General features: G+C 33.6%; 1 protein-coding gene across 1 annotated transcript; it reads right to left on the reverse strand.

Annotated features, from left to right (window-relative positions):
- Window positions 1-15,290: 15,290 nt before the first annotated feature.
- On the reverse strand, window positions 15,291-78,397 carry LOC108771588 (uncharacterized). Its single transcript, XM_018536910.1, has 6 exons — window positions 78,166-78,397; window positions 56,898-57,010; window positions 43,487-43,528; window positions 38,093-38,279; window positions 20,786-20,902; window positions 15,291-15,373 (listed from the first exon to the last, which is right to left on the reverse strand). Exons 1-6 carry the CDS (start codon window positions 78,395-78,397, stop codon window positions 15,291-15,293), a joined length of 774 nt encoding a protein of 257 aa, XP_018392412.1.
- Between the last annotated feature and the right edge of the window lie 65,782 nt (window positions 78,398-144,179).

Below are 144,179 nucleotides of genomic sequence, written 5' to 3' on the forward strand. Positions count from 1 at the left end.
TAAACGACGAAAAAAAAATTATTTCTTGATTGGGCATTTGAATAATGAAAAATTTACTTTCTCATAATTGTGTCGATACAATAAAATACTTTTTAGTCGCAATATACCATTTTTTATTCAAATATATTATATTTCTATCTAAGTTAACTAAAACGTGCGTTACTGAATAGTTCATTTTCTGTGAATAGAAGCGTCTAAGTTTATGGACGTTTTTCAAATGACCCCCTCTATATTTCTTGGATGTCAAATTTTTCATTCGCGTTGCGACGTAAAAATGTTCATACCAACGTGAAAAAGTTAAAAAGGATTACTGGGTAGAATAACATGACGCGATGATTAATCGCTAGTCTGTCATTTGAACTCAAAAATAGACCACAAAAAAAACAATTCTATAAATACATGTGTAACAACATAATCACCATCGTTTTACGTCGTACGAAACGACGATAGATATACAAATTATTATTACGATTGTGATATAAACAGGTATATCCATATTTATGATAGAGCTATATCTTATTATTCTAATAAAGGGTGATTAACTTTCTTTTTCTTCAATCAAATACATCATTGCTAAAGGATATTAATACATAAAATTTTGGAAAAGTTTATGTTACGTAAAAATATTGTCTTTCTACAATCAAATCACAATGCCGAGTGCTATAACTGATAGTGAAAATAATCGTGGGAAAGCTGTTTATCTTATCAGTTCTCGCTAGCAAATAATTCTGTTTGTCTAGATTTATCTTCTTAAAATTCGATAAAAAACCTATGATCAAGTTTTAATAATTTAATCGAAATGAAATAGCGCGCGCGCGTGTACACACACAAAAAAACTTACACGCGCATATGTATACACTGAAAAAAATGGTCTGACTGTATTAAATAGTAATTCTAGTAGAAAATAAACAAATCTCTCTACTCTATGATTACATTTAAATTAGAATTCTAGTTGAGATAACAAAAATTTCTGATTAGTAGAATTTTAATAATAAATTTAACTAAAAAATTCTGATTCGTTCATTTTCAATTAGAAATTTTTTTCAGTGTATATATTATATTTATTTTGATGAATTATTCTACGCGATAATATAAAAAAGATTCCGTTAAACAAATAATTGTTAAATTTATTAACAATAATTTTACACAATTTTTTTATAAATTAACCCTGTTGGTTTTCTGCTCAAGTCTATTTGACCTAAAATATAATTTATTTTTTAATATTTTTTAATTTAAAAACATTTTTTTCTGATCATTTCTTCTGTTAATGTAAGATCTTTGTCTATAAAAACTTTTTAATCATATTGACATATAAACGTATAATTGTATAGTAAATATGAACAGAAGCGGCGCAGAGATAAAATATTAAACTTAAATATTTTCTTTTTAATTAAATTCTCTGTAATATATACCTTCTATGTATAAATCATATTTTATAAGAAGACAGGGAAAGAAATTTCTTCGTGAAACTTTCCGCGGAAGTAAAGAAAACCTAACGTTAGATAATGGAGAAAGGAGTGGGAGTGCACTTTACGTAGACAGAATTGTCTAGACGGAGCATTGTCGAGTAGCGCATTGTCAGGGTCGCTTAGGTGTGGTCAGTCATTGTTATGTCTTTCACAGTGATGCGTGTATGCAATGGCTATAAAATAGATAATTTAATATCTGTAATTCATATCACATTGCAGAGTCCGTAATATAACAGTAATGCCCCGCAAAGTTATTTTCATTCTCTTAGATTTCACTCTTGTCTCATTTTTGCTTGCCTTCTCTAACTTATCGTAGGTGTATAAAAGTCTGAAGCAATAATGGTTAATTGTTAAGCGTAACATTATATAGGATCAAATATGGAAATCGTACGAGAATAGGTCCTATAATGCAAATATTGTCTATATGTTTGCTGAGTTTCATAATATTCGCCAATTATTTGCGTAATAGAAATGAATATAGTATGTAATACATAACAAAAGTAATTAAAATACATTAACTATCGATTAATGCCGATGATTACCAATAAATATTTGTAACAATCAATGTATGCAACCTGATAAACAGTCTACAGTAATTAATCTGAATATAGGTTATTTCAAAATTATTCTAATTAATGATGCGATAAATTTAAAGTTGATTAAAGAGGAGTTTTTTCTTACTTAAAATTCTTTCTATCTTATTGATAAAGTAAAATATCATCATCGTAAATTCAAAATGAGAATTTTCGATTTCTAATGGAATTTAACGGATCAAAGATTACTAGCTAAGTGAACGATCTAATTAAGAGGGTTCGCTAATACTTTTTGCGGCATTACATAGCATCACGTAATGACACACAAGGGGTTGACACTCTCGTCGGATGACCAAATGCGGGAAGGGACGTCGCGTGATATGGAGTAACAGGTTTTCATACGTCGCCAGAAGACGCAGCCGGGACACAAAAGATAGCCATTCCGATCAGACAACTAACAGAAGGATCGGGTTTAAAGCAAAAAAAGTCACTCGTTCACGGTGCACGAGATTGTTCTGCGCCGCAAAATCTCGCGAGTTAAATCTAATTATTGATGGTATCCGGAGCATCGTACCAATTCCATGAGATACTGCCTCTCTAGAAAACTTTCAAAATGAAAAGAGTAACGAATCAAAGTTTCATGTTTGTTAGAAATAATGAGGAAAAATACCATATAATTGAGCACAAGTGAATGCGATTTTGAAAAATGTTTGCGGATGAATAACCGAGGGAAATTCGATCCACGTCCGGATTCGTAGACGCTTTAAATTTCGTAAGGCTCGCACGAGTGGCGATTTATTTCGGTCACCCCGTAGAGAAACGTTCACCGAGAGGTTGCCTGGAAAAATTCGCAATAAAGCACCTACGTCACATCTTCTCGACCAGGCGGCGAGTCGAGTGCATCGTTATTCTTTCACTAACAGCTGCGGCGGGTGTGCGTAAACAAGCTCGAATGAGCGGATTCTCTGCCGAATGCGTGCGCAAGCCGGTCGACAGCCGGCGAACCTTCACAACGGCACCTAATCGGTCTAATCTTCATGCGCGACTATCTGTGAACACCCTTTCTTTACCGCGTAGGAAGAAAGCATATGCGACTCCGAACATGCAGTGACATTCGCGGAAAAGACCGAGACACAATGTAATATTGTGAGATAAAAGAGGAACAGATACTGTGAAAGAAAAAGAAACTAAACTATATACTCTCAAAAATAAAATCAAAATAAAATTAAACAAAATGGTTAATATACTGAGAAAAAATTTACTAACATTTAATATATATTTCTTTAAATAGTGTACCCCAAATAAACATTTACTTATATTAAGTAAATATTACTCAGTTAAAGAAATGATTTTTAAATCAAATTAATAATTCTTGTATGAAATAAATATATTTTTACACTTAGTAAATATTTACTTGAAACTATTCAATAAATATTTATAAAATATTTATTTTTTTCAGTATAGTCCATCTCTCATGAACTTTCCTACAGTTCAAATTTGCAGTTCACTTTTTTCATTTGCAAAATTATAGATAGTATTTAAACGTGCAGTAATAAATCTCTTGTTTCTTGTCTGTACCTTATATGCTACTTCATATATGTATAGATAAGTAATATTATATAGTATAATCCTTTGCGATACTTTTTAATCGTGCAATAAACTGTGATATTCTCCTCACTATCTGATAACAATAACTTCATATCTTATTACTTAAATGTATAAATGCGATTTTATTTATGACAAGAACTGTCTTAGAAATATTTCTTTGATGGTACAATTGTACTAATTTATTTTAATATTAAGACATTTATGCTTTTGTTGATATCAAAATAAATAAAATATTCGTTATAATGTAAGAAAAATAATATATTATCAAAATATAAGTCTACATTCATACTTCATTTTTATCGATAAATTATTGATAAAAGTAAAGTGTAAATATAGTCTATAATATATACTAAATTGTTTATCACAGACATATAAATATTATAAATATTATAAAAAGCTATAAATATAAGAGAACTCCAAACTGCACCAGCATGAAGAAAAAACTGAGCAACCATGAAATATTGCAACAATGTAAAAAGAATACAAAACAAAATAAAATCTCAAATCTCTTTCACTCCTCTCTTTATTCGACTTCTAGTCCATTTTGTCATAATTAAAATAAAATCAATATTATTTAAGCATATATATATATATATATATATATGGTATATATATATAGATTCCCCAGACTGGACATTAGGCTAAAAAATCCATTGCTACGGAAATCTTATGAGAGGTAGACTTTGTTCAGCCTTGGGATGTTGAACAATCGAATGAATAAATAAGATTACTAGAAAGAAAATAATAAATTGTCCACATATAGAGAATTCACATAGTGTGATTCATTTAATAAAATAAGTATTATTGTAAAAACTATTTTAAAAAATCATATTCAATATAGGAAATATAAGAAATATTAATATAATTTTTTCTAAAATAGTTTTCACAATAATACACGTATTTTATTAAATGAAATAGTTGTATCACACTACATAAATTCTATATGGACAATTTATTGTTTTCTTTCTATTAATCTTATTTATTCATTCGATTGAGCAACATCTCAAGATGGAATTTTTTAGCCTAATGTTCAACTCCCAGTCTGGGAGATCCATACATATACCCACTGATATTGTATATTGAATCTCCAGTTTAATGCCGGATTCGAACAGCGCTGATGATCAAAGATCTCTTTATTATCAGATGGAGCTATTTTCGGCTCCTTAAACGTAAAAAATCGCGTATATAGATGTAGGTGGGACTGAACCCGGATCTACAGATCGCGAGTCAATCGCACCGAGCGGCAAATTTTTTTGTTCTGGCCGTATTCACTTTTTCGTTTTATTGGAGGCAAGAGCAAAGAAGAAAAAGACCGAATGGTAAATCACTCAACGCGATGCCTCTAAGATATAATTGTATAATAACTAATGTATAATAATATATAATAAAATAAGTTGATTAACCAATCAAAAGACTAACAATGTAATTAACGATATGAGAGAGAGAGAGAGAGAGAGAGAGAGAGAGAGAGAGAGAAATACTAAAGAGAAAACTAATTAGCAATAAAATATGAAAAAAATAAAATAAATGTGTACGTTTCTACAATATAATTCATTGGATAAGTTTTAATTAATATATGCTGTTCTTTTATCTAATCCTTATTTTATACACATTATCGCTTCGACCTCGGACTGCACTTAACTTCATTCGACTAAAACGCGATACCTACGAATACGCAGAAGCAACGATGAAAGCTAAGATGCACCTGTTTACTCCAATTGACGGCGCATCTCGCGGCACGAAATATCAACGTTAAATCGTACGTTTAGTCGCACGACAAAAGCGCTTACATTTGAATCTAACACGCGTACACACAATCTCTCGGGCATATCTGTAACGCGGTCACCAACGGAAGTCGGAGCGCTGTTTAAAGAAGGATCAACGGACATCGATGCCGGGATAACTGACGTTGTCGTCGATGTTACGCGATAAACGCTCAGTCACTCGCGTGGCACTCGCGTGACACCGGATCACCGTTGAAATATAATAACGTGTGGAAGTATTTCAGTAGGACTCAGCGTGGGCGAATGAGTCAAATGACAACGAAAACACATTCGGACGCGCACTCGATCGCCAACGTACCATCACGCGGGAACATCGGAACTGAACTGCCGCCACCGCCACCGCCGCTGCTGCCGCTCCGGCAGGTTCAGTGCGGTACGCGTGTGTGCAGTGTATAGGTGTGATTACGCGCGCGCGCGCTTCCACTCGTAGCAACGTTCACAGCGCTGCTATCGCACGTTTAGAACGAATACGTTGCGTTGCTAGAACAGATCAGCTGATTGCCGATGCTTCGCGTCAGAATAAAATACTTAGTATTTCATGGACCTTTCAGCGAACCTCTCAGAGCTTTAAGATCTCTCTCTTTATAAAAAATGAAAGTAATTCGTTGAAATTCGCTGATGGGAATCTTATTTTTCTGGAACAGACGCGGTACATTTCGCAAATTTAATGTTTCTAAAACTATTATTGTTAATGTTGTGTCACATAATAACATATTTTAAAATTTATTTATCTAAAAGAGATAAGTCCTGTAATTATTTATGCGTCATATACGCCTTCTACCTGAGTATTTAGCATTTGAAAAATAAGAATTTCTAAAATTTCTTGTTTTCATAGAAATATACGCACAAATAAGAAATATACGTTTAATATTAATATAAATTACAAAATTATTTTTACTATCAATAATTAAGAATTTAACACAGTTCGCGTACGACTATTGAACGATTAAGAAAAGTGTGCATAATTAAAAAATTATAATATTATTAATTATTATGAATATCATATTAAGATATAAACAAAATTAAATGAGTAAATATTATAATTCTACGAACGGAAGGATTTAGAACTGTATGATTTAAATTGGAGGCGGCTCCTAATTCTTATAAGCATATGAATCAAACACGTGCCAAGTCATCTGCAGAAATACTGAAGAAAAAGAAGGATACACAGTACGAGACATAGATTGAGGAAAAAGACAAACTTTGAAAAATGAGAAAGGGCAATAGAGTCTCGCGTTGACATCTGTGTGAACTCCTCAGTTGGGGTTCTGAAACCCCATATGTTTATGGAAATATACATATAGATAAGTATTGTAGGCGGCAAATGCACCGCGTGGTGCACAATTTTTTCGTCAAGATATCCATCAGACAATAAAATGTGAGAAGTATAGGATTAGTGTGAATATTATTTTAACTTTTATAATATCTAATCTAGACGATATGAGAAAGAAATTACAAAATATATATTTATAATTAGCAATATATATATGAGAAAATAATTTTTGACAATATTTATACGATCACGTGTATATAGGTATGTACATCGAGAATGTTATTTTTACTTTATGAAGATTTAATAAAATTTATGTCACGCGTTTCTTTAGAATTCATCTTCCCTATTGCACTTCGTGTGTGATCTCGCGCAGCGAAAAACCTACATCAGCTATAAACAGCGTGTATAGGTCAGATCGGTGTAATTTCACTTGACGCAGGAAGGTGGCATCGTGCGAAAGTGCAAGCCAGCCAACGACGCGATGAAGCACCGAACCGGTTTGTACCGAAACGAATTTCGAGAGGCGCTAACGGCAGCGAAAGCCGGACCAATGTCGTTAGACGAAGGACGAAAGTGCGATACACTCGTTTGCGAAATTGCCATTTATAACTACCGATAACGCAGCGCAAATCAGAAACAATTGAAACAAAATCATGGAAAGTTATTTTGTGTCAACGAATTAATTGTATAAATTCTCAAAAGGAACATCATTAGACATGAGAAACATCTTTAACCGATATGGCCTTTTTCACTTACGCATATATCACAACGAATGTTTTAACGTTTTCAGAATAATATGAGAATGCATAAAAATGACTAAAGTATGTTCGTGCATTTTCGAGCGTGGTAATAAATCTTCATAAAGTAAAAATAACATTCTCGACGTACATACCTATATACACGCGAACGTATACCGTCGCTCTCATTGGTTCGCGATCGGCATTTATAAGCGAGCACTCCATTGTACAAGTGGTGATACATCAATTAAAATGCATCGGGGACAACGCGCAATTTACATCGTAGGAGAAAATCTGATTTATTTGAACTGACACAATTTCTCCTCGCTTTTTCGTGCCAACCAGTTTTAACCACGCTAGGTTGACCTTTGACCAAGTCACTTTAGCCAATCTCTAGAATCAACCGATAGCGATCGCGACAATTTCTCCACTCACGATACAGCCAATTTTCCATGTATGCGTACAGCAGCTGCGAGATATAATTACGATTACTGAAGCGTTGCTTTCTGTTTAACCGCGAACACACCTGCATGCCGACAGTTTAAATAGCAATATTTCTGCAAGTTCAGTTTCCATAAAAATGTTAAACAATTTTCTTTGCGGTATATACAGTAAAATAATTAAATTGAATTCTTTTATAATTTAATATTTTATTGAATTTAATTTTTAATTAATCTCTTCTTTCTTATTTATTTTATTCTATATTCCACAATAATATATACATATATTATATATTTTAAAGCTAAATAGTGATTTTATTTAACAACTAACAAGAAAAAACATAATTATTATGTCATTTAATATTGATTGAAAACAAGAGACATTAAAATTCTTTAGGAAAATATCAAAAAACTTCTTTATTGTTATAAATATTCCAAATGTTCGATTATTTATGCATGTATGATATAATGTAAATCACACTGTAGCTTAGAATGCTGCATAATTGCCTGTATAATTAATTAATCTTCTATTCAAGCATTTATAAATAAAATATTTTATATTCGAATTTCACTTTTGCATCAAATGTCTCATCAATCCTACGCTTTTGTAGTAATTTTATTTTATTATTCTTTTATATATTTGCTCTATTTTTTTTTTAGTAATTTGCGCTCACAATTTCTAAATTATTAATTAAAATAATGTATCAAACGTTAGAAATTTTATACGTGATTTTTAAAACAGCGCGAGTTTCGGAAATGTAAATATTAAGTTCACGGGTTAAGCAAGTCATTCGTTTATCATCGAACCCGCATGGATCAACGGGTACACTTTACTTACCAACCGACTTTACGTCCCTCATATTACTTACGCTGCTTTTTTTCTCGTGCTTCTTTTGCTGCCTTTTTCCGCACGTCTCTTCGCGTACGATGTAAAAGCGAACGCGCCAACAAACACGTGAGCGAACCAGTGCCATGGTTACAGAACGAATTATTTTTAGCGCTGAGGATGCTGCGCCGTCGAGAGTGTCGCAAGGACTCCCGTTGTTCCGTGAATATATATGAAAGGCTAGAAAATCAATTCAAGCAAGAATCCTCGCTATTGTCTCCTATTACGCGAATGATGTTTCATTCCTTTTTCACAACATATAAGAACATACATAACTCGCATAACATTTTTAACGTCATGCAGCATTCATTTTCTCTTTGCGTTCGATATTTTTATCTTCAGCTTTTGCTATATTCGAAAATTACAGCATTAAGGATACTATCAGATGTTTCCGAAAGTGTCTCCATTTCGATATTATCCATAATATTATAACTGAACACGCTCAGTTAAAACTCTTTGTTAAAATAATTTTCTTCAGTAAATATAAATCAATATAGTGTGCAAGTATAAATAACCGAATTATTAGATTAGATTAGATAAAAAATTCTTCTTTAAATAAAAGAGATATATAGTGCTATTAGAAAATTAATTTTTCGACTGATGTAAGTGTAACGTGCGATATAAAGAATCATACATATTATATAGTTAGGTACTTATCCGTTCACACAAACTTGTGAGTAATTTGAAGACGGAAGATCATTATAGTTTGTTTATAAATGGGATAGAGTTTGTTTTCTTCGAATCGTTACGATATGTCTTGATAAATGAGGTCGAGAAAGAATTCCCATTTCGCGTAACTTTGCCAATTTCCAAAGATTGCTTTTCCGATCTCTTTATCGTAGTACAGCAAGTATTAGCTATAACGAAACCCCGCACGAAAATATGTTTGCATCGTGACACTACCACTAATACTTTCCTACAGAAAATACACAATGAGCTTCTTACTTTGAAAGAGTTTTGCAGAATGTCCGCTGACATGTTTGATACAGGAAATATCCGAAAAAGATTCCGATATTCTTTTTATATGCAGAATTTGCTACTTTCACTGTTAGAAAAAAAATTTATTATGACATTTGACGTCATACGAATAAGACTTCGATCATGAAATAGTAAAAAAAAAGTCACTATTGATACTGTTATACATATATGTATGTACACGCATACAATATTTAAACGATATTGTAATATATCTATATATGTTATAAATTTCATTTTTTATTTCATAAATGTTTAAGTTAAATGTAAATTACACAAGCAAAATATTTAAAAAACAAAAAAACATTTAAATTTATGTATTTTAATATTGTTATATGTATACCATATATATATATACAAGATATTGTGAGCATCAATATCGTGTTTGAGAAAATAAGAATACTTTAGATAAAAGGAAACTGTAATTATCTAGGCACGTTGTTTTTCGCATGCCGAACTATAATACTTTTTAAAAATTTTATGATCCGTCGCGTCGTTGTTATAATGAGACGCTTTGTTACTTCGACTTGAGTGAACTTCTTTTCCGAGTAAATCCCTTTTCCAACATGACTTTCGTAGCCAACCCGCTGCCACCGGCAAAGTTATTTTCCTTCATTTCGCATTTGATATTTTAATAACGAGAAAAACATTGTTCAGAAAACATTAAGTTTTTTTAATGATCCAACTTTTTACAAAGAAACAACCATGTATCAGACAGATCAAATAAAAAATGTAAATAAAAACATGATATTATTTAAATGAAACATTGTTTGCAATGTTTTGTCATACATTTTTAATTCTTTTATTTTTTTATTTATTTACTCTTACCAGTAAACTTTCTGATATTGCAAATAGCATTCTTCTATTATAATTGAGTCTCACTTTTTCTTCTCTTTACTATCATAAACAATTATAATTTTATTTCACAATGTTTTACTTTTTAATTTCAGTATTGGAGATAATATCTACATATATATATGTATATATATATATATATATATATACCTTTATTCTCATTCCAACTAACCATATCGTCATACGCGATAAGGTAAAAGTATTCGTATCGTCGATTAAAAATCACCTTTGAATTTCAAAGGTAGCCGATATTTTTGTAAAAAAAAAAAAAAACATTTTTTTCCGCGATTTTATCCAATATAAAACAATACAACTTTTAGTATTGGAAACGTGTGTGTGTATGTGTGTGTGAAAAAGAGAGAGAGTCCATCTCAATTTTCCTAGTAGTAGGGACTACATGCACGAGTACATTTTTACTTCGTTAAAGATGACTCAACGTTAAGCTGTATGAACGATTTATTAAGTAATCATGAATTGTAAAAAGGAAATCAATAACAGCCGACACTAGACAAATATGTATATAATACAAAATATTGTATTTATCTATAAAAAAAATGCTTTTATATATGTTTACCAATGACATGTATAAAACATAAATAACACGTTTGTCAATTCATAATTTACTTCTACAAAGATATCCACTTTTATTATTAATGTATTGCAAATATATTTCATCGAACGTAAAGTTTAATCTTTCCTGCCACTAAAAATATTATCTTGCATATTATACGATCTTTATCTCTGCCACGGATCTCACGACATTTTAACGGAACACCCGCGATACACCGGTACATCGTGTACACGAGTATTGTTAATATAAGAGGTAAAAATCGTGCAAGCGCGCGGAGTGAGGTATTGATCTATATTTCCAGGGCATACTATTGTACGTGCGATTAATAATAGTTATTGGGCGCGAAAGCTTTTAGGCGAGAGAACGTGCGCCGTATCGCCAGGAAGATAAATTCCTCGGAGGATATGCAAGTCTTGAAGCGGGTGGAATTTCTGCAGTAAGCACATGGACCACCTCTAATGGCTACCCGATGAAATATGTACGGCAAGCCGCGGAGCATAACCATTTTCAAAATCCCTATTCGCGCGCGACGACCTAGATATACACGCGCACATTATATATACACAAGTTCGAGATGACTCGTACGAACATGCTATACGTAAAACGATGCATTATGCTGTCGCATTAGCCTGGCTCTTAGCCATGCCGCATCATAAATACACGTTAACAATGCTCGCTAGGTCTTCGTTTTGTGATAATGACATCGAAGGTGAAGCATTCATGCGTGGTTGGTAATTTTCTAGTTTCGCATGGCGCACACTATGGCCACGCTGTTTGTTCCCGTTGTTTGATCCGTTTACTTTAGATTCTGTTCTTCGCGCTACACTAAAAGCGCATTTCTATGCTTCTAATAAGTTCCAGCTGGGAAGACAAATGGGGCAATCATCCGGATTAAAATCTTATTGAAAAAGACGTGTATCTTCTCTTTTAAATTTACAACTGTTCTTCATAATCTGTATCAGGGAGTCACAAATTTGGTAGCCACCGATTTTAAAATTAATTTCTCCTATTAACTGAACAATAATTTAAACTATTCCATATATAGAAGTCTCGAATTTATTAATTAAAATTTATTACGTTAATACAGCTAAATGATCATGTAATTTTAATGACGATTTCTCTGAAATGTACATTAATTTATTATGATACTGGCAAACGGAGCGCGTAACATCGAGAAACAGCCACGAAGTTAAAGTTGGTATTGAAACTTGTATCAATGAAATCATGCCCGCATTTCCTCTGGCTGCTTGCCAAGAATTGATCCCTTGATGTGAAAACAGAAGTTATACATGAAACATAACGCGCCGAGGAAGTTGGCAACGGGACTTACTTCCAATATGAAATAAATAAGATTGTACTACAGGAAAATCGTTGAAGAAATTTTAGTAATAATACAGTACTCGCGCGCGTAGTACACATTTTTAAATAAATGTAACTTGCAGTTTTTAAACTAATTCATTGGAGGTGAAAATTAAACAATGTAGTAATACAATCTTAAAATGCACGTTTAAAACATTCGATGCCTGTGGAGAATAATAAAGGAAAAAAAAACAGGAAGTAAAGTTTTCCTTTGCATGTTGATGAAGAGACAAAAAAAATAACACCGTTCAATGAAACAACAGCGAGAAAGCGACACAGCTTTCAAAGAAGCCAAAGGGAAAGAGCACCTGTTAGATTTACTTGGTCTCCGACAAGATCGTCCTTCCGGTTCCGGTACATGTGATTGAAACTTTAACATTGCATTTTCTCATCTCCCGGATATTATCGGAAGCAATTTGTGTCGCATCGACATTTAAGTTTGATAGTAATTTTCACGTTTATTATTACAATAAGAAATTACTATAAAAATTAACACAATCGTCTGTATACTGTATTGAAACCAATTATTTTTACAATCTAAGAGTTACAGAAACTTTTATTCATTGTAAATAATATTTTTTGTAAATTGTACTAGGCGGAGTCAGATTAAACGTAGTGAATGAAAAATTCGAACATTAAAATCAACTAACATGTTAATAATATTATCACCATAGTAGAGATAAGGTATTTCTTCTGTTTAAAATCAGACGATGGATGTTCTGTTCATAAAACTTCTCGGATTGGGATTGAACTCATTCGCAATCAGCCTCCTACATTTCTGCGTCTCACGAAAATTTCCTACCTTTCAGATTCTCTTCAAGACTCCGATTCTGTAACTCTTAATGTTAGATGAAACTCGTACGGTGACACAGTTCCGGGAGGAAATACCGGAGCACCCAGTCTACAGTCCAGACTTATCGTCATGCCATTTCTAAATCTGGAGACCTAAAGAGGAATCTATGCAAGAGTGCAGAAGATTGTTTGCAAGTAAATTCGATCCCAAAGAATTGTATGAACAAGACATCTGTTGTTTGATTTCATAATGGAAGAATGCCTTATCGCCACAATCATGATAATTATTAATATATATTAGTTAATTTATAATCTCTAGTTAACAAAAATTCTAATCTCTGTCACTCTCTTCCACCTTCTTCCCCTTTCTAACAATTTTCTAATATTTTATGAAACTTTAGTTCTTAAAATACCTCTTAAAAGGTTTGAATACATTGAGATAAAAAAATTTCTAAAATCAATCATGAATCAGCAGAAGATTATAATTACGAAAAATAGAGGATATATAATCTCGTGTGCGGGCAGAAAATTAACCTGGAATGGAAAGACATATATAATATGAAGGTGCATAGGACAAGATGCACCTTCGCTACCTGAAAGGAAGATAACGAGAAAGGGACGACGAAAAAACCCATGTTGTTGTGTATTCGTTGCATGTCCGAAGCTCATGCGTGTCAGCGCGTACGTAACACACGGAGTGACCGGAAACGCACACGGACGATGTTCGTCAGCCTAAGCTATAAGTAAGTTGTGTATGTACATGAGTGCTGGTCGCATATATGGCAATTTGAATAATTAACGGTTACAGGGTGTCCCAGTGCACAGGAGATATATCTACCTGCAAGACGAATGCGTTTGCTAATCGACGGACCGAGAAATAAGGGTCACTCGGTTATACCGAGTCGATAAAAACAAAAGTGACTGGTAAATTACATCGAGAGAATAAAAAATACCCTGGCCTTTTTAACGATGACGCCGCGGACCGAGTCGACCTCGGGACGCGCGGCAATAAATAGAAAAATTAGCGATTTTTCACGAACTGCAATTGGCAGTGTACAATGCGCGAATTTCAATGGTTTTGTTACGCGTAAAGTGATATGTTACGTTCATGGACAATATGCAAAATGGTTCGAATTCTCAAAGACTTACTGTTTTACCGAAGTATCTGAAAATTTATAGGTAGATACATGCAGCTCTGAAAATAATTTTGTTAGATTATCAAAATAATTAATGTAAGAAACTCAAGCAAAATAATGCAAAGTATTTAAATAGCCACCAGCTTGAGCGTCATACATAATAATTATTTTAATAGACCAACAAAATTATTTTCAGATTATTAAAGAGCGGGGCTATATGAGCACATATAGTCTATCATAATTGTGTGAAGATTTATAATAATTTAAAGAAAAAGTGGCTCAACTACCCCGCCCTACCCTATATATGTAACTAAATTTTTAAATATTTCAGTAAAATTATTTTTTCCGTATTATCCTTGGAAATCGTTAGATATTTTAAATTAATCTAATTAATGTAATAAAATTAATTTAATTAATTTTATGCTTGAAATTGCGTTAAATTAATGCAGCGCGAATTGAATTAACGATTAAGTTGATTAATTATATATGAAAAATTAAGCATCAAAATTAAATTAATTAAATTCTTGCTGCAGCATTTTAATTAACATACGAGTAAGCTATTATAATAAATCGATTTCAATATTCTCCTATGCTAATTTCAACAGAATCACTGGTTCATATTTATGCTCGATTCCTTTTCTCTTAATCGATGCAAACACTGCAAAATTCTACCTTTCGAAGCAGCGAACATTCATAAATAATGCACTGAATCGCGTCGGTGTATTGAATGCTTCTGATCTTTCCACGAATGCGGCGGCGTTATTTCTCGGGGAACAATCGTATTTGTAATTAACATTCCCAGGAAACAGCCTGGTAGCACGGTTGATTGTAAAATTGATATTAGCGACTAATTAACTTTGCAGACTGATTAACTAGGTTTTACCTTCATCATCAATCTGCTGGACTACTATTTGCGGTGGAAAACCTCTTGGCAGAGACTGAGACTTCAACTCACCTGTAACAAAAAAGAATAGAAGATATTATCAGAAAAGCTAGTTTTACGAAGATTAATAATTGTTTACAACACAGTCTAAACAGAACAGAATGTAACTGAAACAATTACACAATCGTATCTTGTAATTATATTTTTCCATTTTCAAATATAAGATTTTCTTCCTCAAAATACATATTATTACGCATATCCATATGAGATATTAACACTGACGAAATACATTTTTACATGAGAATAAAACTGAGAAATAATATTTATCAGTCTAGAACGATAGTTGTTATCAATGATGCTTCGATGTCCCTTTACGCTCTATTTGTTAAATCGCTGAATCAAGAAAAACAACAACCTTGACCCTTCTGTTTGTCAGCCTAGCAGAACACTCACATATACTCATTCCTCGGAATGCCACATTGGATTATCTCCAATTGAGTAGGTGCAGGAGACAAGCAGGGATAGAACTTCCCTCGTTCGTATATATTGCACAAGCACCCTACATAAAAACTAATAAAGGCGTTTTCATTGAATTTCGCCCGAGTCAAGCACCGCGCGCGCGACGTACGATTGGACGTACAGACTGTGTCCAATCCGGCCAATTAAACCAATTTCGAGGACCCTTCGGTCTGTCGGAAACTATCGATGATTTTCTCGCGCGTCCTTTCGCAAGGCAGAAACATATACGTTATACATATCTACTTGTTCGGATCGCGAAGCACGATCGTGAGCGTACGTGCGTAACGACGTACTCGTGCAAACGTTTACGTGGAACGTATACGTGCGGAATTACATGAACCAATTAAAAGCACCACCATGTTGATCTGTCGGTCCTTTTACAACACTTCACGCAGTGCATCACGCTGACAAAGATTGCTTTGTGACAGAAATAAAAAAAGGTAACTATATATATAGTATAGCAAAAGATCGAATAGTAGCTCGTATCGGAGGACAAGGATTGTTTAAAATTTTAGACGTGTATGATAGCATTTGTCAAATCATTAACAAATCTATTTACACATAAGAATCGGAATTTTTTCATATTGAAAATGGATGCAGTGTTGTTTGTAATCTATTGTACATTCTTATAGAAAAATGCGCACGATTGAAAAGATGTTTTATTCTAAACGAATAATATATCATATCATGTGTATATTATACGTTTAATTTTTACCGTCCAAGAAAATAAAATCTCAAAAAACTTCGAGATATCTGATTATTATTCTACATTATATTTTCGGGATTCATTTTACGGATACGAGAAATTCAGTGTATACTGTAAATATGCTCGTGGTTATATTTACCGTAGGTAAATATGACTTTTCATAATTACTCGTGGCAACAATGTGAATTAATTTAGCAACGTAGAGATACAGGTCGAGATACATTGCGAATTATTTTAACACAGTAATGCACGAATAAAGCCAACCATTACCGCTTATTTTGCATTATTTCTTTTATTATCGTTCCTGTAATTTCTCTCTCTCTCGTTCTCTCTATAATTATATTTACTCTATGTTGCACTCTTCCGCATTTATCAATGAGATTAATTTTGGTATAATAGTCTATACTATTTATTAAAATTTAAATACTATTTATTAAAATTTAAACAAAAAAGTACATTTTGAATAAATTAGTTCTCATAGCTTCGCTAAAAGAATGCATCATCTCCTACATGAAATTCAACGTTACAGCGATAAATAAGGTCGCCGGTAATTAAGTCACCTTTGACTTTTGCTCATTGCACGCGTAAGCTAGCGATTCAGCTCGCGTGTGAGGTTACTTTTCATTACTGCTCTGGTGAGTAATTCGTCAACTGATCAGTTATTTTACGATTGTGAAATATCTGCTTGTAGAAAATCAACATTTAATATTATCCTATCATTTTTTAATAAGATTCTTATTATTTATACTAAGCTCAAAAGTTGGAAAAAAAATTTTATTGCAAATTCATTTTGAATTAAATTTTAATCAATACATCAGCTATGTGGTTTATCTGCATTTATATGCAAAATATGATAATTGTCATTAATAACAAATTTAACTATAATCTAAACATATCGAAATCTATATTCTAAACATATCAAAATCAAATGATACATGTAAATATGCTAAAGTAACTGAATCACAAAATTTGATCCTTTTAATGTTATCAAAATTGCTATACATAATAAAATAGCTGTATTATTTATTTAATATCAATCACAATTTAATCAATTTAAATAATAATAAAATTCGAAATAAATAATAATAAAATCAAAAGTAATCTATTTTAATTGTCTCTTCAAGTTACATAAGGATGCAAAAGCTAATTTCGCATGTCAGAAGGCGTGTCATCGCGCTTATCATTATGTTACTTGGATAACTAAAACCGTTACGGACTGTTAATGTACGTTCCTGTGCGTCGCACGTTTCTATGCTATCTTCTGAAATCGGTAACGCTTCTCACGTTGCGCAACGATTAGAATACGGTGAGAAAAGCGGATGAAGGCTCGAAATAAAAGAAATCGAGTAGAAAAGATCGCAAGATCGTCTGTTTCTTATGAAATCCATTGCTTCTTTTCATGCTCATTGCGTAATTCTGTTCACGTTAATATTTAATCAACTCTCTCGAAAGCAAAAAAATCGTCTGTCCTCCATCGCTTTTATGCTCTTCCACGAAATCGCCTTTGTCGTTGGCATAAATGAAATTAATCGCCATAGAGCGAAATCAGGCCATAGTACGTAATGAGATGATCTATTTTGCCTCGCTAAGTGGCGTATAATGTCGTTAATTTTATACATCGCGATACATACAATTGAGTTTAGTTCGACATAAAATGGAATTTTACACGAACACTTCGTTCCATGGATATTAACAGATATTATATTGTATATTTGCTATAATTTAAAGAACCACGTATAAAAAATTATATATAAAAATATATATGTATAAAAATCGAATTAAAATTAAATTATTTAAAATAAAAGACTCCGTACTAATCTGGAAAAAGTGATTTCAATTGTATTAGCTGAAACTAATTTTATATTTTATAAATTCATTTTATAAATCTTATTATATTATTTTATAAATTATAAAAGATTTATAAAAATATAGATTAAGATACTAATTAAGTTTCCTTAGGTTAAACCATAAAAAATGGACAGATTTTGCTCTAACACCATTAAAAAATTGCTATTTTTGGTCTAACCAGACTAAAATATAAGTATTTTTATTTACTATAAAATATTTATTTTTCGATAACTGTATCTTAACATTACACTTTAATGTTACATAGTGGTTTTTAAAAAAATTATGCAATTTGCAATATGCATATTTGCAGACTATATGTATACACCGTAAATAATAAAATTAATTTTTTAAAGATGTGTAATGAACTTTCTGAGACATGAGCAAAAATATTAAAATTGACACAAAAATATTAATTTTTATATTTTTGCATGTCTCAGAAAGTGCACTTACGTCTTTAAGTAAAAATTCATAAATTTTATTCTTTACAATGTATTTTTTTTAACAACAATGTATTTTTCTTTGCATCAATTAATTTATCTTATTATTCTGTGCATAATAATATTAAAGTACAGTTATTTAAAAAGGAATAGTTAAATTAATAAAAATATTTATTCAGTGTTTTCAGTCTGATTAAACTCAAAATAAAAACAACTTTCAAATAGAGCGAGATCTATTTTTTAAAGGTTGTTTAATAAAATTTTTGATCAGCGTTTTATAATCTACAAAATATCACTGCTTTATAGCTAATACGAATGAAACCACTGTGTTCGTATAATAAGTGGGGGATCCTATGCTGTATTACTTATTCAGCATCAATCGTGATTTAATCAATTCATTATTTATTTTTTATCTACGTCTGCAAACTAACCTTTAGTCACAAATTATGTATAGCCAATTAACAACTAATTAATTTAGTTGTACTGATCAAAATTAATTTGTAATTTAATTTGTTTTACTTTGATCTTTATATTCATGACAAATATTTCCAATACAATCCTGTTCGTATAATTGCAACGCACATTGATCAGTTAATAAATTTTATTCATTTATTATTTAATGCTCATTTATGTTTTAACTCATATATTAAGAATATTGAGAGAAACAATTCAACAAATATGAAGAATATTCCCTCGTTGTAATTGCACACCTTTTTCTGGTTGAGAAACCGGGACACATTTTTCCTCGCGCTTCATGAATTGAATCTGCTCGAGTTTCTTGGTCATTGTTTCGCGTTCTCGGCTGCATTTCAAACTGCAGCTTCACCGCCTCTTTTGCGTAATCCGGTGAAAGCTGCATTCATTGCGCGCCTCTACCAATTTCCACGCGCTCGGTCTACTTCCGTTGTTCTAATCTGCGTGAGATCTTAAAGAAATCTCATATGTTTAGCAAGCTTAAGGATCTGCAAACTGCGAGAAAAATTATTACGACGGCATAAGTAACGTATTTCGTAGATTACGCTTCACGTTTTCAATTGTGTTTCGTATAAATTTTGCAGTTTAATCACAGCTTTTCACTTTCACAAAGAAAACTCTCTGATGTGTAAATAAAGAAAATTGAACGGTTTAATATCACAAAAGATAAAAAGGAAAAAATCGAGCTATTAATTAGTAATTTAATTCTCCATTATTATCTTAGTATAGTTGATTCTTTCTTATTTGATTTCATCAATTATTCTGTTCTGTTATATTGTACTTTCATTTATATTACTGTTTTAAATTACTATTTAACGTGTGTCTTCCACTTTCATACGAATTATATCGCTGTCAATTAAAACTTCATGTTTGAAAATCAATAATTCGTCTTTCAATTCGATACAATTTTAAATCGTTGTTCACAGAGTAAGGGAGCCACATTCATTTCATCTGGGATTTCTCATTTCAGTTTCGCCGATGATTCGCAAATATAGGTCATAGTTTGCGCGCATGAATGCCGCAACACTGCTCTTCCCCCTCTCCGCACAACTGTGTATTAAAAACTCTCTTGGCCCACAACACGAAATTCCGATCGTTTCGTGTAACTGCGACCATACATCGTTGAATATTGCGGCTTTCGTTTGCGCAGCAGTTTCCGTCTCATTCGACCAACGAAACGCGTAAAAATACCACTGGCTCGATTCCAGACGGCCGATCTTCTCGCGTAAACACTGGGAAATTGTTCCACCAACTTTCGGCATAATTTTGACGAGAAAAGTAATTTCTTTTTAGTAAATAAAACAAATAAAAGAGTAAAACTAATTGAATGCGATAATTTTAAACCAGAAAATAGACTGATGTGACGTGTGTAAAACTAGTCATTACCTAAAACGCTCGGACAGATCAACAAATTCTACAAACTTAAACCGCATCAAAATTATATGTATATTTTTCATAAGCTAATACTTATATAAGATATTTACACGAGAGCACACTTACACTCCACGAAAAGATGATTGTTATCATGTTCGCTCAACGAGGACAATTCCGAATCCAAGGTATGCCGGTGTTGAGATCCTCTTCTTGGCAACGTGGAAACTCGTCGTAATAACGGCGCTATGTAAGCATTATATTTGTGTTGACAAATCCAAAGTTGTGACAATATGAAAAGGATAAGCATAGCCTCATAAAGTTGTACAATGTCAGGCATAAATATAGGAAAGAAAAATTTACAAAATATTTATGTGTATTTACAAGATGTTGTCAAATTAGTAAAATGTTTCCAAGTTAGTAAAAAGTAAAGCGTGGCTTAGAAAAATGTTTAGACAATATATGTTGAGATTTTTTAACATTGGAAGAAAAAAGTATATTGTATACTTAATATATTTTAAGTAAATATTAATGTGTATATATATATATATATACTTGTTATTAAAGGTGATTATTCCCTGATTAAGCATCATACTCAAATATTCAAAAATTACAAGCATCGATTGATTGAGAACCACTGACGCAATCAGAAAACCAGATAAGACCGACGACAAAATACGGAAATACTTCCGTAACTCTATCGCATTGCACACGTATCTGAACTACGAACGCATATGCATTGATGTACGATTGAGAGGATGCCAGGGGAGAGAAAAAAAGATATTTAATATTTTATACACATATTGATCCATTCATTCCCGTCAAAATAGGTCTCTGTAAAGTTAGCACCTCAACTTTAAAAATCGGAAATTTTAATAACAGTGCTGCTTGCACCCGCAATAGTTCTAGAGTTCCTGATAGGTTTAATCAATAGTACTGTTGATTTAGGCGAAAAATTTTAAAAAATAAAAATATGCGGTGCACCGCAAAATATGGCACCGCAAAATTTGAAAAAGCCGATTTTTATGACGGAATCTCACAGTACTCGAAGAGTACTACAGTTCCTGATCGATTATAACAATAGTACCGGCCATTAAATATTTTTAAATAAATTTTTAAAAAAAGAGCTCGCACCTCAACTTTCAAAAAAATTATTTTTTTTGCGCCATTTTTTGTAGTACTCGAAGAGTACTACAGTTCCTGATCGGTTTTAGTGACACTACCCACCTTTTTAATATGTTTAAACAATTTTTCGATCCGTGCACTGGCACCGCACGTCAAGAGTAAAGTACTCCTAAACAGCCAGTACTGGCCGACTTTTCAACTTTTTCCGACAGTACTACAATAGTTCCGAAGAAATATGCAGGTGTCGACCCGAGTACTCTTCGTTTAATATGTTTAAATAAATTTTTAAGTTTTCCGCTGGCACCGCACGTCAAGAGTAAAGTGCCCCTAAACGGCCAGTACTGGCCGACTTTTCGACTTTTTCCGACAGTACCGCATTAATTAACATATTAATGTATTTTGATGGGATTTAAAAATATTTTCAGATCTATATTTAGCTAAATTTTTAGATAAGTAAAATTGTGTTTTTTTTACAATTATAATAAACGATTGTTAGGAATAATATTATATGTTGGCCTTAGGTTTAGCAAACATTTTTATGCAGTGTTTACGTAAATACATTTAAATATTGCTGCAAATTACAAACAAAATCGATGATCGATTCATGTTTTATCTTGTCTGCAGTGTATGGACTATGTTGATGTATGTTTTGTAATATATTGTTGGATTTAGATGCACTGTCACCGATTGCGCTATACATACGCAGTCATTGTTATAGGCTGAACCATCACGCTGTTCCATTAGCAAAGAGACAAGAGAAAGCGCGGCCAATCTCCAAATCATCGTAATTACACATGTTTACATTAATGAGGTGCCATAAATTTATCTTTAAAGCTCGTAATTCCTACGATTTATTTCATTTGTATTTTTACTCTGCATGTTGCATCTGCAATTTCGTAATACGCTTACACAAATTCATTCAAAAAAATGATTTTGAAACAAGCATTCAAAGTGATAGTACGTGAATTTGTGCAACATAAACTACAAATTAATTCAACTAATCTGTTGGATACTTTTATAATTAAAATATCCAATAAACAATTTTTAATACGTAATCGTTTCTATTTTAGCTTTCTAAAATGATTAAATAATTCCAATTGACAAATTGGCATATTTTGTAAAATAAAATTACAAATTTAATTAAATATAAATACGAGAGACATATTTTTGAAATCGAATGGGACAATGCCTACAGCGGTCTAAGTTGGATCACGGGTGCTTCTAAATAATTGTGTGTAAATTTATATAAACGTATGTGATTCTTCAATTGCGCGCTGAAATTTTTTCAGACTTGAAACGCAACACTGATAAACTATCATAGTAATATCACGAGTTAAATTGACTAACAATTTAACGATTATTGATGCTGTTTATGCATCTTATATCGATCTTAATAATATTAAATATATCTTCCAATTTTATAAAAAATATACAAAATATTCGATTATTGGGTAAAAACTTATAAGAATCGGAAGAATTTAAATTATTTTGTAAATTATAATAAAAGAACAAGGTGTGGCTCATAATGAGGAAAGACCATCAAGTCGTCAACCACGCTGTATTTCCGGTGCGAAATAAGCGGACGCGCTCCTCTTTGCCGTACAAGGAGATTGACTCATACAACGTAGGAGGAGCCAGATGAACCTAGCCCACTACTCAATACGATGTGATTCCATTTGGAAACTAGATTCTCAATCGATTCATACAATTTATATCTTATCACATTTATGTAAAATTATATTTAATTTTAAGAATACCACAATGAAAAATACTATATATATTTTGTTTTAATCTATAGTTTTGATAATAAACTTATAACGTTGTTTTATGTATAACTACATAAAAAAAAACAAAAATAAGAATATTAAAGAAACGATGCTGCAAATTTATCGTTTATTCCTTAATAATAAAATCTTTATTTAATAAAAAAAAACGAATTTACTGAATTTTTTTACAAATTATATTCGTGATTCCAAAACAGTATTTGACTAATTAACAAAGTTATTTTGTTAATCCACTGTTCTCGGTGATTGAAAATATTCCCAACGTCGTATAATTATTAGAGCGCTGGTTTTACGAGTAGTTGCAAGAAGAAGAGAGATACAATGGACTATCGCGGTTCTTAAAAGGCAAGCGGCACTCATAATTACTGTACTCGGATTGTGCGCGAGTTTAGAGGAAAAGAAAGTATTCTACGGGCCATAAAACATTACGGCAAATTCGCGCTTGAATTAGTTGTTTCGACTAAAACAAACTTTATTCAGCGAATAAAGTTCGTGATGAACCGCAAGATGAATTGTGATTATTATTATACTGAATAAAGAAATACATGCAAAAACAAAGTCATTTCTTAAGCCATTTGTTGTCCGATTCTAATGGTTAAGTCTTTGAAATCAAATCTATAAATTAATTTATCATATAATTTAAGAAAACTTGTTGATATAAAGTAAGGAAGTAAAAGTATTCAAATATTAAATGCAATAACAGAAACTATTTTGTTTTAAAGCTCTATAGTCTGTGTCTTATATCTAATGGTTGCTTTGTAAAAGACATTGTGGCAAGTATTATCTCATAAAAGTAAGGCGTAAGACTCTCGTCTCTTAGAGAAATTCAAAGAAACGCGTAAAAAGATACTCTTCTCATCCTTCGATCATTTTCTAGCCCTTTAGCGTTTGTGCACCCGTCTCGTCTCGAGATTCCATCTCGTAAAGAAAGAGATTGTGGATGCAGAAGACGAGAGTGGGTGAGGAGAACATAGGAATCGCGCTCGTACGAAAACGGAGAACGCGAAGAGCAAGGCGGTGGAAGAGGGAAGAACCCCCGAGGTTCGACAAAGACAAAGCCGCCATTACTCTCGTCCTCCAGCTGACGGTACATGCCGTAAAGTTTCTAATTATTAATGTACCTGTTGTGGAATACGATCCCATAGCAAAAGAAAGCAACCGGATAAATGTATAATCGGATAATTTTTGCTATATTTTTACGCAAAGCTCGGTAAAATAACTATAATACGATTTATTTAAAATAAAAAATATTTGTAAGTTTCAGAAACTTATTTAAAATATCAAATCATATAAGGTCTATAAAATTCGATACAAAAAACTTCTTTAAAATAAGAAATAGATCAGAAAAAGTTACTTAAAATACAAAACAATAAATATTAATAACTCTTTTATTCTTTTTTATTTAAAATACATATTTTAAATAACTTTAATAGATTTTTTAATTATATGCGATTTATTAAAATTTTAAATCTATTGATCACTGATTTTCTAAATAAGAAATAAGTTTTTCTAAGTAATTAATAATTAATTAATTCTAAATAGAAAGAGAAATAACGTACACTAAATCGGTCATAACATCCGCTTTAACAATAATAACCACAATTAAGCGAGATAGTTAAACTACATGAAACCGAAGTACGAGAGCGCGGAGTCGCCTTACATCATTATTCGCTTACGTTACCAGGTTACAATACTAAAAAAAATATATGTGAGTCGGTGTTTCGTGCCTTGACTCGCCTCCGAGGAGAGGCAACCACTATCTGAAATTTTCTATCTGAATATTGTCCTACAGATTAGATGATTTTATTTAATTCCGTACGATTTTATTTGATGACAAATAATTTTCTTCACTATATATGAGATCATTTGGTAAAATAAACGATATTATCTAATATTACACAATTATTTCTCGTAGTTGCATATGTAATTATCGGATTATATTGTACATCGGAATTTTATATAAATTATATAATATAATGATCCCACGATTGCATTAAGTGATTACCCCCTTGCTCGCCTTCTTCTCCTTAATATCAACATTATTCTCTATCATAAATTGTCTATAGTACATAATCCAATTCGTTGCAGCGACGACGGTGATTCGAACTATTTAATCGAAAAAAGCGGAAATCGCTCTTTACCCATGAAAGAGATGACAACTGCGTCATCCACGTGAATTATTCAATTATCATTTCGGATATTATTCTTTACACTCTAACCATCAAAACAATTTTTCTCGCATTAGCCTTGGTTCCGTGCTCCGCGTAAAAAGGAAGAAGTTAATGGTCATTCGATGCACGAGGTTCCGTATTTGGCACAATCCGCGTAAACGTCATGCGATTTGTTCCGCCAACTAATTCATATAACCGTTTCCTTCGCACTGCGATATTAACGATTATGGCTTCGAAATGTCGGTACTTCGAAATTATTTAATGTCTCGACAAATAGACCTATTTGAACGAACAACGGAATCTGTCTCCCCCTTAAGAAACATAAAGTAAAAGTTCTGGTCCGATTATTTCACTATAGTAAGTCACTCTTTCATGACGCTTGTTCCGAACATAAAAATCTGACGGTTTATATTATTGAAATAATTAATCTAAATAATTTAATTGAATAATTAATTAAAAATATTTTAATTATGTTAAGACAATTAATTGCATTTTTTATATTATCTAAATTACATCATATATGAATTTAATCATTTATAATTCAAAAGAGGTCTACTTATATATATCGTTCATAGAGTAGAGCGCGGCTAGTTGTGACACTTTTTATTCGACACTTCTTTAAAACGGTGTTACATTGAGCCATGAAGATATAATTGCTTAATAAGATTATGTATTGTTTAAAAAATAAAAGAATTATGTGTATATTAATCAAATTTTTATTATCAAAAATATTTTCAATTATATTTTGTTGAATTATAAATAATAGAACAAAGAAAATAAGATGTTTTTATAATTAATCAGAATTTTAAATCGAGTTTCAAATAATACATGTGTATTTCAATTAATTTCGTTCTGCGTATCACCTGCTTTTGTGCAACAGGCGATGTATATTTACAACGTACTCTAGTTATTTTTCATAACGTTTTTTATTTTCTTTTGTTGTCAAAGCGGAGTTACAATACGCAATTTCACTGAGCATGAAGAATCGAGCTGGATAGTCGATTTCAGGTTGGTATCATAGCGGACAGTGATTTTTAATTAAATGCGCGGACGTTTCAATTAAAATAGTCGACTGGAGAAGCAACGTCCTTCCGTCATTTTCTTTCTCTTCATTCATCCGTTCCGTTTTCACAGAGACGATATAAACAGAGTGATTCGAATTTTAAATCCACTTTGAAAGAGCCGTAAATAATTCATGTCTTACTTCCAGATCGCGGAAGAGTTCGGGAAGAATTTGACAGTATTAGCAGTGATTCCGGATTAAAAAAGAAGATAACAGATGTGAATCCAATCGATGAAATACAATTAGGAGCTTATTCGCACCGTCGGCTTTCCTGTTCTTTTATCTGTATTTTCATTCCCGTTATTGAATGTCCGTAGTCGTGCTTCCTTTTTCCGTCCTATTTTTTCTTCCGTTACTCTTTCGCGTTCTTTTTCAGAGCGTTCCGCAGTGCATTTATTGTCTGTGAAATGCAATAATGCTTCTCTAATTCAACTTGACTCTGATTTCATATCAACTTCATCGGATTACTTAACTGTTCTCTTACATTATGGTTTAGCACTTATTTCTTCTTTCTTATATTTTTCCGTTCCATGAGCTTTTCCGCTTCGCGACCGATCATATTTTTTTCTTCGCTATATGGTGTCGTTCCCATTCGATGTTCCAGCAGATGCTGCCAGTCCTGACTTCCCTCTTTCTCTCTCCCAACTGTGGGATCTCGAATGCGAAAGGCGTCAGGCTGATGTAATGTCGAGGGATGAGAAACCGGTAGAAATGAAAATTTTATAGGAAATAAAAAGGTAAAGCGCGTAATATCCGATTGGTTCCTCCGCCAGAAAGCCGAATGAAAAATCGTAGCGATGGAAAAATCTCTCTATTTTAAATCAAATTTTGCAAGAGGAAAAGCAAAGCTGTATAAAATAAATCTAGCGAAGAAAAGAGGAACGCAAAATTACGGTTTCATCTACTACACTTAATCGGTGAGCGAAGAAAATATAAAATAAAGAAAAGACAACGTAAGAAAAACAGTTACGTATTGCAGAAAGACTTGCGCAATTTTATCATGTTCGCGCGGATAATAAATAATCTTTTACGCAGTCGTGGTAAATCTAGACGAACAGACGATGGTTTTACAAGCGATAAAGCAGCATGTGAAGTCACAACGCGTGTATGCACATACACTCGCGCGTTCGAGGTATTTAATGACGTGAGGCAAACAGGTTGCGGTTTTCATTTCCGCAAAAAGACCCTGAGCTTCTGCCGATGTTCTGCGTAACTCGTAACTGTGCTATTATTGAAACAATGCATGAAGTGTGTTAATCGTAAATAATAGCAACGAAGCGTAATAGTTGGTGTTAGCAAAGGATCCACTGTATAAGTCAAAGCGAGAAAAAAGCTAGTATCTGTATATTTTAGACAAAAAACCTTCAGATTTTAAAATAAATAATACTTTGGTATACCTAAATTGTTCGTTATTGGAGCAAGAAGTCGCTAATGAAGATTTCTCTCTAAAGAAACAGATACTCGACTTTCTGACAAACTTACAAACATTGCCCGAAGGAGAATTCTCATCTTTGGAGCTTAAATCCAAGTGGTTCTTCTTCTTCCGTCGCATAATAGAATTCCATACTTTCTTTCGACTCATCCTGAAGTGGCGATGACGATCGTTTAATCGAGTGATAATCGCCCCCAATGCGGAACACTTTTGTCTCGTTTATAGTTGCGATAACGCACTCTCGTATTGTAAACACTGGTAATGGTCTAACAAGTGGGACACCCAACCTCTTTCCCCTCAATTAAACGCGCCTTATCGACGCGTCATCGTCAAACAACAAATAGCACGACCACTCCCTCAAGATGTACCGAACCATCAGTCAATCCCTATAAATTCGCTACGATAACCGCTCTCTATCCACAAGGTCAGTCTTTGAATATATGTATATGCCTCGATATTTCTAAGCATGCACTCCTTTTTTCTACGCTAAAATAATCCGTCAATCTATAATATGTGACAAAATCGTAAATACTGCGAATGTCAAAACTGATCGTATATCCCATCACACACAGCTGACTTTTCCGAACACAATACTCCTCTCGACACTCGCGCTCGTGCAAATCATAATTATTTACACACAGGTTTAGCTCGTTCGGAGACAACACGTTCGATTAGTTCAAGACGTCACGATGACAAGTTACAATAAAAAATTGGCTAGCAAGAAAAAAAGAATAAAACATAGCGACCGTCTAGGATCGCGTGTACCACGATGACTGTAACGGATCACTTGGCTCAGTCGCTGAAAAGCAATGACCTAGCACACTTTACCGACTTTAATCCACGCCGCTCTTGCAACGTCCGTCTGACGAACGGCGTGAACGCACTTATATCGGTGTCGTGTTGGAAGAGCGGACGATGATGAGTACGACGACGACGACGACGAGTCGTTTTATCGCATCCGGCGCCGAGGACTTTCGATGAGGAGGATTCCGGCCTGTTAGTCCGCTGCACCAATCGGCTCGTGTGAAATCATCGCACAGTACGAGGTGGGGCGACAATGACTCGAGTAAGGATTACAAGATTATAAAAACGACTCTATTTTTATTATTGATTTATTAATCAGGAAAACATAATTATACCTTCAAATCAATTTCGTGATTATCTATCCGGACAAAAATATGGCTTGACGTTTTATATATACATATAATTCAGGTGTGAATATATAATTCAGGAAATGTTTTCATTGTATGTTGACAACATTTTCTATCTATTAGGTTCTACTCGAGGATTCACGAGGGTGGATTCTTTTCATAATAAAATGTGAATTATTTGTACACAAAAGCTGTTGCATTATTACAAATATACAATACTATATATAGGATATTTCTGAAAAAATATCATTTCTATTCAATTCAGTCTGAAAATAGAATATACATATAGCAGCATTGATACGCAGTGCAATGTTTACGTATTATTTCTACGTATAACACAATTTCAATCGGAAGCTGCAGGATCCAGAAAATTCCCGCTTTGAGTCTGTACAACCGAAAATATAGAAATATAAAATTTCGACGTATCTTCCGTGCAAAAATAATAACGCAATTTAATTTCCAAAATTAATGAGAGATAACACAATCGACGATTAAAAAAAATTTATTTCAAGCTTATCATAAAAATTAACATTTCCTGCATGTGTCCTCGAATAAAAGAAAGCTATGTACGAGAAAAGTAATTAAGTATGACAACGAGTAATTAAACAATGTAAATTGGTTCATGGAAAGCTTCCGCGATATTATACACTATATAAGACGAAACAACACGGAGACTTCCGGATGCCGTTCAATTTGCTCCGTCAATTGAGTTGCACGCGTGCAATCGTTACGACAACGGGAACGTCGATCAGTCAAGACAGACTGTTTGTCCGAGATGGATCTTTATTTCGTAATAGCCGAAGGATGTGCGGTCGACGATAAACAGTGGTTATAACGGAAGTTGCGTCTTCCCTCAAATCAATGGACAAATTAAATGCGTCGTTAATAATTGTACCAAGTTTGCAAAAAATTCAACAATGCTTTATTTTCTTTTTTCATCTAGATTAATCTTAGAAAATATAGAATATAAAATTAAATAGTATAACACAAAAATTATAAAAAAAACATTTAAAATTACTAAATTAAAAAATTTTTGATATTGATTTTCATGTTCCATTTAAATTTAAATTGAAAACTGCAATAATTTATTCAACATATAAGAATGTGGTTTTAAAAATGCTCAGTTATTCAAATATGTTAAATATAATTACTATATCAAAAGATGTGTTTCGGACACATACAAGTTCTGAATAAAACAAAATATGCTTTTTTATTTATATTTTTCTATAAAACAAATGTATAAATAATTATAAAAAAACATTCTAATCTGACAAAAATTTGATTAGTTTCAGTAAACTTTAAAGAATATTCTCCGATAAGAATCAATCTTTACTTGAATGTTTGAATCTACGATTATCTACTTGAATAGAAAATTCTAGTTTGTAAATGAATACTTATAGAGATCTGTCAAGTATTAACACGTTAAAAAGTTATTTTGTAAATTTTTAATAATTTTGAAATAAACGCAAGACAAGTGACTTAATAATGATAAAAATGGATTCACAATTGTTTCTCTTCAAATCAGAACGATACGAGTAAGATAACGTCGCGAAGTCACGCGTAGAAATCGTTAGCGCTTTCCCACGCGTGTCGACAGCGACATGCAATTAGCCACCTTTGCTGCGAAATAATCCGAGAAACAATAGCGAGATTAGGGACGTAGGCGCAAAGTAGGCGATGCAAAACACGATCTTCATTCCACATTGCTACCAGAAGTAAAGTAGAAAGCATTTTGTTAACGAACGCACATTAGATTTAGATTGATACAAGCTTAATTATATTAATTATTTATAGACACTGCGTTAAGAAATGTCTTGCGACACGACGATTTCCTACTTTCTTCGTCGACAGAATTTAGAATTCAGATTCAAAGATTATGGAACTGAATGCAAGATATAATCATTAAGATTTTGAAGCTACTCTTTATTCTTTTAAATGACTTATAATATTTTAGGAGCAGTTTTTGTTTAAAATTTATACTACATATTTGTGGTTATTTATATTTAATTTATTTAAAAATAAATATGGTAATATGTATATATGTATATATATACTATCATTAAATTTTTTTTAAATAAGCAACATTTTTTGCTTGTGAACATTACTTTTTCCATATTTCTAAAGATTTTCCATTTACCACGTACAACAAAATTTATCATTGCAATATCCTTCTGCTTGGATGATTTAATCATTGTATTCAAAAGAAAAAACTTCTATTTTGCTTAGAGTCGTCGGTTGAAATCGCGATCGGATGTGTCACGTTTGGTATACTTCGTGCATACAAATCGCGAATTTAACTCACGACAAGACACTTTAATGGCGGCTCCCTGGCAGCTAACGGTCCGCATTCATCAGACACGAGCACGATTTTTCTTGAGGATATCGTGAATCACATGGAAATGATCATCTATCTTTCATCGTCTTCACTATTATTAAGTTTACAGGATTAGAAATTCGAGGTGCGTACATTTATGTCAAAAATAAAAAACGATAATCTTAGCAAGTGCCAAGGAAGTTAAAAGAATCTTTCGTATGCTCATTGAAAGATTTAATATTTATTAATAAATAGTGTTGTCTAATCCTTTCAAAAGTTCTTAAACATTAATCTTAAAACTGATATAAAATACAAAATTTATATATATTGCCCTTTAATTCAAAATAATTATTTAAAAATAGATTAGACGGTACAAAGTTGTAATTTTATATATTAATGTTTGAATCATTGTTACTTCTGATGTAGATATGATTTATGATGGACAAGTAATATACATTCAAGGTAATAATAGCAATAAACATATAAAAATCGCTCATTGAACGAAACGATTTCAATTTGAGAGAAACAGAGAGATGCCAACTGATCCTTTGCAATTAGCATTCACACCTTTCGAGTCGGTTATTCAGTATTTAATCCTACACAATGTGTTTCGTGTACCGAACGTGATCGGCAATAGCAGTGTCGGGATCTAGCGTGTATTACGTGGATGGAAACGGGCATTCATGCGTGCATGGACGCGCCCAAGACCCACGCAGGTCTTGATGACAGAAGGGGACGTTGTGCGTGGTTCAAACCGGGACTACTAGGATGGTTCTTCCGGCGAGAGCATTTCCGGTGCTTCAGACAATACCACGGCGATGACGATCGCGATGAGAGAAGGCTGTCAATGAAGGCTCTCAACTCTCAACTAAATTGACATTTCGCTTCTCGATCTCGTTCGTGGCAAATAGGCTCATATAAAGTTAAATTTAAATTTTTATAAGAAAATCAATTTCACGCGGAGATAATATCACAATAAGACGCGCTTTAGTAACAGAAAATGTGTATGCTTATCTCAAAAGATTCATATTAAAAATTGTTGTATTTATGCGAAAAAACTAATGTTTTGATAAATCAATATCAATATGAATATGGTAATATTGTAATAAATTGGAAAATAAGATGCAGTGCAATTTTTATCTTAACGCTTATACTGTACAATTTACATTAATACTGAAAGTACAGTTATTTCGTGTTCATCAAATATTTAATAGCGAAGCTATTGGATTAGTGAAACAGTTTTTTAAAAAATAAAATGTAATATAATGTTTATATAAAAGTTTATCAAACTCGCATTTGTGAGAAAAGCGTTGTTCGACAATTAGCGCATAAATTTCTCCTGAATTGGATATTTACGCTCCTTTAAAAATTCTCACGTTTTTGCATCAATGATAACATTTGCACGTGACAAAGGTATCGAAGGCCACAAAGTATATATTAAAATCTGTATTGTCGACGCGCCGCTATCCTTGCATCGTCATTGCGCGTTCGTGCGAAAGCAGTTTTTCCGCGTGAGTATACATGCAGAAAAAAAGGATAATATACGAGGCCGTAAAAGAGATTAATTGAAAAAGATGAAATAAACAAATGAATTGACACAATGGGTGTAAAATAAAAAAGGAACTATTTTTTCATATAATGAGTTGATCATGATTTAATTAGATATACAAAAGATAATATTTTTCTGGTAGTTTCTTGCGACGACGTCACTTTATCGGAATCATACTCCCACGCGCATAATAGCGGAATGGAATGTTCTACAATGAGACTTTTAAATAACACAAAAGAGAAATAGAATTTTCTCGGAACTCTTACTGGAATTAGGTCATCGTTATACCTATCCACAAGAGAGAAGAGCTCGAGAAGCCCTTTTTCTTTTTTATATTCTTTCAACAAAAAGCTGTATTGGAAAGCCCGATATACTTCGCAATACAATGGCTCGTAAAATGTATCCTTGAAATCCGAAATAACATAAGCATTAGCCAATGACAAAAAACAAAAATGTTTTTCTCTAATTTCATTGTATTCCATATATTAAATCGTTTATATATATTATAAAATTATTTTTAAATTCTTAAAGAAAGATTAGTGAAATATAAAAACATATATATACTTTCTTATTAATGCTATTTTTGAATAATTTTTAAATATAAAAGAATGCCGCTAATATTAAAATATTCATATTGTTACATAAGTCTAGAAACGTTTATTTTATAAATTTGTCGGCGGCATAAGGATAGTACACAAAAATAAATATGTACTGTTTTATTTCATTTATTACAAATACACATAAATCCAGTTTTTATTTCGATCTCTCCTTATTGTTGCAACCATTAATACTATTACTATAATTAGATAAACTGTATAAAAATATATTATACAGATTTATGTAATATGTGTAAATGTATTGATATGTGATTATGTTATAATAAGCTTAAATCGATAGATTCGTCAAGCCTAACCAAACCTAACCGTTTAATAATCTCTACGATTTTACAACCAATGAATTTTTTACTTCTACTGCCACCTATAAGCTACAAGAAAAATTAAGATACCGACAGTTGGTAACAAAAGCATCTATAAAATCGTGCTTTCTCGTAGATGATATGGCAGATGTATATCGGTAAAGCAGGAAATACAACAAGAACAAATATATGAAAATTAATTTACTAAAATGCAACATATGATTAAAAAAATACCTACAAATAAGTTCACAAAATTATATTTTATCGTATTGAGATATGACAAAAATTAATAAAATGAATTGTTATAGGAAACTGCTTTATCCTAAATATCTCAGGCATCTTTTAGATACATTCACTTTGTTTAGATATATCAAGGAAAAAGAGATTATTCATTAAGGAGCCTAAAGCACAGAGCTCGAACAAAATCGCCAATGTCGATGTTTTACAACACATCGTCGTATCTTTTATATACACACACCACACTAACATCTCACGCAGCCACTAATGCAAGCAGTCGCATTACCTGTCAATTTTCGTATTGTAAATTTGTCGCGGTAAAGTGTCTAAGTTCAATTCTAAGCACTCGACGCTGTTTGTTCATGAAAACTATGTGACTGTGCACTACTATTTTTTAAGTACAGATTGCGCAGCTTTTTTATATGAAACAAATGTTGTTACGACGTGCAACGACGTGACAGCTCTGGAACGTCATATTGGATTAAAAAATAATAAAAAAGAACTCAATTTTGAAATTCTTTATCGTTTTCAGCATAGATTCTACCTCACGTATTAATGTGTATACTTTAATCCTGTAAAAGTATTTTCGAATTTGTAAATGACAAAAAAAGTATTTATGATACAAAAATTATATGGTTTAGTCAATAATTAGACGACTTTCCCCTTAAAAAGTTAGAACAAATCAACGTCCTTTCTCATTTGATCATAAAAAGGTGCTCAAAATTACAACAGGAATTCTTATAATTTTTTTATGTTATAATATTATAAGTTGCCAAAATGAATCGGAGAATTTAATAATTCCAAAGTAATTTCTTCTCTTTCTTTCTCTAGTCTTTTTCGTGTTTCAAATTCGTGACGCTGTAAAGGTAAAAGGTTTCCATTCCATTTCCCAAGTATAATTGTATTTTTTCTTCACTGCCCTTTCACGTTGCTGCAAAAACAAAGTGGAAAGGGAGGTAGGGGAAAAGTGCACTTGATTCCTTTTGAACAATATCAACTCGTTAAGGACGCGCCGTCGTGCGGTGTCTGTCAGTCGCAGCGATGCCAGCAACAATTCAAACAAAGCGCAATTATTGTCGACCGGCTCCGATTCTCTTGCTATTATATCAAAGATACAAGTGTTAACCGGTGTTAAACACCGCGTCTAACGCATTTCCGCAGATACAAAGCATTTCGATGATTTCACACAAAATCACGCGAGCTCGTTGTATGAAAAACACAAACGCGAGATTAAAGACTCGTGATTCTATTTTAATTAAAATTAACAGAATTGTCTCCAATGTTTTTCAAATAGTTATTCACATATGTATATACTAGTAACAATGGTTATTCTGGCACTTCGTACATAATAACAATTATCATATTTCAAAATTTATATATTATATGATGAGGAATTATAACGGAAAAAGTTTAATTTTTAAACAATCAATTTAATTTTCAATAAGTGCAAAAAATGTTATAATATAGTATCCATTTCTTCGTACCATATTTACAATTTATATCCTTTCAAATTACATGTTATAATTTTAATGCTTTTATTTTTAAAATGGTATAAATAAATGACGAACTTGATTTATCATTAAAAATCTACTTTTGCTTTAAGTTTCTCTTAAGTCTTTTCATACTGTTACACTTAAATTAAAAAATATTTTCATACAATAAAAAATTGAATACACTGACTTTCTACATAAATCATCTTGGGTATGTTAAGTTAGCACCTCAATTATAATACTCAGGAGTTCTGATTAGAGTTCCCACTTCCTTTTGACGAGACGAAGAGTTCCCTATAGTTAATAACAAGAGTTCCGCTCAATAAATATTTTTCTTACATTTTTTAAAAATGGGGTGCTAACTTTTTATCCAATTTCGAGGTGGAATAGTTCTGAGCGGCTTAATAGCTTCAATTTGTGATTGCCTAGAGTTCCTGATATGTAAAAAAAATTTTCGAATAATAAAAAAAAATTAAAAATTTTTGAAAAATTAATTTTTAGATACAATAGTTCTGATGATAATTTCTGCTTCTTTTTGACGATACGAAGAGTACTCTATGATTTTTAATGACATATGCGCTTAATAATCATTTTTTAATAATTTTTAAAAAATGGGGTGCTAACTTTTTAACGAAATTCAAGGTCGCATAGTTCTGATCAGAGTAACAGAAGTATTTTGTGAATACCTAGAGTTCTTGATACATAAAAAACATTTTTGAAGAATAATAAAGTTTAAAAAAAATAGTAGAAATCTTTGAAAATTTTTTTGAGAGTACCGAGTAGTTCTGAGTAGCGTTTCTTATAGTACTTGACGAGTTCTATCGAAAACTGTAAGGTGGAAAAGCGATTGGACCAACGGTTTGCAAGATACAGCGACATTTGTCGAAAGATCAACAATTTTTAAAGTGAGTATATCTCGGAAACCGTTGGTCCAATCGTTTTGAGCCCTGATGATTTTCGACAGAACTCACCAAGAACTGTCCAGAACTCCGATCAGAACTACTCGGTACACCCAAAAAATTTTTGATCAAAAATTTTTTTTCAAGTCCCACGTCGGAAAATTTTTTGGGAGTACCGAGTAGTTCTGTTCAGAGTTCTGGATAGTTCTCGGTGAGTTCTGTCGAAAAGTATCAGGGCTCAAAGCGATTGAACCAATGGTTTCCGAGATGTACTCTAAAAATTGTTGATCTTCTGACAAATGTCGCTGTATCTTGCAAACCGTTGGTCCAATCGCTATTTCACCTTACAGTTTTCGATAGAATTCGTCGAAAACTATAAGAAACGCTACTCAGAACTACTTGGTACTCTCAAAAAAATTTTCGAAGATTTCCGCTATTTTTTTTAAACTTTATTATATTTCAAAAATGTTTTTTATGTATCAAGAACTTTGGGTATTCACAAAATAGTTCTGTTAAGCTGATCAGAACTATGCGACCTTGAATTTCGTTAAAAAGTTAGCACCACATTTAAAAAAAATTATTAAAAAATTATTAAGCGCATATGTCATTAAAAATCATAGAGAACTCTTCGTATCGTCAAAAAGAAGCAGAAATTATCATCAGAACTATTGTACCTAAAAATTAATTTTTCAAAAATTTAAAATTTTTTTTTTATTATTCGAAAAATTTTTTTACATATCAGGAACTCTAGGCAATCACAAATTGAAGCTATTGAGTCGCTCAGAACTATTCCACCTCGAAATTCGATAAAAAGTTAGCACCCCATTTTAAAAAAATGTAAAAAAAATGTTTATTGAGCGGAACTCTTGTTATTAACTATAGGGAACTCTTCGTCTCGTCAAAAGGAAGTGGGAACTCTAATCAGAACTCCTGAGTACTATAGTTGGGGTGCTAACTTAACATACCCAATCATCTTTCTATAAGAGAATTAATATATTGCAACAATTTAAAATGCCCAAATTAATTATTGCGTAATAGAGTAATTATACGTACAAGATCATGTATTTTAAAATAGAGCATTAACGAAAAAAAATCATAAAAATAAGCCTATCGTTATACAATATATTACAAATGCCAGAAGTTTAGCAAGAAATTCAATGTTAGAATGTCGCAAAAAGCGATAATGTAAAATTCAATCGGACAGCGACCGGACGTGAAAAGTATATCGGTGCTGTTTGCGGAAACGAGACTATCGCGAGAGACGACTACATTTCGGTCATATCAAAATCGATCAGCGATACTCACCTATTGGAGATGCGGTGTTAGCTTCCCGAAGGCTGACAGTTTCCGGTTCGATGGCTGCCTCGTCCTCCTCGATTAGCGGCGGTGGTGGTGCTAACGGTCGTGTTTCGTAGCCCCAATGTTGCCGAAAAGCACGTGCGCCGCCATCCAGGCGGACGCGTGGCAGCTCGACGAACATCGCATCGCCCAACTGAAAGTAAAAGACCGCCCGTTGCGTTAAATTGGAGTCGTCGTCGGAAAGAGGAGATCAATGAACAACAACTGTGCCGAGACCGATTACGTGCCGACGAACTTGATTTAAGAGAGCTTCATTCCAACTGATTAACGAGATTAACGAGAAGAAAATCAGCACAGTACTAGAAAATCTAGTAAAAGTGCGCACAAAAACCTATAGTAAGATACACATTAAAAAATATATTTTTGTGTTGGAACAATAACATAAAAATGTATTTTAAAACGTAAATTTTAAGACAAATGAATAAAACGTGTTAATTTAACATAATATACATGTTAAGTTATACTAACAAATATACTTCCACAATTTATTTACAAACTGTGTCATGTTCCAAAACGTCTCTCAAATTTTTGTATTCATGTAACATAAGATGAATATGTTAAAAAACAACATAAATGTGTAAAAAATAATCATAAAAAAGGTAACGCTAACACAGTTTGTAAACAAACTGTGGGAGTATGTATTTTTTAAATATAATTAATAGCTATGATACCTATCGTTAAATTAACAAGTATTTCCATTATTTATCTTAGAATTGTTTTAAAACACTTATTTTTACATTACTTGTTAACTTACTCAAAAATTGTGTTATTTTGACATTAAGAAACGTTGATTATCTTATTATATTATAATTCGTCACATCAAAAGATAATAATGTGACAAGAGAATATAGCAGAAATTGAAATACATGGTTAATTAACATAGAACAATTCAATTTTGATAAATCGCGGCTATTTAACGTTTTACTTCGCGTTTAGCTTCTCCTTATTCGTCTGCTCACGAAATGCTAATTTACACACGTGATATAGAATAATGATAAAGAATTAGTAAAAGAAATTGTAACGCTTCTATAAAATTAGTATTTTATTTTGGGAATTTCCAATCACAAAAAGTCATGTTTCTAAAAGTTAAAGTCTTAATTATATCGTAATTTTAAAACTCTCTACTACAATGATTTTACAGAGAGAATCGCGTAATATATAGACTGTGCCATATAAACATCTGGAGTTCGCGAACCAGCCCTTTAAGAAGCAATGATAACGGTATGCTCGAAGATTCATTAAAACATCGGCTTCTTAATTGGAGGCACTTGTACTCCGAGCAATCATCTCATCGAAATGAGTGATGGTGTCTTGAACAAGCCTACCTTGTCATATCATATATACATGTATAAAAAAATTTTGTTCACTGTAGAAAGTGCAAAGCGTAATTTCTTCACTCTAATTTTTTTTATTTTAATATAATTTCTTGACAGAATAAATTTAAAAATAAGACAAAAGATTTTAGTAGCGGGGAAAATTTTAAAACATCAAAAGAGGAAGTTCTTTTGAACCGTTTATGGATTGACGACTCTACTTAGAGTTACATCCTTTTAAAGAACGCTTTTTAAACTGCTCGCTAGATTTTCATCAAACTTAGGCTATTATAAAGCAATTTGATAATGTTTTATTTGAATCTGAGATGACAGACGAAATTTAAAAAAATCTGATTATCATATGTACATAAAACTTGGTTTAAAAATTTTTTTATTGCAAAGTGTACACACACATACGTGTGTATTGTTCGAAGATAAAGATATATTAAAGTATGTATGAATATGAAGTTTCCAATTTTGCTTTATTTAAAGCTCATCAGCTACGCAAATAGTTAGTAATAATTTTCAAACTTTGAATTATGAGTTTCGTGACAATTTTATTATATTACTACTTTTTAACAAATTTTTTTAAAAGTTACTACCCCTCCGAAGACGAAGAATGAGAAAAGACCGTAAATTCTCTCGATATATGCGTGTATATTGAAGAAACTTTGCCTATGTACTTATTCTAGCATAAAATTAGACACTCACGTAACCACGGATGACATCCATCGTCGTGGTGCGGGTTAACAAATTCGCGTCGTACAATTAAACGCGCCACCCATGATGTCAAACGATAAACTAACGCACACTTACAGACGTTGTCTACGATTGGCTGTACCAACAAACACATAGAGTATATTATTAGTCAATCATAACTTGTCTAGACGCGTAAATCGTTCCTGAACAATGTTTGTAGACCTGTAGTAGACTTTGTGTCATGTCCGAAACATGGCTATCCGCGAAAGACGCGATACGGATCGGAGTTATTTAGAACGAAGCTGGGCGGCGACTGGAGCACGTCTGGCTTGGTTTATCTTGGAATATCGTAAATTGACCTGACGACAAGCTGACGTCACTAATTAAAGCTCGTTGGGCGGCAAGTATGCCGCGGGGTCGCGTGAAATTCGAGAGTCGACAGTTCACTTTTCTCTCGTTTTGTCGATAATTTTCTCTTCCTCCTTTTTTTATTATAAACATGTTAACCATGTTAATCTCGATTTATTTTGCAGAGGTATCCGGCATCTGCACTCGTCACTTGTTGGATTGTTGAAATTCGACAAAATTTATGATTTATTTATAACTTCATAACGAAAAATTACATATTCCGTTAATTTCAATCACAAAGTAAAGAGTATAATTCAAGCTACGTACGAGGAAATAACGAATAAATATTATAATTATGTACCAATCAATCAATTGACATAAATCTGATAACTACACATTTTTCCTCATTCTTCACGATTTTCAGGCATTTTCTTGTCTTCCTTCTATTATTATAGAACAATGTATTACAATAAATTATCAATTTTTATTACATATTTAATTATTATTAAAAATAAATAATTAATCAAGCATTAATAACATATTCTTACATGCATATATGAAGTATATACGTATTAAAACATAAAAGACAGGATAGCTTTCAATATTTCAATATAAAAACATTAAATTATAATCATAGGAACAACAGAATATTTATGTTATTTAATTTATAATATTCTTAGAGAATATAATATAATATATATTCTATATTCGTAATGTATAAAAAATATGTATAATTAACTTGTTTAATTCTAGAGTGAAAACAAACGATTCTATATATAAATCACGATATTAAATAATAGGAAATGTGTATCATATTCATTACATCATTAATATATTAAGTCACACAAAAGCACGTGTGTGTGTGTGTGTGTGCGTGAGCAGCCATTTATTTCAACCACATCAAAATTCATTAAAGCTTTCACATTTAATAGCATCAGCTGGTTGCTCACTTTACTAACGTCCAAGACACGTATCGAGTGAACAAATTTCAACGGCGAAACTTCATTTGCGGATCGATCAATTAAAGAAGAAGGGAGGAAGAAGTATTCGCAATCGAGCTGCGCGCGACCGCAGTTGCAGTTAACATGTTAGCTGCAATTACCAAGTCGGCGCGAACAAATGTGCCCAATTACGCGAGGAGCAGTGTGAACAGCCAGTCTCGAAGAGCGTTGTTGGCCAACCAACAACCCACAGCAGCGCCAATTAGTAATCGCATTCTTTTCGAACAATTCGCACGTGACTCCTTTCGCCGCTTGAGTACTTTAAGTAACATGGTCGTACATTACCGACGTAATTGATCGAATTTCACGTGTACGCTTATTCGAAATCCTTAATAGTGGACTTTCCACGATATTCGGATTGACAGAATTTATGTGTGTGTGTGTGTGTGTGTGTGTGTTTTTGTAAATAGTAAAATAATTTAAAAATAATTATTCCTATGATTATCACTAAATAGAATTTGTTAAATAAAATTTTTGGAGAAAATAAACAATTAATATTTTACTTAAAAAAAATTAATTGTAAAATATCTGATATATCGTACATTGTATGTATCAAAACTTATTATATTAACTTATATCACTATTCCAATCGACATTCCTGACGTCTTTAATATCAGTTCAACGTGATATACTTGCCAAAGATTGTTTCAATATACATAATAAAGGGTCCTCCGTTAAGAGGATTTATTTTAAATTAATAAAAAAAACAAATATAAGTTTCTGAAAACGTTGAGATATATTCTAATTCGCGAAGAACACAGATTGTGCGATTAAACGTGGAACACAATATCAGTCAAATGGCCGCCTCGACTGTTCTTACAAATGATCATTAATTCTTTTGAGAAAATTTTTCATCACGTTTTCGCACAATTGCGACTCAATTTCATCAACAGTTCCAATATTGTTTTTGAGCAACTGAATCGTTAGCGGAACTTAATGGAAAATCCTGTATAATTATATGTGCAGACATCGTGCTTACATGTTTGCTCACATTGCATTTATTAATGATAATAAATAACACAATATTAAAATAGATACACATGATAGGTTAAACCTTTCGTGGTTTTATTGAAAAATGTGCATAGATGGAATAAAGAGACGGACTACGTGCGTAGAAAGGAAATTATGATCCTGTGATAAAAACTGGATACGTGACAACAGACGAAGCGAAGGCAAGACGGGAAACATACCAGTTATCTAGAACGAACAGTGATTGCATTATTATTATAAGATATGCAAGTTCTCTCAGCTTTTAAGAAACAAGACAATCAGAAAAATCATGCAACTGTATGCGATATAATTTAAGATAGAAAAACTTACTTTAAAATTAAGTTTAATTCTTAGTAAAAAAAAAAGACTTTAATAAATACATATTCAAGACAAATTGAAAATTTTCAAAAATTTCAAACGTATAGACATATTCAAAATTATTCATACAAATATTACAATATACATTACAATTTTATTTTGAAATCAAGATATACAGAGACAAAATACGAATTTTAGATGCTGCGCATTGTGAAATGTTGAAGAGATAGTAGAAAATCATTGTTATCCATGTCACAAAACGGATCTCTTTGCTAATTTAATTCAATCCACTACAAACCCCTTTTGTCGCCTGTTCTCTTATCTTTTATCTTCGTCGTATCCCTTTCACGTCGTCTTACCGCGACTTCGAAAGCAGCGAAACAATTAATTTCATCCTTTAACTAGCGAAATAGCGGTGACATCAAGGGAAGGAGGCTCGAATTAATCTTCGTATTACACTTTGCAATGCAAATTCAGCGTGTGCACGTTCTTTTATGTGCAAACATTGTGAACGTTAATTAAGACCTTAATAAAAAATGTAGAAGGATTTAGATAAAGATGAGAAACAGGGTAAAGAAAATTAGCCATAACAACACCAACGGAACATCGACGTATTTAGAGAATGACACCAATGCATATATAGCAGACGATAAAAAGAAAAAAGAACAAACCTTGTTGTGCGACTTGAACATACAGGCGGTCCCGGCGAATAGCTGCGTCCAAAGGAAAGATACAAATCGATTACTAATTGTATTCATTTTTTCCCGAAAAATCCAGAAAGATCGAGATGGTCAGTGGATCTTTCTGGATTATATTTTTTCTTAATTACCGTAAGGAAAATTTATTAATCACCATAATCAGTAAAAGTTACATTAAAATAGAATATTATTTGATAGACACAAAATAATTACCGATGAGTAATTGCTGTAATGTATAACGCACAATTTTCATAATTGTTGTTTCATAATTGTATATATTAGACTACTTTGTTCGAGTAAAATTAATTGGACATCATTACGTTAATTATCTGTTTTTATCTTTATACAATACGTATAAACATATTATTATTTTACGATACATCTCATAAAAATATAAATTTTATCGTGTTTCCAGTACATACATACAACGGAGCATTATAAAATAAATGTCTTATTAAGTTTATTTTTATTATTCCAATACAAATTGATTGTACCATCAATTTCGTATGAAAGTACGTGTGTAATTATATAAAATTAATGTGTTTAATTAATAATTAGGATTAAAATGCGCGGTTTTCAACAGGAAAGAATTGTCAGGAGAACGGTTGAGAAATGCATTGGATGCTGAATCGCTTTGTGAAAAAGTGCGACGACGACAAGAAGTTTTCGCGCCGCGATAATTGCGGAACCGTTATAAATAAGAAGAGTCAAAAATGAAGAACGCACGCTGTTCCCCCGAAAATGAGTTATGACCGTCTTGCGAAATTCTCTTTCAGGCCTTCATTAACCGTTTCGTTTTTATGCTGGCGTGCGCGTAACATACGTCCGACGAAATTCATTTGACGTGCGCTATGAATGCGCATATTCTCTGCGTACAACACTCTGCGTGTTACGTTTATGCTGTGGAAACGTGCAGGTCCGACATTAATCGTTAGCCTTTAATTCGACGCAATAAAACACAGTGAAACGATTTAATGTGCCGCCGGCATCATCGAAGGCGGAAAAGTATTACATCTCAAGTATCTACTGTCGGCGTTAGTATAGTGCTCGGCGTCGCTCTTAGCAATGAAAGCTGTAAGGATATCATTATAATTAACTGTCCACCAGCTTCTCGTAATTTATGGTTTGCAACGTCATTGTCCCTCTCTATAGTTTTATAGGTCTTGGGGGGGAGAGGAAGATCCCCAAACCTTCTCAGAAATCTTTTAGAATTTCTTATTTAATAAAGTGGTTTACTTTTTCCTATTCGCTATACTATTTCCTAATAATATAAAATATCTATGTAATATCTGCCATTTTTTTTTAAATAAAAATAAGTAATGATATAAGGACTGATTATCAATTAACACTAAAATATTAGTAATAATGTTTTACATCATGTATTATTACAAAATAAAGAGAATATTGCTTACACTATTACAATACGTAACTGTTTACATTCAGAGTACGATATGCTTGTTAGATTGCGAAACGTGATTGAAGAGAACGATTCGTCTCGAAGCATTTAATTCGATTCACAATGACCTTCATGGACGTGCTTAGGCTGCTAGGACTGTTCCGCGTACGATCCATATCGATCAGTCTCGATTCGGCTAATCTGATTATATGCTTGGCGAGTATCCTCCCTTTTCTCCGGTTATCGATCTAGCGGTACCGCTAAAATCGATTCGCGTCCCGGAAATGTCTCTCAGGGTAATAATAGGATATACATGCTACCATTTATCTCGTGCCGGACTTTCTTAGCCATCCACTGTCTATTCTTACGCCATCACTCTCAACGTCAACTAATTGAAAAAGTTTCGTCGAATAACGGGAACCTTGCGATGACAAAAGAGCGAATGAGAAGGTAAATGTTTCTCAAGATATTTTAGTTTTAACGCGAGCTGTGCTTGACAGAATAATGTCCACTAAACGGTTGAAGCAAAAAGTTTCAATATAATACTTCTTGTACACTTGCTGTATAATCTACATACTTTTGAAATAAAGAAGCGAAAGTGAAACAGCAACTCTGAAAAGCACCTTGTGCAAATTGTAAGCATCGTCTTTTTAGTTTTGTACATCTGCAATTTGGACGAGTCGCGATAGTTCCAACCAAAGCACTTTACAAACTAAAGAGTCGCGACGGTTGTACGTACGTATTGTGTAGTTTTCGTAGCGACAAGCGCTAAAATGCCACCTCATGAAAACGCGTAGCATCAGGATGCTTGCGACCAAACTTTGCTTCGTGTTTACAGCGCATTGTAAAATCGGCCGACGCGCTCGTAAGCCAGGAGAGATCGTCGGGTGCTTCTGACGGCATACTTGTCCAGCGCAGCTTTTATCGTTAAACTTTTTTTTCCCCTCTTGCGTCGCTACTGCAGTTCGGGTCATCACGATCCATTTTCTTTCGAGAGAGAAAGGAAGAAGAGAGAAAAAGAGAAAGAATAACAACCCTCTGGCTCGAAAGTGAAAAGTTCGCTGCGGAATACTTATGTATTTATTGAAATCTTCGTGTATACGTCGCACAACGAACTCGCTGAAAGGAGAGCTTTTGAGAAGAACAGACAAAGAGCGAAGAGGTAAAAAGAAAAAAGATAGATGTAGGGCTACGTGAATTCCTAACGAGGTGCTACTTCACCACTAGCTCGGAGAAATGGAGCAACTGGTAAATTTCTCGCTCGTGCGACTTTCTAAATAAGCCAATAAACAACGAGTAGTATCGGCTAATAACAGAAGTAAATTTCTTTATAGACAAACAACACACTTTTTTAATGAGAGGAATATCTCTTTGTACTCCCACAGAGATCGATATAGAAGATCAAATAATAAACGTACTGTTAATATTTTCATTATTTTATTTTACATAACTAATCACTATTAATTAAATTAGCATCTGATAAATCTGATTCCTTTAAAGATGTTCGAATGCACTTCAAGAATGCTACGACATTATTTGCAAAGGATGCAAATCCGCATTTTTATTTTTAATAGAGACTGACAAAGAAAAATTGAAAAAGATAATTACATTGCGAGTAAAATAACTTAAAAATAATTTAAATTTTGGAACAATTTTTATTGATCAATTTAATAACTTTCATGAAAACAATGACAGCAGTCTAAAAAATAAAACGAAAATTATTTTATCTATTCACAAAGCACACAATGCAGCTCCAGTTTTTTGCGTCAATGCACCATTATGAAATAAATGTACAAAATGCTCGTAGAAGCTATTTTTCCGGCGTTATATCGCTAAACAAAGAAAAAAAATACACCGCGAATAGAATATCGACTTTCCTATCAGCTCGATAATATCTCATCCAGCTTATTTTTATTCCCTCGTTCGACGACGGGATGCTCGAGGCCTTATATAAATGCACCCTATTGCTACCCGTTTCTATATAGGCACCCCTCGATTCTCTCTCATCTCGAACCACGAAATACCGTGACCTTCTGATCTTCCGTGGCCTCTCGCGTGGAGTCTAACAGTTAAGCTTCCGACTGTGTATTCTCTTTGGTACACACCGCTGGCATTAAGCCGAAGAGATTATTGCGTAGCGTTCTATCTCATTCGGGGTGCTTCCTCCAAGACCGAAGGATTTAATGTTCTTAATAATGCAGACAGCAGCGACTAATATAGCAAAGAGATTACTGGACAGAGTCATTTAATCAACAACGAATATGACAAATTATTACGAGCGATAAAACGATAAATAACAAATTTTGACTATGACGTAACACCGTCTAATATAGCTCGACACTTGATAATATATGACTCGTAAATTGGACAAATTATACGATGTTAATTGACTCTTTTGGATATTATATGTTATAAGTTATACAACTACAATAATCAATTATATATGACAATGTTTAATAATTTTCATTGTGAAACAGATTATGTTAAAAATGAGCCAATTAAAAGCCAAGTTTCATCTGCTTATGAATAATGTATGCAACGTGTTACGTTTCGGTGCGTGCCGTGTGCTCTAAAATTATCCTGCACAACATGCAAATTGCGCATCTGTAATTTTCACAGATTATACGAATCCATGTAGAGACACAGTTGATCTTCAAATACATAGACATGCGTAAGATATGTAATAACTACTTATAAAATGTAGAAACATTATTGTATCTTAATATAGCAAAGGTTTTTGTGCGCGAGTATATACTCGCGGATGGAAATTCTCTCTTTTGATTCTAATCCAAATCTCCTTAGGAGGATTCTTCTCCTTAATCCGAGGTAATATGATAACGAATCTTTCCCTTTTTCCAGCGTGTATTACGAAATCTATATATGTAGATTATTATCTCCTTTTATGCATAAATTCCACTTATTTTCTGTCATTCTTTCCAAAGTTTTGTAGAGAGAGAGAGAGAGAGAGAGAGAGAGAGAGGAGAAGGAGGAAGAGGAGGAAAAAGAAAAAGGGAAAAGAAGTTATTATAAAACTTTATATATGTATAGAATGGAATATACTTAATACATTTTGAAAAATTATTATATAGAAATATTCTTTATACAAAAAGCGTTCCCTCTTCTATTTTCCACATTTAACTTCTTCATACGACATGATGTATAAGTTGTAATTCGCGTTTCATATTTGTTTTACATGTTATAGAATAATTGTTAAATATTTTAATGCAGAATTATTTTATAGAGATCACATACACACCATTTTATGCAAAAGTGAAAGAGTTAAGCAAAAGTTGCTTTACTTCATAAAAATAAACAGTTTTGACAGGTTTTCAAGGTTTCCAAGGTTATTACATATACATACAGAAACAGAGCAATGTATAGTGACTGTTATTCTCACGAAAAGACGGAATATGATGGCAGATGAGGGGGATGGTCAATATAGGTATATATTTCAGACACTATCGTGTAAGGCCTCAATTACAATTTATAATGAGTTTTCGCCCCTGTTAATTAGAGGCGACATCCTCGTCTGAGAATTACTAGGCGACCGGAGAGTTAAACAAGCTTTCCAGATTTACAAGTCTTTCCTCCGACAGCTTTCTTTCTCACTCTAACTGCCGTGGTCCGACGAATTTCTCGTCGGACCCCGCCCACTCTCAAGGGTGATTCTAGAGGTAAGAGGAGCTCAGAGGCGATACGAAAGGGCGAAGTCGATTTATTCTAGCGGGGAGTTGAGGAGGTCCTTAGCCCCGAATCCTCGTAGGATCCCTTTCACGAGGTACGCGAGATACGTATAGGGAACGTCTCGGGTAGTCTACGCGAGGAAACCCGAGAAAAACGCCTCTCTCTCTCTCACACCGAACATACTTCCCATACCTCCGATCCTGTAAGCTTCCTCTTCTGGAAAAAAGGGTCGAACGAGAGTGCAAACGGCGCTCGCCGGTCGATGAAGGACAAGGCGAACAAACGCTTTCGACTCTACGAGAAGACGAGATCTCTTTCTCGAAGAAAAGGTATAGACGATCGGATGAAACGATTCTGATTTACCAGTGATACCTTGTTGATCAGTTCGTATGTGTGTAACGCAAAATAAGATGCCTCGAGGAAACGAAGATCAAAGCATCGCTCGTCAGACGATGCTTTTGTATCATATCTAATTTATAAGGTGTTTCCTTCTGAGATGCTTCTGGTTTAAATGTCCCGAAAGACAAATTTAATAACGCAGCAAACGAGAAGGCACAAGATAAACAATTTGAAAGAAAATATTAGGCCAAAAGGAAAAAATATAATATAAACATGTTGGGTTTAACTCAAAGTATGTGTTAATTGTGCGATAAATTTTGTTTTCTCTCTAAGTTTGTTACTTTAAAAGAAAGAGAATTACAAGTTCAAAAACTTAAAAATATAAAAGTTTATAAAAATAATTGCATAATTAGTTTTGTTTGATAATAAAATGTACTATTAGATAAAAAATGTGTAACAAATGTTTAGGATTAATTATTATTGAAAAAATTACAGTCTATACATATGATCATCTTTTCTATATGGACATAATATCTAAATTTATCCTAATATAAATCTGAGAGAAATAGTTATTATATATATAACGTTATCACGAAATTATCGAGGTGCTTCGTATATGCGATATACGAATAAGAAATAGAAACAAATAAATCATGAACAATAATATAAGAAATAGATAAAATAGAACAGACAAAGAAGTATTTAATTGCGAATACTTCATTCGTCTCACGTTTAAACGAGGCCTCATAAATGAAACTGAAAGAAAAACGAAAAGTGGGAGGACGGGAAGTAAAAGAGGGAAAAAGGAAGTCAGCGACTTAATACACAAAAGCACCAAGTTGACTTCTCCCTCTCAACCAGGGACGATTCTGTAGACGGGGTTACATATTCTTTCTTGCGTGCCGTACGTGACAAGTATGAACACACACCAAATTCATAGAATTCGTGCAACTTGCCAAATGAAAACGTGCCGCAGCAGAGAGGCGAACGAGATATATTTTCACAAGAGAGTTATTGCAGTACATCTCGATCGCATCATTAATTAATTAATTTTTATACATTGTTTATGAGCACGCTCATATCATATAAAGACAATATATTAGTTGTAATGTTCGTAAGATATATGTACATATATAAAAGAGCAAATAGATGAAAAAAAAAACATATAATGAAAAGAATTATATAAAACAAATTTTAATTATAAATTATACATTGTATATGGGTAGTATCTCGTAATTTGTAAATAATTTATATAGAGAAATGAGAGTTAAACTTTCTTCTCTGAATATATGTAAACATAATTAATCTGTTTTTATAATATGTCATTATAAGGGTAATCAATAAGATAAATTTTTAGAAATAATATTTAGAAATGCATTTTCAAGTGCCATACGTTGTCACAGCGCGTAGGCGTCTGATCCCTCTCATATACCTGTGCGTGCACATTGAAGATATAGTATAATATAGGAACCTTCAGGTTAAATACCGATTCCGAATGACAATTTTTAGTAAGAAGGTTTCTGGACAAGTATACTACTCGGCGGTTTGCCTTCCGAGAGGAGTTACAAACGTACGAAAATGTTCGATTCTGGCGTGGATCGCGAATCCGGGATCTCTATAGTATAGCAGATCAGTGCGTTGTCTGCTATATACATCACGATTGCGCTCTTAGAAATATAAAATATAAATATTTTGTATAAATACGCATAAAACTATTTTTTATAGAAATTTCTTAAATAGATATATAAACTTTTTTTTTAAATAATGTCTATATAAATTGTATATTACATATCTCAAAAAATATGTATATTACTTAATCACTGCTTCGAAAAATTTCCATAATAGCAGCTAATATAACTGGAAATGGGAGCTTTAGGGGCTCAAAGAGAGATGCGATTGGTCGGCGTAAATGGGAGGCAAGGAAGATGTCCTTGGATGCATCAAGGGAACCATTATCAAGGGATGAAAGCACAGAGAGGGTGCGCGCTATCTTTCGAGACACCCTGTGCATAATTTATCACCAGACTGGATCAAGTTTGGCCGTGCGTATCGAGGAGTCTAACCACAATGCATAAATTGGAACGAACGAATGATAATAATAAGCCATTGTCAAACCTGCAGTCAGAACAAAATGCAAATGCATCTTCTATTACCGAAAGAATATTCAAGTGATGTTAGTAAAAGGTTACGAAATTAAAATAAACGTCCTGAGATAAAGTTTTGTCTAATAGTCTGATCTTTAAAGCTTCATAAAATTAAAAAAAAAAAGCAAGCTACATTAAAACTAATCTGATTAAATTAGCCTAATTAAAAATTAAACTACATCGAGAAAACGTTAATCAACAAAGTGCGACGCAATAAGTTTGGATCACTTTATAAATTAAGCATGCGATACTCTCTTGCTCTTCTTATCATAATTAATACTCTTTTTTTTGTGTTCGCTTACGCTAATCTGCATTACTTACATCTCCTTTGTTTCATGTTACATAACGGAAAAGTTGCGATAATACAGACTCTCAACGAGCTCTTCATATTTATCTTATATGACCATTAAATCGACATTAATAGATTAAAACAACAAAATATTTTACACTTTTTGCGACTCGTTATGATTTCGAAAGAAATAAAAGATAAACCGTTACATAGTAAAATGTTATAACAAAAGCGCAAGAAATCGCGACAAGGTTTAAAGTGTAAAATTTGGCCAATATATAAAATCCAAATTAATTGTAATTTTAATAACATCCTGATAATAAAATATAGGATTCCATAGAAAATAGATCATTTTTATTAGTTTATAATCTTCTCCGACATAGTACTAAAATTCTTTGTGAAATAGAATTAAAAATCAAAATTTGTCTGGTTTGTTTCATTTATATAATAATTAGTTACAAGTAATATTAAATTTTCTTATTCCTATATACATATGTACACGTATATATATTTTTATTAGTTCAAATACATATACGCGTGTTTTCTTTTCAAATATCTTTTATTTCCCATTTACATACCGCAATTTTTTTAATAATAAAAATTATAGGACAGCCCCTTGGCTGTAGGAGTACAAAGTACCCTCAATTTATTGCATTTTTGGCCATAAACAAATCATAAAGAAAACCAACAGAATATTAAAATTGTAATAAAAATTATTTTTCAATAAAAAATTATTTAAAAATTTATTTTTCGTTAAATATAAAACGTTTATATCAATTTTGAGGATACTTTATAATTTTATATTTATGATCAAGGCTGTATGTTGGTCTTGATGACTGGCAATAAAAAAGTGCTGATTATAGAATTTTAATAATTTCGTCTACAAAACTTCTATTTTTTAAGTTTCATCATCCCGGAAGAGAAAAGGATTCGTTTAAGAAAGAAAAATCTTTCAATGGACGTTAACCCTATTCCTCCGAGTTGGTCTTGGCGGCAAATAACGAAGCGGAGAGTCGTGTTCCTGGATCCCTTGAATGTGATTACACATGGAAGAAGGAAAAGACGAAGAGACAGAGGAAGAAGGAGGGTTAGGGCGCTTGTCTTGATTTAGTAATAACAAGGCACGGTAGTAGAGATGTGCGAGTGACTACATGAAGTTCGCGAAGACGAAGACGGCGACAGCCGGACGGAAGGGAGACGAGACTGAAGCGGCATGAGATGAGAAAGCAAGTTCTCAAAGTAAGGAACTGAGTACACGATGAAGGTACTAATCAGGGTCCCGCGTCTGTTTCGCAATATGCTGAAATGCTGGGAAGACTATTCCTATAACAGACTATACCTACTACGTGAAATCTACCGAAATCTTCATGAGCGAAATTGTATATATAAAAAATGATTCGAACGAGTCGTTAAGTTTAAACTTATATCCATTGATTAAAAAGTTTAAGATATGTGAATAATGTAGAAACGGATACATGAATAATAAGTATAATATATCTATATTTTATAGTCGAACACAAAAATGTGAATTCGAATTTTTTAAAACAGTTTCTTGTATTAAATGTTTAATTTAACACGAAAAATATTTTGTCAAATAGATTCTAGAATTTTGCGACATAAAATAATCAAAAGAGGTTACAAAATATTTTGCAGAATGATTCTTATTTTAAATATTTGTCTAACAGATTTTGTCGTGTATAAATATGGCAGCATGTAAAATAAATATTAAATTAAATAAAAAAATCAAGAAATTTGGGTAGAATTTTAAAGAAAAGAATTTAGAAAATGCATTTTATTTACGGATAATAATGAGAAGATATAGACAAGTCGAGTCAGAGGTATAATAGACAAAGATCGTGAATAACGTTGAGGTAAGATTGAAAAACGTAATAGAGCTTAGATGATAGAATAACAGAAATACAGCCATCTACGAAGACAAATTCACTCAGCACGACGTTGGAATTAACTAATTCGACATCCAACGTCGCGTATCGCGAGTTTCTCGAGGGGTAAAGGCCAACTCCGGGGATTTACAAGGACCTCTGACTGCACGAGAACGCAACGTTTCAGAGAACGATCCACTGAATGGGATTCGAGTTCCGGTTTCTCGTTATATATAGTGACGATGTGACATGCAAGTACCATATATAATGCCAACAACCGTGTATGTACGCACGTACGCTCGACCTACGTATTCAGCTCCACCTTTGACTGTCGAACTTCACTAGGTGCCAAATCCTACTTGACGAAATCGTTAATGATAAAGAAGCTGTACTATTCGCACATTTATTTTCTCTTCGCGGTGTTAACTTCTGATTTATTCAGTTAGTGCATTCAAGTTATTGTAGTTGTGCTTATATAGATTACAAGCAGAATAATACATAAAAAATAATGGAATTTTATTAAAATAAAATTAATATTTTGGAATAATAATGCAACAAGGAAGAATACTCAACAAAATTGTATAAGAATTTATAACCTGTATTTATGTATAGTCAATATATTTTATTTAAAAAACTTGTCAAATGAGATATTCAGACTTTATATTGAAATAAACAATTAAATAGTTGTTTTAATTAAGAATCAATTTTAATAATTATGGAAAGCAATATGATTAAATTAACTCAACAAATGTAATGTCATTAAACTATAAGAATCTTATTGAACCGTGTGTGTGCGTGAAAATACAATTAATGAGAAATAAGAAATAAAAGTCCATAACGCTCGAAGCTGAATCTTTAATACTTAAGTGTGCTGCGGCTTTAATACCCTTATAGATAGAAAACTTAATAATCGTCAGTACAAAATAAAAACTCACAATTTTAATAATTTATTAATAGCATCGTAAAATTTGTTATACTTATAGCAACTAAAAATAAGTCCTGTCAGTGAAATAATTCCTTTTCAATACGCGAAAAAAAAAACGGTTTTGTTTCAGCATCTAAAAATAGCCAAATATAAATCTAAAAATAACTTTATTTAAATTTTAAACCATCAAAATAATTATATAGGAGCCTTAAACTCGTTACTAAAATGTTGAAACATTTGCAGCATTATTATAAATGTTCATTAAAATTATTTTAAAACCTGTATATAAATTTTTAAATACTTCAGCAAAACAGTTCTTTCCATGTATAAATTTTAAAAGCACAAAATTATATACAAAAGTATAATTAAAAAAGTAAACTCTCTAATTATACCTAAGTAATATCAAATTAAAAGAATTTTGTAAGGATTTAGTACTTTTTATATCTTTGATACAAATTAGATATAGCATAATCAATGCATGATATAATAAAAAATACATATAAATATATTGATAAATATTTGATGATATCAGTTGTGTGAATACCTCTTAAATCGTGTCGGCACGTGAAAGTCTTGGATCGGAGGAAAGTAGCTCTCGCAGTGTGTGTCGAAGATAATACGCTTTTCTAAGTAATGGTCGGAGTTCACACTCCGAGGGAATTACAGGTAGAAAAAAGAAACTAAAAGCTCGAGGTACGATGGCGGAAGGACACAAGGGAATGAAGCGATTCCGAAACACGAAATATCCGTTGTCTCGTGCTTGTTATCTTCGTTTTATTCTTTTTGTCTGTTACTCCGAATCGATTTCGCGTAGCACAAATTAGCAATAGAACATGAGACAATTGTGACCGTTAATTAAACATACTCGTGAAGTTTTTCAGCAACATAGAATATTTCTTACGAAATTTTATTTAAATCTTTTGTTACCATAAAGAAAAAACTTAGTCGTTCGTAAAATCTCGTAACTTGCAAGTTTAATGCTCTCGTGACAGCTTAGGTGATTTTATGTGTTTGCGTTACTACGAGCCAGAAGCTTGTCTTCATGTATTTACTTTGCCAAGAGCTAAAAGCAATGGATGTATTCTTTATGTTTGCTATTTGTATCAATATTCAGAGAAATAAGATATCTCATCTTTGTTGATATGATATTTTTTATTTGTGTATTATTTTAAAATATCATTATTCAATTCATTGGAGATATTTAAACAAACTTATTCATCGCTTTGAAGCCTGTGTCATTAAATTAGAATTCAACCAATCAGAACGGAATAAATTAAAATTCAAATTATTAATTAGTCGAATTCTAATTTTTAATTCGCAAACTTTAATTTTCAATGCGTATTGTGACACAAGCTTAACGGACATAGTACGTAAACGGAATTTAATCGCAAAACTGAATAAAATTAAGTAGAAATATATTGCCGAGAAAAACTATTCGATATATTGTACAAATTCACATAGATTACGGGACCCAATTCGTGCAACTCACGATTCTTTCGATAAAAAGTATATGCGTATAATATTATATTATTGTGTTTATACCGACCGAGAATGGAACATCAAGCGTCGCAAACGTTCCTACCAATGCATGACGTGTAGCACAGCAATTCGTGCGATGACACATCAATAGGAATGTTTTTTTCTACCAACTAGACGGATTTGAAAATTGCCGAAGGATCCCGTAACACATATAAGGTGCAATTCTGAATAATCTTCAACGTTATTTGTAACGATCCACGTTTGCGGACAGAAGTCCGTACTCTTCAAAGCGTTCACGTATACGTTCGTGTCAGTCAACGGAGTATAAACTTTCTAATCGAATTAGAGGTCGGCGCTCCCTTTGCCGTGGCATTTTACTCAGCGATCAAACAGGTTCTTCAATATGCGCGAATTTGAAAATTTGAAGATTAAAGACATTATAAAAGAATTGCCAAGTAATTACAACAAGCAAAGAATAGTTCTTAAGAAAATATTATCTAAATCTTTTGAAATTGAAATTATGTTATTAACAAATTTTGCAAATAATTTCACCAAAATTCGAAAGAATACAGAATAATGCGAAAATTCAGAATTGCAGTTCTCCACTTGACAAAATTTTAAAAATAACCTACAAAATTATATTCGCGAAAGCGTAATATTTCCATACTATAAATATTTGAAATGCAATACTAAAATTTATAATTATTCAATTATAAGTATGATAGAAATTAGACCGAATAAGAGAAAAAATTCTATTCGCAGTCCTCAAATTTTGATGGATCTTGATGCTTGATGATATTCGTATACATTTACAAATACCTTTTTTTGCAATCAATGTAATTTGTGATATTATTTCTAGCTTTATGATTACTTTTTAAATCCGACAAACCAAAGTGGCGCGCGATGTATAGGATTGAAAAAATGTATTTGCAAATTTGCATATTAGATTTGCTTCCACTAAAAATAAAATTCTCTCCTCTTATTTGATTTATAATTATTCTTTCAAAAATATAGTATATTATCCAAAATTCGACAATACTTTTTATGAAAACCACTGATATAGTGTCTGGAAAGAGGAGACCCAACAAAACGCGCATTACGGAAAACAAACATGTAACAGCAGCAGTGTAAATCCGTCTCATGCTTTATGATACTGTCGCGTGTGCGCAGGGGTGAGAGCGAAACAGCCGCAGGATGGATAAATCCAGGGGAATCGGAAAGGCTTTTAAAGAAAAATGTACTCACCGCCATGTCCTCGCTCCTGTAAGCCGTGAGGGTCTGCTCGTCCTGCAGGAGGACGCAGTAACAAGGTTCCCAGCATGCCTCACTGGCAGTCTCACCAACGCAGCATTCGGCCTCTGCAAAAGAGAAAGATGGTCCCTCATGAATAACCCAGGCAAATAGAAGACGGTACCGACGACACCATTGTGCGTGTCGTCGTCCTACGAGAGAGTAAAGTCACCGGTCAAGAGAGTGACTCGCAAGGATAATAAACCGGGCGTCAATTATCCTCCTGAGAAAGAAAGAAAAAGAGCGCGAGTCGAGAGAAATCATCGGTAATGACTGATCGGACGTGTATCCTCCCGCGAGCGGAGATATCGATTGCTTTTCCATAATTGCATCGCGTCCAATTGCGGTTATGATTTACAGAAATAACATGCGTTGGAAAAGATATTGGAATAATGTAACTATCTCACGCGTTACAAATCGAAAAGTGAAAGAACGGTATAATAACCTTCAGATGTTCGCGCGATTTCAAGATAGAAGAAAACAATATTAAAGAATAAAGCAATAATTCCAATTTACTTTCCAACATCTTTATAATTAATAAAGTAGTCGAAATGTGCAAATAAAATTAAAATAAAACAAAAATGTACATGAAGAATAAAATCCTTTTCTATATTTATTTGCCGGAAATCGAATCAATCTTCCTTTTAACTGTACATCAGTCAGGAATGATCGATGTCTCTAAAGGTTGAAACAATTGGCATTCCGCAAAGTTTATCTTAGCTGTATCTATATTTGAGCGATAGTTCCGCTACATCCTGTACTCTGGCTATGATTTATGACGTACGTACATAACTGCCTAAGATTTATGCACAGACGTGTAACAACATTATCCAGAACATTCTTATGTGATGGAAGCAAGAACGCATTACGGTTGGAAACGACCGATGTAATGAGCGAAACACTTCTCTGATAGCTCGGAAGAAATAAATCCCGCCATTAGAAAATTGTCGTTATCGTTCATTATACACCAGTACGCGATCAATATCTTTATGAGTAGATACTATTTAAGAGACTTTTTCAGTCGTGACGGCTAGTTGTTCATTTCATGACAAGCACTAATACGCCTTATTTACGAGGTGCTGCACACCTCGCAGCTTCCTACACTCTGATTATTTCATAAGAAATAATGCCTGCGTTTTTCTCATACGCTGCCGCGAAAAACATCGACTGCGAATCATGATTGTAATCCGAGTGCAGACAAAGCGTCGGGATATAACGATTTCAGTTCGGTTCCGTCTAACGATTGGGATTGTTTTTTACGAGAAATGGAAGAAAGGGTGGAAAAAGCGCAAAGGGAGAGACTGTGAGGCACAAAGCGATAGATTTAACAGAATTTTTTAAATTTGATGATGCTACCAAAAATACACGCGAGTTGCAATTAATACATAATTATTGAGTTTAATAGCAGAACAATGTAACAAATCAGAACAATGTACAAAAAAAATGAATGCACGATATTAATTGTAATAAATATAACGGAACGAATTCCTGACTACCCATTTTTTATAAAAAGCAGTAGCATGGAAACGTCTTTAAAGGCATAATGCCAAGTCATCTCTCCCTACCGTATACTACAGAAAAACCGCGTGAACGTGATCGATATAAAATTATAAGGCACTCTATGGCGCCTCCATTTCCTTAGTCTTCTCGCACTCCTAATATGCTGGGAAATATAATTTGGAGCAGTCAATTACATCGTCCATTATCGAGCACTTGTCCTTACAGCGTGGAATCTTACGTTCAAAGCGCGAGAAAAAAGTTTTAAATGAATAAGAAAGATAATTATTGTTCATTATACAGATTGTAGAAAAAATTAAAAACATACACCCAGAGATTCAAAGAAATCTTTCTCTGAGTGTATTTTATACATATGTTATAATGTAATTAGTCTGATATATTCAGAATATTTTTTTAATGTATAAAATTAAGGAAATTCCAATTGTCTTTATGATTTTATATTATTTGTTTTAAACTACACTTCATAATGTGCTTCAAACAATTTCACTTTATTATTCTCTTCTTTCTTTTACTATTTCTATTTTATTATTTCATTTTTATTAATATGTAAAGTTGTAAGTGTTATTTCACAATATATAAATTTTCCACCTGGACTTCAAATTTAACAAGAAATTTTTAAAGAAAGAAATACTTGAGTATTGAATACAATATCTTCTTACTAATCAGGTTAGCAAATATCGATTTGTCGAGTAAAACGAAATCCTTTTTTCTATATGGACAAGCTAACCGCACTGATTACAAGAATATGTACAAAACAGCAATGTGTAAACGAACGACGCGTATAGAAGTAATGCAAGAAACTGGTTTATGTTTAGAGCATACCACTAACAGTAGTAAACGCAATGAACAAAGATGAAGAGTAGAAATCTGGTATGGCGATGGTCGCCATCCGTATACAATATAGTCGGCATGTGTTTCTTATGAGTAAGATGGTAACACGCTGACAATTTTATGACGATTACGCCGGCACGCTCTTCACATTGCGCTTTATTTGTGATAATTTTTAATGACATGCCCGCAAGTCATACCGACATATGATTACATACGACTGCCATTTCCTCTGTTCGAATATCATGTTGTGCGCTTCAATTTGTACTACGCCAACCAACGGTATTAACGGTCTGACGTAAGTATAGATGTTTGTGGCTGAAGAGAAACCCATGCGGCTGACGAGCAGTGCCGCTGGTGATACCGTTGAATTCTGCGGTACCCCCGTTTAGACAAACGTAGGCGTTAATTGCAATTATAGTTACGTACGCGAAATATATCGTGGAACAATGTTAAAAATAATTCCTGTCAAAAAGAAAAATCTGACGGTCACCGAAACTTAGTGATGACTTTTTATCAGATGAAATACACTTTTTAATTTTTTAATAAAAAACATAATCTTAACCAATTGAGAATAGCTAATTTTTATTAAATTGTGAATAATAGATTTTTTCTCACATGTATATTATATTTAATAATATATCTTTGATACACAAGTTAAAATCAGACACAACATATTATTGCAAAACTTTCCGATACGTTTTCTTTTTAACGTAAAACTTAGAACAGCTAATAATACATAAATCGAGCGCATCCTCCAGTAAATAACTAAATAAGTACTGGCATCCTCTTAATGGCATCATCTTACTTTACCATTCCGCGTTTCTGATTCCGAGAATATTAAAAAATATATCGCGTTGCGCGAAAGCTACCCCTATTCCCGCAGGTACCGTCGCAAAAAGTTCCTAAATGATTAGTCTCGCTTGGCACTAAATTTTTCGTTACTTCCCGCCGCCGCGCTTTTTCCATAATGGACACCGCCATTCCATATTCCACCGCGCGCACGAGATATCGCATTACTTTTATAACCGACGAAATTGTTCACCCTCTGAGCACTCGCGGCACTTTACAGTTCTTGCGAAACTTTCGTATCATTCGTTCCTCTTTTTTCTTCCCAAGTACACCGTTCACTGGCCACAGCGAACTAGTGAAGCTCTTTGCAGTTGGTTTTCCATTACTTTTTTCTCTCAAATCCCGAAAGATACAACATTGAACTAAACGTTATCATCAACGAAACAACATTTGCACTTGTACTGGCACCTACCAAGTAACTCCAAAATAGTTTTAAAATAAATTCATTAAAGATTTATTCTTAATTTTATTTGTAACTTATATAAAAAATGAACAATTTGATATCAACATACTAAGTTACATACATTATCGTTGATCAACTCTCGAGAATGCAACTTACATGCGATTAAACCACGTAAAAACTACCATATATGTAGGATTTATTAATTGCTCTGTATTAAAGTATAACTTATTTATACTGAGGAGGATTCAAACAAAGGATTGAAACGTATATGAATTTGGTTTTAATCTACTAATAAATGAAAATCGCACATCTAGAGTTTGACTCGAATAGGCATTATATAATATATATTTCCTTATACACACGTGTCTTATTAAAAATTTATATTATTTTTATGAATAAAGATATTTTTATACCATTTTATTGTGTTTTTTTAATACATATTTTTTCAAAGTATTCAATAAGTTCTGAATTTCAAGATAAAATTCTGTTAGGACGCACTCCCGTTCTTTACTTTTCACAGAAAATATCTTGTCCCTTCGCTCGATACATTCCGTGTGTTGCCGGAAAATGGAAGCTTCAACTATTAAATTTCAAGTATCAATTCTTCGATATTTCTGTTGCCGGAAATTCTCGAACTTGTCGATACTTTGCTTCAAGGAAAGAAGATGTCGCATTTTTGCTCGATGAAATCTCTACATTAAAGATTTGAAGAAGCACCGAAAAATAAATTGCATAAAATTATATCGCATTAAATGTTTGCTTACTTAATGGCTTAATCTTTGGATGCTACGCAAGGTATGTACAAGCATCCAGATAGTTTTTTGACGCATATCCTCAACGTTCTTATGAATGCGCGTATGCTAAGTCTCGTCGCGAGGCCTCCGGCACGTATATGGCGCACAATGGACAATGCGGCGCCGATATCGTGAGAGGCGATTCAAACCACTGCTCCAGCGATTACGATGACGATTAGGATTTAAACTCCGGCAGAAAGCTTCGTCGCTCTTTGGCGGTTGATCGATCCCGCACCACCGCTCGACGCGTCCTTGAATTCTGAACAATCGATGCGTGCGCTGCGTCAATCGACAAGGCGGCTGGGTATGGTGAATGGGACGCATGCAAAAGCTTTTTATATATGTAAATTTCAAATGGCAAATGGACCCCTCAAATTAAATCTTAAAACATTAAGTTTTACATATTATAATATTTGTAATATTCATAATTTTTCATGCGCAAAAAGATTGTTATTATTTGTGCGTAATAAATAAAATTTTCATATAAGATAAAAGCATATTCGTTCAGTTACTATTAAATTAATAGCATAATATTTTTATTTAAGTATTGTAATGCATAAAAATGTTTACTTTTCTGAAAGGCGACTTGTATAAATTTATGAAAAAAATCCATAAAAGCTTATATAATTTATTGAAAAACAAATTAAATATTCTACAAGATTCTTAAATTAAGTTAAGGATTATCTTCTGCATAGGCGTTATTTAATAATTAGAACTAAATGGTTAATTAAAGCAACTAATATATGAACAATTTATAAATAAGAGTTTTAATAGCAATTTACAATTTATTAAATAATTCGATATCATAGTAGAGAATAACTGTACCATTATACAATATTAATTGAATTAACATTTAATCATAATTTATCTGTTGTTATCATATTGTCTGATTATAGCAACATAATATATCACAACATAATACTATACATATATCCTAACTCGTTAACTTCTAATAAAATTTAACTGTGGTACAACAAAGTTAATCAATTAAAAACGCGAATTATCTTTGTGACGAGAACAAACAATTGGCAAGAAAACGTTTAATAACTTGTATCGCTATTTTGCTAAAACGCCCTATACAAGAATTCGATTTCATCGACTACAACGTGGAATCACATAGTACGAAGTTTCTCCCGGAAACGACGGCGACGACGACTAGATACTTAGAAGTTCAGCAAACTTCGAGATAGTTTCAATGGAACGAACTGTACACCGCGAAGGAAGAAGAAGCAGAAGATAACGAAATTCACGAGACACCAGGTAACCGAGCAAAGAAGAAAAAGAAAATGACGAAGAGACCAAGGACATAGCTACATATATCTAGAAATAGAATTAACGATGGACACAAGAGACAGTCGGCAACGAGAAACATCTATCGTTCCAACAAGCAGCAAAGTTCTCTGTAAATTTCTGTGATGTATGAAATTTATATATAGGAGATTTCTTTTATACAATATTATTTAAGGGAATATAAAAAATGGTGGGGGGGATACGTTTCGTAGATATTTCAAAATGATAACAAAAACTATAGATTATTGTAAATTACATTTAAAAGTAATACTTACAAATACTTTTGCTTTAGTAACAGTTTACTATCTGAATAGTAGTATTTTTCTGAACAACTTAAAAATAGCAAAAAAAAATGCGTCTTTTGTCTCTTCAACTCGATTTTCTTTAAAAACCTGACGTGCTGGAGTATTTTTCTTTACAGGCTCGTAATCTACAGGAAGAAACTTATCAAAATCACCGTTGCGACATATTTTGAAACAAAATTCTTGTACAATGTAATCGTAACGGAATTTTGCATAAGTTATTTTGAATATTTGAATATTTATAAGGTACTTATAAAAAAATTTAGATTTTTAAAAATTTTAATTCATAACAATAAAAACAATAACAAATAAAATAAATAAACTATAAAATTGTATTGTTCAATAAAAAAAGAATTTTGAACATTTTTTATACAGTTTTTTACATATATACTTTTATTTGTATACAGTTTGATTAAAGCATATAAATATTAACACATTTGTAAAAATGACTCCAATACTTAGTTTTACTGTAATTATAAAAAAAAAGTTAAAAATAACTGTCTATGTATTATAATAAATAATCTGTGTCAAAATTGTCTCTCTTGAGATATTGATACGAAGCTTGACGTCTTCATACAGAATAACGTTATAATGCATCGTCGTATTAATGTATTTAAATATATTTATGGTGACCATAAATGCGAACAACGCGAAATAATATTTATACATCAACGTACGTGCTACGAACCGAACTCGGGAACATATCCGAAATCTTTTATTCATTTTTTTATCGATAAATGGTAATGGCAGCATCATAAGATCGATAAAACATTACGTAGCTGCTCTACCTTTTTGTTCGGAGAACTGGCCTCGTAAAATCAATACGACGACGTTGCTTCTGACTTTTATGCCTCAATGTAAACCGGAAGACACGAGTCTGTTGGTCTCTATATCGTGGAACGTTACGATAATGCGTTATCGATATCGACCAGAATGTTGTGAACTTTGCAGTCTAAATTGTCTAAAATCTTAATTATATGTATATTGTAATTAATATATATTATAAAAGTCGTAATTTTTAACAAAATTTAATCCTAACATTTAGTAAAATGTATATCGTTATGTTTATATATGTATATTTTTTTATTCTTCATATTTTAAATAATTTCTAACTCAACAAATATATTATCAAAGTTATTTTAGTTGAGTATTGTATATTCTCACATCAAAGTAAGTCATTTTATAAACTAATTTTACTACTATATGTACAAGAACAGACTGATTAAAAGTTTTTATGTAAACGTAATTAACTACCACAGAAAGAACAATTTTGCAAAAGTATCTAAAAATTTAGCTGGAGAAAAATAATTTTGTTGAAATCATCATACAAAAAGATATTTTGCTGCTCTATAAGCTAAAAATTTTTTTCTAGTTTTTGTATCTAATAAAACATGATGTATCATATGCATAGAATTTATACTAGCACAAATTTAAGTTCTATCTCTGTCATCCAGTATCGCAGAGAGTACTTGTTAAATTTCTATCTATTTCAACTAATTTTTCGTATCTATAAAGATCATTTTTTCGAGTGATCACAATAATTACGTTGAAATCTTAAATATAATAAGCAACGTTGCAAAAAGTTTTGAAACATGAAAACGTTTTAGCAACCAGTTTGAGAATTCTACATAATTATTTTGATGGTTCAACAAAATTATTTTCAGATCTGTATCTAGATAATTTTTTTTACCAGCAATATAGGTACAATTTAATACATTAACGGCATAAGTCGTTTTGTTAGTCTTGCTAAACTTTACAGTTATTTTCCGTGTAAACATCTGATCCTCACCATGATTTTTATTTCGTCGTTTTATCGCGGCATTGTTTCATCGCCATCGGTATTTCTCAGTCAATCTCGCAAGGTCTTATTCGCATCTGCATAACCAGCCAACCACGTCGAATAGTCGAGCGCATTGGTTCCCGAGAGAAATCGAGAACGAGTCGATACGCGCGACCAACAGTAACAGAGTCAACTATTTTTCCGCGGAAAAAAGGGACGTCGTGTAATAAAATCAGAAATATTTCGCCATCTCTGTCCTTGAATCAAATTCTACCATTTTCCATGTGCATTTCTTCGAATGCTTCCTCCGTGTGTACGAGCACGTCTGGTGCACGCGGCACCATTCCCGCGGGACTCTTCCCGAGAGAGGGACTCCTCGCAATAAATCCCAATTTCTGCGTATTCTATTCCGATCCGTCTATTTTGAATGAGGTCGCGTCATATTCGACGTTCCCATTTCTACGCTCTTTTCGGGAAAGAAATCACGTCTTTTTCTATGGATAAGTGAGAAAAATTCATATAGGTAAGAGGAATGTGAAAGGCATATAATCATGTGCGTGAAGTTAGCACCGCCATTTTGAAAAAAAAAATAAAATAAAATATGTGCTGAATTGTGCTAGATTTGTGCTACATTGTGCCGCAAGAATTAATGACATAACTCAAAAAACAAAGCGTTAAATTGAAAAAAAACGTTTTTTTCGCCAGCACCGCCATTTTGTTTAATCGGCAAAATAAACATTGTGCTTAGTTGTGCTCAATTTGTGCTACGATAGCACAACTCAGATATACAGTATCGATCACATGGAAGCACTACAAACCCAATTTATGGGCAAAAAACCGAACACGGAGGGAAAAACTATTTTTAGTATATCATAACTTTTGGTGTTATGAAAGAACGGCTGAAATCTTTGCGGCACAATGAAGCACAAATCGAGCACAACTCAGCACAATGTTTATTTTGCCGATTAAACAAAATGGCGGTGCTGGCGAAAAAAACGCTTTTTTCAATTTAACGCTTTGTTTTTTGAGTTATGTCATTAATTCTTGCGGCACAATGTAGCACAAATCTAGCACAATTCAGCACAAATTTTATTTTATTTTTTTTCAAAATGGCGGTGCTAACTTCACGCACATCATATAATCTCGGGCAGATAAAATTGGTTTGAAAAAACAATTATTTCATAAATAACGCGTAAGAAATGCATATTTCTGTACCTTTGATTTCTGTTAATTGTTGCATGTATTTTACAAAAATAATAATATTATTTAATAAATAATTTGTACAATAAGTAATAATATTGTTCTATTTTCAATTTCTGTCAAGTATTGCATACGTTTTACACAAACATAATAATAAATTTTTTAATTAGTAGAACCATTAAATCTTACTTATTGTAAAATTTTAAAGTTTTATTAAATCATTACAATTATATAATTGTTATATAATTGTGATCCGTGCCAAGTTTCAACCATTATAACGTATTACTGTCCAATTATTGCTCTTCGTCGTCTTTTCTCTCTTCTTATTCTCGTTGTCTTTAAGAGTGTTTTAATTACAAAAACAGAACAAATCTCTATTTATACAGCTACCTATCTGACGCGAAAAGGATAAACGATTTGATTTGGCGCTTGACTTTACCGTCCGTTCGTTAATATTCCATATCCAGCTGAAAGTCCACTGCACGTTGTACGCGTCTGGAGTGTACGCACGTCTCTACGCTCGTAGTCATATTTACACGAAAACGTGAAGACAGATGAGGGATGATGCTAGGGCAAAGGGAGATGCTCTCCTCCGGGCTCGTCACTCTCTCGAGATAAAGCCACGTCCTCACGTGCAAGAGTTACGGAAGAGGAGCAGCATCTAGAGACGGTCGCGCGTGTCACGACTAGAAAGTAGACGCTTGTTCTGCGGACTAATTAAATTCACTGAATAAATTAAGAGAACATTGACGCAATCGTACGCGGTTTATCGTCCGTTTAATGATGCTAAATTCTCCATCAGAAGGATCAGATTCGTTTTCTTGAAATTTTTTCAGAATGACATGTGGTCTCAGGTATGCGACTAATCGCATTTGCATGATGACGAGTGTGCGAAGATACGGAAGAAAGAAACCGAGTCAAGTGTCATCGAAAGGGGAAGGAGCGTAAGAGGGGAAGAGTACTCTGAGCTCTCGAAACAATGTGTAAGACTCTAGATGAAAACTTTGAGAGAAAAATGAAGAATATCAAGTGGGTGTCGCGAGAGCAACAACTAATTGCACGCATGTAAAGTATCGTGAAATTAAAGTGTCAACAAAGATGTACATTACAATTGTACATTGACAATTTATACAGATTGTCTTTGAGAATTTATCATTTTATGCAGAAAAAAGAAAAGCCACTCACATAAACAATATTAAATGAAACTTAGCTTCACGTTACAATCGTCGTTCATATAGTAACGAAAACGATGACTAACCTTCGAGTTGCGAGTGTTAAGAAAATACAAAGGCATGACTGGCGAGAAGTTCTCCAGTTTCTCTAGTTGTGTGGGAAGCAGAGACGTGTCCTCTCTTCGAGTCACGAAAGAACCGAGAGAACGACGAAGCCGCGTGTGTATCGCGGGTGGAATCGCGTAGTATGCCCGCGAATTTCTATCTCAACGAGATTATTTCTGCGGTCCTCATTAGACTCACATCAGGTCCGGATAGTTCATTACTGGCGATCTTATCTCTGACCTTCTCTCGCAAGAAAGCTTTTCCCCCCCCCCCCCTCTCTCTCTCTCTCTCTCCCCCTCTCCCTCTCCCTCTCTCTCTCTCTCATTCTCTTTCTTTTTATCTCCCTCTGTAATCGTCGTTTTATACCGTATTGCGTCTTATATACAAGCATCGCGATTTTCTGCGCTTTTTTCACAAGAATATACACACACGTACACAGTCGTGATATTCCACTCGTTCGTTAATTAATAAGCATGATACACATGTATGAGCACGTGCCGGAACCAAATGGAACTCATTGGCAATAACAGCTAACGTAGCGCTGCAAGATCTGCAGTGCAAAACTGTATTATGGTTATCGAGTAATTAGGCAGCTGCTCAAATATTCAAAAGTATGCAGAGTGTAAATTGTTACATGTTCGAGAATGAGATTATGATGTGTCTGTTTCAAAGTCAGTCTAACAATTTGCGTGATACATATTTATATACATATACGCAACGCAATCAATTATAATACACAAAATCCAGAAAAATCAATATAGCTGTAGAATTTTAAATGATGTATATACATATATATATATTTTTCATAATAATATTTTGTTTTTTTAAAAATAACACTGTAATATTATTATATGTAACAGGATGGATTATATATTTTTTTAATTATCATTGTGAACGATACAAAAATACAAAAATTTTAAATTTTAATAATTAAAGCGTTTGTTTTCAAAAAATAAAAAATGTCTAAATTTCTTATTAAATAAAAAATAATATAAAATTTTTCTCATTAAAGGTAATATATTAGATCAGTGCAAACGTTCATACCCCCGATTTATCATTCAAAATTAATAATAAATCGGGCATAAACTTTGCACTATCTAATAATTACATTGAGAAAAAATGTTTAAATGTACTACTAGCTAAATATTTACTAAATACAAACATACATTTATTTTATAGATAAGAACTTAATTTAACTATTTTTTATTTAGAGAGAGAGAGAGAGAGAGAGAGCTTTCATAAAATTAGTATCAAATTAAATTAAATTTTTATAACATATAAGCGATCCCAATAAATTGTATTGAGATTGCTATATCATGAGAGAGAATGAAAATATTGTAACAGGAAATTTTTTAATTAAAGACTCCTATATGATAAATTGATAATTAAAGGACTTCTCTCTAAAGAAATAATAATTTAAAATATCAGAGCAACATTATTCTAAATGGCATATGTACACAGCTTTTGTGAATGGATTGGCTTCTGGCTTTATTTCCTTTGAATCTTTCAGATGAATTATCGGTTTATCAGCCAATAAACTATGTCCATGCCAGACAGAGACGAGCCAAGATTTCATCTGTCGCCTCGTAACACAGAAGTTACTTCCAATAGAGAGTCTTCTGAGTCGTTCACAAAGGTGTCTATTGCTTTCAAAAGACTACCTTTTCTCCGCGATCATCTGCGCTTTCTTTTCTTTGATCCGTTTCTCTGAACGATTCGATATCAAACCACTCGTCCCTACAATTGCAGCCGTAAGAAGAGAAGAACGAGATCCCTCTTCTTATCAATCAACATATCACATTATACAGACAGAAATACACAATAAAAGAAATCATAATACATAATTATACTATTAAAAGTATTTAATTGAGTTAATAAAAAATAATTTAAATTATGTCAGATTCTTTTTTTAATTAAAATTTTGAAAGCTTTCAATATGTCTCATACTTGATATTAAAATATACAAACTTAAGGTATACAGAATCAGATGGAAATAAATAAATAGTTAATACTTTAGATGTAAATGTTTGAGATGATCATGCAGTATTTATTATTCTTTTGCAAATCAAAAGAATCTCCATGAAGTGTTCAAATTCTACCTTTATCTCTTAATTGTCCCTTTTAATCATCTCTAAAAACGTTAGTTTAACTTCTCTGAATCCTTTGAGCTCTCTTTAACTCGCATAACTTTCTTATTCTGCATAAAAATGAAGGTAAAACCGGAATTGACTCGACATACAGTGCTCCCTTTCCATCCGATCTCTTATCAAGAAACTTAATTCCACGCCGACTGCATCGCGGCCCGGAATTCGCGGCAGTCTAGACCGGGAAATACTAATTCTGTTAGTAAACTTCGAATGACTCCACTTCTCTCTCAGCGTCTCGCATTTCGAGCCGACAAACTGGCACAATTCCTTTAATTGTCCGTCCCAATTGTTGCGAATACTCGAAAATTTTCTCTGCATTCGTCGTGTTACTCAAAAGCGTACGCGAATTAAATTGATTAAATCCAATCAAGTGAGCGAATTGTTTTTCAACTCTTATAGAAAATTGAAATATGTGGATCGTGCGAAGCGCGACATATTTATATCAAAACACGAACAAATACGCGAATTTCCAATTGGTCGCAACGAACGACGTTTCGATTGCACAATAACAAAAAACGTCGACTACGAACTATGGCAAGCAAGTCGCGTGCGTGTATCATGATCTGCAAATTGGTCGCGCGCGTACACAGTGTCAATGAGAAACGGTGTTATTACCGTATAATATCCGACAATCGGTTAATTCAATCGCCTTCCAACCGCGATTTCTATCGTGAGCGGAGTATGTAATTTGATGTCAAGTGGCTAGGGAATTGCTTTTACTTTTTGCTCTTGTAATTTATAAAAGGCTCTAAAAATGCATAAATTATTAATATAACTTGGAAAGTACCTATATGTACACACAAGTATAAAATCGTTTAATACATATATGATAAGAGAGTAAATTACACTTATAGAAGTAAATAAGAGATTTCTGAAAATTGCGATTTATAAATAGATCTTAATGATATAATTATATTACATCATTAACAAATTTAAGAAAAAATATTTAATGGAAAAATTAATTTATGCACACACACACATGTTAATGAGAATCAAAATATAATCCACGTTTCTACGTGTATTCCAGGACAATGATTTCCATCAATTAACGCATCCATCGAACAGCAGAAATGAGGAAGGATGCTGGTTATAAGCGAGATTTGCTACCGTGCTACATAGCAGTCAGTCGAAACATCTGGCCTAATCGGAATGTCGAACCCGAACAATTTCCTGGTTTTAATGGAACCTATACATCGATAAGCGCGATGTGTTCATTTCGTATAGTTCATTTCTGATTTCATGATTGAACGCCTTCTTCGAGCTATCCTATTTTGCTCAAAAATAATTGCTTTCGTACTTACGTATATAAAAATAAAATAAGAATTTATAAATATCTTGTCAAAAACAAACTTCAAAAGTAAATTCAGTCATAAATTTTTTAGGGAACAAGAATTTTATATGTATGTCATATGTCTATGTCTTTAACAAAAACATTAAATCTTATAAAATATTTCGTATATTAATAGTTAAAAATTATGGATTAAAAGTTCCTTAAAATGTTTTTAATATGTTTTTATGGTATATAAAGTAATTCTGCAATTAATACCATACTTCTGGTGTGCAATCACTTTAAAAAAATTTTCTTATTACACAGAAAGGGTATTTATTCAATCAGATATACAGACATTTAAATAAATAAAGTCAAATACTCGCGATCTCTGTACGACTGCGACTGACACTTTCATTAAAACAGAGAAAGAACTCGGTGCATCTGCAACGATAGAACGCGGACGGCAGAATACCTTTTATTGCACTGTGGAAGCAATAAAAAGAGATAAGTCAATCATTTATGTATATTATAATAAGACGTAAATTTTTTGTTACCTCCTAATTTATTTACAATCTATAGACAATCCTTATCTACAAACAATTTTTGGACAAAATTTACTTGTTTCCCCGTAGAATCCAAATATGTAACATTTTACAGGAGGTCCCATTTGAAATTTTGGTGTTATCCCCCGCCTCTCTTCAAAGGAGAACGGGGTGGATTTTTGTTTACGTAGTTAGAAAGGCCCCTCGAATATATGAAACTTTTTCATGAACAACTTTTTGATAAGACAAATATTTTTAGAGTTATTAACTTGTAACACTTGGGCCACTCTGTATATAATAAAAACATTACAATATTCAGAAAGTTGAATATCCAGGTCATCAAATTAATTCAAATATATTATTATATCTTAGATAATCCATCATCGGATATTCTAAAAATATCTTAAAAAATAAAACTACATTGACCCGTGAACTTTCCAATATCTATCTTTTTAATTTAATTTTCACTTAAAAATAACTGCAATTGCAAAAGACTATTTAATAGTCCGATAATGAGATTTAACAAAGAACACTCGAAGACAATATATATAATAGTAATCATAGAAAAGTTATATAAGATATATAATTTGCTTTCTAGCAATAATATATTTTCGAAATGTATTGATTTATAAATTATACAGTTTCAACGAATTGTGCAGTTAGATTAGTAACGCAGACTCTACATCGCTGTTGGTGATACGTAAAACAAATTTGAGTTTCTTCGACAATATCGAAAAATTTAAAATGGAAGATGATGAAGATGATATATATCCAAACATCACGCTTGACTGATCAAAATATATCGATTGATTGTGCCGCGATAAGCATCGTATCGATATTTTTAATTGTTCGCATGAGTGATTCCACTGATGATCTTCTCATTGGATACCTATCTGACTTATAACAAGAAACACTACACTATAGCTTGGATACTCCACACAGACGTGACTCTTCTCACAATAAGTCAATACACGCGCATCTTGCGGAAACAGCCTACTACAAGCTGGACTAATGGAATTGGTGCAGTCAATCGGACGCCGCGACGTTCGCTCATTTATCCGGTCGGCCGCGCAAAATGACTTTTTCTTCAACTTTCCTTTCAATTTTCAAACACTACATTGAATTAAAACACGGAAAGCACAATTTCATTAAACAGTACAAAAGATTGAAAGGACGTGTAAAATGACAAACGCAAAAACCAAAAATTAAATGCAACGAACATAAATGGTACATTTAAAGCAAAATGGAAAAAAGGTCCTCTCTCGGAAAGTTACATAGCTTTTGTAGGTATTTATGTTCCTTTGAAATTGATTTCTTTATATAAAAAGTTTATTTTAAATTCACATTTTTACACTATTAAAAGTTATCAATTATTAAATAAATTTTGTTAAGATACACTGTAAAAAATAAAATGTTAATTTTAACTCAAAGGCGTAGAGTGGGGTTGAAATTAACATTTTATTTTTTACAGTGTAAGTTTAAAAGATTTTATACAAATTCCTGACAAGTTTTCTTTGACATCATGGTACACTTAGAAAAGTGTTTAATGATTGTAACTGTAATTTTATGATGAATAGAAAGTATACGTACTTACGTGTACTATGACAAATTGTTTAACTTTAATTTGTTTATAACTCTTTTTTGACAAGTGGACAAACGCGTACGCATGGTGGACAAACGATTCTTGTATATAATTCGGAACAATATTCATATGGGGGTGCTACAATTTTTTTGTTTATAAATCTTTATAATTTAGTAATTATTAAATATGTGTCAATTTGTCATTCAAATAATTATTCCTTTTTTCATACACGTTTCTCTGCATTACACATTTCTCTCTGTCCTGCATTCACACTCACGGCACAGTACTCATACCAACGATATATTTACATCTTTTTTCTTTCAAATCGTTTCGCAAAACGACTATTCACCGTTTCTTGTCTTAACACAAAAGCACCATAAATCCAGCGTCCATCTCGAGAATATAAAGCGGATCGACAGGAACGAGGAACAAATCGTAGGAAGCGACCGATAACGATTGCCTCGCATCAATACGTGACAGAGCGAAATCGCGAGGGCTCTTCCCACGTGAGAATCAGCCTCAAGTCAGCGAGCTGAGCGAGCCTGAAGTTTGCGAGCGGTCTGAGCGTCATCGTCTTCCTATCCACTCGGTGCACATCGAAGATACTGCAAAGAGGAAACTCCCGAAGCAGAGAGCAACGTGGTTGTGCCACAACGTGTGTTTACGTCGACAAGCAACAACGTGGTCAGTCTTCTCTTTTGCGGCCAGGGAGTGTAAGTGGGTAATAGAACGAGAAGAAAGCAGGACGGAAGACAGCCCACGGTATAGAAATCACCGCGCAGTGCCGCGACTCATTTACCTACATCGATTTATTGCGACGAGGAGGGAGATTGTATCTGCGAGCAGGATCTCAGCCAGCATTGCGCGCGGTGGATCACGATTTAATTGGTCTCCGCCGCGAATCGATCTCGTAACAGTTTCCTTTCCCTGCCGCCCGCTAGTCGACTGGTCGCCCACGGCAAAGAAGAAGAGCCCGGAACGCATCGCTCGCTCTCCTCTTCTGCGTTGTCTACGTTGTGTCTATAGCTGTACTATGCCACGCCGCCTAGAGCGACGATTTTCTGTTTAAGTGCGGCGAACACGCACATCGGACTACGCTCTCGGGGAAAGATAGCGCGTCGTTAGATTAATAATCAGCAATTTGCGCACGCCGGAAAGAATGGTAGCGTCGCTCCTTGCTTGTGGATCATCTGTAAAGTGTGATGGATTGGATAATATAATGCGGGAGAAAATACATTCCACTGTACTTCGCAGATAACAAAAACGATAATGTACTCCTTTTTAACTTCTTTTTTATGATTTCTCAGGAAGTAATTCTCAGTACCTAATAGCGATTTTTTTCTTCTATTAGGAGTATGATATTTTGATTCCAAAATTAATAATTGCTATAATAATTCAATATCGGTAATTTTTGCAAACTTTAGCTTTTATTTATTAAACGTTTTGTATACGAATATAAATTAGTACGCGTTATGTGTTCCATACCCACATTTATTTTCACCTCTAATTCGATATAGATTCCATGAATTGCGGGTTAACATTTAGCACCCATTCACGTTGACGCGCGACAGGCGCGTTCATCCGACATACCAGTTAATAATGCTATGCACCCAATTATCTTTATGACATGACGTCAAGGTGCGTGTCATCTGGGACATGGCATAGTAAAATTCCCAACTCGGCAAAATCCCCAGAAAATCTTGACAGGCGGTTTCACCCGACGGTCGGCAGCCATCTAATCCGAGTGAAAAGCATTCGCGTACGTGGCGAATGAAATGCGTGATACACCTGACTGAACATGTACATACATACACCAGAGGGAAAATCAAGATAACAGCAGGAATTGTAAATATCAAAATGTCAAGACATAACATTGCCGTTATAGAATTTTATCTTGTAGCGAATGTGTATCAATAAAACGACGATGAAATTATCCATTACAAGGTCGATTAATTATTATCAGCGTATACAATATGTCCTAGAAAGTCTATATATATAAATAATCTTGCAATGCCAACCAGAGGAGAATAAAATTGTTATTATGTACATACATATTTAAATATTATGTATGTATTTAAATATTGCACAACTCTTTCTCTCCCTCTTAAAAAAATTCAAATAAAATACATTTCACTATAACTGTATATATAAAAATAAAATATAAAATCGCAAACTATATACTGTACGAGTACAAAGGATGTCGAATGATGAAGGTAGTGAAACACGCCCGTCTTTCCACACAAATAAGTTAATAATATCATCTTGATAATGTTATACGCATGTAACCCACGACACGTGATTATCCTATCCGATTAAATTACCCAATTATTTCTACAGCATAGTATTGGGATGCATATCTAGCATGCATCAAGGTAAATTCCCTACCGGAGATCCGGAGAAAATCTTTACGGGCGTTTCATTCTGCCACCCTCACCCACGCGAAAAGCGAAAAGATATTATAATATATCCACATTAAAATACACATAATAGCAAGTGGATGGTATAAAGTTGATTTTGTGTTAAATAACGTGTGATTGTCATCTTAATTTACCTTTATTATGCCATACAAAGTATAGTGTACTTTATTATTATTTTATATATAGTAGACCTATAATTTTATTAATTTAATTATAACAAAAATTTAACTTATAATAATCAATCGAGAATTCTGTTGATCAAAATGTTAAAAAAGAAAATAAATATTGATTGTGATAAATAATTATTTCTTCGAAAATAATCGTTAGAGAAACACATAGTAACTCATCTGAGCTACCTGTATACTTTATCACCCTTTCGCAAATGTTTGAAAATTACGGGCAGCTGCAGTGAAAGCTTCATGGTTTTTTCAAGAGTTATAAAAGAACGGCAAAACTCAACTGTCTTTTCGCGTGAACGAGTTAATATTATTGGCTTAATAATCCCGTATAGTGCGTACATTATATCCGATTCACTGCGATCTACCTTGATTAAATTACCCAATTACCTCTTGGACGTGGTGTCAAGATACATATCCAGCGTCAAGGTGAAGTCGCCTACCGAGCGAATCTGCAGAAAAGCTCTCGACGGTCGTTCATTTCGCAGCCTGCGCCCACGCGCGCAATTGCGTGGTTAAGGCGAATTTATACGGTTCATTCTTCGCGTGATGCAAAATGAATGCGTCGAGAAAACGAGTTCTTATTTGAACGTACCATCGGAAGTGGATTACCTCCTAGCCGAGCTCTACATAGTCGGATTCATGGATTTCCGTGACTTGGTGAAACAAAAATCAAAATAAAAAGCACATTTCTCATGAAGAAACCGACTTCCTATTATTATAAATTAGCTAAATTTTTTATTTATGGTTCCTTTTACGATGTTGATGAAAAGTCTTAATGGGCATGAGAAAAGCTCAACTTTTATAATTACGGAGCCGTAAACGCTCATAATTATGTATTTTCAGGAATCATGTTTTTTTTTTCTAAAATCTATTTATTTTAAAATAATAATAAAACTATTTATTTTACTTTTTAAACCATTCCTGCAACCTTCCAGCTTTCTTCGGACCTTCTTAACAAAGCAAAACTTAAAAGAATCTAAAAGAAAATAGGATAATAGGTCCCTGTTATTATATTCAGGTTAATTCGTAACCGTAAAAATTAAGCTTTTCTACAGTTATGCCTACTGAGACTTTTAATCGTGAATTTTATCAGCATTACAAAAACAACCACATATCAAAAATTTTATCAATTTGACAGAAACTGGTGCTGGGTCCCTTAATTACATTACTTTTCGTATAACTGATATACGATCTAGTTAAAAATTATTCTACTGGAAATTTAATGTATAAAATTAAATTCTTTTAAACAAAATGGATGGCAGTTTCTTTCATAAACGGAGGAAACATTTATAAAATTTATTTTTGCACATCGCCTGAAATGTAAAGTAAAGGGTGTAAGTAGATTCGCTTTTAATCCTGACCGCGAGGATAAATTCATGACGGTAAATCACAGGCGAGGATATCCCTTTCGACGCGTGCGATGTGCGGGCCGTATTGTATGTTAATAGCAATTATCTGAAGGGGATAGCAATTGGCAATTGGCCTATGGCTACGGAGTAATGGCGCAAGTGCATCGCTCTCTACTCGCATACGTCACATGCTGGTCAGATACAGGATCCCGCAGGATCCTGTCTACAGCCATTCAGGGTGGCGCCGGAATATCATTTTAATATCGTATCCGGACATAAAAAAAAGAGAAAGATAAAGTGGGAAAAAAGAGGACGGACGTGTTAAGTATATGCGCTTAAATGACGGTCTCGTCGCTCGCGCGGAGTATTCTGCACAAGTTTATGGCGACATATGAGTTCACAGTAAGATGCTGCCGAGCAACGACGTAAATCCTAAAAGATCACGCGCATTTGTTACCTCAACCGGAACGAATGTAATAATGCGCGACGTTTCTGCATCTCTTTCATTTTTAGCGCATGGTCTCTGAATCCCGTCACAAGTTCGATACTGATCCGAAGAAAAATGATATTCGTAAAAAAAATTTGCAAATAAAATTTAAGAATCATTCAATGTTGTTATGTGAAAAAAAATACTCTAAAATCGTAAAAAAGAAAATGCAAAGAGAAAGAGGATAGTTTTTTTTCTAAATAAAATATAGTTTTTTATTTTAAAAAACAAGCAATATAAACAGACAAAAAGCACAATAAGGTATAAATCACAGTGATTTCTAATAAAGCTCCGCGCAAACAGAGAGTCGGCTCAGAGCCAGAAGGAAATGGCCTGCGAAAGCCATTTTACGCATCGAGAACCGTAATCGCTCTAGACCTGTCTGTCGGTAGATTTCTAAAGAAAAGACGGATATATATATATATATACATATATATATATATTGTATAAAGTAAGGTCACTTATTATGAGTTAGACTTCTAATATGAGATAGCAGAGTTTCTGCTAAACTAATAAGCGCATGTGGTTGGTTCCATCACGAACTTATTACTCTTGGGGTAAAAGTCTATTTAGTAGAAAATTCATGATTAGATTATGTGTGTAGTCGTTGCGAAAAAAGATTTGTGGATGTTATCAAGAGAGTTTTAATAAAATCTTTAAACCCCTGCTTTGAAATCAAGGACAAAGTCATCAAAGCTTTTCTTTATTTTTTTCCTTAATTTCTTATTATAAAATATCGTCTTTAAGAAAATCCTTGTGTCTCATATTATTAGAAACTGTTCTTTGAATTAGCAAAACCGGCAATTATTTGATAAAAGCTATCATATACAACAAAATATAAGTATCATCGGTTGCTAACTTTTGACGATAAAACTTGATTTCCAATAAGTCTGATATAAAAAAAGATAAAGTTGCAAATTAAATAAATCACGAGCCTTCAAAAAAAGGTATCTCATATTAGCCACCTCTATATATATAACATCTTATGTATATCGTGCAGGCTCACCACAGTAATGGACCAAGATATGAAGAGTTCCAGCGTGGATGCGGCTGTCGCACCAGGAAGCGGTGTCGACTTGCGGCTCGAAGAGGGAGAGATCGAGGCCCTCCATATCGCTCTCGCCACAGGAGTCGCTCAGGGGCTCGAAATTGCTCCCGTTAGTTCCCTCATCCTCGGTCACCAACTCCTCGGAAAGGTTCTCGCCGCCGCCTGCGCGGCATCGGGACGTCAATGCCATTTTCGGTTGAATACTCTCTCGCGCGAAAACCGCAAAGTCCTCCTTGCCGCTCGCGGCGCTGTCCGCTTAATAAGACTGGCAATACATGCGCGCTCAGTAGAGCGCCGCCGAACTTTTCTCACGGAGATATATCTCTCGTGCAGCATCAATTCTTCCGCAGATTCTTCGCCCCTTCGTCGTGAAACCCGCGCGTCTTCGCACACCTTCTCTCACTGTGAGCCTCACCCTTTTCATTTCACGGTAACTCGCGTTCGTTCATCTGGGAAGAATCGGTTGAATATTTCGCGTGTTGGAAATGGTGTTCCTTCGTTCGTCGTACAATGTGAGATATACAGATATGTCATATATTTTCGCACAAAATCTTAACGATAGATTTTTTATTCAATTTTATTGAATCTCTATGGTAAAAAATTCAATAAAATTTAATGATAATTTAAGTCCAGATAATTAATGCAAGAAAATATATATTTCATATAGAAAGTTCAACTCCGAATTTTTATTAAAAGATATATATATATATATAATATTATAAATATATATGTATATATATAACACACACACACACACACTTGGACTCGACAAAGGTGAGACACTGTGTACAAAAGAATTTCTCTAGAAAGGGAAGATACAAGAAAAGAGAAACATAATTACTGTTGATTAAATTAGTTTCTTGTACCGCGTTCATCCTTTACACTAGTCCACTATTTAGAATTTACTGTTGGGCTTTTTTCGAAGACCAAAAGGATATTTTATACGTTTGTGCAATACAAAGTACGTATACGACGATTCTTTCCAGAAGGGACATAAAGTATCAGTGTGAGTTTTAATCAGGCGTTCGTTTTTAATGGCTTTCATAAATTAGCTCCACGCCAGACTAATAACCATCATAATAACTCCCACCGACGCGCACTGCCGATTTTTTCCACAAGTCACGCGTTCTACCATCATAATTAGGCTCAGCTTCTAATTACTTGCCGACTAAAAGCAAGAAGACGGAACAGAAACCCCTAAAATTGACCGATTTTAATCTGCGATTTTAAACTGCTGTTGATGTGACACACATTTAATGCGAAGAGAACCATAAGTACGAAGCCTTATAAAGCATGAATAAATTTATTTTTTATTTATTATAATTAATAAATAAAAAATTAATAATTAACTTTTGTTCCATAACATTAATTTTTATATTTATTTAGAATTCAGTATTATTACTAAAAACTTAGATCATGTTCAGAAATTATCATAAAAAAATTTCATAGAAATATTTTTCAAAAATTTTAATAATTTTTCTTTATTACTTTAAAATAATTAACAAGTGTGTCTGTCAACGGTTTTTTTATATATAAAATATATAATATCTTAATATCCCTTTATATATATCATGAAAAAATTAAGTTTTCTTATTGTAAAATAAAAAATTTTACGATTTCAAACAAGATTTGCTGAGTCGCCTCAGGAGGTCTCTATTTAATTAAGCAAGCTTGTAATTAATTGCGTGTTGCCTGTCCATCTCTTGTACGACACGTTGAAGAAAAGTTGTAAGACAGCCATGAACAAAGTCATAGACCAAATAGAAAAGTTGTTGTAATTAATAAATTGCTCATTTTTTACAACAATATTAATAATTTGTCTTAATATTAATAAAATAGACAAAGTATAATATAATAAAATGTTTTATTTCGGCTTGTTGAATCGTTTAATATTTATTTATTATTGTCAAGCCTTCTTTTACTGTTTTTATTTATAATAAAAAATGTATTAATTTTTTGTCAAAGATCTACTTGAAACTCGTAACAGATCATGTTGTAATATTCAAATAAAAAATAACTTTTTCACAAAAAGTATCAAATATTATTTTACCAATCTCTAAAATAAATTTAGAATTATATTGACAATTTTATGGGCTACGATAGAAATAACCAAGAAGCATAAATTAAAAAAGTATTCTGTTAAGCGATAATTGCACCAACATACGTGATATAGAATTAAGACATTGAGACGTATATATCAATTAATTAAGAGTGGCACATAGACGCGACAGCTTCGAACCTGTAATCTTTCGATCTTGTATGAATTCATTGAGCATGACAAAGTTGTTCGTAAGGAGTCTACCGTATCAAATGCGCGAGATGCGACACGCGCGAGAAGGAAAGCGGGGCCATCGCGCATTCTCTCGGCGCTCGCTTTCTCGGGCAAGCGGCCAACCCGTACCAACCTGTCATTACGAATCTTTCAAGTTCAAGAGCACGATGAAGGAACTCACTTTCTCGCTGTCATCCGCTGATTACGAGACGTATATGTGTAGAAACAAAAGATCATATACATATAGTGTCGCTGTTCGTGTGTGTACTTCGATTTTTTAATATCTTTTAATTTCTTATTTTGTATAAATATATTTTATTACAAATTGTTAATTTTATTAATTTTCAGATTATTAATTTTTATTAATATTTCATTTTATTATCGAATTATTATTTTATTAATTTTTTTTCAGATTCACAATATTCAATACGTAAACATAATATTATGCGTGTAAAGTTCTTTCTCAACAATATCAAACCGTATAGAGATACGTGAACTTCTCTGCGAAACAATAGAAGCAGAGGCTGATATGAGAACGAAAGGGTTAAGCAGGAATGAGACATTAATTATCTCACGTGGTTTTCGCGCGCGAGCCAGATATAAATTATGACACTGGTGTTCCGCTATCTCTTCAGTACCGATAAATTATTTACACGTATTTACGCGACGCAACTTCCCGAGGGACTCGCAGATAAAAGCGAAAAAACCAGTTTCACAAAAAAAAAGATGAAAATGTTAACGATGCTGACATAAAGGATTCGCATACCAACCGACCGAATACCAACGTATTTATATTCGACAAACATCTAATACGCAATCGTTAGTCATACATACGAAAGACGTCCGATTCAGTCTGCAAATCGTTCTCGTATAATGCCATTAAACCGTTTTCACGAAGTACTCGAGGCAATCAGAATGTTTCGTGAGATTATTAAATTAACTACATCACGTAGAATTTCTGTAAAGAAAATAAAATATTTTACTGTGTTTTAATCTCTCTTTTCACAAATGGAGTTTCGTTTAAAATAAGTTTGTTTTCTAAACAAAAAAATGTAAAATTCATTTAGCGATTAGTTTTAAGACAAAGAACAAAATATTTAGGAACATAAAAATTATATTTTTGACATTCACAAATTCTCAACTTATGTTAATAAAAAAAAAATTAAGTTTTCTCAAATATTCACACGCTTATATGTATGGTATCATACAATAGTATAAATTGGTTAAAAAAGAATCATTAATAAGGAATAAATTTATCAGGCATTGTTGCTGAATGTAAAAATCAAATAAAGAACAGTTTAATTTAAAAAATAAAGAAATACTTGTAACAAATTTCATATTCAAGCGTACCATAATATCATGTTTAATAATACTGCTATTTATTTAATAACAGATAGCTGTCACAAATTCAGTATTAGCTACAACGCAAAAAGTAAAGGAAAAGTGAAAGAAGTGCCTATTTTTGGGCCAAATTTGGTTGTTCGCAATCGGCACACAATCGCAGCCTCGAGCATTCTCCGATCGCGGTCGATAATCGATCGTCCGTAATTTGCAGGAACAACCGGCGCGTTGTTTCCGCAGACGTGCGTGCACCGAAATTTATTGTGTGTGTGCATGCGTGTGGCGGAGATCAAGATCACGCTTCGTTCAGCGATCGAACCGAAGATCACGGCGCGTGAACTGGTTTCGCGCGCGAGAGAATATCGGACGAGCGCGCGCGTGTACGCACGAAGAGCAAAGATGGCAAAGGAAGGAGAGAAAGAAAGGAAAAGAAGAGGAAAAGGAAAGCGAGCTGAGAGGTCGTTCGCATCCAGAGTTCGAAGTTGGCAGGCGAACGTGTAATCGCGTTTCGTGACTACGACGTAGAATTCGTTGCCCTGTGCCCTTTTCTCTCTCTTGTCTTGTAACGTGTGAGAGGACAAAAAGAGAAATTATCGGATCGCACGAGATTTTTCACGAGAGCGTAGTCGAAAATCAGAAAAATTATGGTCGAAAGAAAGATCCTCGCGTACAATTTAATATAACAATTAATCGCAAGGAAATTAAACACTGGGTCACGATTTTCCTTCGTATCATGATATTTGTTATGCGAAATATGGATAAAAGAAAATGGATATCCTCCTCCCCACCCCTCATCAAGAAACATGTTGCGCAGACGAGAATACGCATGCAATAGTAGAATTGTCTTTCAAGGATTCAATTACTAGCGATTTTCCCGTAAATTGTTGCGGTTGAGCGCTACACCGCACAAAAACCACAGTGAATGATTCCCTATCGCGTCTCAGCGATTGACACATTTTGACCTAACAATCTTCTAGCAATTTGCCTTCTTGGCGGTTGACTGTTGCGAAGTTAACAATGGAAGCTTGTCGAAATGTTCTTTCCGTTCAGCACGGTTCAGCACGTGCAAGATCGATGATTATCAATGGTAAATAATCGCATTTAACATCTCTTTTAAACGTCAGACGAAGATTATCGTATCTTTAACCCGTTATATAACACGCGAATAAACAACCTGGGATTAAACACAGCTCTCTATAATTTCAGATGTGTTACATCTTCAAATTATCTTATTACGGAAAATATTGCTTAGCAAATAGCGAAGTCTATTCGAAACGCAGTTATACAGCAAAGTGGTAATAATTAATTATCTCCATATAGAAATCTCGAAATCTTTTATATCTTCCTGCAGACTTTTTTTACTCGATATTTCCTAATTGCATAATTTCGTTTGCTTATAACTCATTCTTTTAACAATAACTCTCTTTGAAAAAGAGCAACATAGATAATTGGCATTCGAGAACGTTACCATCACCGATTGCAGGTGCATCGACAAGACGCTGCGATTGCGGCTCCGAATCGACTGGGCGCGAACCTTGTCGTAAAAAGGCCGGGTCGTAAAGTCGCGACAGAGAAAGGATGCCGCGCTAGGACACATCCGTAGCTATATTGATGTGTCCTCCAGATTGAAAGGCGAGAGCCAGGCGAACCTTGACATTTCACAGAGGTCACGGAAGAGAAGGCGGCCACGAGAGGGTCCGCTGGCGCACGAGAGCGATCTTGAGCTATATCGTGCGAGAGCATCTGGACCGTGTGGTTCCGGCTACCATGAGAAACTTATAGTTGCCTACTCACGGCGAAAGCCGAAGAGAGAGAAACCGACGAAGAAGAGGAGGAGGAAGAGAAAGAGGAGGAAAGAGGCGGCTGGAGGCAGAAGCGAAGTGCCTACTTACGACAGCCACGATCCCCTCGTAAACATCGGACGGCAGGACGGCTCCTGGGAATCGGCGCGCGGCGAGAACAAGGATACCAGGTGCAGCGGTACCGATAACGACCGCCAACCGACCGACCGACTGCGGGAGGCAGTGCGTAACGCCACCACGGGCCGAGGAGATCTCCAGCATTCTCGTCATTTTTGCCGCCGCCGCCGCCGCCGCCGCGGATAGCGAGCCTGGCATAATTGCCTCAAACTTTACGGATAATTGAGCGAACGGACGTGCGTCGAGACACGCGTTATTAATTACGTACGCGCGACCGTGGCGTTACCGTGCTCGCTAATGATGCGCGCGGTACGGCCGATGAATGGCGAATGAAATTAAATCCTTGAGAGTTGATGGAAGACCTTGATTATTAGACCTATGGTGATCTTTGGATCTTAACTGGCTTCAAAAATCTATAGTCTCGTCTACAGAAGAATCACGAATCATTTAAAAGTAAAATCATTCAGAAATAATTAAAACGCGGAGAGAAGTAATTAAAACTCGTGCGATTGTAGCGTGGGATAAGATGAATGCTTCACCAGCATGGAAAATTGTACTTATTTGTGTAATCACATAGAACAATATAATTACATTATCATTTTCACTGTTAAATCTCCATTACTACAAATTTCTGTGTGATTATCCAAATTACTCTAACACGTTTTGATTTAACATATTGTATACGTGGTGTGTAAATAGAAATTTGCGCGTCGCGTGAAAATTTTCCTGGGAAACAACTAATTAAACATACACGAGTACAGAAAGCAAAGTATCTTAGACGTATAATATAATAATATAGTATGCACAATGACTTTGGATTTACTCATGTACGCCGCCACCGCCGTTGCGTAGATAATGCTAATTTAAATTCGCAAGAGCGCTTTCTACAAAACGCGTTACGCGTCTAAATGTAAGTCGGTTATGCGGTCTGTGCCCCAAGGAGAATGCGAGCACTGATGTTATGTTGCATACAGTGAACGAAGAAGAGACAAAAGTTGAGAAAGAGAAAAGGAGAGAAACAAGCAGGCGAGATCGAATCAGCTGAGAGGAAAACCGCCTTCTGGCAAATTCAACAGAGTGCTTTCTTAAAATCCAGAATAGAGGAAGATTTGTCAGAGACAGGGCTGCGAGGACAGGGCTGCACAGTTTGTTGCTTGAATAACACATCGCAAAATTGCTCTAATAAATTAGAAATTGAAAAATCGCACGATAAAATAAGATTAAAGTGTATAATTTCTTACATTAATCAAAGATAAATTTTTTATTACACGTACATACATGCAAGTATAACTAAATATGTATAGAGTTTACTCTTTTTTTTTCTAAATTACAAGGAAAATTCTAATCGAGTCTTTTAATAAGCATTAATAAGATTCTGTGAGAGCGACAACAGATTTTCTCGGAGCAAATACAATATAAAACATATAATTATGAAATCAACTGCTGTAAAAAAAAATAATAGACACTGTGAAAAACTAGCGCAGCTTTATAGAGAAAGTTATATACTATATATGTTCAAATTGATAAATAACTGGAGCTATGGTTTCTCCGTCAACAACAATTGATTTTCAATATTTGATGGGAATAATTGTAAACGCAAGAAAGTAATTAGAACGTCTCTATATTTTCGTCGTGAGAATATAACGTTGAAGAACACGTTCTACAAAATTCGATGTCTTGCCAAAACGAGAACATTAGATTGATCAAAAGCGACAGCGAATAACAACCAAGTAATTTGGTCTCTGATGATTGTTAGAGCACAACCGGTAGCTTGTGCTACGTGACGTAGCGTAAACTTAGTACCTTCTAAGTTTCATGATGCGAATGACGACACTATGACGCGGTTCCTATTCGCGCGATCACGTCGGGACACACTGAGAACTCAGGAACTCCAACTGTGGATCAAACGGAAGCCCAAGGATAGCATTATACAGTCAAAGCAGAAGTTTGCAGAGACCTCGGCGTTCTACTCCGCCACACGGACTATTCCGCTCGTTGATTTTTCCGCTCAATCAAGCAAAAGATAAGAAACGGAACCGACCTTCTCATCGTTTAGGAACTCAGGATGTATGTGAAGCACATGTGTGGACTTCGTAGAAGATATTTTAAGATCTGTGACGTCTTTCGACGACATACTCACTTGTACAGTGAATACAGATTATTCTGTGACTTTATGTATAACAAACGTGATAATAAGCACAATTTTACATAGCATTTTAAATAAGAATAAAATTATATAGTACAAAGGAAGCACTGCATAACTAGCTGAAAATACCACTGTTTTAAAAGAACTAAAAACCGACAAGCAGCATTGAATTGTACGTTTTCTGGATTGTGTTTTGTGTTTATACGAAATCGTGATATAAAAATAAATCGAGTAAACCGTGTAAACATAAGACATTTTTCTGAAGAAAAATATATAGTACTAACAATAAGACTGGATTTTTTTTAGTAACCATGCTTGGGAAAGAACTTCTATTTTTTTAGCACAGTTTATGTACATTTTATATACAGTCATCGTGAAATTACATCACAAAGCTGTTGTTTCTAACACAGCAACAGAGTATATAACCAAATAAAACCTTAACAATCGCCGGGGCAAAGACCTGCAAGTTTCTTACGACATCGATCTTAAAGTCCGACTCGTGCCCGGGGGTTCAAGGGCTTATTACGATCCATCTTACCTTGAGAACCCACGGCGGGCAATTGAAGTTTTTTTCACGGCCGTAAAATCACTGTTTCGTTTCTTCGGAATGACGATCTAGCCGGATATCCCGAACGTAATAATGGAATTATCTTTTTCTTTCCGATTTCGTTGTTTCCCTAATGTCGTAATGTATATTAGAAAACGTAACTTATTGAGAAACAATCGGCAACAGAATTTTATTAATTTTATTTTTTATGATATATAAATATAAATATAAGCATTAACTATATAGATATAGAAATTATATACAAAAATTGTATTAAATGTTATTAAAAAAGATAAACAAATAATTTTATAATTTTTTACGTTTGAAAAATATTAAATATGTCATGACTAACATAAATTTAAGGAAAAATGAATTACTTTGCATTATATAACAACCCTAGAATTGTATCACAATTATATTGATTATTGTATTCATTGTACCATATATTAAGGAAAAAATATGCTAATTTATACAAAATAAGTTTATAATCACAAACATCTAATCTAAAAATTCCGAAGCTTAATAACAGCTTTTGCTTTATGAAAACCGGTACACGATATCGCGTGATGCAGACTTGAAGGAGTGAAACGCAAGTTAAGGCTATGTCTATCTAACAGTAAAAGTCCTGCTAGACGACGATAAAATCCAGCGGATTTGCAAGGACAGAGAAAGAGTTTACTCATTCATTTGTCGTCAAAGCCTTGGAAAGCGTATCTTAACAGCCGTATAATTCCCATTCAAATTTTACCTTGTGATTCAAATAAATGATGCAAAACAATAACTTGAATTTCTAATGTCAGTTTGTCTGCAATCTAAAATGTTAATATTTATAACGACTCAAAGATTAATATATTTTTGTTCAAGATTTATACATGACACGATATGTTTACATGTGAAATTGCTTTTATCAAAAATTTATCGTTTTCATAAATATAATTACTGCATGAAACGTATGTTATGAGAAAAGTAGTCATTGCAAAAATTACGAACCTTTAGAAAAAATTGAATACAGAATAGTAAAATCGATTTAGTAGTATAATATCACGAAGTACTTGGTGTAAAGCAACACAATTAACGAAACAGCATGGAGTCGGCAAAGGCTCGTAAAAATTCTGCTGTTCGTGCGGCAGAAGTTTCAAGCGCTTGCAATTTTCTTCCTCGAGGATAATAGCGTCGCGCCGGACTTTCGTGAGACGCGACTAGAATTTCGAAACGATCGGTAAACAGACAGCAGGGCAAATTTAAGCCGAAGCAACGAGGGTACATACGCTCGATTATTTCAGACGATGAGCTACTTATAATTTTACATTTAATTATGTGTGTAAAAATTATTTGTGTATAAAAATTATTTGCCACGTAAATAATATAATGATGCCATCATTCTTGCGCGAGCAAAATTATGCGTCAAAGTTTGAATGTGTAAATACGTGTTAATAATGAAAAGAAGGTATCCTTTGAAGAAAATCATTAATATTAGAAAAATGCCTTTCATTTACTTGTGAAGCACATAATTTTAAGGATTATGACGTGATTTATTGGCGAGATTTTTCAATATTGCATTTTACAAATGCACATATATAAAATAGATAGTAATAATACAGCAATGTAATTAACAAAATACATTTGTCACTCGATGTAGATATGATTAAATTTATTATGAAATTAAAAATATTAAACAATATTTAAAATATTAAATCTTATAGGTATATACACCGTATATGCTAAAAATGTTAAAATTTTACTAAACATTATTCGGAAATATTGAAAATATATATAAATTTAAATTAATAAAATAAAACAATTTAAAAATGGAATAAATAGGAAAAATAAAGAATCAAACGTCTTTTAAATTATCAATTGATCTTAGTTAATTAAATTCGCCTTCTGTATAAATGAAACTAAACGAGATGCTGCGAATCGCTAAGTTGAAATTAGTTAGCTTCAACTGCTGCTACATGGCCCAAGAGTTTAGAATTCATTACTAGTAGCGGAAACGTATAGACAGAGTTGCAGCGTTCACCACTAACAATCTGGGTACCTAATCCCAAGATAGCGCAGCTTGTTGCCTCATTCTAAATTATCTCTGTATGTATCATAAAGGAAGAAGGAAAATTCAGTTAGCTAACGGCCAGACAGCAAACCATTTCTCGATTAACCGTCTTATACATACAATCCGACTTCACACGCGTCTCTGTCAATCGTCATTTACCCGCAACATCTTGAGATTTCTAACGGATGTTATCTCCACCGATACGAGAATTGAATGAGTATAATAAGTCAAGGAAAGACGAGATGACACTCTTCACATTTCACACTTATGGCTAATGTACAGTTACTTGGACACACAGGTACACATTTGTACACATACAAAATAAAAAACGTTATGTATTTGTATTAGAAATGGTCCACTCAAGTCCTTGTTAAAATTTTGTGCTACATTTTTCACGTATCCGAATGTTAATTTAACACAATGTCGAATATTTTTCTTAAATTTATATTTAACATTTATTAGCGTTAAAATAACACAATTATGAATAAGTAAACATAAAAATATAGTATTTTTAAAGCCTAAATTTTAAGATAAATAAGTAAAATGTGTCAATTCAAAGTATTATATATAAATATTAAATTTATTGAAACGTACTAATTAACATAAGTTAATTTATATCACTGAAAAAATATCGAAAACTATTTTCACAATTCGTTTCTACACAAATTGTGTCAATGTTACATTTTTGTGTTAATTTTTTTACATAATATTTGTGTTACGTATCTCCTAATATATTCACGTTATGTTAAATTAAAACACAAATTTTAGTAGATCGTTTGAGACACGCTAAATGTGATTTTAATAAAAACTTTTCTATTGTGTACATATGAAATAGTTTGTCAATTATTATAATTTTGGAATTTCGATCACGATGCCAATTATTCAGCCAAAACTTGTACGAATTAATTACCTAATCAGTGATTAGATCGAAGGTCATGATCGGAATAATCCCGTCCTAGACTTTTCGCGCTCGAATCCTAGAAGCCTCGATTACGACTTAGGAACTAGTCGTCGACGACCTCAATTCCATTGGCGAAACTCGATACGCACCTCGCGAAACGTTTCATCGTAGAAGCGTAAAAGCGAACCGTGTCGCGGACCGTTTATTATCGACCCTGTGTCTCGAAATGTAAGTATGGGAAGCATACGAAGCGCAAGGCACCCTTCGACGACGACATCCGAATATCCCCGTCGACTTTTTCGCCACTGTCCCTTGCCTTCCCCTGTTTCCGCTGCACTGTCGCGCGATCGAGATGAATGTGCCTGAAAGAAACTTCGACTGCTCGAGGACCCTCGACTCACGAGTCCGTGCGCACGGAGGCATGCCGTCACGTTTTGTAACTCGCGAATCAAATCTCGCGTCGAAATGCTCGGCAAGACCATCATGGAGGATTCTCCTTTCGGAGCAGAAGCCTGTCTCTCGTAAAACTCCGATAAATACCAGTAGACTCATAATACAGCAATATTACAAGCTTACGACGTTACCAATTTAATAATCATATATATATTTTTTTTTTAGAACAAAAGCTGAAGTTACAATGAATTAATTGAAGAATGCCGATACACGACTTAACACACACACACACACACACACATACTTCTTTGATAAATTTACTTTCTATTCATACTCAATGTATACTTTTTAGTTTCTTCTGATTTATTGTATATTTTTCCGATGTATATTATTTGAAAAGCGGAATGTGCGAAATACATATAGAAACATTATAATAAAAGATTCAAACATCGTTATTCTATCTGATATACTGCAAATATTAAGTTTGAAATCTTTCGCACTGCACGTGTCTGGTTCGTGGACTGCAATAATCTCGTGAGGATTGAATGAAAAAACTTTGGAAATAAAATATATTTCAATTTCACGTGATGACATTCGCCGAATTTTCGAGACGAGCGATATCGTCGCCGCTCCTCCACATTGGAGCACATTCCTTATGTTGCATTTTATGGAACATTTTAACGCGGCAGATTTATATTATGCTTAAGAGAATTTCAATAGAATTTATGTTATGCTTCCGTGTCGTAAATTTATTCATTGCGTCATATTTAAATGGAATATATGGCGCACATATAAATTACACAGCAATGTTAAAAATCCTTTAAGATTATTTATTTCAAATCGCACGTCTAAGGCTTCTGCAATTGCGATAAAGGATGAACGCGGCCGCAATCTTCGAATCGTCAGAGTCAAACGAGTCCACGATAAATTATCTCACAAAGTACGCGCTCCTATTACTGCTATCCTTCGTCTAAGCGTTAGAAAAATTTAATGCTGCAAGTATTAAATTGATTAATGATTGATTACTTATTTTAAACATCAAAGTACTCGTTATTAGTGCTTTTAATATCTAAAATATATAATTAATCACTAACCAATTTAATATTTATAGTATTAAATTCCTTTAAGAGAATCTCTCGTGCTTACCTCCACCTTTCTGTGGATTCGGAGTCAATCGTGCCGATATACATAAAAGAATCTTCTTATGTCAGTAAGTGCACGTTTACGAGACAATCGTATATCGAATGATCGAACTCGCGGATCACTCATCGGAGACGGACGAACACCTGTCTTTCTCCCCGTTTGAAAGGAGAGTGACAGCACGCACTTGACGTTTTCCTAGATTCGATCCACCTGACAATTCGAAAACCGTCACATTTTCCCGCTAACCACACGAATTGCCGCGCGCGCGCGACGAACACCCATCACGATAGCTCGTCGCGGACTGACAACGCGGGACAATGTTGGCGGTCGGGGCCGACCGAGCCTGGCCGGAAACGGCCGAGAACCGGCGGCATCGCGCGCGCGAGTGTATTACGTGCGACGACCGATTGACGGCCGCGAGGCTGACTATTGATGTTCCCCCGATGCTCTCTGCCAATTCTGCCGGTCGACGGCTTTCCGGGCTTACGGCGCGGCATGTCTGCGAAACGGAATCGCCACCGCACCGTCGTCGCCTTTCCTGTACTTTACCTTCTATTCTAAAGCGTCGACGATCGGATGAGATCGCGATTCAAGCTGATCGGAGCTCGGGACTCTTCCAATCGTTCTGTGCAGTGAAACTGCTATGAATTTAACTCCCTCGCGGGATACTCGAGAGTAGTCGAGAGATGTATCATTCTCTCTCGAGATATCGAGGATATTGAGTTAGTTTTATATAGCTGTTGGCAATATAAAATATTAAGTCCCTTTGGCAATATATAATATATAGGAAGAATATTAAGTTCCCCTTTGGCACTTTAAAATAATAAAGTTCAAAAATAAGATTTTTTAATAAGCAAACAATAATTTTCTACTAATTTTGTTTTTATAAGTTTTGTAACGATAAATTTGATAAATTAGAATTCCATAAATGCACTGAAATTTGTAAATTTAATCTTTTTATCTTGAACTCTAATCTATAAAAAAACATTAATATTTTAAAATGCACGAAAAATAATTTTAAAACAACCGTAATACGAGTAGATATACGTATATAAGTATCGACTATACATATATTGATGTTTCTCTGTTATATTTATCTTTATAGAGTTGCCATGTTAAAATTTTCAAAATTACTTACAGACTAAAAACCTAGACATTTCGTTTAAAACTTCAGACACATAAAAATGCATGTAAGTTATTAAAATTGATCAGAACATTAAACAAATAATTATTTGACATCCAATTGTTTCTTAGTGGTACTAATTTAATATAAAAAAATTGACCAATTATAAAGTATGGTCGGTTATTCTCCCTCACATTCAACTGTGATTAATTAGTTTCTCACAGTTTCAGAATTACTACACCTATTGTAAATCAGGATTAATAACGCGGAAAAGGAGTCAAAGTAAATAATTTAGAAGATTCCCTAAAACTTTGAACGCTATATATTGTCGAACACTATTATCAATGTTACTCTTAGTATATAAAAGCGTAACAGTAAAAACTTTTCGTTTTTATCAATAAAATCCTTTCACGTCGCTACGTGAGTAACAAAAAATGAATAAGCTGTTCAATTAAAAAAAGTAGATTATGGTTCGTCATTCGCCTCATTGTGAATGTGAAAAGCGGCAACGAAGCGTTCGGCAATCAGTGCATCACTATTAACTGAGTTCCTTTACTTTCGATCGGCATTAATGAAGCGTTCGCGTGCATCACGTTCCGGTCTGAGATCCGGTCGCGAATGTTATGTCGCACCGTTCACGATCTTATATTCCCTGCGTATCGTACCAGAGACGCAATATATTAAATAGATATTGCGCTTTATCATCATCAATGGTGGAACAAAACAAATATTCAGACGTCATGCGGAAGTGACATTAAGGAATCAAATTTATCGCTACGTCACGTCCGGTTAAATAAGGTTTTTTACAGATCCGAACGAAATTTTCATGTACGAGATATTCCGCAATTATTACACATTTTTTAATTACATCAAGAAACAATTGAAAAATATCACAAATTTAAATTAAATTTTTCAACAAATATTATATAAACAGATATCGAGATATACTTTTTATAATCTGCTTTTAATTTTTTTATAATTTTATTATTAAATGAAAAGAATCGCTTTGCTGATGTCAGATACAGATCTGAATTATTTTCAGATATAGAAGATAACGTGAAAATATTTTGGTTGAACTAGCAAAATAAAACGTTTAGAATAGTTGCTAAAATTTTAAAAGTTTTTGTAGTATTGCTTATTCTATTTGAATTTTTAATATTATTCATTTTAATTATTTTAATAATGCAGTAATTATTTTAATAATCCAACAAAGTTATTTTCAGATCTCCATTAAGATATTTCAGAAAATTCATTTGTAGTTATTACAATTGTTAATTATACTTTTTATGTTTCGTAAAATATTTTATTATACTTTATTTAATTTGTTACACGAGAAAAATTAAGAAAAAGACTCGTTCTCTGTATTTATCTTCTTAATAAATTCTTTAAGTTTTCTTCTATTCATCCATTATGGTATCATTAAATCCGCATCGCTTCTTTCTATATCTCTTTTCTCTATTTCTCTATATCTCTCTTTTCTTCTCAAAATTTACTTCTACCTTCTTCCTTGGCAGATGTCACCGTGACAAATGGCAGCGGCTACGCTAGAGGTTAATGACGAACTTTCCTCCGTGTGAGGGAAACGAGTAATGAAAATGCTACCTGGAAAGGGAATGAGAAAGACAAAGATAAAAATTCCGGTACGACTGGTCCACAATTTACGTTTTCCATCGTGGAGCTTTTCAGCATCGTGTACAGTGCTTTCAGTGCCGAGATAAAGTCATCTCTGTTTCCTGTTCAATCAATCGGCTATTTCCAAGTTCTGGTTATAGTCAGTACGATCGATGACATAGAGAGATCGTAGATTGAAATTAGTATATCGCTTACTTTATATTTCAACTTTCATGTGAATGAACAAGAAGGTCTTTATGCTGATATCTGTACCAATAAAAAGGCAACGATAGATATATGTAAATATATGTAGATTTCCAATACCGTTACCGAGCATTTAATGTTGAACGAGATATCGGCTTCTTTTCTTCTTATATCAATAAATAATATTTTAATGATATATGTTAACATTTTAACATTAATTTTCAGGCAAGCAAAATTTGCAAACTGATAATAGCATTTAGCTATAAACGCGTCATCAGATGTTCTCAGTATCTTCGTAGCATCAAAAATTGAAGCGACAAAGATTGGTATACCGGTTCCAACTCTCGCGACTCGTAAGACTCGCTCGCGAAAATAAAGCATTTGAAGCTAGCCAGACGAGCCGGAGTGCCGGAGGCGACCGGGCGAGATCGCGAGAGGAGGGACTTTGAAGTCGAAAATAGCCAAAAATTCTCGCCAACCAGCACAGAGCCGTCTTCTCGCTCTCGAGAAAAGTAACGGTGTCGGATCGTTGAACTTGCACGATGTGACGCCGGTGCCCATTAAGAAAACCCAAGGAGAGGATAGGGCACAGGATTCATTGTCGTGGCGGGTTGGAGGAATCAGTCCAGGAATATATCGCCTGAAGCTATATCCTTAACTTCGTAATGATCTGATAAGATGCACGGGATTATTCGAGTGTAAAACTCATGCGGGCAGGATCAGCGAGTTATCGCTTCCGCGCTTCTTAGTCGCTTGGACTTCTATTTATAACAGATTCCACGATAAATAGAACGAGGAATTATAATACATGATCCACAAGAAACACAGTAGATCTGACGAAACACATAGTTAGAAACTTGAGGATCGAAATGATAAGGAAACCCGCTATAATGTTATTTCTTAAATCTTATTATTGTATTTATAAGATGATGTAAATAAAATTATTTTGGGTCGAACTCCTTCTTATTGTCATTATTAATTCTTATGTATTATAATAATAGATAATTCTGTTCAATAGAGAACACATCTTTATAGTCCGCAATTAATTGACACAAATTCATATTTTAACGCCATCAAGTTTTCCTTTCGCAAAATAATAAATGTTGCCTTTAAAAATAAATCGATTTTCATTCGTTACAAACCAGGTAAACGATACAATACCTGGATCCGAGATAATGGAAAGAAGAAAGTAACTATCCACATCAAGGCGGAACAAACTTGCACGTAGTTCACAATAATGTGCCGCATCAAACGCGGTCTGATGCAACGTATAATCTCGTAAAATTCATTTCAGGGAGTCAAAGGGGCTTAACGAAATAGATGATTGCGATTGCCTGAAGCATACGACAGCCCGGAACAGATTTTCCACGTATAGATAATAATACTCATTAAGACTAGCTGCTACGTATTGCCGCCATTTGGAGATCATTTGCTCCTGCGCGACTCAAACATATATCGATGATGAAGATTGCAGAAAATAATTACGAATCTTGTTACTCATGATATGAATATACAAGGTGTCCGGAATTTAAATGTCATAACTTTGCAAGTATGTAGAGAATCGATAAACTGAGGAAAAAGTCTTATAGAGATATTCTCGTTTTTGCTTCGTTTTGAGAGAAAATCGCGCAAAAAAGAAAACGTAGTTTTTGTTTTTGTACTTTACTTTTTTATTATATTTATTCATGTTGTATTTATTCACTTGCTAAATATAGATATTGTTCAAAATGTTGGCCTCTTGCACGAATGCAATCATCAATACGGATAGCTCGTATTGCAATCAAATACTGCAGATCTGGTGATATTTAGTGCACTGCAACTTCGATTCGATTTCTCAATTGTTCTCTTAAATTGATTGACAACAAATAAACTTGCTGTTTTAGGACCCTCCACACCAAGAAGTCCAGTGTTGTCAGATCAGGTGATTGGGATGACCAAGATACTACTTTTTCACGTCCAAGAATGAAGCAACTACGTTTTGTATTTTTTGCGATTTTCTCTAAAACGAAACTAAAACGAGTATATTTTTACAAGACTTTTTTTTAGTTTATCGATTCTTTACACACTCCCGAAGTTTTGACATTTAAATTCCAGAGACACCCTGTATACTACTTTTCTATAATACAATCTTTTTCACAATCAAGCGACAAGAACTTTTGATTGATTTTGTGACGACCATGCGAATCGTGCCGAGGATTTGCAGAGATAAATGCGTTTCCTATCGAAATTGCTGACAAAGGCGTAAAGGAATTCGACGTGACGTAAAGCTGAATTAAGAGAATAAATCTAAATTTTTAAATCTACACATGATCAATCGGCGTCAAGTGTCTCTGATGATAACGAAATCCCTCTTTAATGAGTATTTAATCACCTAATTACACGTGAGAACGAACAGATTCGCAGCCTCAGATAATGTAATAATCTTATAGAAAATATTAATGCAAATACGACGTTTGAAATGTAGCTGGTGTGCATTAGACAAAGGTTGGTCACAAGTGACCTAAGGGATTTCACGCTCTCCAAACTCTCTCGGCACGAATGACGACGCGATTAATCTTTCCTGCGAATGTCGCCGCCTTCTAATCTCACCTAAATTCTATTTTCTCTCAGTCTCGTCGAACGTGAAGGTGACATGGCTCATTCATACTTCATTTTGGTACGCGATAATGTCAAGGTTGAAAACGATAATAATTTACAAGTTACTTTTTATTGTATTATATAAATTCAGTATAAAAAGGGTATTTTATTTTTTTATTATATTTTATCACATTTTCTCTAATTTTGTGTCACTTTTTTGGACTTAATTTCTATACATATAATAAACACATATAAAGTATATATATTATAACTTATAAGTAATTTATAAAGCAACTATTTTTCCAGTTCTGAAGGATATAACAATCTATCGAAAAATTTCAAATGTAAGAACACAGTCCATAAAATAAGTCACTTGTAAAATGTATTTTTAGATATATATTGTAATAAAAAAAATGTATCATTTATTCGAGAATGCAAAATGCCAGCTGCCACAGATTATTCCGAGCACATATATTCTACATAAAATTTAGTTTATTCCTTGATGCTGAGTCTGCTTCACCGGAAAGAAACAACGTCGGTCGACAGAACAATGCGAAAACTTTGACAAGACGCTTACTGTGATGCTTTATATTTATCGAGAATAGCGAGGAGAAAAGAATCGCGGACTGTGTGGTTCGGCTTCTCGTTTACTTTCCGTAAGAGTTCGAATTTATTCTTTCGTACGAGTTTCACTTGGCGTGTCATCGTATTTCATCGTGAGTACATATAAGAGACAAGGCAAAGGAAATAGAGAGAAAAAAGTAATTTATTGCTCTCTGACGGTGAATAGCAAGCTACGAATAAAATAAAAATTGATAAATACAAATAATTATGAAAAGATGAGATATAACAATAAAAAGAAATCCTAGAAATCTAATTTTTAGTATGCATATATAAATTTTTGTTACTTTTTCAATACTTTATACAAATTGTATATGAAGAGAAAGAAAGAGAGGAAGTAGATTTGTATAAAATAATTACGAGCCTTTACAAGCAAATTAATAACAAAAGAAATAAAGAAAACTAAAGCATCACTTACTCAGCATTTCGCCAATTGCCTTGAAAGAGCCAGTTTTCCTTCCATTACTGAATATATTTCATATTCACTAAGCGCATCCTCTCATTTATGACGAAGCTTGGTAATGACGCAAGACTTGCGGAGTTAGGAGAGAAGGAGCGAAAATAAAAAATGGAAAAACACGCGGTGGTATTTCAAATCACTCAACAGATTCATACATTTGAATAAATCTCTAACGGCGCGTATCCGCGAATTGAGAGAGAGAGAGAGAGAGAGAGAGAAAGCTAAGCAAAAGAAAAGGAAGCTGCGAGGAGAAATCAAAAGAGAAGATGGTAGGCGAGCCTCAAGAAGATGTGGAGAAAAGAGGGACAATGCCTATCTTCCCACTGGCCGTGGCATTCGGAATCGTGGCTTCTGCTCGTGCCTTTCTCTCTTTCTCTTAAGGAGGTATCGGTCACGGCGTGGCGAAGCGAGAGAGAATCAGAATTTATCGCGATACCCCCTCCCATCCTCGTAGATCGCTAGTAAACGTACTCCTTTCTGTTCACAGCACTAGGAAAACTGCGACAAACGTCACATCGATCTTCAACGCTCCCACACGTAGCAATTCGATGTAAACGTTAACTCATCGCTTTCTTATGGGAAAGAGAGAGAATCCAATTTCTGTGCAATACGTCGGCTGTAACTAGAGAGATTTCGTTGAAAATATTCTCTATAAAAATTCAATTTTCTTGAGCTATAAAAAGTGATTGTTTCTGCAATAATAAATTAAATGCCTACGTAGACAATTAGGTTTAGAAACATATTTATTATTTTAAACTTTCTATAAATATCGTACTGCAAATTTCAATTTCCACAACATGAGATGTAACGAGTTTATGAAATGAAACTATATTAGAAACACGAAATATTTAGCGTTTATAAACAAAACCGCCTAACGTATATAATTATATTTTTATAATTATATCGAAACAGAATTATTCGAAAGACGTATGAAGGTTCAATTGTAACTTTACAGCGCACACATATCTTACACTATGAATTCCTGAGGGAGTTTAAAGAGGCAGAAGAGAAGGAAAATAAATTTTCTTATATACGTATCATTTCTACCGCGCTCTTTTTCTACGTGACAAGAGTAACTCTCTGCTTTGATATTATTTTTTAATCGGCTACCGTGTTTGGTGCTTGTATGCGTTGGTCACAGGTAGGTTGAAAAGGTATGACTGTTCAAAGCAGGAGAGCCCTCAAATCAAATCACATTTTTGTGAATTCAAATTTTCTTAAAAATCAGAGTTAATCTAAATAACATTTTAGTCTTCGAAAAGATATGGAGTTCCATACCTTACATATATTTACAAGTATGGAACGTTCCATACCGTTTATACTAGTTTCGCCGGTCATGTCTCGCACTAACGTGCTATTTTTCTCCGGTACGGCTTCAACTTGATGGAAAGTTGGGAAACAGAGCGTCATAAACCTGTCGAGTTTCTCAATATGAAACAGCCGGGGCGAGATCGAGTGGTGATGCAAAAATGCAATACGACGCTCTTGCTGTTTAAAACACAGTGGACGCAGTTCGAAAGAAACGGAAACGCGAATCTCGCGAACGTTGAACGTTGACGCCGATCGCATACGTGCGCGTACCTATTACGGATGATGCGTGTAAACCACGTTACGGTTCTGCCATTAACCGCATTTACACGCGCAGCGGAGCGAGTAAGCGCGGACGTCGCGTTCCTTCCGCCTCTTCGTTTCATGCCTCTTCCACATCGGGTCTTTCCATCGCTAAACGTACGAGCCCCACGGGAATCGTTATATAAAAAAAAAAAAAAGGAGGAAACATTCCTGCGCCACACAACGCGCCTGATTTCCCTGGACAAATATGCCGGCAGGCGCCCGCGCCGATCAAAACATTCTTCGCACGATGAAATCGTCGCGATGTATCAATGAATGTGTTAACTAACTCTTTTACTAATATCATTTTCAGCGGATATTTAAGTTTCTTGATTATTTCAAATTAATCAAAATGTTGAAATTACATAATCGTCAGGCCGATTTTCTATCTTTGGATAAACAAAAGAATAAGAACGTAAGAGATTAAAAGAGTGAGCTAAAGTATATTAATTACAATATATAAAATAATTATACAGGTACTTCAAGCTTGTATAATTAATTACTAATACGATATTATCAAGAACTGTAATAATTAATATATTTAATCTTTATTCTTCTTTTTGCAACTAAATAATATATTACATACTTAGATATCATTAAACGTTACATATTAAATTCCAATTGTCAATTACTCTGTATCACATTATCTACTACATCCGTAACGAAATGACTTATGAGCTTCCAGACATGACGGTCCTCTCGAGAAATACTCGTCGAAGGCAACTCGAATGTGTGTTACCCAGTGCACACCGACGAGATCGGCATAAGTATAGCTGCGGCAAACGCAATGTAATCTTGGAAAACGTCGAAGCACACGTGCACAGGTGCGTGGCGAAGCTGCGCGCGAGTCGACATCACGGATTCTAGGCGCGAGTGCGACAAGTATAACAGCGGAACGCGGAGCTGGCTCTAATCCGGTCGGCCTCGAAAACCTCTCCTCCGTATGCCGTTATTATTCCCGTCACCCGTTACTTGCTAGACGAATAAAAAGAAGTCCGCCGCCTCCGAGTGCCAGTGGGCTCGTATCCTCGCGCATATGGCGGTCCCATGTTTCCCGATCTGTCTCCCCCTTGTGCTTTCGCTTTTGCAAGCTTTGCAAACTTCGCGCGAAGAGTCAGTCGCAAACAGACGGCGAGCAGCAAGCAACTGAAGCTCAACCGAAGATTGCGGATTGCAATTTACAGTGGAACATATTCGATAACTCTTCGCGCTGTTGTTTTGATTTCGAGACATTAATTTGCGTTCGACGCAACTGTGATAACAAGATAATCAAGTTGAGTTTACCGATGTTAAATTTGTTTGCATTAATATCAATGTAAAGATCTCAGTTAATGCGTGTAGACAGTTATATGCAATCGTCGGTATTACTGTTAAATTATGCATTCAAAAAACTTTGGTGTCTCCATAGCTCTCACATTTTTTACTAAATATTACCGACGTGATTTCCCTTTCGTTGAATATGCACGAATATCCCAAAGGAAAGCCTACTAAATTTGAGTGGATGAATATTCAGTAATACAAACTCAAAACTGTTCGCAATCAAACAACTGTAAATACATTATCTTAATTAGCTACTTTCTCGACCTCTAAATTTTTTATTGTGATGTCATTGACATTTTGCGAAATTATATTGTACATAAACTATATGTTCTCATTTCATATCTCGAGTTCTTAGACAAAATTTTTCTATTTTCTAAATAACTTTGCAACCAGCAATAACTACTTTCTATCTTTATATATCGAATCAATTTCTCTCAATAATTTCAAAAAAGTTCATCGTTATCTCATATCCTACAAATACAAACGAAAACAAATACAAAAATATGTAATATAAAACTAACACAATCGAAGAAAGACCGAGATTATCTCTTCAATGCCACTCTGGGTATGGCATTGAGTACCCGGCTTTTTTCCACAATATTTTTCAATGCTTTTTACACATTTATCTATATAACTTTATAACTTCTGTATTAACAAAGATACATTTATTTGCTTGATACGTTATATCGTTAATATTCAATAGAAAAAATTTGTAACTATTTAATTAATCAAATTAGATTGGTCCATACTATATAAGAGTATCGTTTCTACAGTATAACACCAATTAGACAAATAAAAATAAAAGAAAGACTCCGCACAATCATATGGAAAATTGAGTCCCGATGAAACAAATTAGTTTTCACATATAATGTGAAAACATTAAAGCTATATCGTACGCAATTATGAATAAACATAAAAATCAGATGAATCGTGAAATACTGAATACACTTTACTGTGCTGTTAGGTAAAATATGTACATATTTTATAATTCGAAATATTTTCATTTCACTTTTACACTCGAATTAAATGATTACAAGCGACTTTAATATGCACTAGTGGGTTCAATCGAATTCTATTATAAGAAAAATCAACGATGCGTAATAAAATAGGCAAGAAGAAAAGATTCTTAGAGAAGAATTAGAAGTCAACGGGTGTCACACATAGGTATATCAAGCCAGGTTGGAGTAACCGCTTTCGCCGACCGATTTAATTGGCATTACGGCTTCTCACGTGGGTGGCGAGCCACGTGCGCGCACGCATCCGCGAGACCCAATGTACGATATTATCTACGAGCACGGAATACAACGAGAAAGGAAAAAGGAAGAAAATTCCACCGGTCGTCCTCGGATCAGATCTCTGGACTCGCGGGAAGTCGCCGCGCTGCGCCGAGCTGGCGAGTGTGCCCCGCTACCGTTTTGCAGATGCAGTTGATAACGCTTCTCGCAATTTATTCTGTTGCGTGCATACATTCACACACTTCGTTAACTTGCGATTATTTAACATACTATCTATTGTAATGAGGAATTAACAGACGCTGAAATTACATACCAAATTGAATGAAAATCTACTAATAATAGCAGAGAAATGAGTTTTTTCACAATTTATGGATAAATGATGTTGACTCATGTTATTCATGAAAAAATTAAAACGAACAATAAGTGATGTATAATAATCTTCATAGATCATATGTTTAATGTACGCTATTTTTTTATCATGCATATTCGAAGAATATCTTTGCATTTTCATTGCATGAGGTAAACTTTACAGAAAAACTCGTACTTTTATATAGAAAAAGTACAATTAAAGAAAAAATGCGTTATGTTTCTATCAATTCATTACATACATGTGTATGTTTAGAAATTATTTCGAATATAAAATAAACTGTTTTATCAACAATAATAGTTGATTGTCGGTAAGAAACGTTTTCTACATCATCGACAATAGCTTTCCTAGAGATCTGAAAGCTTGATCAAGGCTGATCTAGGTGTCGCATATTACCGAAGTACTATTTTATTTACTCTAAGTGTGCAAGGATGAGAGAGAGAGAGGGAGCATTTATTTAAAATACGTTTATTCGAAATATAGTATTTGCAATATAAATACATTTTGTATTTCAACGGAACACATAAAAGTATTATATATTTAGTATTTGAAATAGAAAGTACAAAATGTTATCAATCTCTCTCTCTCTCTCTCTTTTGTTATTATAATACTAAAATATAAAATACAATCGTCTTACTGCAATTTTTCAAATAAAAGTATTTCAAATACATGCCCAGTCTTCAGTATGTGTATCTATGTTCACGTTATAGAACTAAATGTTAAATAAATATAAATTAATTTACAAAGAGAATTGTAAAAAAGAAAAATAGTCTTACATATAAAATAAGTTTAAAAAAATTAAAGTAAGATGCAAATAATATATAAAACTAATGCAAAAAATTTTTAATACGTTATATCTATATTCAAGATTTTTGGAATTTCTTGGACTATCTTGAAAGAAATTGCATGCACACCTTCATACATAAGTATCGTATGTATAAGTACATATTTACAAATATTATTATACGTCTTTGTGTGTCTGATTCCTTAATAATAATATGTAACAAAACTATAGGGAGAAAGAAAATTCGATTAAATTTTTAATCAAAAATTAGTAATAAAGATCAGTCTTTATATTTTAAAACAATACTCGTCATCTCTCTATGATGAAATATATAATCGAATTTTACGATTATCACTCTCACGAAAATATTTTTCAACTCGATTAAACGCCTATATACCTCGTCCCACAATTCGCCCATGATGCGACGTGATGGCAGGATACGGATATTCTTTTTTTCTCGTTATTTTCCACGCTCGACCATCGGACTGGTCGTCCAATCCGTATTTTCAATGGGTTTTCGATGGGATTTTACGGCGGCCAAAGCGAGCGTTACGTTCTGAAGCCGATCGATTAGTAAATAAATAAAAATATCAAACTGCTAACGAGAGAAGAAGTGGATAAAAAATAGCAAAAGCAAGTGTAGCGGAAGAAGTGACTATTCGAAAGAAACAATAAAACACAAACAATTTCATTTTCAAAACTATCTACCCGTATATATATAAGCCTCGTATATGTGTATAATTATGCGTGCCTATATCTAATGAATGAGTGTTCTAATTCTTGTATAGTCGGAGCTTTTCACGATACTTTCCGTGACGACTACAAAAAAGTAGCACACGTATAATTATTTTCTAATCTTTTGTATTTGAAAAGATTACTTCGACCTGGTTCTCAATTCTTCATATATTTTTTATATTTTAATATGTACACATTTTTATAATGCCCACTTTACAATTATACTCGGTTACTTTTTTGTATAATTCTTAAACAAACAAATGGAATTTCGATTAGATAAAAGTACTTTTAGCAATATGTCGTTGCATTTTTGTTCTAGCAACTTTAACTTTATAATTCATATATTTATACGTATCTAATATACAATTATCTATTTATAAAATATTTCATAATATATAAGATGCAATATTATAGGATCGGGAATTCTTTTCAAACGGTGTCTTTTCCACATTTACCATCCATTCCATTTAAGAATGCGCACGTCAATTTTCATTGTTCTTTTCGAAAGATGAGAGCTGATTTCATTCCGTTGCTGAAGAGACAGAAGAGGATATTTAAATCTGCTCTTTCGAAATACTACGTTTATGTCAGCCGTCCGATTCTCGCGGAGCAGAGTAGCGAGATTGAGTGTCGGCGGAGGCATCCTTGACTGACAGCAAATACGAGGGGTGAAAAGGATCGCGCGAAAGGGTATAGGGAAGAAAGACGAGCCATGTGCCGAGGCAGCTTGTTTAAGGACGCTCCTGTCTTATCGATCGTTGAACTCTGCGGATAGCCAAAACTTGCCTCTCACTGTGATTGCAGTCCTGACATTCTCTCCTTGCCATATTCTCCTTATCTTCAAACTAATATCGTAACAATTTACATATCTTGTATAACACAACTTCCGAGACTGCTAGACGGACAAAGGTAATGCGATATACGATCATATTTTGCGCACGTGATTGCATTCAAATACTCTCGCAATCTCTCAAGATAACTGCATGTATTATGGGAAATCGAATGCACAAGCATATTGAATATCAAAATGGATTAAGTTTTTCAGTTGCTTCATGTAACGATATACTCGTATAATTTTATATACTTTAATTCTAGTTAGCCGTTAATCTCATAAATAAATTTTCTACGTACATTGTATAACGTGTCTACAAAATGATAAACAGGTATCATAAAATAAAATAGGTCGTAAATTATTAGGAAAACATTTTTTTCAAATACATTTGTTAGACTTTTAAATGCAATTATTTAATCATTTGCATACTGTCACGAACATTTTGTTCACAAAAAAAAAACTTTGAGAGTGAAAGGGAAATTGCTAAAGACAGTTTCCTTAAATGTACATAAGATACATCGTTGGTTGATCAAAGAGTATTCCGTGTGTGTATGTGTGTGTATCAACATTTCTTCCTTGCTTAATCAAAAACCGGGATCCATTCCATGTTTATAAATATGTCGATTATTCGTTTGTATCCCCAGTTTATAAACAGACGTTTCATGAATAGTTGTAAAAAAAATTTACAAGGTATTCTTGCAAGTTTTAACAAAAAATAAAAATATCAAGACCTACATCAATTTCAATAAAACTTCGAGCATGTATTCGATGTCAGAGTCCAAGTTGACACAAAGCCTATACATAAGTACTGTTATTTATTTACCGTGTCAACTTCGTCGAACTCGATCTTTTACCCGGTAGTTACATAGCAAAATGGATAGTGTTTTTCCTAAAATACAGCTCGGAAAAAGCTTGGAGAGAAAAGCGAGGCGGTACACTTTATGCAATCGTGCACTTTATCGGTTCTCTTCCTCTGCGTTTAATGCTTGCTTCGATGAAAATCGAAGTTAATGGAGGGGTTATTACTGTCGCGACAATACTACGAAAGCACAACGAAAGGACTGTTGTATAGGGCATACGACCTCCTTTTAATCACTAGGGACGACAAGGCGATGAAAAATCCAGGTCGCTTCGAAGGGGATTCGTGCTCCGATGGCTACGAAGATGATAGCGACCCCGAAGCGACGGGGAGCGAGCGAGGTGACAATTGTGACAGAGAGTGCGAACGGGATATTAAAATGTCAGCTTGCACTTACCGGGGCGAAGACTTTAAACTGTGGATGCGTTTCGCATACGATAATGCAATGAAAACCATCCTTGCGTTGCTCTTTGATCCCTTTCGCGCTAGATATATATACCCTTGTCGACACTGTTTTTGCCATATACACGTGTAGAATGTACAAGATTATTTCAATGTGACGTTTCGATGCGCGACAGAAAGATATATAAATATGACACTACCAAATGTGAATAAATGCGCAACATACGTTTTTTGTTCGTAGAAAGTTAATTATTCTATTTATTTTAATGTTATGTTTATCGTTCCGTCCGCGATAGACAATGATTGAATGTATATCATAATGACAGTATACAAGATTTATAAGAAATTCACTAAAAAATAGATCTATACAACGTCTTATCCAAAACCATAAAAAATAAAGAAATTTTAACAAAATTTGAGACAATTTTCCAATCTTTCAATTGTATTTTGATTTGCAACTGAAACACTTTTTTTTTTACAGCGTGCAATATTGCAAAACATACGTTGTTTACTTAATACGAACTTTTTCAGCCCGCGGACTCGTCTTCGCTTTCTGACGAACAATTTTACGGAAAATTTGCAGATCCGTCTGCCTCAGTATCAACTGTCATTAATTGATGTTTACTTAATAACGGAGGAATTGTGTATACTTAACGAGGTCACGTTTGAGGAACGAAATGAAGTTTACGAAAGGTAGCTTGAATGATACGTCAGAATTTAGCATGGAATTATAGCGAGCAATTAATTTACAACTCGGTTATATTATCATTTCGAGATCCAATAAATTAATCGTCATCCTAAGATAACATTACATTAGACTTTAAAATAATATCATGAATAATTACTCTCACGAATGTTAAGGTAAAATACGTACAGCTAGACGAATTTGAATATTAAACGTCGTGCATTGATTAAACTAAATAATAAATAAAGGTTATATTTTCAGCCATAATCTATTAATTAAGATTGTATAATCCGAAGAAATTTTTATGCTTTTTTTTTATCAAAGTTTTTATGTTATATATAAGCAAATCGAGTTTATTTTAATTTAATAATATATTAATTAAAAAAAGTTAATCAAACTTACTAGGATTTAAAATATTTTCAATAAATTTTATGCTTGTGATAAACTTTATAATGGATATACATATAAATTTTTAAAACTTGAACTAAGTACCTAAATAATATATATGAAAATAAAATAAGGGCAAAAGAACGAAAAAAATTTGTTGCTTGTTTTTTTATCCTTATATTATTTTTATATATTTTCTAATACGTATGAGTGTGTTTATCTGTTACAAATAATTAATATTTAAACAATTTATTTTTTTTGTACTCAATTCAAGGTTATATTATAATTAAAAGTTTACTTTTACATTAAAGTTCTTTTATGCATAAATTATATAATTCTAAAGACCATAACACAAACGTAAAATATATTTGATAGGTAATGTTATTTAAAATGATTGGATAACGTCAGTAGGCATCTGAGACCCGTCATCAGATTAAGAAAATTTTGCGATCCGTCTACATCAGTCTTCAGGGTCGATGTTTTTAGCTATGACGAATGGGCATCCTTACTGCAGATAAGACAGTAGCAACAAGATCGATGTTGTTACTCAGTTTAACATAGACGCATCTTACAAGATAAAAACAGTTTACAAAAAGCTTTGAAGCGCATACTGAAATGCTACACTTTTTGAAGAGATAAAGACAAGATTTCTATGAAAATAAATGTTTGATATTATAGGTCTGTTTTTTGTTCCTGCACTGTCTGAAGTAGTGCACACGGTGCAATAAATTTAAGTGAAACAAACGTATATTTGTTTCACTTAAACTTATTGCACCGTGTGCACTAGTTCAGACAGTGCAGGAACAAAAAATAGATCCTATGAGAAGAATAAATTTCTAATAAACAAAGCAGCAAAAATATGATTATATCAGAAAAAGAAAGATCATCGATTATATAATAAAATAATATAGTTATTCTTTAATGAATAATATTAATAATGATATTATGTCAAACTTCATATTGTCAAATCAATAATTGATTCAAGATCATCAACAGTTAAATATGTCGAAAACCACTTTCGCTCAAAATTTGTATGCAAAGATGATTTAAGCGGTCGACGGCTCAAAGGGATGCACTTCTGGCACGAGAGTTGGTTTTCGCTTCGCCCCAATTGGTCGATATTTTCCGCGCCAAGCGTCAGTACGCGAGAGAAGCGCACCTGACGCGCTTCCGTCGACGGCACTGAAAAGGCCCAGATTCGGTGATCCGTCTTAATCGGATGCCGACGTTCCCGGATGTGACGGGACGATGAACAAACGCCGTTGCCGCGCTGCGGCGCGGCGCGGCGTGGCGCGGCGGCCTGGTTGCTACCACGGCGCTCACATCGGTCGTAGCTACCCTTCATCCTCCTATCCCGCCTCAGCATCCCTTTTAGTCTTAGCCGCCGGCTATACATAAACTATACATCCCTAGTGGTAGCGACAAGCAACGACCCCGTGTGTCTCGCCTGTGTGCGCCGCGGGGGTTGCCTGTCCCGCGCGCCTGCTCGTTCAGGCATGAAAATTCCGCACCCCTCGTTGCACAGAATCATCCCGCAATCCATCGATCGAGCGCCGGCCCATCGTTCTCGTTGGACCGCGAGAACGATGAGGGAGAAGAAAAAAAAAGAAAAAACGAGAGAAACACGAAGATACGCGCGAGGTCGACGATGTTCGAGACGCGCGAAGAAACTGAACATGGCTCTCTCTTTCTCGCATTAACTCTCAGTAAAAAAAAAATGAAATCGCTGCGAACCGGGATGCGAGGATAATGAAAGGTTAATAACCTTCGTCAGAAGGGCAATTGATTTTGCGTAGCCAAGTGTAATCTTGTTTAACATTCATTTTCAATTTTTTACGGATAATATCTCTAATGAAAATAATGTTTAAGAGCAAATTTTGACTCTCAATGTGTTACAAATGATAAGGAATTTAAAGGAATTTTTGTTTTCTTTATTTTCTTAATGTTTTATGAAAAGATTTTATAATATACATATACGTATCTATAAACTCAGTAATTTCAAACTTAGTAATATATTTATTTATACGAGGTACTTCACGTGTCTTAAATTCGTTGACTGAAAATGTCTGCGCCGTGAGCAGGATAAATTTTGGTAAGAAATAATTGTATTATTTAGGTACTCTACCGCACATGCTCTCTAATAGAACGATCGTTAGTGGGCGCATTAGCGATCGGGGCGACCGTAAATTCGAAGGGCCGTGTCGCGAACAATGGTGAAACAATTTCGTAACAAACCACAGGTAGAGGCTTTGGGAATAAATATGCCAAACTCTTGTAATAGCAGGGAGAAAGCAACAAAACGCATTCCAATTGATATATGATGCATACCTCTTTAACTTGTTAAAATTATTTTCCTTTCCCTATAATCACTTCGATATTCTATTTGCAAATTAAGATATAAAATGTAGAACCTTAATTGCATAATTTTCAAAATAAAACAATAAATTTATTATTTTTTTCTTTTATATATATATTGTATGTATAATAGCTAATAACAAATAAACAACTTTCCTATACAAATATTAATCGTTTTCTAAAGAATTGAAATAATAATAAAAATTAATTTAGGTAGATAAAATAATAAAAACAAACAAACAAAATAGCAAGTTATATAATCGATATTAATTCATCTACAGATTATTAGAAACAAAACATTTATAGTGACAGATGCTATACATATTTCTTTTTAAAAGAATTCTAAAAAAAATTCGTCCATGTATTATACATGATTTATGATCTTGTATTGGCGGAATAAATACAGGATTACCTTCAAATATTTCATCAGAACGAAACATTGTAGCAAGCAGTAAATGACACATCATATGGCGTCATATCGTAATACGTTTGTTCTGTTTGTGAGATATCCTGTGACAGGCGAGAAAAAATGAAAAAGAGGATTAAGAGCTAAAGAATATTGGTTGGGGTAGCATTAATAATTCGACGCCATGTCGGCTTCTTGCTCGTTCGAATAAACGTTAATTCCAAAGAAATTTTCTCGACAAATTGCATTCGCCGAATTGAGAAGTTCGATTTTACGAGAATCTCGAAGAGAAATTACACGTTTTCAAGAGCGACCGCAGAAATTAAATCTTTTCCCACAGACTTTTTCAGGTCGATCTAATTTCGCGTGAAAAGGTAAAAGAAAGTGCACACAGACGGGAAAAAGAAAGTGACAGGGAGTTCAGAAATCAATTCGGGAGCGAAAACATAATTACTATCGTAATGCATAAAAAATTAGTATCGATGTCCACAATTGCGTTTTCTTAAGAAAATAAGTATAATGCTAACAAAATACCGTGAAAATATAAAATATTGATACTAAATTTTAAGAGTTCATCACAAAATGCACGCTCGTATTATTATTTAGGGTACATTACTATTCCGTCTTTTATTGTTACTAGTCCAACTTTATTTTAAATACCTTCGTATTACCTTCATCCCTTGTAATTTGCAAAACAAGCAATTATATATGGTTGTCAAAATACAACATGTAAGTACAAAAAATCAATTAATGACAAAAAAATTCATGATTCAGAGCGTGCTTTTGTTAACTAAAAACGAATTTTCGCAAGCGTTTACCGAATGATATTTTTATTAGGAATAAAGAAATAATGGTACAATCGATGCACCATAATTCCCATCAATTATTTGCAGGTGGATGAACGGAATGTTTCATTAGGAATGTAGATGTTATATGGAAACGTCCTACTCGCTGTAAAATAATTTATTTATTTCAAATAGTAGGTATACTTATGTGCTGTGGCAGATACCCGCATAAATTGGATCACAGATTATTTTATATCATCAGTATATAATCGTACTATGAGAGATTGCAATCATTTTTTTTTTTTCATATTAAGCTTCACGATGAAAGACGCTAATATATAACATGCAGTTATCAAGAATTAACTTAACAAGAGTTGCTTCAATAACGGTCAGTAATATACTTTTCTCTGTTCGCAACGCTTGACCTTTTTTCGTAAAAAAAAAAACGTAATTTTCGTTTACATTGTGAAAAATTGCAAAGTCATATTCCGGTGTGTGATGAGATTTTTGAGATAACATTATTTCATAACACGCGCGATAAAACGTTTTTTTTTTTCTAAGTATATATATATATATGTCTCTCACATTTATAATATTTGGTACATTTTTACATTTAACATGCACATACACGTGCAAATACCATATAATAAAAATGAGATAATAAAAAAAGATAAGGATAAAGAAGGAAAACGAAAGAAAGAATGAAATTTTAAACACAAAAAGTAAAATTTTCAAAACACATGAGACTTCCCATATCACCAAGATATTAAATATTCTGTAAATTTTATTGATATATTGTTCCATCAAAATTTTTAATTTTAATTGTTATTTACATCTCTTAAAGTCTTGCACGAAAAAACCTTATTCAATGAAACTTAATTTCGTTGGTGGCAATACACGTAAAAAGAATATCATAATAATAGTCAACGCGACGCTGGGGAATTAAAACAAAGTTACAACATGGTCGTTACGTAATTTATTAATCTATTAAACTCGATTTATTGCGCTGTGATTTCAACTTACCTTACAAAATAATGAGAAAGTAATAAAACACAATACAATTACTTACGCCGGACGCAATGGTGAGCAGTTGCTCCACGAGAACAGTAACCCCTTTTATATTCTTTATTACTATCAAACTTTACGAGAGTAGATGGAAGGTGATGAAAAAGAGAAGATAACATAGCAGAAAGGGTGAAAATGTGAATCGTTTGCGGTGGAAAATCGAGAAACGTTATACGTAAAGATAGAAAAAGAACAGGAAGGAATATCATGAATACTAAAAGAACGGAATCTTTTTCTCAAGCTATGCTGAGAAATGTATTTTTCCGTATTCTCCTTCTTTATCTCTTTTTTTGTGATTATATCGAACAAAAACTCGATATTACAAATATCAAGATAGCTTTTGTATAAAAAATTAAGTATAATATTATTATATAGAATACCATTTATAGAAAATTACATTCTATCACGGAATGTAATCACCATTTTTTTTACAATTGTATTGAAAAAGAATTACGTGTGTATTTATATATACATGCATACATACATCCACACATATTTTATACGTGCGTGCGAACGTGCAGATCTACTTTGTACTTTATGAATAAAGAATAGTCCAATTCGTGTGAAATTTCACGCGGTATTATCAATTTTCAAGGTTTGTGATAAATAATCATTACAAATGAAAATTCGAAAGAAAAAGTAAGACAGCGAAAATTATGTAGAAGTTTGGTAAAAGTTCCGCGTTCATCGATTGATTGGGAAACCACTGTGCTGTTCCATTTCGTTCCAGGATTCAGCACTGATTTAGTCTCTGCACGTTTCTGCTCAGAAAATGGATAGGTTTGATCTCTTTTAACTCCTTACTTTAATGTTCGCCGACTTTGTCTCTCCTAACGCTCTCTAACGTCTCATCGCCCTTCTCTATCTGGATTTCGAAATCAGCTGCGCGCTCTTCTAAGACGGTGGAAGTACGGACGATAAAAAGTCAAGTTGCGAATGGAAACCTATAAGAACTGCGATCGAAACCTTTCTCCAAAGGGCTGGAGGACCGATTCATGCCCTCTGCAACAGTCTGTTACGAGATCGGAATAATTAAAAAGGTGAAGTGCTTCGGCGCAAAAACTTTCGAATTACCTTGGTCGCTTCCGTTATATAATGGTCTTAAAAGATACTTTGAGTTACGAACTAGCAATCGCTCTGAAAGGTACATATATTTCGGATGAATACGAAAGTAATAAGAAATCGAGCAAAGTAAAATTTAACATGTAAAAAATATATAATTTGTTTTTAAAATGCGTTTCTATAAAAAATTTTGCGACATGGAAATATAGAATTGTGGCGATCATGGCGTGAAGAGTTGTATGGCTGCTCTACATATATATATATATATTAAAAATCCTCCACTCAAAATACACATCAGATTATTTAATCGTTATTTCGGAAAACAATGGCAAAAATTACCGAAAGTATAAAGATACTGGCAACGATACCACGGCAACTTCTTTCGATATACTCGGATATTAATCGGATTCAACGTTAAAAACTATAGATCCTATCTATCAGTGGATATATCAGCAGATGTATGTAAAAGAGATCATGTCTCTGACGAGAGACGAGATACTGATTATGAGAAAAGAGGAAAGTATCACATACTGCTGCAGTGGAGTTTATAAGTGCAGTCAAGTCTGACGAGAGTTTGCTGGAGTATACTTCTACCTCTTAATTACGAAGCATATGTGAGATGAAGGCCGGGAATAAATCCAAGATAATCCTTCGTCTACTATAATTGATTGCAATTCGAATAAAGACACATGTCACCTCAACACTTTAAAATAGATAATGAATTAACAGAGAAATTCATATTACAAGTATCACAATATTATTTAAATAATCATATTTATATTATAAATAATGTCATAATTTATAAATTGAAAAAACTTTTTGTTTAAAAGATTGAATTTTTGTTTCCCTATATATTTATATTTTTGCTAATCAAAAAAAAGTAAAAATTTGTTTACTACGTCGCTATTAATTTATATTAATGTTGATACTTATAATTTTGACAAAATTGATGTTTTACATATTTAGACACCTGTCTGGTCCATTCAATTATGCAACGCGTGGACGTTAAGTCGTGTTGTAATTTGATCATCGTTATCAAACGCGTTTATCCGGCCATTACACAATCGAATTATGTCCGTCGATAATCGGTTCGCCGGTCAACCGCCGACACAAAAAGGCTATCGGAGCAAATCTGGGTGTAACACGGTGCATGCACATTTAAATGTCGTACGGTAAATTCAGCGCGGCACAGTCACGATTAGCTGGTTCATCCGTCGTTTTCTCCTACGTTATCTTATCAACGTTCGCAAAAAAGCGAAAAATTTATTCACATTTCTAATTCTACAAGAAATCCTGATTTAGTGACAAATCTTTTCACTGTTTTAAAGCAAATTTGTTCCTTGATTCAAATATTGAAAATTATAAATAATAGCTTTTATTGTCAGTAAATGGTTTTTCGTAAATTAGACGTTTCAAATGTCGTAAAATGACGATAATTAATTGAATTCTTGTTTCTTCAAGAAAAAATTTCTGCAACATTAAACTATCGAAATGTAACATTATCATATTGTAATATCTATAATTGTAAGAAATAAATTGAAAATTATAACAAAACTATAAAAAAATATTTTAAAATATTTCTTATTTTTACATAAAATTTCTTAAAATTCGAAATGTCATAATTATACATTTGACAATTTTAATATAATATGAAAGTTACGTACAAAATACATTAAGAAATCGAAAGATACATTTAGAAAACAAGTATTAAAAAGTTACAAAAAAAATCGTTGTAGTTTTTTAGATCAATAGTTCATCTCAAAGAAGCAAAAATCTGAGACGTGAAATTTAAAATAAAATAACCGGAAGCAAGGAATAAACACCTTCTCGAATGCGAAAGTGTCTTTGAGTTTAAAATAGATATGAAATCGAGTAACAGATATGTTATATTAGAGAGTGCATTATCATATTTGTAATAAGCAGTCAAGTATGATAAAAGAACCTGCATGATAAGAAAACAACCGTTTGCTAAAAGAAAGTTGCTCTCGTGTAATTTGTAGCGTTATAATTAGTTGTACTTTTTTCGCAATATACAAATATTTAAAAAATAAAGATATACAATGAGATTTATTTTATCTTTCTTTTTTTTTGGAGTTTCTAATTACTAATTTACATGCGTTTCTCATACATCACACTTGCCAACATACATGTTAATTTTTGGATTTGTTGAATCTTTCCACCATAAACAGAGTTCCATTATGAATTTAAAGTCCACTCGGTATATACAATTGCTGTAAATATGACCTGTTTTTTAAATTGTACAAGCAATGATATTACTGCAAAGTAAAGGTGATAACGTCAAAATGAATGAGCATCTTAGTAAGTAAAATGGCAGAAGAATACAATCATTATTAAAAGTGTCGAGTCTGTATATTTCAATATTGTTTTGCGTGATTAAACACCTATATAACGATCGAATCGAAATCAACAATCACGATAGTGACTTTCTATTCATCAAACGTTCTACAGACAGGATTTTTATGAGATCGAACGTAACGATAATCGGCTTGCAATCGAAAGTGGATTTAACATTCATAACACACCTGTGCATACACTAAACGTAGCAAATAGTAGATATAGAAATAAATATCTCGATCTTTTGCAACTGAATCACGCGGCTTATGTCTCTTGGCAGAAAGTAAAATTGATCACGTATAATTTTTTTCTGATTTTTCTTGTTTTCATATATGTATATGTATAAGGTATGTATGAATAAATTCAACGCATATTTCGTATTCACGTTGTATAATTAAATGGATAAATAATATTTATGTGACTAAGTTGTCAACATTGTATGTTACAGATATAACATAAAAATTTTGCAAAATTATAACACCTTTTGCATTTTTAAATTATTATACCTTTAGATTAACCACTGTTAGGTATAAATACATACATTACACAAGATAAATTTCTTCAAAAATTTGCTACATTTTTAAAATCGTTGTTTTTTTAATATTTTAGGTTACAAAACCGTTTTTGTTCGATAACAAAGATATACAATTGTTTTACAGATAGATAAAAGATGTTTTTTTTTTTTGGTGATTGCTAGTCAATTTATATGCCTCGAATAAATAAAGAAATCTATTTTTAATTCTCAATTTTATGAATCCTCCAGACAGGCCATAAAACACCCTATCTTCAAACATCACCAGGATTAAATTCTCCTCAATCGCCCGCGGGCGTTACATAATTCAGCAAACATTTAACACGCGAGATGTCGTCAGTTTTCAGCCATCTTCGTTTTATGCAAGGGATAGTTAAAATTTAAATCGATTAACGCAATCGCGTATTTTCCTTTAAACGAGTTTCAACTCCTTTGTGATATATACATATGCAACGTGCAATAAAAAGAAAACAGGCATACACAATAAATGCTTCATCATTAGGTCTGTTTTCTGTGGCTGAACTAGTGTACACTTTTAGAACTTAAAGTGAGATAGGTATATGTTTGATATTTGTAGAAAGCGAGAAAGAGAGTTCTAGCTCAGTCTAGTGCAGGAACAGAAAACAGACCCATTGTCACTAAACAAACACATTTTTTCAGCTTATACCACTGTAGGTATTGTCTCATTCGGGTTGAAACACATTTTCTTTAATTTGCAATAAAGAAAATGTAAAATACCTTTTTGTGTTTAAAAATACCTTTAGAAAATATAGTAAGTATTAAGACAGCTTTAAAATAATTAAAATATAAAGAAATGTGCGGGGGGTTTATTTATTGCATCCACTGTTCGGATCAGATCACATTCAATCCATGATCAGATCACATTTACTTCGAGCTTGATCATTAAGAGCAACGCAACGACGAAGTGCATCTTCGTGCATTCAACGGCGCGATTCGTGATTGGCGTTCATGGCTCCGTGGATCATTCTTAATGACGATGATTCACATTGCAAGTTCGCGAAAGATAGGATATACAAGCGCGGTAACAACGACTGCTATTCACCGGTCAACAGCCTCACGTATGACTTATCGATCAGTCTGTAGCGATCCTATCGACGAATCTAGCCTTTGACCTCGATGTGAAATACATTTAATTAATTCGATATAACTTTAACGCATGCGTACGTGTTGTGTGTCGGGATACATGTCGATTATATAACGAGGTATCATTGCGCGTTTGTGTATCACGTGTCAAAAGTATCAATGGATATCGAAATACAATCGCAGATCGTATATAGCAGAGACGTAATCAAAGATATTCCATGTGAGAAGACTATTTTTTCAATGGCGTTCAACGTTATGAGGTTCGATTTTGCAATACATGAAAAATTGAAAAGTCTTATGATGGTTGATGAAGACAATGGTTGATGTTTGTTTCATAGATTCTTTCCATATAAGATAATCATTGAAATATGTTAATATCATGGAAAATTCTTAAATACCGTCAAGAATTACGCGTGGCCGCATAGAACAGATCCGTTGCGCCTCACGGTTCGTAATATAGGCTATGCGAGTTATCCGACGAGTTATTAAATTAATTAACTGTGTTCCAATTAATACCGTAAGACCGAACGGAAACATCATACCGAGCTCACCAATCATCTTCATCCGGATTTCATCATTAAATTCCATTCGTACCGTCATTAAATACTATTCTAATATCTGTTATTATAACAAATCTAATAATTAAGACAGATCGAAAATACGATGTGAAATTTTTTTGTTCAAAAGTTTTAAAAGGATTTTACGTTCATAACATATTTTTTTCCTCCGTGTTGTTATTAATAAATGTGCGTAAATAAGCTTTTAACCCTCGTCGGCATTTTAAAATTTTCTTTTATTTGCAAGGTATCGAACTTTGATTAATTTTTATATTGTGCTAAGTATAAAAATCTGAAAAAATTCCTGGATATTTATGAAACTTTAACAACGAATTTTTACTATTATAAAAGTTGGGGATTGTATTTTACTTACTTTTTTTTCTTACAGATTTTTTAATTTATATATCCAAAATTTAAAAAATTGACCGTGCCGTTAAAATTTGTATTATTGTTGGCAAAGATTATTAATAAATATTTATATTTTTTTTTTAAATTGTAGTTGTAAATATAAACATCGAAACGAGTATGTCATTCAGAAAACGCACTCACGTTATCGGTACCAACCTTCTGCTAGATATGCTATGCAGATAACAGGAAATCCTAAATCTAATCCTCTCGATCTTTCGACTATTAACTCCTTCAATCTATGCATCTTGCGTAAACTTCAAAGTCTAGTACATAAAAGCTACACGATCCTTGAGCAATTGCGCAAACTATCGTCATAATAGAATGCGAAACTGTCGTCACGATCAAGGATAACTTCCGATGAGGTATAATTTTTCTCCACGCGTTTCCTCACGGGAATAGACATCAAGTATCATTCATACGTTGGTCGTGTGAAGAGATCATGCGTGTTTGCTTGAAAGGGTAAATAAATCCGTAATGGATATATCGTGGGAAACGTAAACTCATAAATATGTTCATGTCGGCGCGAAGTTGCCGATGCACGAATGCACGCGTATACGAGCGAGTGCCAAAGCATATGCTCCGAGAGGGACATGTGGTAACGTCACTCCACACTCATTCGTAAAACATAATATTCGCACCGTCATTCATAAGCGGAAGGAGGGTGACTTGTAGTTTTTTTCATAGATCAGGTGTATGGACTTTTGATTCTTCTATATATACTTCTATATTCTTCTATTCATAAACAAAAAGCCCTTTGAATGTCTTTTCACGTCTTATAAGTTAGCAGAACAAAGTGAACGAAATCCATTTTAACTAACATTGTTATTTGTTACTCATTGGTTGTTAACATGTTGATAAAGAAAAAACCTTGTTGCTCTATCTTATTAAGTACTAATTTATAAGACGATGTCTTTTCTGTCACATTGTCAATATTTATATAGAAAAATTATATCACATCGCTTTGTTCAAATTCAAGATAAACATACGTAAATGTTAAATTCAGCTGTTATAAACGATCTAATTGGTTAATTATAGCAAACTTATACAGGATTACAGAAAATAACGTCGTGATATTATAATTGTAAAGCCTTCCGTTTAATGACTCACTATACGTAATATTCAAACATTATCAACAATGTTCGGTAAAGCAGCTAATGATCATGAACTCCGACAATTAGTAAGTGTACAAATCACGATAAATACTTATTCCCGACTGTATACTCGATTATGAAAATTATGTTTTAATTAGAGCGCAAACCTGCTACCTGAAAACAATAAATTTAACAATTTACCGTGAATAACCAGTTTAAATTGACACATTTACATCAATGCAATTGCATTTTGCATAGAAGATAAAACAGAATGACAAATGAGAAAGAAGCGAGCGAGAGCGAGAGAAAGAGAGAGAGAGAGAGTGAATAACCAACAAAACCATGCAGGATCTTATTATTTATTCGCGCTAGTCAGTGGAGTTGTAATTAAAGTTGGAAATCTCATAGCCTTTCAGTGCAATCATACAATTAATTTTTCCTCGGTTTCAGTGGTGTTCGGTTAGATTTTATTTAATTACATCCCTGCCCTCCTCGTACACTCATCGCAACGATTTTCTACCCTTTCGTAAAGTCACGTTAAGATCGACGCTCTCCCTCTTTCCTTCCACCCTCACTTTTCTCCCTCGCGAATAAAACTGCTAAATTAACGCCGGTTTTCATTAAGAGTCGCAGGAGAGGTGATTAAAGAATTGCTTTTATATTTTGCGGTTTCATTCTTATTCATATTTCGCAAACGCGCGTCCCCTCGACTCTATACTTGCTCAGGCCGTGGCGACTGTTAAACTCTCGTTACCGAATGTTCGCACACATCCGAATATTTTATGCGAGTATCATCGGATTATTCGCTTTATGACTTTTTCATTGCATTATAAATCGATACATTTCGTATTTCGACATCATATTGGCATCATTTACTGCTCGTTATTTCTAGTTATAGAATGCATCATACGTTCATACCATTCTTTTATCGTAAAATTGAATTTTAATATCATATGATTGAATTAATATAGCTATGGTAAAAATAATAATACAAAAGGAAAAAATTAGAGTAACATAAAAATAATAACTAAACTATTAAAATGTTATTGAATGAGTTTGTTAACATATTATTTTCGAAATTATTAATTCTTATTAGCGTCTTATGCTGGTAATAAATTATTCTGTAAAAATCAAGCGCTAACTATCTATTCAATCATAAATGTAACATTATTATTAAGTGCGCGACAGATAAAAACATTAAATTTTTTACCCACTCACGCGTGCAACAACAAATTGATTTCGTTCATTTATACGCAGTGCGGCGAAGAGTGGTATAACCAAACGAGACTAATTTGATTGTAAAAATTAAATCAGCGACGACAGTTTTTTAGCGATGTAGGCTTGGATTCATGCGGTAAATTTGTCCGTAATATTTTCATCAGCGTTCAATCACACCCATTATTGATGTTTATTTCGCTTTGTAAAACACACAAATTATAAAATTTTTCATGAACCGATCATCACAAGAAAAAATATACTTACAAATAAATTTAAGTTGATTTGACATTTACATAAAATAAATTACTTAATCTATTAATCAAACATTGCAGTAATCTTATATAATCGCATCTCTCTCACTACGTATTACATTACAAGATTCTTGAAAAATTTTTTTATTTAATTTATTAATATTTGTCATTTGTAGTATCATCAATAATTAATTCCCAACCCAATTATTCCTACAGATTCTTGTATCAATAAGCATAGATATTATTAATATATTTTCTATTACGATCATCGTAATACGCGGAATAGTAAATTGAATTAAATTTATTGAAAGCCATAATAACCGTTAAAGCATTAATACAATTGCCAATAATATTCATTATACAAAAATGCCATAATTAATATTCCCCCTTAACCAATAAATCTCACCTGCGATTGTATATGGTATTTGCACGCGCGGTATTAGATACGTTTCCACGGTATTTCCACTCCAGTGATTCTCACGACAAGGACACAGTGATTTCCGTAAACAATCAGACGGTCAACCGGTTCACTTCCACGGTGTTCGATGCGTGTGATACTGAAGGACTTATCCTTACGGGATCTACAGCGCGAGTGTGGAGAGAATAAATGCTCGACATGTTCCCATGGGATAGCGCAAATCACGATGCACGGAACAAGACCCAGCGAAACGGATCGTAGGTGGAAGTGTCGATCGTGCGTTGCGTCGGATGTAGGTGCGTGAAGGGCGAGGCGCGAGCATTCTTACGCCCACGTATAACTTACAATGCAACAATGTGAAAGCTACGGAATAGATAGTTATAAATTGATGCGCCAAAAATAATGTATACTGCGACTATAACGCTGCTTCCGAGTAGATGTTAAAGAAAAAATATTAAGATAATAAAAAGTCAGTTGTTTTTAAAATAATTTCATCTTAAATGTGACATAGTTTATCACACGCGTCGGAGTTGACAATAAATAACTTTAAACTCGTTACATTCTTGCATTTAAATTCCCCAAAAACTAATAATTTGGAATTTTGATGTATAAAAGAGAGTAATACATATTTTATATATTAATTATAATTAATAAAAATATGTTAAGTATTCAATATACAGATATTTGAAAACATATCATCTCTCTTATTTATATTTTCCAACTAGAAAGTTTTTATTTTTGTTCTATAAAAAATATAATTTAATGTTTTAAAATGTAAATTTTTAAAACTAGAACCATTTGATTTTAATATTACACACATTTTTTCATAATTGTAATAAACATTTTTACTAATTCTTAGTTTTAAATCATATAACAATAATATTTTTATTTTTGTGTAATAAATACAATAAAAAACTTAATTAAAAAATAAACTACATTTTTATTGATCTTTACTACTATATATACTATTGTATAGCTGTCTACCTAAAGTTTCCGTATATATCGAGTATCACATTCGCCGGGACAATACCGGGGACTCCATTTCCGGTTTATAGTCGTCTAGAGAACTCGAAGAGCAGTAATAAAGTTACGCATAGTCAGTCGGTGCACAGTCGGATCGTGCAGTCGTTCGCGTAGCATTGACAAATCGTTATTTTTGCCATATCCGCATCCGACTGCTAACAATGAGTCGTTTATTTACGAGCGTTAGTCTCAGCCGTGAAACGGGACCGCGTCACAGCATTTAATTTTACGACGATCGTCGACGAACGTCCGTTCAATTGTCCACCAACGACGACCTGCATCGTTCGCGCGCGAGTAGAATGTTACCATTTCCTATCGACAAAGACATATAGCGGTACCATAGCAGAAACAATCAAGCTAAATTGAAATGTCGTGTCGCTATTTTTCTTCAGTTTATACATGTAGGTATATCGAAAAGAAACATTTTTCAATTTCATATGAAATCATACTATTTACACATATGCGTGGACAAATATAAACTTAAATAAAACTCATCGTTATCACGTTGTGCAATTAAACGTTTAATTAACGGGACGCATAAATAACGGGGATTGCATGTTTATAATGAGCATGCGTTCTTGAATACGGATCAGGCAGCATCGAATTAATAACGGATAAATGAGAAGGTAAAATGTATTAAATACCGTACTATGCACGAGTTTAACGAACATTAACACAAGCATTTTATGCCTTGCTAGTAATTAATTAAATACCATTCCGTAATAATAGATCACATAAGCTTTCGTACAAACCAGATGTTTGTTGAAAAACAGAATTGCAAAACAGAAAAAGCGTATTACTGAATAAATAATAAGAAAAATGTCAAGAAAATAATCGAGAAAGAAAAATACATATATGCAGTTAGTATCAAAAAACTACACTGAAGGCTACAATCTCCATAACTACGTACAAAAATAAATTATCTATAGGTGTGTATAAATAAATTATTATAATTTTTATAAATTATAAAAACGCGCAACGTGTGTGTTTCCGTTTCTATATTTCGAATATTTCCGTATCGTCGATTAATTTCATTAATATATTTTGTAAAATAACAGCGAGAACTAGATAGTGATTAAATGCGAAAATAATCTAATAATATTTAAAAATATTAAAGATAATTAATAAAAATATATAGTAACACATTATATTTAAAAAATCCAAATGGATATTAAATGCAGCTTCTTTCTTTCGTTAACACGCAACTATATCGTTCGGGTGTGACTACAAAGTGACGTGAAATTAATGATATTAACGAAGATAGTTTCTTTTCTACAGTTTTTTACAGCCCGTCATAAAATCAATATTAAAGTTGGTATACATTGGCGATTTTGCAAGAAATTCAATAATCATTAATAAATTAAACGTTTAACACGATCGACGATAATGAATCCTGAGCCGAGTATTTGCGAGCTCGTAAGACGAGTGTGGCACGCTGGAATCCGAATACCTGCGGTATCTACTGCATCTGTAGGTTGTGCAACAGGGCGTACATATGTAAGCGAATACATATGTATATATGCATATAAGGGTAAAACATACGCGCGCACATTGTACACGTGTACGAACACGTATATGGACCTATGCGGTTATGTACGTACGTGTTAATATGGCCGCATCCATTGGGAAATCGCATCCCAAAACACCACGTCGGTACCACATCGAGTAATTAATTATCGTTACGGCGACGATCAGTCGCTAATCAGAATAACGATAATTGCGATCGATTCGCTCATTTGCGCTTCGCGTTCTGCAATCGGACTTACCTAAAACACACGAAAAAAAGAACAGCCTGATTAGCACAATGTTACATGCATTCTGATAATTACAGCGTAACGAGCAACACAACACAGAATATATTCCACACTATAAACATAATTGCATTATCGCGTTGCTTTCCCCATGTCATGCTCTTGTACACAAAAAATGTACCTTTATAAATAAGTATATACTGTTCATTAGGAAAATGTTTTTAAATCCTATTATATCATCTGGGAAAAAAATATAATCTTCAGCAAAAAGTACGCTATAAGTAGCGCTGTACAGGATAGCTCGTAAAGTGTGCCGCGCGATAATTAACGAGCCATACATACAATTCGTTTTTCATTGGAGCTCTACATTGGCATAATTGGTTGCGCGCGAAATAATTCTTATTGGACGACAGTGTGGTCGGGGTAACACAGTCCATTAGCGTAATGGCAACGATATTGTTCCCATGATACGGAGACGATTCGGATGTGTAATTCGCCCGCAATGAAAGTTACAAGTGGTAAAAACAAACGGAGAATACTAATTAGTATGAAATTATGTTTAGCGAGAGAGCATAATATCGAGTTAATTGGATTAATGAGATCCTATTGAGCTTACGCGTATTGAGCTATGCGCTCGGTCGGCTTATTGGTTTAATTATTTGAAAAGTCGTATGAGACAATTAATAGGAAAGCTTCAAATCTCTAGATGATAAAATTAAGATATTTAAAAATTATTTCAGATTTAAAAGAAAACTATATACATTTTTGAAACATATTATTTGATATGTGAATTTTAAAAACAATTATTTTTCTTTCATTGATGTTCAATAAAAAATATGAAACTAAAGTAAAGTATAAAAGGATAAACATTTCATAAATCTTATCTCTTTCGTATTTCTCAACTTTATTCTAACCAAAATGCATCCGCAAGGCAGAGCTTCGCGGAAAGTTCAACAGCCTCGCCATTGCAAACAATTGTTTTAATATAAAAGATGATATGAACAATCAAATATAAAATCCTTATTCGCGGTTTACGAACTTTTCTACAATGATTCGGAATTGGGTCGATCATTAATGACGATAAGTGCATGCGGGTCGTTATATTTTCGTTCATTTATTGGCAACTCCGTCGCAAAACGTTCACTCGAATAGTTAAATATTTAATCTGTCCTAGTTCCCGAATCGATTTTAGCACTAAAAGTTCTCGCCTGCTGACCTGTCGCTCGAAATACGACAATATTGAAAATTTACGAAGTCCCGACTATACTTCTACTACATTTGCAATTTTCCTCCACTTACAAACTAGTTTCTACAATTCAACTTCTGTTACTTCATAGCTTTTTGCTTATTTATCTAAGTAAACTTGTTATAGATTTGTATAATGATTAAAATAAGTAAATTACTCGAAAACTTCAATCGCTTCAAAACCAATTATTAAGGCTTTATCTATTAAGAAATTTTAATCTTTATGTCCTTATATCGTGATTTAATATTTTACAATTTAATTCGAAATTATATGTATGTTATATAATCAATCAAACTCCTTATATTTGTAATAAAAAAACGCAACAAATTGTCACTTCGAAAAATCAATTCAATTTGAAGTGCAATTTCATAATTCTACCAAGCAATTCTTTACCTTAAAAATATTACATTTACGAAAGTTTTTCTGGCACAAATAGTATTCGTGACTCGGCATACGACAATTGACCTAAAAGTTTCTATTACTCAATGGCACGGTAACTAGTTCAATATTCAGACTGCAGTTTTGGTGTAATTTCCCGTAGCCCAAACTTAACAATTGACAATCAAAACTCATATTCGCTGTCGAACTACATGAATCATTGCTAATAGGAAATCAATTCGACTTCTAGACATAATTTCACTCTCAACTCTCTAAGGCCCGGTTGCACCAACACTTTTTGATTTTAAGCGAGACTTAAAACGTTCAAAACTATCCATCTTGTTTTAAAACCGAAAGGGAGACAGAGATAGAGACAGTTTAAGTTTCGCTTAAAATCGAAATCACGTTGGTGCAATCAGGGCCTAAGACAATCACGGCAGATTATCTAAGAAACGACAAAACTAAATAAGTGAATTAATAAGTGAGTGTAAAATAATCACTTGGGGGTGTAACAATCTTTTTTTGTGCATAACTTTTTTTTGGAAGGTGGACAAATGAAAATAACGGGTGGACAAACGTGGACAAACAGTGGACAAACGAATGCAATAATAATATTACCAATATTCACATTTACAGATTCCAACTTCACAGAGCTGCTTTGTGAAGTTGGAACCTCTAAATACGAATATTGGTAAAATCATTATTGCATTCGTTTGTCCACTGTTTGTCCACGTTTGTCCACACATTATTTTCGTTTGTCCACCCTATGTTTATTATATACTCGTAATAGTGTAAAATAATCACTTGGGGATGTAACAATTTTTTTTTGTGCATAACTTTTTTTGGAGGGTGGACAAATGAAAATAACGGGTGGACAAACGTGGACAAACAGTGGACAAACGAATGTAATAATAATATTACCAATATTGGCATTTACAGATTCCAACTTTACAGAGCTGCTTTGTGAAGTTGGCACCTTAAATGCGAATATTGGTAAAATCATTATTGCATTCGTTTGTCCACTGTTTGTCCACGTTTGTCCACCCATTATTTTCGTTTGTTCACCCTATGTTTATTACATTTTTCGTAATAGTGTAAAATAATCACTTGGGGGTGATACAATTTTTTTTGTGCATAACTTTTTTTTGGAGGGTGGACAAATGAAAATAACGGGTGGACAAACGTGGACAAACAGTGGACAAACGAATGTAATAATAATATTACCAATATTGGCATTTACAGATTCCAACTTTACAGAGCTGCTTTGTGAAGTTGGCACCTTAAATGCGAATATTGGTAAAATCATTATTGCATTCGTTTGTCCACTGTTTGTCCACGTTTGTCCACCCATTATTTTCGTTTGTTCACCCTATGTTTATTATATTCTCGTAATAGTGTAAAATAATCACTTGGGGGTGTAACAATTTTTTTTTTGCATAACTTTTTTTGGAGGGTGGACAAATGAAAATAATGTGTGGACAAACGTGGACAAACAGTGGACAAACAAATGTATAAAATTAATGTATAAAATTAATGTATAAAATTAATGTATAAAATTAATTATTAATTATTAATTATTATTATTATTATTAATTATTTTAATGTATAAAATTATTTTTGCTGTGCAGCCGAAATTTTATCAGAAACAAATTAAATTAACAATAATACAAAGAAAATGTTATATAAACAGTCGGTAATAAACATTATGTCGGAGAAAAATAAACCAGCAGGGTTTCAATCTAATTAGATGATTGTATATTACACTTAGCACTGTCAGCTTCTGCAGTACTTTCGTGTTGTCCAACATGCTAGCCAGTTACATTAGCCAGTAACTAACTGTCGAGATCACGACTCCGTGGAATATACCATACATCAAGTACCGACCACGGAGTGCGTCAGCCACTATATTGCTCAAAAACAGAAGCGAACTCATTTTGTCCAACAATGCGCACAATGTACGCAGGAAAACCGTTTCCGTATTTATCTTTCATCTCTTTTTTTATTAACTTGTACAGTATAAATAAATTTTATTACAACATCATGGTATACATATTTGCAGACAAAAAATAATCCCGTGGATAGTTTTGCGGATAAATAATATATTGCACCATGAGACAGTTGACAATTGACATACACGTAATATACCTAATCAATCACGCTCGATTTCTCATCGGACTATATTCTTTCCGCTCCATAAATCATCCTACGCCTATATTAACACGTTGCAACAAATGTTTCAAGAGGAGTAAACGATCGTAAAATTGAGATGTTATGAATGAACGGATGAGTACTCGTGCAAAATAGAGTAAAAAAGCAACGAAACTGTCGGGAGTTTTTAGAAAAACTCGTTTATAATTTTTTAGTTAAGGTCGATGCAGAAGGAGCTGACCCAGTTATGTGGAAAAACACCTTCTATCATCTCTGTTATTCCTTTCGACTTTAAGGCGATTTTAAGGTTCCTCAGTTGAAAAACTGCAGATTACGTCTCGGTATACGCGAGACGTCTGATGCGCATTGCGGTCCATTGCGATTTCGTGGACGCTGTATTGTTACGGCGTAAGCCATGCTTCATCATTTTTGCTACCATTACGTTTATTATCCCAACAGAGCGTTGCTAACCGACACGCACGTTCTCGCCGAGGTGGGTGGTCCTTCCTCTTTTTTCCTTCTCGTCTCGACACACGTCGAAATAGCTCGCGCTCCATATGCCACTTAAATCGCGTTATATCAAGATTAATCACATTATTCTCCTACTTATGATTCGTATCTGCGTCCCAAGACCTCCATTGTACATAGCGATAATTACTGGTTTCGAACTATCGCGCCGTCTAATAAGAACGATATATGTCGAGATGAATGTCGATCTGACAATTTCCGCAAAAATCAAGACCGTTATCGATACAAAAAGTGATGCAATTACATTGAGGGAGTAAACTTACAATAATAATTATAAGTCTCAGGTTGATCAGCTGTCCCTGAATAAAATAATTTTTTATGCTTATAACTGTATACATATATTGAGAAATATAATAATTAAACAGATTATTCTTCTTCCACTCTAAGTATTGTAATGTTCAAAATGGATTGTGCGGTAGGCGATAAATCATTTTTAAAATCTTAAAATCAAGATCTTAAATGTCTCTCTCTCTCTCTCTCTCTTTCTCTTCCTCTCAATTATGCAACATACTTTCAACAAATTCATCACGGAAGAATAATGGAATTTTAAACGCGCTTTCTCGATTGCAATCAGCCAAACCTGCTCTAATGATACATTAGAAATGTTTTTTATTCGTACAGCGAGGATCTTTCTTACAGAAGTTTTCCTTAAAAGAACAATGTGAATGAAAACACCAGATGCCCATGTTTATAACTGAATTACACAGCATATTTTTCATTTCGTTTCAGACTGCGTCCATTCGATAATAACTGTGCCACCACCAAGGGTTTGGAAATAAAAACGGCAAATTATCCCTTAGGAAAGATCTCGCCACGACATAATGCGCATCTTTTACCTGTCGAAGGTAGCAGGTAGACTACCACATTGCTGGGAACATTTTCCCGTTGCTTTAGTGCTCTTATTTCTTTTTTCTACCTGCCATCTTCGACTAGTTTCTATATAGATGGGAACAGCTCGTAGCTATTTTCGCAGAATGTCAGGATATTTTCATAGAAAATTATTAGATCCGTTTTACGTAACAAAATCGATACTTCGTGGTAAAAAATTATCTTTATATCCATCATTATATCGTCATTACATGAAGAAACAAAAAATACATTATTATTCATTTATTTGGGAAATTTTTAATGTAATAAAATAAAAACATTTTAATTTTATTTTATTTATAAATAAATATTTAGAAAATAAGACAAATAGTCACAATAAAATGGGAATTTTATCTTCAATAGCGTTAAATGAAATGGATCGACGAAACTCTGGAGCAATGAGAATATGGAATTTCCTGGAAGGACAGATTATGTCTCCGCGCCTACATTGTGCGGCATCTCGTATAAACAGCAATATTAAAATGCAAATCAAAGGTTTGCATTGGGTTATATGTGTACTGGTACACTTTGTGAAGTCATGGTCGAGGAGGTGCGCCGTGACACAAGGTACGATACGCGGCTATCTAGACACCTTCTATCTTCGATCGAGCGGAGCACATTTGCATTCCGTTCCTTCTTCTCAAGCTTGTCTCCGCGGCAGGTCGCTCGCGGAGAACCCGTTGTCCGTCATCATCGCGACGATGACGTCATAATGACGGACCTCGAGACCGCGAAGCGTGATTCATCCACGATCCGCGATGATGAAAGCGCGAATATGCCCTGGAGCGGTACACCGTTAGAAAGTGGGCGTGTGTGCGGATATAAACATACGCCTTAGAACCCTTTCAAGTAATGATGATTTTAGGTATAAAAGAATTATATCATCCGAAAAGAGGAATGAAAGAACGGTTTAAATTGTTTAGAAAAAAAATGTTTAAATTTTTGCATTTAATTATAATTATTTCGGAATGTGTTGTAAAAATATCTCGCCACAATAATGATGTCACCTCGATGCTTTATACACTCTGAAAAAATATCGCGATTAATTATATAATATTTACAGTTTCTCAGATTAGCAACGCAAATGAACCACAGACGTAAATTAATAAAAAGGTCGATGGAATTATTAAACGAGTTAAATAACGAAGCGCACATATAGGTATAACTACAGACGACGCGATGGCGCTAGCGCGCAACACGGCGGTGCTTTCCTCATTAATTGGACCATAATTTCCTACCGGGTAGGAAATGGAACATAAATCGTAAGTGTAGTAACGGTTCCTTTTTCCATCGTCCAATTAGAGGAAAGAAAAAAGCATGCGCGCGACGCAGGTGGTTAAGGGCGAGGTTTCCAACGGGGTTACCGTGGCTTATTATCTCGTATATTCGTGCAATACGGATCACGCTTAATACGCGTGTAACTGGCGCAATGACAGAACAAAGTTTACGCAATATTTGCCATTACGTCCGCGGAAACCGAAACGGCGAAACTATTCGCTATTTATCGGACACGCGCAGAAAGCGCGAGCGAGAAGGAGAGAAAGGTGTTCGAATGGAGTTCTCTAGTTCCCACGATTCAGTCTGGTCAGTTTACGCACGGCGAGAACCGACATGAGCCGGTATAAATGTGAACTGCTCGCTTCCTATGTCTGATTAAGCTTGACTACATGGATCGAATCATGTCTCTGTAACACTAATACGTTTCATGAGAATATTTCTTCTTCTTCTCTGGTTTTACCACGCAAGCAGAAAACATTTCCGTTTACATAAAAAAATATCTCACAACAAAATCCACGAGCAAGAAATTTACTTAATCATGCTATCTACATATATATATATATTTTTTTCGTTTTCTTTAGAATTGTATTTAAATACAATAATAAAAGTGATTCACACTGTTTGAAGAATGTTCACTAACCTTTTGTTCAGCCATTCTTAAAATAATCAATAGTTAAGCCGAAACAAATTTTTTAAGTCGTTGGGGATTATTCTGATTTCATATGACCGTTATAATATTTTAGTAGAGTGTTAAAGATTAGATATAAAAATAATCTTAAAAAAATTTTTTATTTCTCTCTCATACATGATTCTTAAAAAATTGTTTTTTTATAATTTTTTTAAACATTAAGACAGGTTAAATCAATTAAATTAATACATTTGATTTACATAGATAGGTTGCATTAAATGCAAACACTAATCAGACGAGATACGCGTACTATCAAATTCCTAACTACTATTGCATATATGTAGAAATGTTACTAACCGGCTAGCATTCATATCAAGTCAAAGACACGACAGACGGCATTTTTCCCTAATCGTCCAACCAGTTTGCGTAATATCATTGTGAGTGGATAAGGACTGTCTGTCTGTCTGTCTGACCCCGATGGCTGTATTCGCTGCTATTTTCTTTATTACGTCAAATTTCCTGTTCGACACATAATGTCGACAGAATTGACCCGTTTGGATCCAGTTGTCGATCGAACGCACATTTCCGAAGTCGTTGTCCTTGGATTAGAACTCGGATATAGGAGAAAACATTGACGCACGATTCATTACGCAATCATGAAAAAACCGTGCATTATCTGTCGTTAAAAGTAATTGGAACGGAAACGTGATAGGCATTACTATAGGCAAGCTATTTCTTGCCGCCGCGCCGCGGGAAATAGGAACATATTATTATATTATCTTGCTAGTTACTGCATAAATTAGTTCTACAATATTACTAACCTATTCGTCATTATTTTTTCATTTTAAATTGGCTTCAAACTAAAAATTCGAAAAAGTTAGTAGATATGTATGACTTTCGCATAGAAATGTAATACAGAGATCACGTAATAAATTTCTCAGATATAACATCATCGAATATTGTAATATTCCTGATATTGCAAATCGTGAAATACCCTTTATTAACTAGACGAACGAGTTTTATCCGTAGAAAACAAATCCAATCGAGATTGATTCTCTAAAATTGCGTCACTTGAAATTCTGCCAAAATACATGCGTCCGATATTTCCCACATCCAAACCTTTTCTGACGCAAAACCGACCGTTATCCTGTGACCAAAGATGTTTTGCACATATAGTAGTATATTTATACAAGTCTACAATGAACGTTTATAAAATAGTCAATTTATATGCGCATACAATCGAATAGTGTTACGCGTTAATAAATTCCAAAACTCTTCCTATATAGTTGTCATCAAATAAAATTAGCGTTATGAAATGCGTTATAACATCCATATTTCTTTGCTTAGTTATATAATCCAATTTCTCTTCGTGATATAACGATAATCAATATTTTTTAAATCTATAGGTACTTTAATAGGTAATCCAATTACTAATCCAGTAAATCCAGTAAATCTGGATTAAATCAGTTTTATAAATACCGTACTCAATCCCGTAAGCCTATATTCGTAAAATTAAGTAAATATAGGTTTGCAATAAAAAAATAATTTTTCTTTAACACAGGGAGAAAGGCAACTCAACTTTACTTTTTTTCACGGATTTTTTCAAGCCTTTCTCAAGTACCTTTTAGGTTTTTATGTCAAAAATTACAAAATAAATAATTTTTATAATTTATATAAAAAGTCGAGTATGCGTGCTCTTGAAAAATTTCATTTGTTCACTTCAAAATAGAACGATCAATAGTATTATCAATAAAGTTAAATTTTATCTATTAATGCTCTTTCGCGTCGAGCGTTCACATAGTAATGACTATTATCCTGTATAGTAAAACGATTATCACTGAATGTCAATAGAACGGTCGGATGCCAGTCAAGGCAATTAGTCCCTGACAGATAACGTTACCGAAGGCACCCGTCGTTAAGTGAGTTAGGTAGGTAGGTGACGACGACTCCTACGCACCTGTGGGAACACGCTGCGCGCCAGACAGTCCGAACAGGTATACGTTTCGTATGTTCGGTCTACCGCGAACACGGTATGCGAGTAACCGGCGCGCATATGAACGAGCCTCGATTATTCGAGGAGGATGAGTAACGTCCACCACTTCGTATGGAAAGCGATACCTCTCGTGCGAGCGTTAAAGGAACCTAGGCGCCGCGCCGCATATCGGTCGCAGAACAGTCATTTATCCTCTGTGACTGTATTTATTAGAAAGCGACATAAATATAGGCGTCTGGCTACGGCCGCGTCGCGGCGCAATCAATAGCCGTACTCGCCTACGTAAACGAATTAGCAACTTATACGAATTCTCCCAATTGAACACCGAAATTTAAACGCATTTTCGAGTTCGCATAGAATTCGGTAATGTAAATACGGAATATTGATTGAAAACTAAAAGTATATAATAGTGACAACGTATAACAATATATAATAATATCTAATAAATAGCAAGATATACATTGGCAAATTATGAATGTTTAAATTATTACAAGATTGTCTAAGAATAAAATTTGAATAATTTGCACATGTAGTATGATATAAAATAATAATTCACAGAGAAAAAGATGGTATTATGAATGACTCTTGTATAACGTTCCTCAATTTTTAATACCTCCATGTTAGATAACAAATTCTAATGACTATTTATAGAACCATTTATTCAGTAATCCGCTGTTACACTATATCGTTAATATACCAATAAGCGATAGATGACATTTATCATAATATACTTTTACTTTCAAGCATTTCGATACTAACTTTTTAATCTATGTACTTTTGTGGAGAGCTACATTACCACCCCGATTCCTCTTCGATCCATTATATCGCCATTTGTTTCTATAAATAATGTCTTAAATAATAAATATTTCACAGACTCTTTGAGTTTAGCATAATAAATTGAATAAAATTTTGGCGAATATAATCGTTAAATTTTCAATTTAAAAGATTGACTATTAACAAAGTTATTATACGAAATTTGTTATTAAGAAACAATATTAATGAATTCTTGACGTTCCGAGAACTACGGAGGCAAATGAACAAAATTGCAATGTTAATTGTGCACTTTACATATGAATCAGACGTATCTAATTTAAGGTGAACCAATTTCTATCTTATTTCCTGGCACATTGTTCAGCATGAAAATGAGATTAGCATGCTCTAGAGAGAATTTAAAAGTTTCAATTAAAATATGCAAAAAAATAATAATAAAACTTTTCAATTTTAATTCTAATATTTTTAATTGTTTCAAATGAAATATGTACATAATTCAACTTTAATCTCGATTGATAAAATAAAAAATTTTTCACTTTAGATAAATACCTATAGAATAAGAAAGTTTTTTCAGATTTTTTGCATAAAATTTCTATCATAAAATGTCAACAAGTTTTATTACGTTATTATTCATCATTGTCAACACTGACGCAATATATTTAAAAGTACGTAAACAAAATAAAAACTGTAAGCGATGTAACTCTTCAAGTATTATTTTATCTTTCACGATTTCATATTAACAGCAAGAAGAACTTAAAAAGTACGTTCGGGCCACGGTCTTTACAAGAAATAATAAAAGTCATCGAGCACGGCGCGAGGAAGACCACCTTGTCGGCTACCAAGAATGATATCGAGCTCGGATGAAAAGAACCGACCAATTTTTATGGCGGGCCCCCCGTAGAAACGAAGATAATCCAAAGGATGACAACTCTCTATGCTAGTCTGACGGTGGCCGCCGTCGACTTATGAAACCACCATTGTGTTTTACCTCTGTGGTCGCAACACGCTCGAATCCTTTCGAATTCCCAGGGAATTTGTCGCGAATTATCCGTATATTTGTACGTTGATCCGACAATAATTTCACAAAGAATTATTTCGCAACGCTCGCTCTCTCACGTAGCTTTTTAGGATTGTTGAGGAAACATTGATAAAACATTATCTATTTATTATTCGAATTTAGCATTATTTATGCATATTGCACTGTTACATAGAAATTATTTTATCAGACTTTATCATACAAGTAAAATAAAATACACAACACTGTTTTGTGATACTAACATTTCCATATTTTAAATATTTTCAGAAAAGAAAATATTTACAACGCCTATATATATTTCTCGACTATAAGCCTCTATCATGTTCCGAGGACCAAGCACCGACATTTTCACCGACCGACGCGACGTCGGTCAATATATTTTCCGTAATCGCTACTCAGTGCACACAGTCCGTTCACACCAACGAGATTAGAATTTCGACGCTCGTTGGCGGAAACGGCGTGGTCCCCAAAAGCTACGTTAAGCCAACGTCGATCTGTTCATAAAGGAGAACGGCTCCGAAAGCAGTTTACGTATTATCACGAAAAGATGCATATAGCGAAAGGAATTTTGAAATGTTTCCTCAATCGGTGATGGAACGACTCGCGGTACATGTTTCATGCGTACTTTTCGGCTTTACAACCATCGTTAATAACTTGTAAATGTTTCCGATGATACGTTTATCAACGTTATATACTGTACTGCGCAAACACGATATTTCCAAAATTATAATGAATAACAATGTGATGCTTTTATTTCGATTTACAGCATATTTAACGTTAGATGAGTATACATACTTGCTTCAGCCTAAACTATATTTATCTGGTACGCCTTCGCAATAAGATAGCAAGTAAACAATCGCATTACTTAATATAAGAAAATTTTTGTTAAATGCACAGTGTAAATGTATAGTGCAATATTATGAAATTTGATAATAGATTATCTTTGAAATGTCGTCCTAATATTGATTCACAATTTATGATTCATTAATATCATTATATTTGATATTTTCTATTACACTAACTAATGAATTAATTAGGTGATTAATCTTTAGAGGACGGGAATATATTTTTTAAACCTTACAGCTTTTCCTTAAGTAAGATTTATTATCATGCATTCGTTACCTCATTCTATTCTTTGCTTCAAAATATGACAATATTTCAGTGCCATTATAGTGACGTTCTCGTTTTACGAAGATTCATATTTTTTTAAATAAAGATAATTAGAACATATTTTTCTTACCGAAAAAAAAACAAAATTATACTATATAACAAATTTTAAAAGAATAATTTATTTAACTTAATTATAGTAAGACACGCATTCTTAGTTTCTTATACACCAGATTGATCAAGTGATAATTTTTCATTTGACTTATATTCTGCAGTAATTAATAAAGAGAATAACTAAACGTGTACAAATTATCTAAATATAAACTTAACATTTGTCCATGCTTAGCGAAGTGTATCTAGGCACATAATAGCGAGCATAAATTCGTCGCTCTTGTGACGGGCCGTGAAACGACGATCTGTATAACCACAGTCGCACGATAGTTAATTAATCTTTCGTAAGAGTTAATTACTGAGAGATTCTCCAATTTCTCTCTCGCTGAGTGCGAGAGCTGCCTAAATCTCGGATGTAAAAATAGATGCCTAATTGGTAATTAGTAAAGAAGGGTGTACGCGAAGCCGAGTGGTTTATGGCTGCTCTCGCGTAATGTTTCTCGATTAGGCAAAGTCTAAATTTCTTAATCGCGAAATACGCCTCTGTTTTGTCTACGTGGAACATTATTAAACATGTTGAATTAATTTTAAGCTCATGTTTCACACATTTTGAATTTTATTTATCTTACACTTATTTCTAATATATATACTTTAAATTATATTTTTACATAAAGATATTATTTTTAATATAAAACTCTCAATAATCTCGTCAAATTTCATTAAAATCATCCAAGGTCAATTCAAAGCCTCCCTTTCCTATTATTTCTTCTCGAAATTTTATGAAAAATATAATATATTAATAATATTAAAATGAAATAAAATAATGATTATATGCAATAACAAAGCTGTGAAAAATTCAATGTCATCTCCGCTGCAGAGATATCGCGATGGCATTAAAAAAGAAGATGCATATTACAAAATCTTTCTCTTTTTCTCTCTCAGATTTCCCTTTGATTCAAGAAAAAAAAAATCTTTTCAAGAAATCCCTGCGCCATCGCTCGTCTTGCCCGACAATAGCGCTGGTCACCGGTCGATCCCTGCCAACGTTCGCTATTTCTATCTCCGCAGTTCACGAAGCTTTTGTTCAGAGGTAAAATGAGTGATAATAACTGCGCCTGGTCGAGACGGGCAAAAATGCTTTCACTTCACGAGCCAGACTTTTCACGTATATAAAATTACGGATTTCCTTCAAAGCCCTTTAACTTGACCGTTCATCCTCTTACCAGCGTCGCCACGATATTTCTTTCCTCTTCACCTTTCTTCGTTCGTTTAAGTAAGTTCACGAAGATATGCATTATGCTGAGATAAACATTCCACGATATACATGCATATGTATATACATACATCTCGACCTTAAACGCACGCAGCACTATAGTCATACATTATGATAGATCTTTAATATTCACATATCCCACATGCGTGTCAGCTAATCGCGTTCTTTCCAACTTTATTTACTGCGTCCCACACTTTCTTCGCATTTGCATCTTTTCCCGCTGTCGGAGCAGAGAAATCGCGTAAACGTCCATAGAAATAAATGTCAGGTCTTGTAATATAATGTGTGAAATAAAAGCCCGTACTCTCGATTCTCATTGCCAATAATTATGGCGCCGTAACAGCTTTGATGATAACACCTGCGCAGCCTGCAGTCGATCCCGCGTCAATCTTGCCAAGTTCATTAACACGGACTGCGTGACAGTACCAAGCATCTCATATAGACACAGTTGGGCGTTGTCTAGATCCCGAGATATCTCACTTACCCATCTCGCGAAAGTGGAAAGCGTTTAACGAGCCTGCTTAAGTGCAAAAACGGCGAAAATAACTGCGGTATTGCCTATATGCTTCTCGAAAGGTTCTCTTTTTTTGTTGGTAACACTTTCTCTAGCATCCATGCTCACTCCTCAAAGAGCCGTAAACATAAATCGTGCTTGTGCGGTACTTCAAGGTCGTTATAATTGAAAACTCTTACAATAATGAGGAGAGCTTCTTGGAAGGATCCACGACGTACGATCTCCACGAGACGTTCGCCGAGCGTTGTTAATTTAATAGCCAGGGAGAGCCAAAGTGACTCGCTGACAACGCGGGAGGGGATTTTCCTGCTTCTCTTTGCGCTCGGTAAAATTTATATTCCAGGAAATTTCCAAAAGTTGTGGAACGCACAAAAGTTTAATGAAAAAAGACCAAAGTCTAGACAAAAATGAAAAAATAGGAAATGAAAAAAAAAGTGGCTAATTACTCCGACGTAAGTCTAATCATAATCAAATCTCTAAAGAATGTAGAAAGATATGTATATTGTAAAATAAATACAAATCATAAAATATTATTTTAATTATACGTTGCTAATTTGAAAGCAATATTTTGTTCTTTGTTCGTAAAGATATAAAAACTAACAATTAATCTCAAACAGTTTGAATAATTGGGAAGCAGAATTTTTCATAAACGAAGTGTCGAAAGAAACAAAACAATACTCACTAAAAAAGAGATTTCAAATAGATTTAATGGTGAATAGCAGAAAATAGGCTTTTTTCAAAGAAAAATTCAATTACAAATAAATAAAAAAGATCTTAGTTAAAAGAATATCTAATGATTTGAAAGAACATGTTATCAAGTTTGCAAAATGCAGCCAAGTAAGAAGTCGTCTTTTATTTATTCTTTGAAGGGAAAAAAATAGTGTAAACGGCCGAGTTGCGGAAATAATTTACCTTCATAATTCTCGTGGACAGTAACAGGATCACGGAAAGTATTTCTTAAGCGGAAGAAACGAATCGTGCTGATATGACTGGGCCACGCGAAGGGAAAAGGTAGTCGCGCTTTCTACAATGCAGATTTGCATGAGGAATTACGAACTCCTTGCGAATAGAATCTCTTTCGGTGCTGCGTGACCGTGCCGCGCCGGTAGTCCGACGGATTGAATTTTCGTCGAATAAAATTTATATTGTCAAGAATAGTTTCTCTCCAGAAATACAAACACTGAGTATTATGCATACGGAGTATACGAGTCTGTGTAAACGTCGACATAAAATTTAAATACTTATCTGCATTTTCACGACAGAATATTTAATCGAAAATTACATTGCATCGCATTTCTCAACGAAACTACATAAAAAATGTTTTAAAAAAAAGTGCCGAGTATAAATATTTCCCAAAATATGTAATGTCTTCAAAACATTACATTCACTTGCATTATTGCATATAACGTAATGAAACATCGATTGAAATCGCTCAGCGACGACCCGTGGATTTTCCAACCGGACTCGATAATAACGCGATTACAATTGGTTCAAGTCGTGTAGTCCACGTTTTTCGTGCAGCGCGTTGTGCCGTGAAAAATGACGGGAATAAATTAGCATGTAAAACTCGCAATTTCTCTTACCAACGCTTCCCTATTCAGCCACGTAATATTCATCGTCAGACTCCGCGGCTAACCACACACGATCAGCCCTTCATTCTAAGCATAATCCCACTCCATTGTTCGTGAAACTGCGTACCTCCGCATCATACCCGATTATTCCAAGTCGATTTTCGTCTATCGACCGAACGCACACCTCGTGATCACATCGATTCAAACAGTCCCCGGATCCGGTGCTTTTTTTCCAATCATATTGGACGCTTTGTTACTCTGGATTAGAAAATCGGAAGAGAAGGCAATGCGTTTTATGTTAATCGGAAACGACGTTGCGAAACAGTGGGATAAGAGGAGGGAGAGGAAGAGGGAAGCAGGGAAAGAGGGTGGGAAGGGGGAGGGGGAGGGGGGGGAGAGAGAGAGAGAGAGAGAGAGAGCGCATCGTTGTTATGCGGGCTGGAATATCGAGTGGTTCTAACGTAATTGCGACGGCTAAAGGTCCCGAGAGATAGGATGTGTGCCCGCACGGGATAGACGCGATGCGTTTGACGTGAACGTAATTAACACTCGGGGAAACCTTATCGGCGGCTTTCGCAGCGTTGCATTTAAAGGCAATAATGCCCGTAATCGAAAATGCTTGTAATGTTATTCCGAAAAAAGGGACCCGCTTTTTTATTTTTAAGACTGTGCGTTATTTTCAGAAATTGACATTATAGTATGAGCAACAATTTTTATTAAAGTATAAATAACATTTATAAATAAATAGTACACGTCAAGAAGCGCTAAAAATGATCCTGTTTTTAAATATTATATTAATGTTAAGATTATTTATAAAAATTTCATATGGCTAATATATAATCTTTCCTTAATAAGAAAGCAATCATATTTTATTGCAATTATAAAGCACACACACTTATGTTTAACAAATTAATTTATACATTAAAAATAATATACAAAAATAATATATTTAAAATCATAAATTTATAACATGAGAGTATGAGAACTATTAAATCATCTTTTTCCGTAATTGTTTTCTCAAAATTCTGGGGAAATCTATTGGTGTGTTCAAATAGAAGGATAACAATTATTAAGGAAAGTTTAGCCTTATCTATTGTCTTAGGACCCCCCATCGCTCTTCGGCGAAACTTTGGCGGCCATTATCCTGGCAGAATGTAAATCCGATACAAACTATGGTGCAGTTTCCACCCGTTTAATCCAAACCGAAGAAGTCCTTCGAAACTGTAGAGTGAGATCCACGACGATGGGAACGGTAGTAAGTTAAAAAGTTTGACAAGCACAGGCGGTTTCTTGTCAAAGTTATCAAAAAAATTAAGAATTGGAGGTAAATTAAAAATCTAATAGTAAGTAACAAAAGTAAAATAAAAGCAAATAATGCTTTTAAATTCACACAAAAATCAATTCCTTTCATATTCCACTCAATCAATTGTATTTTTACCGCCACAATTTAAGGATTTATTAAATGCACAATAATTTTCTCTTATGTTATTTCAGCGAATTGTTCAATACAGATTTAAGTATTCAACAAATATTAAAGAATTCATAGTACTTGTGTTTTTATAGTTACTTATAAAATTATTCATGTTAAACACATCTTCATAGATTTTTATAAATTTTTTTTAAATCCTAATTGTAATTGGTAACCGGTATACTAAATGTTTAATAATGATTTCATAAAAATTGCAAGATATTTAATATAGTAATTTTTATCCTGTTACGTAAATCTATTTTATCTTAATAAAGTAAACATATTAGCTAGAATTGAGACTGTGTTGGAACTACGCTAAATTATATATGAATATAAATATAAAACAAAAAAGTATTTATATATTATATAATATAATATTCAAAATAATTAATTATATGTAACAAAATAATTGTTGTTTTCGCGCATAAAATAATTATAACTAACTTCTTTTATTTTGTAAATGGTAAATAAAAGAAATAATTATTTATTTACTTCGTAGTTGCTTTACCACTACTGGATCTCTCCCAGACCTTTCAGATTATTTGTTGCACTCGCAAAACACAACACTCGCGAAAACTCGTTAATTACGGTAGTACATACTAATTACCAAAATAAGGATAATTGCACAGCACTTTTTACGGCATTTCTGACCATCTCGACGTTAATCTCACACAATACATATTTTATTATTGTACATTGAGATAAATGAATAACATGAAAAAAGTACGAAACTCTATTATCTACTCGGCACCTAAAAATCTCGCAAATTAGAACAACAATCCAAAATTGATGAGCAAATTACATTTATAATTATATCAACGAAAAATGTGAATTACATTCGAGAAAAACTTCTATAAAATCAGGAATACACACGGAGCTCGTTTATTTATGTTATAGCAAAATGTATCCATTATATAAAATTGTTAATTAATGTTTATTTTCTAGTAAAGTAGGACTTTTTTTATAAAAAATTTCCTTGTACGAATGCTTTTATACTCACTGCATAAATATTACTATCCTTATTATAATACATAACGAATAGTTTGTATAGAGTTACTTCACAAAACGTTTTCGCAGCCACGATCGCTCATTACATAATTAGGCGAATATCGGCTAGCAAAACTGAACAGAATGAAACTAATTTCCATTTAACACAAAATGCTCACGCATTTCTGCCGAAATTACGTACGCACATGGCCAGAGGCTAATGGAAGATTACGCGAGGTAGTTCGGTTAATGGAAAGTACCCTACGTCCTGCGTTCAATACGCTTAATGTTCTCGTATAACCAATGAATGTTTCAGCGATGATCCCTCAATTGAACGCTCCTTCAGTGTCGTAAAACGAAGAAAATCGGCGGATTAGACGATGAATGATAAAACGAACTCCAGCATACAGTACCCGAATTTGAGATTCATTTAAATTTGTAAAGCGCTACGTTCTGAATGAGCAACTTTTCTCCTAAGAGGCGTCGAGAAAGCTATAATCATCTTTATACGAGAAGCAAGAATTACCCGTTACTGAAAGTTTGCGAATGACGAATCTACCATTGGTCCGTACATTTCTATGAGAAGTAAAACGAAATGGAATTTAGATAGAGCTATTCATTCGGGTTTACCCGATGGAAATGTCTTCCGTAATCAAAAGTACGTACGCTTTCAATATCACCGGGAAGAGAAAATCTCGAAACAAAAGGGAAGAAGAAAGAAAGAAGAGATCTACATGAGAATCAAGCCAGCTTGAAGATGAAGTATACGATAGAAGGCTCCCTCCTGCATTCCCTTCAGATACGTCCGTATGGATGCTGGGAATCGATATCGTCCGTTCTCCCCACCGACCTGAACCAAATCAATCCCCCTTGAGAGTTACAACGCGTTCGCTCTACGCCCGTTTCGTTTTCAGACTCGTGTCGCCCCACATGTCCACGTACACGTTCCATTCTACGTGGGGTCCATTTTACATCCACGCGTTACCAGGATACATCCACTAACTACCCTCTTTTTCTATACGCGAAAAGCTACGAAGCACCCTCGACACACGTGACGTCTCTTCTGTCAGCCCCTGAAGTATCATCTCGCAATAATGAGCGAAAACGCGGTCGCGTAATGTTGAATTTTGTTCAACGCATTTGTTGTAATTGGAAAGAAGTGGCTATATAATAGAAAATTATTCTTCAGCATACGCGATTTATACATAAATTAACATGAAACATTATTTTTTTATTTATACGTCATTTATATTTAAACAAAAAATTGTTGTATTATTGAATATAGAAATGTAGATAATATGTATGTCTCTCTCTCTCTCTCATCCACATTTCTACTTCAATAATACAAATCCTTTTGTTTTATTTTTTTATTTTAACATTCACATAATATTTTAATATGTCATTGTTATAAACCCAGTCCAACCCAAATCATTAGCTCGGTTATTCTATCATAGCGTATAATATATTTTTAACATATACACATATGTGTATATTATATATTAAATTTTATTATTTAATATAAATATATTAAAATATGTAAATATATACATATCAAGATAATACATTTATATAAAATACGTATTTACATTATCTTACTGTTAAATCATTTAAAACAGTATAACAAACATTTCTCTGCAAATTAATCGTCCCTCTCGTGTTTCCAACGTTTCGTTAATTCGTAAACGAGACTCGTAACGAGAGATCGTTGGTATGCCGAGTCTTCCTTCACGTAGCGACAATGTCAACGGTGAGGAGGGCGCGCTGAAGGAGCGGAAGGGACGTTTTAATTTTGCACGCGACGACAAATTGCGCCCCTCGTTATTTGGGGTGGCTGCACGTTTCTCTCCAGCATCTGTGCATTAGACAACGAAGTCGGATTGCGAGTACGTAAGCTAGATGGAAACACTTCTCGTCGTATTGCGTCACTTCCTATTGCTTTGACACATCAACATTAGCTTGGTTAACTACGACCAAGTTTGCGTATGAATCGTACGAGAATTTCCCATTAGAAGTGATTCTACTGTCTACCGTCAATCTGTCTGTAAATGAGATACAAATATCAATCGCGCATTTCGAGTAGAGTATTACTTTTACTTTCTTACATAGTTTTAATTAGAAAGATAAATGATTTTAATATATGGACATTTTATAGAGAATACACAATTAAAATATGTGTTGTATTTTTAAATATAGTAATACTCTATTATATAATAATATACGTTTACAATAGTTGTTTTCTTACTGTCTATATGTGCAATTGATCGCTAATATAGAAAAATATAGATAGACTCTATTTAAATTATGTAAAATAAACGTTATTGAGAAAAAATATAGATTCATATAAATTTAAAAATTTCGTTAATTGTAATAACTAAAATAAGTTTATATACGTATGAAATAAAAATAATTCTACTAAATAAATTCAAAAGAAGTAAGTATAAAGTTGTCCTTCTTCTTAATTTTAAACAATACTGTTTTTAAGAAAACATTTCAGAATTTCTGTTTAAAAACTAAAATATGTATTAACAAAAATGATATTTTTATACTCTTTGGTTTTATGCATTTAAATTATTTAGTAATATTGATAATATATATTGTTTATTATCAGTGCACACTTTTCAACCATCTCACTGAATTGTCGGCCGCGAAGATATAGTTGGCAAGATGCGGATGATCGCTCGCTCGTAAACGCAAAATGCATTCCAAACAATATACACCGATGTACATAACGCAGCATACGACAAGGATGCTAAAATCAAAGGTAGATAACACATGAGGTGAGAGAGGAGGAGAAGTGAAAAGCATTAACACGCACGGAAGGGAGAGAGGATAGGAACGCGATGTTGACAGAGAGAGAATGCAAACGTGTTTAGGACAATGTCGAAGGGCGCACACAATGTTGAAGGCGGAGTTACCGACGATACACGACTATTCGCAGAGCGACAATTCTACGTGTGTATCTCGGGACGTTGTCGAAAGGGAGGTAATTAGTAACTGCGTGTGAGGGCCAGGAGGAGGTGTCCCATTTCTCGCAAATATATAACGAGTTAAATACAGAACGAGTTAATTTGAGAGAAGTATTGGAGTGATATGATAAGTTAAGAAATGCTTAATTGAATGTCTGTACATGAAATTTGCTGAATTATAAAGTCTATATTAGAG

The sequence above is a fragment of the Cyphomyrmex costatus genome, unplaced genomic scaffold (assembly GCF_001594065.2).
Source record: "Cyphomyrmex costatus isolate MS0001 unplaced genomic scaffold, Ccosl1.0 scaffold162, whole genome shotgun sequence".
Classification (NCBI taxonomy): Eukaryota; Metazoa; Arthropoda; class Insecta; order Hymenoptera; family Formicidae; genus Cyphomyrmex; species Cyphomyrmex costatus.

Bases quoted from the DNA above. Each gene is read 5' to 3' on its own strand.
- LOC108771588 (XM_018536910.1), bottom strand. From the start codon at position 78,397: ATGGCATTGACGTCCCGATGCCGCGCAGGCGGCGGCGAGAACCTTTCC. The intron at 43,529-56,897 runs GTGAGTACATTT...CTTTGGACGCAG, and splicing joins ACAGGAGCGAGGACATGGCG to CTATTCGCCGGGACCGCCTG. The intron at 20,903-38,092 runs GTGAGTATCGCT...ATGCTTACATAG, and splicing joins TAACACCGCATCTCCAATAG to CGCCGTTATTACGACGAGTT.